General features: G+C 45.6%; 1 protein-coding gene across 1 annotated transcript; it reads right to left on the bottom strand.

The window, feature by feature from the left end:
- Nucleotides 1–27,078: 27,078 nt before the first annotated feature.
- Nucleotides 27,079–73,303, bottom strand: LOC143768211 (uncharacterized). The gene is made up of 2 exons (XM_077256905.1): nt 73,204–73,303; nt 27,079–31,948 (listed from the first exon to the last, which is right to left on the bottom strand). The coding sequence occupies exons 1-2, from the start codon at nt 73,301–73,303 to the stop codon at nt 30,276–30,278; spliced, it is 1,773 nt and encodes a 590-aa protein (XP_077113020.1). The 3' UTR covers nt 27,079–30,275.
- Between the last annotated feature and the right edge of the window lie 42,430 nt (nt 73,304–115,733).

Below are 115,733 nucleotides of genomic sequence, written 5' to 3'. Positions count from 1 at the left end.
TCCTGGTCAGCAGACACAAAGCATCTCAAATAGGTTTCCAAGGTCTGATTAGTTCGCTCAGTTTGGCCATTTGTCTGAGGATGGAACGCCGAAGAAAAAGACAAATCAATGCCCATCCTAGCACAAAAGGCCCACCAAAACCTAGAAACAAACTGGGAACCTCTGTCAGACACAATATTCTCCGGAATGCCATGCAAACGAACCACATGCTGAAAAAACAATGGAACCAAATCAGAGGAGGAAGGCAATTTAGGCAAAGGTACCAAATGGACCATTTTAGAGAACCGGTCACAAACCACCCAGATAACAGACATCTTCTGGGAAACAGGAAGATCCGAAATAAAATCCATGGAAATATGCGTCCAAGGCCTCTCAGGGACCGGCAAAGGCAAAAGCAACCCACTAGCGCGGGAACAGCAAGGCTTGGCCCGGGCACAAGTCCCACAGGACTGCACAAAAGAACGCACATCCCGCGACAAGGAAGGCCACCAAAAGGACCTAGCAACCAAATCTCTGGTACCAAAAATCCCAGGATGACCAGCCAACACCGAACAATGAAGCTCAGAAATTACCCTACTTGTCCATCTATTAGGAACAAACAGCTTCCCCACTGGACAGCGCTCAGGTTTATCAGCCTGAAATTCCTGAAGCACCCGCCGTAAATCAGGGGAGATGGCAGAAAGAATCACCCCTTCCTTAAGAATGCCAACCGGCTCAAGGACTCCAGGAGAATCAGGCAAAAAACTCCTAGAGAGGGCATCAGCCTTAACATTCTTAGATCCCGGAAGATACGAGACCACAAAATCAAAACGGGAGAAAAACAGGGACCATCGAGCCTGTCTAGGGTTCAGCCGCTTGGCCGACTCGAGGTAAATCAGATTCTTATGATCGGTCAAGACCACAACGCGGTGCTTGGCTCCCTCAAGCCAATGTCGCCACTCCTCAAATGCCCACTTCATAGCCAACAACTCCCGAATGCCGACATCATAATTACGCTCCGCAGGCGAAAACTTTCTGGAAAAAAAAGCACACGGTTTCATCAAAGAACCATCAGAACTCCTCTGAGACAAAACGACCCCTGCCCCAATCTCAGAAGCGTCAACCTCAACCTGAAAAGGAAGAGAGACATCCGGCTGACGCAACACAGGGGCAGAAGTAAATCGGCGTTTAAGCTCCTGAAAGGCCTCTACAGCCGCAGAGGACCAATTCGTCACATCAGCGCCCTTCTTCGTCAAATCGGTCAGGGGCTTAACCACACTGGAAAAGTTGGCAATGAAACGGCGATAAAAATTAGCAAAGCCCAAAAATTTCTGTAGGCTCTTCACAGATGTGGGTTGAATCCAATCATGAATGGCTTGGACCTTAAAGGGAACCTGTCACCACGTTTTTGGAAGATGGGATAAAAATAGCGTTAAATAGGGGCAGAGGTGGGCGTTACATTAGTGTGTTTGTTATGCGTTTATTACCCACCTAAGTTGCCGAAATAACTTTGCAAAGTCTCCGTTTTCGCCTGTCAATCAGGCTGGTCAGGTCACATGGGCGTGGTGTCTTCCCCCAGATTTGGCGTAGTTTTCCGTTGGTGGCGTAGTGGTGTGCGCATGCCCAAAGTCCGGAATCCTCTTCCAGGGGATTTAAAATAGCGCGGTGTTCGTTATTGCATTGGTGATCGGTGGGCGCGGCCATCTTCCTTTGGCCGCGCGTGCGCAGAAGCGGCGCTCTGCTGGCCGCGGCTTCAGGAAAATGGCCGCGGGATGCCGCGCGTGCGCAGATGGATATCGCGGCGGCCATTTTCCTGAAGCCGCGGCCAGCAGAGCGCCGCTTTTGCGCACGCGCGGCCAAAGGAAGATGGCCGCGCCCACCGATCACCAATGCAATAACGAACACCGCGCTATTTTAAATCCCCTGGAAGAGGATTCCGGACTTTGGGCATGCGCACACCACTACGCCACCAACGGAAAACTACGCCAAATCTGGGGGAAGACAACGCCCATGCGACCTGACCAGCCTGATTGACAGGCGAAAACGGAGACTTTGCAAAGTTATTTCGGCAACTTAGGTGGGTAATAAACGCATAACACACACACTAATGTAACGCCCACCTCTGCCCCTATTTAACGCTATTTTTATCCCATCTTCCAAAAACGTGGTGACAGGTTCCCTTTAACAGGATCCATTTCTATAGACGAGGGAGAAAAAATAAAACCCAAAAAAGAGACCTTCTGAACTCTAAATAGGCACTTAGACCCCTTCACAAATAAAGCATTATCACGAAGGATCTGGAATACCATCCTGACCTGCTTCACATGAGACTCCCAATCATCGGAAAAAATCAAAATATCATCCAAATACACAATCATGAATTTATCAAGATAATTGCGGAAAATATCATGTATGAAGGACTGAAATACAGAAGGAGCATTAGAGAGCCCGAAAGGCATCACCAGGTATTCAAAATGGCCTTCGGGCGTATTAAATGCAGTTTTCCATTCATCACCCTGTTTAATATGAACAAGATTATATGCCCCTCGAAGGTCAATCTTAGTAAACCAACTAGCCCCCTTAATCCGAGCAAACAATTCAGAAAGCACAGGTAAAGGGTATTGGAATTTGACCGTGATCTTATTAAGAAGGCGATAATCAATACAGGGTCTCAAGGAGCCATCCTTCTTGGCAACAAAAAAGAATCCCGCTCCCAATGGTGACGAAGACGGCCGAATATGCCCCTTCTCCAAAGACTCCTTAACATAACTCCGCATGGCGGCATGCTCTGGCACAGACAGATTGAAAAGTCGGCCCTTAGGGAACTTACAGCCAGGAATCAAGTTAATAGCACAATCACAGTCCCTATGTGGAGGGAGGGAACTGGACTTGGGCTCATCAAATACATCCTGGAAATCCGACAAAAACTCAGGAACTTCAGAAGAGGGGGAAGAGGAAATTGACATCAAAGGAACGTCGCTATGTATCCCTTGACAACCCCAACTAGTCACAGACATAGATTTCCAATCCAGCACCGGATTATGTACCTGTAACCATGGAAAACCCAGTACAATAACATCATGCAAATTATGCAACACCAGAAAACGGCAATCTTCCTGATGTGCTGGAGCCATGCACATGGTCAGCTGAGTCCAATACTGAGGCTTATTCTTGGCCAACGGCGTAGCATCAATGCCCCTCAAAGGAATAGGGCTCTGCAAAGGCTGCAAGGAAAAAACACAGCGCCTGGCGAATTCCAAGTCCATTAAGTTCAGGGCAGCGCCTGAATCCACAAATGCCATGACAGAAAAGGACGATAATGAGCAAATCAGGGTCACAGATAAGAGAAATTTAGGCTGTACAGTACTGATGGTAACAGACCTAGCGACACTCTTAGTACGCTTAGGGCAATCAGAAATAACATGAGCAGAATCACCACAGTAAAAACACAGCCTATTCTGACGCCTGAATCCCTGCCGTTCTGCTCTAGTCAAAATCCTATCACATTGCATAGGCTCAGGACTCTGCTCAGAGGACACTGCCATATGGTGCACGACTTTGCACTCGCGCAGGCGCCGATCAATCTGAATGGCTAGAGACATAGATTCGCTCAAACCAGTAGGCGTGGGGAACCCCACCATAACATCTTTAAGGGCTTCAGAAAGACCCTTTCTGAAAATTGCTGCCAGAGCCTCCTCATTCCATTTAGTGAGCACAGACCATTTTCTAAATTTCTGGCAGTATAATTCTGCCGCTTTCTGACCCTGACACGGGGCCAACAAGATTTTTTCTGCATGATCCACAGAGTTAGGTTCGTCATACAATAATCCGAGCGCTTGAAAAAATGCGTCTACATTAAGCAATTCTGGATCCCCTGATTCAAGGGAGAATGCCCAGTCCTGAGGGTCACCACGCAGCAGAGAGATGACGATTTTAACCTGCTGAATGGGATCACCAGAGGAACGGGGTTTCAAAGCAAAAAACAATTTGCAGTTATTTTTAAAGTTCAAAAACTTGGATCTGTCCCCAAAAAACAAATCAGGAGTAGGAATTCTAGGCTCTAAAGCCGGAGTCTGGACAACATAATCTTGGATACTCTGTACTCTTGCAGCAAGTTGATCCACACGAGAAAATAAACCCTGAACATTCATGCCAGCGCCAAAATCCTGAACCACCCAGAGATTAAGAGGAAAAAAAAGACAAAACAGACTATAGAAAAAAAAATGGCTCAGAACTTTTTTTTTCCTTCTTTGGAGATGCATTTAATTCATTTTTGGCCAGTTGTACTGTTATGAACTGGTGGTTTAGGAGCAACATGGGACGAGCTCTGGAGGAGGTGGTACCTGTACTAACCGCAGTTCCTGAGCTTAACACAACACTAGAAGTAGCCGTGGGATAGCCGTTTCGGCCTTCTTCCTTCCGGAAGAAGGCACCGCGCCATAACGCGCGTTGGGGCTCGTGGCAGTGTGGTTTATCTCAAGGTAATATGATTCGTTGATTTCTACCTAGTCTCTCCTCCTAGGGATGACTGTCCTCCTACGATATGTATTTATAGCACTTTGCACTTTTGCTTTTGGATTACGTATATATCTGTGTATTGTTGGGGGCCTCTTTATCCCGTGTACTGCAATATACTAAGCGTTTGCACTTTTGGCAATGTACAAAGAGGTGTTTATGTACTGTTTACCCTTTTGCATGCTGTTCTCCACATTGCCTTTGTTTGGTGATCATTGTCATCTGGTTTTCCCTTTGATACATGTATGGCTTGTTTTTATTGGTTATTCAATAAAGTTTATTATATTTCTATATTGGTTCTAGTAGTGCGTTCTTTGTAGGTTCTCTTGTTTTTTATTATGTATACCGCTCCTCACATGTAAAGAGCTATGGAATAAATGATGATATAATAATAAATAATAATAATAATAAAGAAAAAGGAGACAGATTATAAATACACAGTAACATAGACGCAAACAGGAACCAAATAAAAGCAAAAAAGCGACATTTAACCCCTTCCCGACATGCTCCATACAGCTCCCGCAGAGCAGTATATGCATTCCTGCAAAGAGAAGAATATGTATGGCGCAGCTATCGCACAGGCTCACGCAGAGCGCTGCCACGATCAGGTACAGGTGTCTTCTCTAAATGAGTGCTGACACACTGCAGTGAACGTTTATCCCCTCTGATGCTGCTGTCAAGAGTGACAGCGACATAGAGGGGTGCAGTTTTTAGAATGGTGTATTTTCTTCCATATAGACCCCTCAAAGTGACTTCAAATGTGAGGTGGTCCCTAAAAAAATGGTTTTGCAAATTTTATTGTAAAAACTAGAAATCACTGGTTAACTTTTAACCCTTATAACTTCCTAACGAAAAAAAAATTGGTTCCAAAATTATGCTGATGTAAAGTACACATGTGGGAAATGTTATTTCATAAGTATTTTGTGTGACATATTTCTCTGTTTTAAGGGCATAAAAATTAAGTTTGAAAATTGCAAAATTTTCACCAAATTTCCTTTTTTACACAAATAAATGCAAGTTATATTGAAGAGATTTTACCACTAACGTGAAGTTTAGTATGTCATGAGAAAACAGTCTTAGATTCGCCAAGATCAATTGAAGCGTTCCAGAGTTATAACCTCATAAAGGGACAGTGGTCAGAATAGTAAAAATTGGCCCTGTCATTAACATGCAAACCACCCTCGGGGGTAAAGGGGTTAATAGATCTTAATTAAACCATACTTACTGCATTGCCTATTCAACCAAAGCCCTCATTCTCCTGGAAGATAAGTAAAATAAAAAAGCAACAATATCCTTTCCTGTCCGCCGAGAAGATGTACATAGTGACCCATGATGGGTCCAGCACTGCTACAGTACAGACCAAAAGTTTGGACACACCTCATTTAAAGATTTTTCTGTATTTTCATGACTATGAAAATTGTACATTCACACTGAAGGCATCAAACCTATGACTTAACACATGTGGAATTATATACTTAACAAAAAAGTGTGAAACAACTGAAATTATGTCTTATATTCTAGGTTCTTCAAAGTAGCCACCTTTTGCTTTGATGACTGCTTTGCACACTCTTGGCATTCTCTTGATGAGCTTCAAGAGGTAGTCACCGGGAATGGTCTTCCAACAATCTTGAAGGAGTTCCCAGAGATGCTTAGCACTTGTTGGCCCTTTTGCCTTCACTCTGCGGTCCAGCTCACCCCAAACCATCTCGATTGGGTTCAGGTCTCGTGACTGTGGAGGCCAGGTCATCTGGCGTAGCACCCCATCACTCTCCTTCTTGGTCAAATAGCCCTTACACAGCCTGGAGGTGTATTTGGGGTCATTGTCCTGTTGAAAAATGATGGTCCAACTAAACGCAAACCGGATGGAACAGCATGCTCCTGTAGGATGCTATGGTAGCCATTCTGGTTCACTATGCATTCAATTTTGAATAAACCCCAGTGGGAACCAGGCATGTAGAGTCCATCCGTTCACCTTTTCTGCGTCGCACAAAGACACGGTGGTTGGAACCAAAGAATCTCAAATTTGGACTCATCAGACCAAAGCACAGATTTCCACTGGTCTAATGTCCATTACTTGTGTTCTTTAGCCCAAACAAGTCTCTTCTGCTTGTTGCCTGTCCTTAGCAGTGGTTTCCTAGCAGCTATTTTACCATGAAGGCCTGCTGCACAAAGTCTCCTCTTAACAGTTGTAGAGATGTGTCTGCTGCTTGAACTATGTGTGGCATTGACCTGGTCTCTAATCTGAGCTGCTGTTAACCTGCGATTTCTGAGGCTGGTGACTCAGATAAACTTATCTTCAGAAGCAGAGGTGACTCTTCGTCTTCCTTTCCTGAGGCGGCCCTCATGTGAGCCAGTTTCTTTGTAGCGCTTGATGGTTTTTGCCACTGCACTTGGGGACACTTTCAAAGATTGCCCAATTTTTCAGACTGACTGACCTTTGTTTCTTAAAGTAATGATGGCCACTCGTTTTTCTTTACTTAGCTGCTTTTTTCTTGCCATAATACAAATTCTAACATTCTATTCAGTAGGACTATCAGCTGTGTATCCACCAGACTTCTGCACAACACAACTGATGGTCCCAACCCCATTTATAAGGCAAGAAATCCCACTTATTAAACCTGACAGGGCACACCGGTGAATTGAAAACCATTCCCGGTGACTACCTCTTGAAGCTCATCAAGAGAATGCCAAGAGTTTGCAAAGCAGTCATCAAAGCAAAAGGTGGCTACTTTGAAGAACCTGGAATATAAGACATAATTTCAGTTGTTTCACACTTTGTTGTTAAGTATATAATTCCACGTGTTAATTCATAGTTTTGATGCCTTCAGTGTGAATGTACAATTTTCATAGTCATGAAAATACAGAAAAATCTTTAACCCCTTAATGACCCAGCCTATTTTGACCTTAATGACCTCGCCATTTTTTGCAATTCTGACCAGTGTCCCTTTATGAGGTAATAACTCAGGAACGTTTCAACGGATCCTAGCGGTTCTGAGATTGTTTTTTCGTGACATATTGGGCTTCATGTTAGTGGTAAATTTAGGTCGATAATTTCTGCGTTTATTTGTGAAAAAAAACGGAAATTTGGTGAAAATTTTGAAAATTTTGCAATTTTCACATTTTGAATTTTTATTCTGTTAAACCAGAGAAGTTATGTGACACAAAATAGTTAATAAATAACATTTCCCACGTCTACTTTACATCAGCACAATTTTGGAAACAAAATTTTTTTTTTCTAGGAAATTGTAAGGGTTAAAATTTGACCAGTGATTTCTCATTTTTACAACAAAATGTACAAAACCATTTTTTTAGGGACCACCTCACATTTGAAGTCAGTTTGAGGGTTCTATATGGCTGAAAATACCCAAAAGTGACACCATTCTAAAAACTGCACTGCTCAAGGTGCTCAAAATCACATTCAAGAAGTTTATTAACCCTTCAGGTGTTTCACAGCAGCAGAAGCAACATGGAAGGAAAAAATTAACATTTAACTTTTTTGTCACAAAAATGATCTTTTAGCAACAATTTTCTTATTTTCCCAAGGGTAAAAGGAGAAACTGGACCACGAAAGTTGTTGTCCAATTTGTTCTGAGTACACTGATACCTCATATGTGGGGGTAAACCACTGTTTGGGCGCACGGCCGAACTCGGAAGGGAAGGAGCGCCATTTGACTTTTTGAATGAAAAATTGGCTCCAATCTTTAGCGGACACCATGTCGCGTTTGGAGAGCCCCCGTGTGCCTAAACATTGGAGTTGCCCCACAAGTGACCCCATTTTGGAAACTAGACGCCCCAAGGAACTTATCTGGATGCATAGTGAGCACTCTAAACCCCCAGGTGCTTCACAAATTGATCCGTAAAAATGAAAAAGTACTTTTTTTTCAGAAAAAAATTCTTTTAGCCTAAATTTTTTAATTTTCACATGGGCAACAGGATAAAATGGATCCTAAAATTTGTTGGGCAATTTCTCCTGAGTACACTGATACCTCACATGTGGGGGTAAACCACTGTTTGGGCACATGGTAAGGCTCGGAAGGGAAGGAGCGCCATTTGACTTTTTTAATGAAAAATTGGCTCCAATCTTTAGCGGACACCATGTCGCGTTTGGAGAGCCCCTGTGTGCCTAAACATTGGAGCTTCCCCACAAGTGACCCCATTTTGGAAACGAGACCCCCCAAGGAACTTATCTAGATGCATAGTGAGCACTTTAAACCCTCAGGTGCTTCACAAATTGATCCGTAAAAATGAAGAAGTACTTTTTTTTCACAAAAAATTTCTTTTAGCCTCAATTTTTTCATTTTCACATGGGCAACAGGATAAAGTGGATCCTAAAATTTGTTGGCCAATTTCTCCTGAGTACACGGATACCTCATATGTGGGGGTAAACCACTGTTTAGGCGCACGGCAAGGCTCGGAAGGGAAGGCGCGCCATTTGACTTTTTGAATGGAAAATTAGCTCCAATCGTTAGCGGACACCATGTCGCCTTTGGAGAGCCCCTGTGTGCCTAAACATTGGAGCTCCCCCACAAGTGACCCCATTTTGGAAAATAGACTTCCCAAGGAACTAATCTAGATGCATAGTGAGCACTTTAAACTAACAAGTGCTTCACAGAAGTTTATAACGCAGAGCCGTGAAAATAAAAAATAATTTTTCTTTCCTTAAAAATGATTTTTAGCCCGGAATTTTTTTATTTTCCCAAGGGTAACAGGAGAAATTGGACCCCAAATGTTGTTGTCCAGTTTGTCCTGAGTACGCTGATACCCTATATGTGGGGGTAAACCACTGTTTGGGCGCACGGCAGGGCTCGGAAGGGAAGGCACGCCATTTGGCTTTTTGAATGGAAAATTAGCTCCAATCGTTAGCGGACACCATGTCGCGTTTGGAGAGCCCCTGTGTGCCTAAACATTGGAGCTCCCCCATAAGTGACCCCATTTTGGAAACTAGACCTTCCAAGGAACTAATCTAGATGTGTGGTGAGCACTTTGAACCCCCAAATGCTTCACAGAAGTTTATAACGCAGAGCCATGAAAATAAAAAATAATTTTTCTTTTCTCAAAAATGATTTTTTAGCCCGCAATTTTTTATTTTCCCAAGGGTAACAGGAGAAATTTGACCCCAAAATGTGTTGTCCAGTTTCTCCTGAGTACGCTGATACCCCATATGTGGGGGTAAACCACCGTTTGGGCACACGTCGGGGTTCGGAAGGGAAGTAGTGATGTTTTGAAATGCAGACTTTGATGGAATACTCTGCGGGCATCACGTTGCGTTTGCAGAGCCCCTGATGTGCCTAAACAGTAGAAACTCCCCACAAGTGACCCCACTTTGGAAACTAGACCCCCAAAGGAACTTATCTAGATGTGTGGTGAGCACTTTGAACCCCTAAATGCTTCACAGAAATTTATAACGCAGAGCCGTGAAAATAATAAATAAGTTTTCTTTCCTCAAAAATAATTTTTTAGCCCCGAATTTTTTATTTTCCCAAGGGTAACAGGAGAAATTTGACCACAAAAGTTGTTGTCCAGTTTCTCCTAAGTACGCTGATACCCCATATGTGGGGGTAAACCACTGTTTGGGCACATGCCGGGGCTCGGAAGTGAAGTAGTGACGTTTTGAAATGCAGACTTTGATGGAATGCTCTGCGGGCGTCTCGTTGCGTTTGCAGAGCCCCTGATGTGCCTAAACAGTAGAAACCCCCCACAAGTGACCCCATTTCGGAAACTATACCCCCAAAGGAACTTATCTAGATGTGTGGTGAGCACTTTGAACCCCTAAGTGATTCACAGAAGTTTATAACGCAGAGCCGTGAAAATAAAAAATCATTTTTCTTTCCTCAAAAATAATTTTTTAGCCCGCAATTTTTTATTTTCCCAAGGGTTACAGGGGAAATTGGACCCCAAAAGTTGTTGTCCAGTTTTTCCTGAGTACGCTGGTACCCCATATGTGGGGGTAAACCACTGTTTGGGCACATGCCGGGGCTCGGAAGGGAGAGAGCACCATTTGACTTTTTCAACGCAAGATTGGCTGGAATCAATGGTGGCGCCATGTCGCGTTTGGAGACCCCCTTATGTGCCTAAACAGTGGAAACCTCTCAATTCTAACTCCACCACTAACCCCAACACACCCCAAACCCTAATCCCAACCCTAACCACAATCCTAACCCCAACACACCCCTAACCCTAGTCTTAACCCTAATTCCAACCCTTAAAGAAGTTGTCCACTACTATAACCTTTTTTTTTTTTTTCATAAATCTTGCTATTATGTGCCACTGAAAACATCTACTGTGTTTATTTTAGCAATATTACCTTTTATCATGCTGTAGCAGCACATCTTTAGTGCTGGATTCAGCTCTCATGGGGTTAATCGACAACTTCCTTTCTCCTGAGTTATTGTGCTCTAATACTACAAGTTCCATGATGCATTGCACTGCTACTAAGCACGAACCTACCACACCCACTCCAAAACACACCCAACCCCTCCCTCCTCTCCCTCCTCTAGCTTCAAAAAGATTTGTGATGTCATTTCTGTCCAACCCATACTCCATTACACACAGATAGAGGGATAGATAGATAGACAGACAGACAGACAGACAGACAGACAGACAGACAGATAGATAGATAGATAGATAGATAGATAGATAGATAGATAGATAGATAGATAGATAGATAGAGATATATATATGTCTATTTCCATAGATATGTCCATATCCATGTTTCTAAATCCCTTCACCCCTGGAGCTTTTTTGTTTTCGTTTATCGCTCCCCTTCTTTGCAGAGCCATAATTTTTCCATCAATATGGCCATGTGGGGGCTTATCTTTTGCGGGACAAGTTCTACTTTTGAACGACACCATTGGTTTTACCATGTCGTGTAACAGAAAATGTGAAAAAAAGTCAAAGTGCAATGAAATGGCAAAAAAAGTGCAATCCCACTATGGGAGCCGTAGAATTGTTGTGCACATGCTGCGGAAAAAGCCGCACCAAAACGCAGCTTTTTTTTCTCGCAGCATGTCACTTCTTTTGTGCGGAACTGCAGCGTTTCTGCACCCTTAAACTTGCATTGAGTCGGGCACATCCGCAGCAAAACCGCAGATGTAAAAAAGATCTGCAGTTTAGGTGCGGATGTGGGTCCGAGAAACGCTGCAGTTCGGGAGGAGGGAAGTGTGTGGGCGGTGACGGTGTGCGTGTATGTGTGCGCGGGCGGGGTCTGCGGGCTGTTCGGATGTGTGCGGCGCTGTGCGGGACTGTTCAGATGTGTGCGGGGTCTGTGGGCTGTTCGTGTGTGTGCGGGGCTGTGCGGGGGGTCTTTTGGGGTGTGTGTGCAGGCATCATCCGATGGGACTACAAGTACGCAGCATCCAATCTGCAGCTCATTCGGATGTAATCCGGACAGTGGACACACACCCTATGCTATCCATTCATCTATCAATAGATATATCTATCCAGACACATCTACAGATAGATATATGAATAGATAGATGTATGCATCTATAGATCTATCTATATGTAGATCTGTCTATCCATTTCATCTTCTATCATCTATCTGTTTATCTGTGTGTTTAATGGAGTGTGGGTTGGACAAATGTAAAAGAGGAGGTTGGACAATAAAGACATCACAAATCTTTTTTTTTGTTGTTCAATAAAACATCTTTATTTACCTTTCAAAAACGCACCAAAACGCCTAAAAACCGCGCAAAAACCACAACAAAAGCGAATTAAAAAATGCATCAAAACCGTGCAAAAAACTGCATAAAAAACGCATCAAAACTGAAAAAAAAACGCATCAAAACCGCACCATAATTGCATCAACACTGCACCAAAAACTGCATCAAAACTGCGCAAAAACCACACCAAAAACTGCATCAAAACCGCACCAAAAACTCCATCAAAACCGCACCAAAACCACACCAAGAACTGCATCAAAACCGCACGAAAAATTGCATCAAAACCGCACCAAAACTGCACCAGGTTTTGATACAGTTTTTGGTGCAGTTTTGATGCAGTTTTTGGTGCAGTTTTGATGCTATTTTGGTGCGGTTTATGCGCGGTTTTAATGCCGTTTTTGGAAATAAGTAAATAAACGGAAAATGTGCATGATTTGAATGGAAACATGCAAGAAAAAACGGATCATTTCACAGCTCAGTTTCATACTTTTTTTTGCCGGATCCGTCGCTGTGCGTTTTTTTGCCGGACAGAAAAAACGTTCCTCTGTATGTGTTTTCCATCCGGCGGAAACAGCTTTTTTGATGGATCCGGTAAAAAACGGATGAAACGTGTGGCCATCAGGCGCAATCCGGCGCTAATACAACTCTATGAGAAAAAAACGGATCCGGCGGAAAAAAATTGATCCGTTTTTTTCAAAACTCGCCGGATTGTGCCTCACGGCAAAAACCTGATGTGTGAAAGCAGCCAAATATATGGATAGATACATCTATGTTTCTATAGATATATCTATCTATAAATATATCTATAGATAGATATATCCTTAGATATATAATAGAAAGGCCGATGTTTCTAAGGCCTCTTTCACACTAGCGTCGTGCACTGCACATCGCAATGCGTCGTTGTGGAGAAAAAACACGTCCTGCAAAGTTGTCTGCAGGATGCGTTTTTTCTCCATAGACTTATTAGCGACGCAGCGCGACGGCCCCTTACCGATGCTAGTGTGAAAGCATTTTTTGGGAAAAAAACGGATCCTGCAAATGTGCTCGCAGGATGCATTTTTTACCCATAGACTTGTATTAGTGAGGGATCGCGACAGATGGCCACACGTCGCGTCCGTCGTGCAATGGATGCGTCGTGTTTTGGCGGACCGTTGGCACGTCCCTCGCGTCTGCCATTTTCTACCGCGCATGCGCGGCCAAAACTCCGCCCACCCCCTCCCCGGACTTCAGAATGGGCAGCGGATGCGTTGAAAAACTGCATCCGCTGCCCACGACGTGCACAAATTTCACAACGTGCGTCAGTATGTAGGCCCGACGCATAGCGATGGACCCGTACCGACGCAAGTGTGAAACAGGCCTTAATGAGCGTTTAATTTAATAAAAAAACGGAAAAAAACGGCGTGGGCTCCCGCGCAATTTTCTGCGCCAGAGGGGGAAAGCCGACGGCCGGGGGCCAATATTTGTAGCCTGCTATGAATATCAGCCCGCAGCTGTCTGCCTAGCCTTTACTGGCTATTAAAATAGGGGGACCCCCCAAAAAAATAACGTGGGGTCCCCCTGTATGTTATAGCCAGAAAGGCTACGCAGACAGCTGCGGGCTGATATTCATAACCTAGAGAGGGGCCATGGATATTGGTCCCCCCCGGCTACAAATACCAGTCCGCAGCCGCCCCAGAAATGGCGCATCTGTAAGATGCGCCAATTCCGGCACTTAGCCCCTCTCTTCCCACTCCCGTGTAGCGGTGGGATATGGGGTAATAAGGGGTTAATGTCACCTTGCTATTGTAAGGTGACATTAAGCCGGGTTAATAACGGAGAGGCGTCAATAAGACGCCTATCCGTTATTAATTCAATACTAATAAAGGGTTAATAAAACATGCAAACATTAGGAAAAAGTATTTTAATATTCTTAATTTCACCATACTTACCATACTTCAGCGCCTGCAAAAAACGTAAAATAATAAACCGTATACTACCTGTCCGCCGTAGTCCAATTAATAACGAGTGTCCCACGACGATCTCCCCTATAGAACAGTGACATCGGGTGATGTTACTGCTCTATAGGACCCTCAGTGACACACTGACAGGAGACAATGGCTCCTGCAGTGCATCACTGAGGTTACTATAGTTCACTGGTCTCACTTTATGGCAAAAAGCTGCGTGGGAACTTTCTCATACAGCATGCCATAAAGTGAGACTAGGGACTATTTTCTCACAGGGGCGTAGGAATACATTGTGGGGAATACATTGTGGAAGGATACCTTCCTCTCCTCATTGTGTTCCTGGAGCCCCTGGAGAGTGGTCGCATGAGCAGATGCTCCTGCTCTCCACGGGAGATCGTCGAGGGACACTCGTTTTAATTGGATTTCTGCGGATCAGGGAGTATATTGTTTGTTTATTATTTTAATATTTTTTATAGATGACAATGGCTTCGGGGATCAAAGTGACAAGTGATGGTGAGTATGTACTCTATGCTATATGTACTGTATGTCTGTATGTATGTTGTATGTATGTATGTACTGTATGTGGCATGTCACATGATGTCACATGTTGCATGTTGTCGCATGCTGCATGTCATCGCATGCTGCATGTCGTCACATGCTGCATGTCGCATGGCGCATGTCGTCACATGCTGTATTTCGTCGCATGGCGCATGTCGTCGCATGGCGCATGTTGTCGCATGCTGCATGTCGTCGCATGTCGTCGCATGCTGCATGTCGTCGCATGCTGCATGTCGTCGCATGGCACATGTTGTTGCATGCTGCATGTTGTCGCATGCTGCATGTCGTCGCCTGGCGCATGTCGTCGCATGGCGCATGTCGTCGCATGCTGCATGTCGTCGCATGGCGCATGTCGTCGCATGCTGCATGTTGTCGCATGGCGCATGTCGTCGCATGGCGCATGTCGTCACATGGCGCATGTCGTCGCATGCTGCATGTCGTCGCATGGTGCATGTCGTCACATGGCGCATGTCGTCGCATGCTGCATGGCGTCGCATGGCGCATGTCGTCGCATGCTACATGGCGTCGCATGGCGCATGTCGTCGTATGGCGCATGTTCTGTATGTGTGTATGTACTGTATATGTTTTTTTTTTTACATTCAACACATTAGCCGAATGATGGGACTACTACTGTCCCATCATTGGCTAATGTGTCACTCACTGTCACTGTAGCAGGCATAGCCCGATGGGACTTGTAGTCCCATCGGACGATGCCTGCACAGAGACACACCCCAAAGACCACCCCCGCAGCAGACCCCAGCACATACCGGCACGCAGAGCCACGCACATCACATCGAGGATTCCCTGCCTAGCCCCGCCCCCAGCACATGCACAGCCCCGCCCGCCCCAGCACAGCGCCGGAGGCAGCGGGGCCGGGGCTCTGCATGCCGGCGCCGGTATGTGCGGGCCGGGGCTCTGCGTGCCGGCGCCGGTATGTGCGGGCTGGCGCCCCCCGCACATACCGCACATCACATGTGGATTCCCTGCCTAGCCCCGCCCCCAGCAAGTCCCGCCCCCAGCACAGCCCCGCAGGCAGCCACCAGCCCCGCCCACAGCCCAGTCACTCTTGATGAGTGACTGCTGGCTGTGAGGCTGGCTCACGCCTGCTGCTGACGTCACGTCAATTTCCAGAGTCTGGAAATTGACATGACGTCGGCGGAAATAAGCGGCGGCTGCAGCCTGGGGGTCACGTGACCTGGACTCAGCCGCCGGAATAGCGCCGCTCACAGGCGAAAACGGCAACGGAAGGTAAAAAAAAAAAACACTACATACTCACCTTCTGATGGTGGCGTGGACGCCGGGGGACCTGACAGACATCAGAAGGGGAGTATGTAGTGTTTTTTTTTTACTTTTACAATGGTAACCAGGGTAAATATCGGGTTACTAAGCGCGGCCCTGCGCTTAGTAACCCGATATTTACCCTGGTTACCATTGTCAAACATCGCTGGCATCGTTGCTTTTGCTGTCAAACACAACGATACACGCCGATCTGACGACCAAATAAAGTTCTGAACTTTCAGCAACGACCAGCGATATCACAGCAGGATCCAGATCGCTGCTGCGTGTCAAACACAATGATATCGCTATCCAGGACGCTGCAACGTCACGGATCGCTATCGTTGCAAAGTCGTTTAGTGTGAAGGTACCTTAACTCAAATTCCAACCCTAACCCTAAGGCTATGTGCTCACGTTGCGGATTTGTGTGTGGATTTTTCTGCACCGTTTTTGAAAAATCTTCAGGTAAAACGCACTGAGCTTTACCTGCGGATTTACTGCGGATTTCCAGTGTTTTTTGTGTGGATTTCACCTGCGGATTCCTATTATGGAGCAGGTGTAAAACGCTGCGGAATCCCACAAAGAATTGACATGCTGCGGAAAATACAACGCACAGTGGATAGGTTTACATGGTACTGTAAACGTGATGGAAAACTGCTACAAATCCGCAGCGACCAATCCGCTGCGGATCCGCAGCCAAATCTGCACCGTGTGCACATAGCCTAATTCTAACCCTAATTCTAACCCTAGCCCTAATTCTAACCCTAATTGTAACCCTAACCCTAATTGCAACCCTAACCCTAATTCTAACCCTAATTCTAAGCCTAACCCTAATTCTAACCCTAGCCCTAAGTGCAACCCTAGCCCTAAGTGGAACCCTAACCCTAAGTGCAACCCTAAGTGCAACCCTAACCCTAAGTGCAACCCTAAGTGCAACCCTAATCCTAAGTGCAACTCTAAGTGCAACCCTAGCCCTAAGTGCAACCCTAACCCTAAGTGCAACCCTAACCCTAAGTGCAACCCTAAGTGCAACACCAAGTGCAACCCTAAGTGCAACCCTAACCCAAAGTGCAACCCTAACCCAAAGTGCAACCCTAACCCTAAGTGCAACCCTAACCCAAAGTGCAACCCTAACCCTAAGTGCAACCCTAACCCTACCCCTAACCCTACCCCTAACCCTAATGGAAAAACAAAAATTATTATATTTTCTGTATTTTTTTATTGTCACTACCTATGGGGGTGATAAAGGGGGGGTTTATTTACTATTTTTTTTATTTTGATCGCTGTGATAGAACCTATCACAGCGACCAAAATGTACAGGGAACAAATCTGCCGGCCGGCAGATTCGGCGGGCGCACTACGCATGCGCCCACCATTTTCCAAGATGGCGGCGCCCATGGAGAAGACGGACAGACACCGGGAGGGACATCGGAGCTCGGTAAGTATGGGGGGGTGGGATCGGAACACAGGGGGGGATCGGAGCACGGGGGGAGTGGACAGGAGGACGGGGGAGCGGACAGGAGGACGGAGGAGCGGACAGGAGGACGGAGGGGAGCAGACAGGAGGATGGGCAGAAAGGACGACTGGGGAGGAGATCGGTGGCAGTGGGGGGGGCAGATCGGGGTCTCCAGCCATGGCAGATGCTATTGCAGCATCGGCCATGGCTGGATTGTAATATTTCACGATTTTTATAGGTGAAATATTACAAATCGCTCTGATTGGCTGTTTCACTTTCAACAGCCAATCAGAGCGATCGTAGCCACGGGGGGGGGGGGGGGGTGAAGCCACCCCCCCTGGGCTGAAGCACCACTCCCCCTGTCCCTGCAGATCGGGTGAAATTTGAGTTAACCCTTTCACCCGATCTGCAGGGACGCGATCATTCCATGACGCCACATAGGCGTCACAGGTCGGATTGGCACCGACTTTCATGACGCCTACGTGGAGTCATGGGTCGGGAAAGGGTTAAATGAGGTGTGTCCAAACTTTTGGTCTGTACTGTATATCAAGGCATAAGGATAAATCCAGAAACTCTCAAAGCGGTAATGGAGAAATTGAGGGCAGCAGAGGGAGCGTTAAGCAATCAAAGTTCAAGAGAAACACAAAATCGCATGAAGGCTGCTTAAGAAGAAGTAAATAAACTGCACATGTGTAGGGTGGAAAGGTCGAGGGCATTCTAAAAGGAAGCTTTTTATGTGGAGTGTGAAAAAGTGGGACTTTTGCTCTCAGTGGTGGCATCTGTGCAACGAGACTCTGCACACATATATGCATTAAAATCAGAGAATGGTAATGTGGTTATGCTGGGGGGGACAACTTTTAGAAGTCTTTAGTTGTTTTTACAGAAGGTTATGCTCCTCGAAGGTACAGTAGGTAGAAGGGGAGGTGAACAGGTTTCTGGGGGAGGTTGAATTACCTAAACTAATACTGAAGAGAGACTAGCTTGATGAACCGCTTTCTGAGGAGGAGCTGAGGGAGGCCTTTGCGTCCATGGCAGCGGACGGGGCTTCGGGGACAGAAGGCATCCCAGCTGAGGTACACAAAGTCACATAGTAACATAGTTAGTAAGGCTGAAAAAAGACATTTGTCCATCCAGTTCAGCCTATATTCCATCATAATAAATCCCCAGATCTACGTCCTTCTACAGAACCTAATAATTGTATGATACAATATTATTCTGCTCCAGGAAGGCATCCAGGCCTCTCTTGAACCCCTCGACTGAGTTCGCCATCACCACCTCCTCAGGCAAGCAATTCCAGATTCTCACTGCCCTAACAGTAAAGAATCCTCTTCTATGTTGGTGGAAAAACCTTCTCTCCTCCAGACGCAAAGAATGCCCCCATTGTGCCCGTCACCTTCCTTGGTATAAACAGATACTCAGCGAGATATTTGTATTGTCCCCGTATATACTTATACATGGTTATTAGATCGCCCCTCAGTCGTCTTTTTTCTAGACTAAATAATCCTAATTTCGCTAATCTATCTGGGTATTGTAGTTCTCCCATCCCCTTTATTAATTTTGTTGCCCTCCTTTGTACTCTCTCTAGTTCCATTATATCCTTCCTGAGCACCGGTGCCCAAAACTGGACACAGTACTCCATGTGCGGTCTAACTAGGAATTTGTACAGAGGCAGTATAATGCGCTCATCATGTGTATCCAGACCTCTTTTAATGCACCCCATGATCCTGTTTGCCTTGGCAGCTGCTGGCTGGCACTGGCTGCCCCACGTAAGTTTATCATTAACTAGGATCCCCAAGTCCTTCTCTGTTATGACCTGGTGGTTAAGGAGCAACATGGGACGTGCTCTGGAGGAGGTGGTACCTGTACTGACCGCAGTTCCTGAGCTTAACACAACACTAGAAGTAGCCGTGGGATGTTCCTGTCACTCCCTAGACACCTCGTCACAGCCGAAGGACTAACTACCCCTAAAGATAAAAACAGGAAAGCTATCTTGCCTCACAGAAAATCCCCAAAGGATAGGACAGCCCCCCACAAATATTGACTGAGTGGAGAGGGAAATGACATACGCAGAATGAAACCAGGATGTAGCAAAGGAGACCAGTCTAGATAGATAGATAGAACAGGAAAGAATACTGTGCGGTCAGTATTAAAAACTAGAAAAATCCACCACAGAGTTTACAAAAATCTCCACACCTGACTAAAGGTGTGGAGGGTAAATCTGCTTCCCAGAGCTTCCAGCTTAACTGAATAAATCCATACTGACAAGCTGCACTAGAAAAAACATAGAAAGTGCAGAAAGATTAAGTCCACAACAAGTGGACTGCAAAAGAACAAAGCAAGGACTTATCTTTGCTGAACTGGTCAGAATATCAGGGAAATCCAAGCAGAGATGTGAATCCAACCAGGAACCATTGACAACTGGCACAGGCTGAAGGAAAGAACCAGGCTAAATAGCCGAGCCAGAAAGACAATCAGTGGAAGCAGCTGCTGACTACTAAATCCAAGAAGCAGCAGTACCACTTAAAACCACCGGAGGGAGCCCAAGAGCAGAACTCACAAAAGTGCCACTTACAACCACCGGAGGGAGCCCAAGAGCGGAATTCACAACAGTACCCCCCCTTGAGGAGGGGTCACCGAACCCTCACCAGAGCCCCCAGGCCGATCAGGACGAGCCAAGTGAAAAGCACGAACCAAATCGGTGGCATGGACATCGGAGGCAACAACCCAAGAATTATCCTCCTGGCCATAACCCTTCCACTTGACAAGATACTGAAGCCTCTGCCTCGAAAAACGAGAATCCAAAATTTTCTCCACCACATATTCCAACTCCCCATCAACCAACACCGGGGCAGGAGGATCAACAGAGGGAACAACGGACACCACATATCTCCGCAACAAAGATCTATGGAAAACATTATGGATGGCAAAAATGGCATGACAGAAATGGATGGCAGAAATCTTATAAGGACCAATAAACCGCGGCTTGAACTTAGGGGAAGAAACCTTCATAGGAACATGACAAGAAGATAACCAGACTAAATCCCCCACCAGAAGCCTTGGACCAACACACTGACGGCGGTTAGCAAAACGTTGAGCCTTTTCCTGAGACAACGTCAAATTGTCTACCACATGAGTCCAAATCTGCTGTAACCTGTCCATTACAGAATCCACACCAGGACAATCAGAAGGCTCAACCTGTCCCGAAGAAAAACGAGGATGAAAACCAAAATTACAAAAGAAAGGCGAAACCAAAGTAGCCGAACTAGCCCGATTATTAAGGGCAAACTCGGCCAACGGCAAGAAAGCCTCCCAATCATCCTGGTCAGCAGACACAAAGCATCTCAAATAGGTTTCCAAGGTCTGATTAGTTCGCTCAGTTTGGCCATTAGTCTGAGGATGAAACGCCGAAGAAAAAGACAAATCAATGCCCATCCTAGCACAAAAGGCCCGCCAAAACCTAGAAACAAACTGGGAACCTCTGTCAGACACAATATTCTCCGGCATGCCATGCAAACGAACCACATGCTGAAAAAACAATGGAACCAAATCAGAGGAGGAAGGCAATTTAGGCAAAGGTACCAAATGGACCATTTTAGAGAACCGGTAAATCCAAGAAGCAGCAGTACCACTTAAAACCACCGGAGGGAGCCCAAGAGCAGAACTCACAAAAGTGCCACTTACAACCACCGGAGGGAGCCCAAGAGCGGAATTCACAACACTTCTCCCTGTCAGATTTACCCAGTGGTTTCCCGTTGAGTGTGTAATGGTGATATTGATTCCTTCTTCCCATGTGTATAACCTTACATTTATCATTGTTAAACCTCATCTGCCACCTTTCAGCCCAAGTTTCCAACTTATCCAGATCCATCTGTAGCAAAATACTATCTTCTCTTGTATTAACTGATTTACATAGTTTTGTATCATCTGCAAATATCAATATTTTACTGTGTAAACCTTCTACCAGATCATTAATGAATATGTTGAAGAGAACAGGTCCCAATACCGACCCCTGCGGTACCCCACTGGTCACAGCGACCCAGTTAGAGACTATACCATTTATAACCACCCCCTGCTTTCTATCACTAAGCCAGTTACTAACCCATTTACACACATTTTCCCCCAGACCAAGCATTCTTATTTTGTTTACCAACCTCTTGTGCGGCATGGTATCAAACGCTTTGGAAAAATCGAGATATACCACGTCCAATGACTCACCGTGGTCCAGCCTATAGCTTACCTCTTCATAAAAACTGATTAGATTGGTTTGACAGGAGCGATTTCTCATAAACCCATGCTGATATGGAGTTAAACAGTTATTCTCATTGAGATAATCTAGAATAACATCCTTCAGAAACCCTTCAAATATTTTACCAACAGTAGAGGTTAGACTTACTGGCCTATAATTTCCAGGTTCACTTTTAGAGCCCTTTTTGAATATTGGCACCACATTTGCTATGCGCCAGTCCTGCGGAACAGACCCCGTCGCTATAGAGTCCCTAAAAATAAGAAATAATGAACATTATTAGTTCTCTTAGTACTCGTGAGTGTATGCCATCCGGAGCCAGACATTTATCTATTTTAATCTTATTTAGCCGGTTTCGCACCTCTTCTTGGGTTAGATTGGTGACCCTTAATATAGGGTTTTCATTGTTTCTTGGGATTTCACCTAGCATTTCATTTTCCACCGTGAATACCGTGGAGAAGAAGGTGTTTAATATATTAGCTTTTTCCTCGTCATCTACAACCATTCTTTCCTCACTATTTTTTAAGGGGCCTACATTTTTAGTTTTTATTCTTTTACTATTGATATAGTTGAAGAACAGTTTGGGATTAGTTTTACTCTCCTTAGCAATGTGCTTCTCTGTTTCCTTTTTTGGCAGCTTTAAGTAGTTTTTTAGATAAAGTATTTTTCTCCCTATAGTTTTTTAGAGCTTCAATGGTGCCATCCTGCTTTAGTAGTGCAAATGCTTTCTTTTTACTGTTGATTGCCTGTCTTACTTCTTTGTTTAGCCACATTGGTTTTTCCTATTTCTAGTCCTTTTATCTCCACAAGGTATAAACTGCTTACAGTGCATATTTAATGAAGAACTAACAACTAAATATCTAGGGGTATTTAATGAGTCGTTGGAGGACCTGCAGCTACTAGAGTCATATAGACCAAGATGATTGTGATGCCGCAGTTATTATATGTTACATAATTCACCTATTTGGTTTTCACAGTGTAGGTTTCGCAGGATAAAATCATTATTTGGTGAACGAGTGTGGGGTGGGAAGAGTCCGAGATGCAAAAAGGAAATACTGCAGAGACCGAAGGAGGAGGGGGGGTCTTGCACTCCCTAATTCCTGGATATATTTCCTATCGGCACAATGTCAGAACCTCAAAGATTGGGGGGAGATGTCAGGGCAGGGGCGGATACCTATTAGTTTGAGGTTTCTGATTAAGCCGTTGCCGTTGTGTATGGGTCTAGAGACGGGACTTTTAAAAAAAATGGGATCACAGTACCATACTATTAGTCTTATCGATAAGGTGTGGCAGAAGATTAAACAGATTGGGGGGGGGGGGGGTAACGGGTTTCACCAGGTTTTCACCTATCTGGGATAACTGTCATTTCCAGGCGTTTAGCCATATGAAGGGTTTTGAGTGGAAGGAGGTGGGAATTAGGTTGATAGGTCAATTGATTCATAGGGGAAAGCCTAAATCATACGAAATGTTGCAAGAAGAATTTCAGTTCCCACGGTTAAATCTTTATCAGCATAGAAGGGTTCAACACGCGTTTCAGTCTCAATGTAGAAGAGGGCCCATATAGATACAAACAGATCTCACGTTAGATTTTGTGCTAAAAAATAGTGGAACGAGGGGAGCAAATATCGGAAGTATATAGTGACCTGTTACACGCTTTCTTGGGAAATCACCCTATTAAAGCTAAAAGGAAGTGGGAGATAGATTTGGGGTCGATAAATGATGATAGTTGGGAATCTATATGTTATTCAAGGCTGGGCTAAAGTTTAACTCTGACTGCCTAAGGTGTTCACAATCTCAGGCAGGCATATTACATATGCTTTGGCATTGTCCCAGACTGTCAGCCTTCTGGATTGTAGTGCTGAACCGTATTGGAGTGGTTTATGGGTGTGTAGTCCCTAGGGATACACTGGTATGTATACTGGGGTATGAAGAGAAAATAACTGACAATACGACCAAAACTGCAATCGTAAGAATATTGTTTATTGCAAGGAAATTGATTGCACAATATTGGGTTAGAGAGGAGCCTCCGTCCAAATGTGAATTTATTGCTGAAACAGACCATATAATTCAGCTGGAAAAAAGTATTTACACCAAGAGAAACAAGCTGGATCTGTTGGACAAGACTTAATAATATTGCTCCAGTATACAGGAATGAAGAGTTAAATTTACGACAAACTGAACCAATGTTTCTTATTGTTAACTATGGTCGAGATGTTGTCTGCTCCTGGAATGGTCTCCAAGGGGGTGGGGAGGGGTAATTTACTAACAATAATGAAAAATGAGTATTGATATGTAGTATCTATTTCTAATGTTCTTATGGTCAATAAAAAAAAAATATGTGATTGAAAAAATAATAGTGAAAGCAGGATCGGCTGATGGGAGTATTCAACAGCCGACTCCTGAGCTGTAAATAATAATAAAAAAAAAACAAAAAAAAAAACAGCGTGGGTTCCCCTGTATTTGTGCTAATCAGCCAGGCAAAACTCACAGCTGGGGACTGCAATCCTCAGCTGTCAGCTTCAGCAAGGATAGTTATCAAGAAAAGAGGGGTCCCCACCATTTTTGACAACCAGCCTTGCTAAAGCAGACAGCCAGGGGCTGGTATTCTTTGGGTATGTGCACACAACAACGCAGCGTTTCTGCACATTTTTTTTCCACAGCATGTGCACTGCAGATTTTGTTTTCCATAGGTTTACATGGTACTGTAAACTCATGGAAAACTGCTGCGAATCCGCAGCAGTTTTCCATGAGTCCGCAGTGCACATGCTGTGGAAAAAACACATGAAGGAAAGCTGCGTTGTTTACTCCGCAGCATGTCAATTCTTTGTGCGGATCCCGCAGAGGTTTATACCTGCTACTCAATAGGAATCAGCAGGTGTAAAACCGCAGGTGGAATCCGCACAAAAACTGCGGTAATTCTGCAGTAAATCCGCAGTGTGGATTTCCTGCGGATTTAACAAAATCAGTGTGGAAAAATCCACACAACATTCCACAACGTGTGCACATACCCTTTGGCTGGTAAGCAGCCTACAAATAGAAGCCCGCAGCCGCCCAGAAAAAAACGCATCTATTAGATGCGCCAATTCTGGTGCTTTGCCCAGCTCTTCCCACTTGCCCTGTAGCAGTGGTAAGTGAGGTTTATATTTGTGGGGTTGATGTCACCTTTGTATTGTCCAGTGACATCAATTCACGGATTACTAATGGAGAGGCGTCTGTAAAACATCTATCCATTACTAAACGTATAGTTATATGTTAAATAAACACACCGCCAGAATTAAGTCCTTTATTAGAAATAAAACAAAACACTTTTTTATTTAAAAATAACAGTTATACTCATCTTATGTCTAATTCCACTGAATCCCTTGTCTCCCACAAGACAAAAATAAAAAAACAACAATATCCCTAACCTGTCGGTCATTCTGTCCCACGGCGTAATACACGTCTTCAACCTGGACAGTGCCAAGATGTGACTGTCCAGGCTGAAAACCATTGATGAATGAGCTGCTACAAGCACAGCCTCAGTGCCTAGTGTTGATGTCATCGATCTTACCTCTGGTCACTGAAGCTGCGTTCCCAGCCGGGCCGAACTGCGGTGACCTCGGTGAGATCCTCACTAGCACCACGAGAAAGTCTCACGGTGCAGAGGCGAGTTCACTGAAGTTCACCGGGAGAATTTCACTGCGGTGAACTCGCCTCTGCACTATGAAACGTTCTCACGGTGCTAGTGGGGATCTCACCGAGGTCACCGCAGTTCAGCCCAGCTGGGAATGCATCCTCAGTGACCGGAGGTAACCTTGATGACGTCACTGCTAGTCACTGAGGTTGGACTCGCAGCAGATAATTCATCTGTGTTTTTCAGCCTGGACGGTCGCATATTTGGCACCGTCCATGTTGAAAACTGTTTATCCCCAGACGTGGATTATTTCGTGGGACAGAACAATGGACAGGTGAGGGATATTGCTTTTTGCTTTCTTACAGGAGATGAGGGATTCAGTGGACTTAGGCGTTAGGTGAGTATATATGTGTTTGTCATTTTTAAATAAAAAAGTAAAAGTGTGTTTTATTTCTAACTAGCTGAAGAGCCCGGTGTTGCCTGGGCATAGTAAATATCTGTGGTTAGTTATAGCACGTCACTTCTCTTATTTTCCTATCACGCCTCTCATTTTCCCCATCACATCTCTCATTTTCTCCCTCCCACCTCTCATTTTCCCCCTCACTCCTCTTATTTTCCCCCTCACTCCTCTCATTCCCCCCTAACACTTGTCATTTCGACCTCACATCTGTCATTTTGCGATCACTCCACTATTTTCCCTCACTCCTCTCATGTTGCACTCACACCTTTTCATTTTCACCTCACACCTCATTTTCCCCTCAGTATATACATGTTTGTCATCTCCCTTATATATAGTATACACCTGTATGTCATCTCCTGTATATAGTATATACCTGTATGTCATCTCCCCTGTATATAGTATATACCTGCTGTGTGTCATGTCCCCTGTATATAGTATATACCTGTGTGTCATCTCCTCCTATATATAGTATATACCTGTATGTAATCTCCTCCTGTATATAGTATATACCTGTGTGTCATCTCACCTATATATAGTATATATCTGTGTGTCATCTCCTCCTGTATATAGTATATACCTGTATATCATCTCCTCCTATACATAGCATATACCTGTATGTCATCTCCTCCTGTATATACTATATACCTGTAGGTAATTTGCTCCTATATATAGTATATACCTGTGTGTCATCTCCTCCTGTATATAGTATATACCTGTATGTCATCTCCTCCTGTATGTAGTATGTACCTGTATGTCATCTCCTCCTCTATATAGTATATACCTGTGTGTCATCTCTCCTGTATATAGTATATATCTGTGTGTCATCTCCTCCTGTATATAGTATATACCTGTGTGTCATCTCCCCTGTAAATAGTATATACCTGTGTGTCATCTCTCCTGTATATAGTATATATCTGTATGTCATCTCCTCCTGTATTAGACCTCGTTCACACGTTATTTGGTCAGTATTTTTACCTCAGTATTTGTAAGCTAAATTGGCAGCCTGATAAATCCCCAGCCAACAGTAAGCCCACCCCCTGGCAGTATATATTAGCTCACACATACACATAATAGACTGGTCATGTGACTGACAGCTGCCGGATTCCTATATGGTACATTTGTTGCTCTTGTAGTTTGTCTGCTTATTAATCAGATTTTTATTTTTGAAGGATAATACCAGACTTGTGTGTGTTTTAGGGCGAGTTTCGTGTGTCAAGTTGTGTGTGTTGAGTTGCGTGTGGCGACATGCATGTAGCGACTTTTGTGAGATGAGTTTTGTGTGGCGACATGCGTGTAGCAACTTTTTGTGTGTCGAGTTGCATGTGACAGGTTAGTGTAGCAAGTTGTGTGCAGCAAGTTTTGCGCATGGCGAGTTTTGCGCGTGGCGAGTTTTATGTGTGGTGCCTTTTGAGTATGTGCAAGTTTTGTGTGAGGCAACTTTTGCATGTGTTGCAACTTTTGTGCATGTGGCAATTTTTCCTCGTGTGCAAGTTTTGTGTGTGGCGAGTTTTCCATGAGGTGAGTTTTGCACGTGTGGCGAATTTTGCATGTGGAGAGTTTTGCGCGTGGCGAGTTTTGAGCGGCGACTTTTGTGTTTCGACTTTTATGTGGCGAGGTTGGTGTATGTGTGGTGAAATGTGCGCTGAGGGTGGTATATGTGTTCGAGCACGTGGTAGTGTGTGGCGCATTTTGTGTGTGTGTTCATATCCCCGTGGCGGTGTGGTGATTATCCCATGTCGGGGCCCCACCTTAGCAACTGTACAGTATATACTCTTTGGCGCCATCGCTCTCATTCTTTAAGTCCCCCTTGTTCACATCTGGCAGCTGTTAATTTGCCTCCAACACTTTTCCTTTCATTTTTTCCCCATTATGTAGATAGGGGCAAAATTGTTTGGTGAATTGGAAAGCGCGGGGTTAAAAATTCACCTCACAACATAGCTTTGACGCTCTCGGGGTCCAGACGTGTGACTGTGCAAAATTTTGTGCCTGTAGCTGCGAGGCCTCCAACACTTTTCCTTTCACTTTTTCCCCATTATGTAGATAGGGGCAAAATTGTTTGGTGAATTGGAAAGCGCGGGGTTAAAATTTCACCTCACAACATAGCCTATGACGCTCTCGGGGGTCCAGATGTGTGACTGTGCAAAATTTTGTGGCCGTAGTTGCGACGGTTCAGATGCCAATCCCGGACATACACACATACATACATACACACATTCAGCTTTATATATTAGATAAAGGACTTTATTCTGGCTGGGTGTTTATCTACCATACAACTATAGAATTAGGAATGGAGAAATATCTTTATAGATGCCTCTCCTTTACTAATCCGTAGGCTTAATGTCACAGGAAAATACAAAGGTGACATCAACATAAAAAATATGAAACCCATGTGCCACCGCTACAGGGCAAGTGGGAAGAGCCAGGCAGAGCACCACAATTGGTGATCTAATATTTTTAGGCTAGGGGGCCAATATACATGGCCCCTTACCAACCTGAGAATACCAGCCCCTTGCTGTCTGCTTTAGCAAGGCTGGTTGTCAAAAATGGGGGGGACCTTACACTGTTTTAATTATTTAAATAAATATTTTAAAAAACAAACGGTATAGGGACCCCTCTATTCTTGATAGCCAGCCTTGTTGAAGCTGACAGCTGAGGATTGCAGCCCCTAGATGTTCCTGGCTGGTTATCAAAAATACGGATGAACCCACGCCGTTTTTTTATTTCAATTGTTTATTTACAGCGCAGGAGTCGGCTGATGAATACTCCCATTAGACACTCCTACTCTCACTGTTATTAGTGGCAGCAGGTATCAGCTGATGGGAGCAGTAGTCCCATCAGCTGACACCAGTGACCTGAGGTGAAGTTTATACCTCCGATTACAGCTGCTGCGTGGCAAACACTGGATGTTCTGTTCTGATACCTGAACCCTTACTTTTTGTAACTGTCCAGCTGAAACTGCCGGACCCGAGCATGTGTTCTCCCATCTCAAATTACAATGTGATTTACAGTTTTTTTTTAGGTTTAGATTCTATGTCTCACAGTTGAAGTGTACCTACAATAAATTACAAGCCTCTCCATTCTTGTAGGAGGGAAAATCTTCCAAAATTCGGCGTGCATAGAATACTTATCATCCCCACTATATAAAGATTACCCCATTTTGTGGTCCCTTCCATATCATGTGATTGATTACATGATCTGAATATTCCTTGAGCTAGTCGAGTGGAAAGTTCTTCAGCTGCTCACTCATGACATGCAGCATCTGTGGAGGTCTGGGTACCTTCATCTCCTGCTCTGCACCAATCAGTTAGTCTACGTTCACATTAGCGTTCGGCACCGCAGCGTCGCCGCATGCGTCATGCACCCCTATATTTAACATGGGGGCGCATGGACATGCGTTGTGCTGCGTTTTACGACGCATGGCCGCAAGCGTTGGGCGCAGAGAGCGCAACAAGTTGCATTTTTTTTGCGTCCAACTTTCGGCCAAAAAGGACGCATGCGTCGCAAAACGCAGCGTTTTAGCGTGCGTTTTGTTGCGTTTTTGTTTGCGTTGTGCGTTGTGTCGCCGACGCAGCGGCGCACAACGCAAATGTGAACGTAGCCTTAGATAAGTGTGGGGCTGGAGGATTTAGCAGTTCTCTCAGTGATAAGAAAGGACACTGTTTCAGTGCTCTCCGCTGTCACAGGAGCTGCTTCCAGTCTATAAGACGCATTCACTTATTAGCAAGATTCTTTTTTGCTAAAAGTGTGTCTCATAGACCAAAAATAATGGTAAGTTCTAAAATAATTTCCCTTTTTCATTTAGTTATAGAACTGTGTGTTATATCTGTTTGTACAAATTGTCAATAACATATATAGTTTCTTCCTGTCCAAGTTATTTTTGATGGTCAACAAAATAAAATTTTCCAGTAATTCATTTTTTTCACAATCTAGGTATGATAATGACTTCTCTCTGTGTGGGATTTTTGATATTTAAAGGGGTCGTCCACAACTTGCTCAAACCCTTCTTATTTCTCAGGTTTGGTCCAGTTAAAATAAAAACATTTATACTCACCTCCCAAGCATGCACCATTACAGCGGTGTCAGCATTTGCATACCCGGAGCTCATTTGAGGTTGTAAAATCATGCGAGCCCTGTGCTGGTATCACTGTCCCCTCCTTTGGACAAATCAAACAATAAGAGGAAGTCTGAGAGCAGCCACAGCAGCCCTGGCTTCCAGTTGATGTTCAATACATTAGAAGGTGGGGATATTGAAGCTGGAAGTGACTGAGCTCAGGGCTCGTTTAATGCAAGAACCTCATGTGAGCCCCTGGAACGTGCATCCCGACACTGTTGTAGAGGCATCAGAATGGGAGCTTAGTATGAGTGTTTTTAGTTTAATGAGAGCCAACAAGAGGAATGACAAGTGGTTGTCCAAGTAATGGAAAACCCCTTTAAGAAAATACAATTTTCAGTTAAAACATTTCCAACATTCTGAACATGAAAAAGATTTCTCCCATGTGTGACTGCTTTGGTGACTACGAGGAGATGATTTTTTAGCAAAACATTTTTCACATTCTGAACAGGAAAAGGCTTCTATACAGTGTGTATTCTCTGGTGGCTTTTAAGATGCGATTTCTCGTTAAAACATTTTCCACATTCTAAACATGAAAAAGGCTTCTCCCCTGTGTGAATTCTCTGGTGCTTACCCAAATCTGATTTCTGGTTAAAACATTTTCCACAATCTGCACATGAAAAAAGCTTCTTCCCTGTGTGAGTTCGATGGTGACTAAGAAGCTGTGATTTATTCAAAAAACATTTCCCACATTCTGAACATGAAAAAGGCTTTTCCCTTGTGTGGGTTTTTTTGTGGCTATCAAGATTTGATTTCTGGTTAAAACATTTGCCACATTCTGAACAGGAAAAAGGCTTATTCCCTGTGTGAGTTCTTTGGTGTATAACAAGATGTGATTTCCGGTTAAAACATTTCCCACATTCTGAACAAGAAAAAGGTTTCTTTCCTGTGTGAGTTCTTTTGTGTATAGCAAGATTCCATTGCTGATAAAAACATTTCCCACATTCTGAACAAGAAAAAGGCTTCTCCCCTGTGTGTTTTTTTTTGTGGCTATCAAGATGCGCCTTCAGGTTAAAACATTTCCCACATTCTGAACATGAAAAAGGCTTCTCCCCTGTGTGGGTTCTCTGGTGCTTACCCAAATCTGATTTCTGGTTAAAACATTTCCCACATTCTGAACAGGAAAAAGGCTTCTCCCCTGTGTGAATTCTCTGGTGCGTAACATAATTTGATTTCTGTGTAAAATATTTCCCACATTCTGAACAGGAAAAAGGCTTTTCCCCTGTGTGGGCTCTGTGGTGGTTAACCAAATCTGATTTCTGGTTAAAACATTTCCCACATTCTGAACAGGAAAAAGGCTTCTCCCCTGTGTGAATTCTCTGGTGCGTAACATAATTTGATTTCTGTGTAAAACATTTCCCACATTCTGAACAGGAAAAAGGCTTATTCCCTGTGTGAGTTCTTTGGTGTATAACAAGATGTGATTTCCGGTTAAAACATTTCCCACATTCTGAACAAGAAAAAGGTTTCTTTCCTGTGTGACGTCTCTGGTGCCTAACCAAATCTGATTTATGGTAAAAACATTTCTCACATTCTGCACAGGAAAAAGGCTTCTCCCCTGTGTGATTTCTCAGGTGCTTAACCAAGTTTGATCTGTGTGTAAAATATTTCCCACATTCTGAACAAGAAAAAGGCTTCTCCCCTGTGTGAGTTCTTTGGTGTATAACAAGAGGTGATTTCCGGTTAAAACATTTCCCACATTCTGAACATGTAAATGACTTCTCCCCTTTGTGATTTATCTGGTGTCTAACAAGATCTGATTTCTGGTTAAAACATTTCTCACACTTGGAACAAGAAAATCTATTCTCCACTGTGCGATTTTTTTTTTTATGTTTAACAAAAAACTTTTCAAGGGGAAAACGATTTCCATGTTCTGAACGTGAAAGTGGCTTCCTCGCTTTAGGAGCATTTTGCTTTTTAATGCTTATTTTGCGACTTTGATTTTCCTTAGTAGTTGGTAAGGAATCAAAAGACGGGACCTGTTTCAAAGAATCAGATGACAAATCTTTGCTGTGAAGGGATGATAAATCTGGAGTAATGGAATTCCCTTCAGTAATATCCTGTGGAATTTCAAGATCATCTGATTTAAAAATTGAGGATGTAAGCTGTCGCTTTGATGTCCTGGTACAGTCATCTGGAAAGAATAAAATAAATTATGATTATTTAATAAAAAGTCTTTGAATTTTATGATTTTTAATATTTATAGTTAAACAATTAGTAAAAATGGCAAGTTATGTAAATATATTGAATTATTCCCATAGACAACCTAAACATGCAATAAAAAAACATACATTGTTATGTAGGCAAAAATAATACCAATAAAAACTTCTACTCATCCCACAAAAAATAATTCCCCACTCTGATGTGTCAATGGAAAAATAGGTTTCCACATTATTAGAGGCTGAAAGGCTCTTGAAAAGTAATATGGCTTCCATAAACCAATCCAGCAACATCTGCTCTCCCGAAGTCAAATCTCCCTTTCGTGCCCAAACCATATCTAGCATCCATGTATTTGGCATTACTATCGTGAGATGAACCCACTTAATTTATGGCGTGAGTGTCTCCTGGAGCACAATCTAGGAACTGTGTGTTGGGCAATAAAATGGCAAATGTGCAATTTTCACTCTTCAACATCCACTGCGTGCTAATTTCCAGAAAATGTCTTTGGAGTCAAAAATCGTAGTTACTTACCGATAACGGTATTTCTCTGATCCCATGACAGCACCACAGAGAGAGGGGTCCGCCCTCAGAGACAGGAAACCTACAGGTGAAAAAGGGCGGTACCTCTCTCCCACATCAGTTGGTTTACAGAGCATTATACAGAACTTCAGCTGCAACTCAAACGTTTATACAAATAAAAATTTAACCAACTTAAACTTAACAGAGGCACCGTGACTAAATACTAACGACTAACTCATTATAGTGTGCACACCTGTGTGTGAAAAGGGAGGGAATATACGGGTGCCATCATGGGATCAGAGAAATACCGTTATCGGTAAGTAAATACGATTTTCTCTTTCCCCCATGACGGCACCACGGAGAGAATTGCATAGATTTCAATTTTAGGGGGGACCGCTGCCTCTAGAACCCTTTGCCCAAAGGTGAGATCTGAGGAGGTCAAGTCTAAGTGGTAGTGTTTGAAAAATGTAGAGGGGGAAGACCAGGTGGCAGCTCTACATATCTGTTGTAATGAAGTGCCGGATCTCCCCGCCCAGGATGATGCCACTGCCCTAGTTGAATGGGCTCTTATGTTCTCCGGGATGGTCATCCCACAGGATGAGTAGGATAGGGTGATGGCGTCCCTTATCCATCTCGCCAACATGGCTTTCGATGTTTTTTGTCTCTTCCGTGGACCCTGGAAGCAGACAAACAGAGCCCTATCCTTCCTGCACTCTCTTGTGGCTGCTAGATATTGGACAAGGCACCTTTTTACGTCTAGAGTATGCAATACTTTTTCCCCTTTATTCTTGGGGCTCGGACAAAAGGAGGGCAAGGAGATCTCTTGAGTCTTATGAAACTGTGACGAGACTTTAGGGAGGTAAGCTGGGTCAGTCCTAAGAATTACTCTAGCTTCGAGAATCTGAGTGAAGGGTGGGTATGCCGACAGAGCTTGTATATCACTAACGCCGCGGGCAGAGGTTAGGACTACAAGAAGAGTAGTTTTAAGTGATAAGATTTTTAAAGGAGCATCAGACAGGGGCTCAAAGGGAGGCTTGGTTAGAGCATTTAGAACAAGATTTAGGTCCCAGGGAGGAGTAGTATGGAGAGGGATAGGCCTGGACCTACTTGAGGCTCTAATGAATCTCATAATCCAGCGATTTCTGGCTAAATCATGGTTGTACAAAGCTCCCAAGGCTGCTACCTGGACTTTCAAGGTGCTGGTGGCTAATCCCTTTTCTAACCCTTTCTGTAGGAACTCAAGGATTTTTCCTATTGGGATTTCCCCGGCTGGGTCTGCACCTGAAACCGAAATAAATTTTTTCCACACCTTCCCATATGATTTTGTGGTCACTAGTTTCCTACTCTGTATTAGAGTGGATACTAAGTTTGGTCAGAAACCCCTATTGCTTAGTAGCTCCCTCTCAAAAGCCAAGCTGTCATGTGTAGATTTTTTACGTTGGGGTGGAATACTGGCCCCTGGGATAAGAGATCCGGAGTGCCTGGTAGAACCCAAGGGTTTGATATAGACATCTTTCTTAGCCATGAGAACCATATTCTCTGAGGCCAGAATGGAACTATCACGATCACCATCGCCTTGTCCTCCCGTATCTTCCTCAGTACTAAGGGGGATGAGGGATATCGGAGGAAACACATAAGCGAGATGATATATTCCAGGGTATTGTGAAGGCGTCTAGAGCTATTGCCCCCTCCACCCCCCGGGGATCGATTTAGCAGGTTTCTATTTTCTGATTTTGACTGTTCGCAAACAGGTCTATTTCTGGACGACCCCAAAGTTTTACGATCTGGTTGAACACTGACTGGTTTAACTCCCACTCCCCTTGTTTTAGGTGTGTTCGGCTTAGGAAATACGCAGTTTGGTTCTCTGAGCCTTTTATGTGGAGAGCTGTCAGAAACCTTAGATTGTGCTCTGCTATGTGAAATATGGATTGGGTTACCTCAATCAATGCTCGAGACCTGGTGCCCCCTCGTGGTTTAGGTATGCTACCACTACCTGGTTGTCCGACAAAACCCTTACGTGATGGGAGTGAAGAAGATCTAGAAAGTGAATTAGAGCTAGTTTTACTGCTAACAGCTCCTTCATGTTTGAGGAGGCTAGTTTTTGTTTTTGAGCCCAAGGCCCTTGTGCCACCTGATTGTCTAGGTGTGCCCCCCACCCCCAGGGGCTTGCGTCCGTGGTTAAGGTTTTTTCTGTCGGTAGTGCCCAAGGAACCACCTTGGTTAAATTTACTGGGTCTGTCCACCATGCTAAGGAGTGTACTGTGTTTGACGAGATGTTTAATCGCTCGTCTAAATTCCCGTGTAGAGAGATGCCTGAATCTAATATTTCCCATTGCAGGTCCCGGGTATGGCTTTGTGCCCACTGTACTGCCGGGATGCAGGCTGTCATGGATCCCAACAGGGACATTGCTTTTCTCAGGGTAGTGTGTTGTGAATTCTGCTTTTGGGCTCCCTCCGGTGGTTGTAGGTGGTAATGCAGTTGTCTCTGAGTTGCAGCCCTGGTCAGGTGTATCGGATAATTGCAGTTCTTGCCAGTTGTCCATTGTTTTTGGAGGTTTTCTACTTGCCTGGTTCCTTATGCCTTGCTGCCAAATCTGCAAAGATAAGTGTCGTTTTTTGTGGCACACATGCTGTGTGTTTATGATTTAGTGCTATTCAGTGTTTTTTTGTCCAGCTTAGATTGTATCAGTATTTTCTCAGTCTTGTTGGATTCTCAGGAGTTGCAGATATACATTCCATATCTTTAGTTAGATAGTGGAACTTTTTGTATTTTCTGCTGTGGATATTTTTAGAGTTTTAATACTGACCACTTAGTATTCTGTCCTATCTTTCCCTGTTTAGCTAGAGTGGCCTCTTTTGCTGAAATCTGTTTTCTGCCTGTGTGTGTCTTTCCTCTCCTATTCACAGTCAATATTTGTGGGGGGCTGCCTATCCTTTGGGGTTCTGCTCTGAGGCAAGTGAGTATTCCTATTTCCATCTATAGGGGTATTTAGTCCTCCGGCTGTGTCGAGGTGTCTAGGGTTTTGTTAGACACACCCCACGGCTACTTCTAGTTGCGGTGTTAGTTCAGGGTTTGCGGTCAGTACAGATTCCACTTCTCCTGAGACAGTTTCATGCAGCTCCAAAGCCACCGGATCATAACAGTAGTGACCGGGGATACTGTCATCTGTAGCACTGTCTGTGTCATTTTTTGGATCTTCCCCTGTGGAAGATAGCATTTCTGACTGATTGAGTCTAGGATTAACCCCAAGTTCTTCTGTACCTGACTCAGTACAATTCTGGATTTGGGTATATTTAGTAGCCATTCTAGACTCGTTAGGGAGCTCGTGACCATATCCAACTGTTTGCAGTGGTGGAGACACCCGCCACCAAGAGATCGTCCAGATAGGGGACTATTAGGACGTTTTGTTCCCTTATGTGGGCCATTACCTCTGACATTATCTTTGTAAATACCTTTGGTGCAATGGCTAACCCGAAGGGGAGAGCCCTGAATTGGTAGTGTTTTACTTCCCCCTGGATAGTCACTGCCAATTTGAGGTATTTTTGGTGATCTTTGTGAATGGGAACATGGTAGTATGCATCTCTTAAGTCTAGAACAGTCATGAAACATGAGGGAAAGAGCATCTTTACACAAGATTTTATTGTTTCCATCTTGAAATGTTGAATCTCAAGGAACTTGTTTAATCTTTTCAGATTTATGATCGCCCTGTACGTTCCATCCGGTTTTCTGCGAAGGAAGAGGGGAGAGTAGAAGCCTTCGCCTTTCTCCTAGTAGGGGACTTCTTGTAACACCCCTTTCTGAATTAAATTCAAGATTTCTTCTTGAAGGGCCGACTGTTCGTGTGATGGCTTTTGAGGCATTATCATGAAAGAATTATTTGGAGGGATACGGAATTTTAGTTTGAGACCTTCTCTTATTATGCTTAATATCCAAGAACTGTTTGAAACTTTTTCCCAGGCTGGAAGAAAGTAGGTCAATCTCCATCCGACCCAGGGAACACCTTTATTGGGGCTTTTTGTTGTCATAAAGCCTTTGATCCTATTTCTTTTATCCTCCCATCCATCTTTGTTCCCTTTTGGGGGCCTCCTCCGCATGAACTTTCTGTTCCGAAAAGGGCGACTGTATGATTGATTGGGCAACCCGGGAAAGGATTTTTTCTTATCTCCAGCTTTGTTCAAGATGTCGTCTAAGGTTGAACAGAATAAGAACTCGCCTTCACATGGAATTGAGCATAGTTTAGTCTTAGCTTGTAAGTCTCCCGGCCAGCATTTTAGCCACAGGGCCACAGGGCACGCCTTGCGGCGTTTGAGAAGGAGGCTGACCTGGCCGCCAATCTAGCCGAATCTACTGATGCGTCCGCCAGAAAAGCTGCCGCACCTTTCATCACAGACACGGATTTTTAAATTGTCTCCCTTGAGACCTTTTCTTTTGGGAATTGGGAATCTAAGTGTTCCAGCCACACCATTAAGGCGCGGGCAGTACACGTGGCTGCAATGGCCGGTTTTAATCCTCCCCCTTCCGCTTCCCAGGAGCTTTTTAGGAAAGTCTCAGCTTTTTAATCCATCGGGTCCTTTAAGGTACCCATGTCTTCGAAGGGCAGGGCAAATGTTTTAGAGGCCTTTGCTATGGCCACGTCTAACTTTGGCACCTTACTCCAAGAGGAGCAGGCTGGGTCGTCAAAGGGGTATTTTCTCTTAGGTGTTAAGAGAACTTTTTTGTCTGGCTTCTTCCATTCTCTTTTAATTAGAGAGTGGATTTTCTCATTTATTGGGAACGATCTCCTTTTCTTTTGTTCCAGACCACTGAACATTAGATCCTGCGCTATTTTTTTAGGGCGTTCCTTTACCAGTCCCATGGTTGTTCTAACGGCTTTTACGAGGGCGTCTGTCTCGATAGGAAAGAAGCTACGCCCTCCTTCTGAGGATGACGAAGAGCACTCAGAGGTTGATGAATTACTAGAGTCGGACGTTTCGCTCTCTGACTCATCCATACTGGATTCTGGAGATCTACGTTTTTTCTTTAAGGTCTTAACGCCCTTAAGGGCATTCTCAACCTGGCTTCTTGTTAGGGTTTAAGGTTTAAGGCAAAAGCCGGGGATTCTTCCTGGATTGTTTTCTCTATGCAAACGCTGCATAGTTTTTTCTCCCATGAAGAAGGTAGCTCTTCCGAGCATATAGCACATACCCTGTGCTTTGATTTGCCTACGCATTTCTTTCCCTAGAAAATAACTCCGTATTAAAAACGGTCTTTCACGTAGATCACTCCTGTGGAACGAGAGATACCGTCTCGGGCCTAGGGACTATTTCCACCACTAGATACGTCACAGGCCGCGCTGTTTTAGTGGAGGTTCGGCTGCGCTGCGACCCCGAGGGCCCACTGCTGCTGCGCTGTTGGGAAGAGGTGTGTCCTTTGCGCTGGCGCTGTGAATGCTGGTGCTGGTGCTTCTGTCGCTGCATCTGTGTTTGCTCAGGAGATTGCTGTATGATCTCCTGTGCAACCCGCTGCTCATGGTGACTACCGCACTGTAATCCGTCCGAGGAGGTTTGAATAATCCCTCCTTTCCCGCCTGGAAGCGCTCCCTTAATGCATTGCGCCGGCGGCGGAAGTGATGATCCACGCATGCGCACTGTACCCCCGACCTGCTTGTTCATTTAGGGGAACTGTGTGTGCACGCACATGGGTTTCGGAGTTCTACCTGGAGGCTTCAGCCTGCATTCACGCCGGGCTGCTCACTGGGTGCGATGGCACAAGACACCATCAGTAGGCAGCGTACTCGCATTCAGCGCACCGGCCATACAGTCCTGACCGTGGTGCCCGCAAAACGCCGGCACCTTGCTGTGCCTGAGTCTGCGTGAGACGGTGGCCGCCGCCACCTCCGTGTTACGCCGCACGCCGGCATGGAGACTCTTTTCGGTGACCGCCGCCACCTTACCTCCTTTGTTGTGAATTCCGTTCTTGGGCTCCATCCTGTGGTTGCGAGTGGTATTTTTGGGAGTTCTGCTCTTGGGCTCCCTCTGGTGGTTTCAAGTGGAACTTAGCAGCTGCGTTCACTAATCGGTTTCCTGGGCTTGGTATTTAACTGGGCTTTTGGCTGTATGTGATGTCAGCTGTCAATGTATTTCCTGTGGATTCTGTCCTTTCTTGGAAGTTCTCTGTTGGCCAGTCCATTTCCAGCTTAAAGATAAGTCTGCTAGTTTTTGGGTGTTTCCCTGCTTATGACCTTTGGTTCAGCTCAATTTATGTCTCTTTTGTCCAGCTCGTCATTATGAAATATTCCGGCTAGTTGGAAGCTCTGGGGTCGCAGATTTGCCCCTCCACACCGTGAGTCGGTGTGGCGGTTATTTTTGCGAACTCTGCGTGGACTTTTAGTTTTTGTACTGACCGCACAGTAACCTTTCCTATCTCTGTCTATTTAGATAGTATTGGCCTGCTTTGCTAAAAAATCTAGTTTCATTTCTGAGTTTGTCATTTTCCTCTCCACTCACCGTTAATATTTGTGGGGGGCTATCTTCCTTTGGGGGTTTCTCTGAGGCGAGATAGCTTTCCGTTTCCATCTTCAGGGGTAGTTAGTTCTTAGGCTGTGCAGAGGCGTCTAGGCAGAGTTAGGTACGCTCCACGGCTATTTCTAGTGTTGGTGTTAGGAGTAGGGATTGCGGTCAGTAGAGTTACCACCTCCTCAGAGCTAGTATTACTTTTGTTTTGCCCACCAGGTCATTTCAGTGCTGCTCCATATTCACTAGGTCATATCAGTGATTGCGATTGCTGTCTGTGGAGCTGCTATCTCCTCTAAGCGAGTCCATGATTGGTCTTACCCACCAGGTTATCTCAGTACCGCTCCGTACTCACCAGGTCATAACACTCCTTGTATATATTTATACACATATGTACGCCCTTTTTTTTTTTTCTTTTTTTCTTTTCTCCGGGAGAGGCAGACTTGATCCTCCTTCACTGCCTCCCCCACTCACCCTCAAGGTACGCCGACCCTGGCAGTGGTGCTTCAGGGAAAGGGAATACTACTCAACCCAGTCGTGGCAGGGCGCCCCGCTGCCAGTAATCATACTGGATCGGCCCCCGGTATCCCACAAAGAATCCTCAAGGTACGTGCTGTAGGTTCCCCGTCAGGGACAGGAAACCAACTGATGTGGGAGAGAGGTACCCCAATTTTTCACCTGTAGGTTTCCTGTCCCTGAGGGCGGGCCCCTCTCTCCATGGTGCCGTCATGGGGGAAAGAGAAATAGTCACTACTCCTATAGATTAATTCAAAAAAGTTATAATTTCCAAAATGGAGTCACTTTATGGGAATTTCTACTGCTCTTGTTTTCTGCCATATAGTTGTGTTATGGTTTCTCCAAATGCTGTGTCCCATCTCGTCTGGGATCTGCTCCCATGACATCTGGTTTTGGTACCAAGAGCGGCCTTATTTATTCTGCTGGCAGCACTGGTGATGAAGGAGACGTCAGAACCAGAAGCTCTGGGCTCTGCAGGCTCTGTCCAGCCACTGAGATTGGGTTGCCTGAGACCAGTAATATCATTCAATCTGGCAGTATAAGTTTGTGTGCTGTCCAGCTGAAATTATCTGCTCCCTACTTAAGCCAATTGGAAAGCACCACACTATACTAAAGCTCAAAGCATATTGACGGAAGCTGCCAGACACAGTCTTGTTCTGATCTAGTTCAGTCCTCTATGCTTAGCTCCCGGCTTGTTTGTTTCCTGTTGTAATTCCGAACTGTTTGCTGATTAATCTTCCATCTTCGGATTTTGTATTTTCTCTGCCCTCCTGGTTCTGACCAGGTTACCTGACTAGTCTTCTTATGTAGTTATTTTCCAGGTGGTGAGCACATCAGTAGGTAGGATACAATTATATATTCCAAACCCAGATTTTATTAATACAGCATACAAAAGTTTCAACTCTTATGAATTTTCTTCAGGTATTACATATAAACTATTACGGCTTTGTGCATTTTATATATAAAGGAAGTCAGTGCATATCATTTTTGGGCGGGTGCCATTCCAGAGTTTAACCCTTTTTAGACACACCCATATCACTCCAACTTTATCCAGAGCTTTACATGCATAAAAGCATAAATATGAAAAAGCTAATCCAAATAAAATTTAAAAAAAAATTCTAAAATATTTTTCTAATGGCATATACGAAATTCATAAAGAAAATATTTCATATCAATAAAAAAATTTCTTTTTTAAATTTTTTTTTATAAGATTTATATAAAAAAAAGCCCTATACAAAAAACTTTATCACCTTTTTATTATTTGTCTCTTTCTTGGGAGGTAGAAGAAACAAGACTGATGTGGTACAATGGGATTTCAATTTTTTCTCTTAATTCCTTCCCTCCTTTCATCTCAAAAATTGAAGAAATTTTTTTTTAAAACTATTCCTTCCCCACCCCTTTCTCCCTTCCTCTTTCTTTTTCTCCCCCTCCTTCCTTCTTCTCCTCCTCCTCTTTATATAACCCCCTTCTACCACATCATTCAGCCCATCAGGATATAATGTTCTTAATCGAAAGATCCAAAAGGAGTCTTTCCGATTAAGCGTTCATTATTCTGTTTAAAGAATTTCAAGTTATTTGTTCAACTGGGGTGACAATAACATTGAATTGTTTATTATGTTTTAAACATAGACGGTGTTCTAGTATTCCATTTTTTGCATTGTGCCTGTGGCCATTCATGCGGGCCCGCAAGGATTGTGTTGTGCGGCCCACATATTGTAGGCCACAGGCACAAGTAATCACATATATGACAGTCTTTGTCACATGTTAAATTTTGTGTGATTTCCTATGTCGCACCGGTGCTGTAAGATGTGATAGATCTGCTATTATGTCCAATGATGTTACAACTACAGCATTTCCTAGAATCACATTTATACACCCCTGGTTTTATATCTATATGTTTTTTAGAGAATTTTTTCTCTTTGTTTATTGGTTTTGTCCCTCACTCGACGTTTTTCTGAGGTTACTTGGTGCTATAATGCTCTTAACCGTACGGCCCCTACCAAAGGTAATCCCGAGCTTTTCTGGTATACAATTTTTAAAATGGATCTTTCTTTAGCAAATACCAATATTTGTTTAAAATATTTCTTACTTGAATGTTGTCACTATTGAAGGCAGTAATAAAATTACAACGCCACTTTATACTATTTTCCTCCCCTTTATCATCTATTATTTGATGTTCTTTAACTCCTTTCCTGCTGAGGCATTCATCCTAATTTTTTTTCAAAATGGATTTGCATGCCCCCATAAGATTTGTAGGGAATTTTTTCTTCATAATCTATTGTACAATAGTTTAGATTGTCCTATATAGTCTTTGTCACTAGTATTGTTCCTTCGGATATGGCAAAACTGACTAAAACAAATATTTTGTTTCCATTTTGGATAATGGGAACTGCGATAGTCCAGAAAGCCATTAGTATCAGTTTTTTTAAACAAGGTTTTAGTATTAATTTTTTTGTTTTGATGGCTGATTTCCAAGTCCAAAAAAAAAATTATTTTTTCTTTGTTTTTCTCTGCGGAAAAGGAGATCCCCAGGTGTTCATGTTCATTGCTCTAATGAACTCGTGCCTCCTTCTCTTCACCCTTCCAAAAAAAGATCAAATCATCTATATATCGACGATAATATATTATGTTATGGCAATATGGTGGCTGGCAAATTGGCGATGAGGATTCGAAGCGCCCCATAAAGAGATTTGCAAAACTTGGGGCCACCTAAGTCTCCATCGCGGTGCCAAGCTGCTGTAACTACTGATGTTCTTGAAAAGTGAACAAGTTATGCTCTAAAATAAACTTTAGACTATCCACCAAAATCCACTTTTGTTTTGCTGGCATACCGGTTATTTTTGTTAAATATGCAACCGATTGTATATCCAAATCATGCTCTATAGTAGAGTGTATTAACATCCATGGTTATAAATATGCAGTCTTCCTCCCATATGACATTCCTACATTGTGTAATGAGCTGACTAGAACCTAGCAAGAAAGATGGTAATTTCTTGACCTGTTCTTGTAAGAACAGATCTATGTAGTGTGACAGGAAGCAAGTCAATAATCCTATGCCTGATATAGTCGGGCACCCTGGTGGATTCAATCTTTATGAACCTTTGGTAGGTGCTAAAATAGGGCCTTATTTGGGTATTTGTCAAAAATAATTGTTCTTTTTTGATTAAGATGTTTTGTTTAAAGGCAAAATTAATCAAGCTGTCAATCCTCTTTAAAGTTTTTTGAGGGATCTGTATTAGCGATAGGCGAGCACTAAAATGCTGGGGTTCTCTTTACTCAGGTCAAGCAAATTGGAATGCTTGGGTGCTCGACCCGAGCAACGAGCCCAATGTAAGTCTATAGGAAACTCGAGCATTTTTCCTGTGGCCCCACCGGCAGTCTGCAGAGGGACTAGAAATTGCGGAAGTCGATGGGAACAGTGCTCAAATGACATGGCAACAGCATGGGGAAGACCCCTGGAAGCATTTCTGACTCCCAGGTTACGGCTGTGACCAATGTTGTCAGGGTCTTACGACACTTATACAGACAATAAAACCTACAGAAACAAAACCAAAATGGATTTTCCTGGGAAATATGTTAAGGAGCATCCTTTCCAGGGTAATGACTTGTATATAAGGCAAAATATATAAACAAAAACAAAAATGCTCCTCCACACCTTGGGCTTATCTGGCCATATGGTGTGTGATAGACACATACAATAAAAAATAGTCAAAAAGGAAAAATCAAAACTGTCCCTACAAATGTGTATAACTGTTTCAATTGGGTTAAAGACATTAATCTTTTTGGTCGGAACCTCAAGTGGAAACTGTTGTTCCAGAAAAATGATTGGGAGAAGTGTAGAGATTTGGGTCTTAGTGAGGAAGATCTTGAAGGGTACAATGCCCTGTTGGGTCTCCTACACGAGAATGAGAGAGGGAGGGGTGAAGGACCTTTTACATCTTTGAGGAGTAGGAGTAAGAAAATGCCACCTATCAGTGATGTCACTAGTGTCGACATTTTTGTCAAACTAGTTGAGGCAGACCTATGTAAGATTTCTAATAATCACCTATATAGTGATCACAATTTATCAATGAATGAGTCTATGGCTTTAAAGAGGTTGGAAAAAAACACCAACCTGATTTTTAAATCATCTGATAAAGGTGGGAATCTTGTTATCCTAGACCATCCTAGATATCTTCAGATGTGTGGCTTGCTCCTAAATGACCATCAAACTTATGAGATCCTACCGGGAGATCCCACAAAAAACTATTCTGATGAGCTTATGGGTATATTGGATACAGCTGTAGATAGGAGGCTTATATCTAAAAATGAGTATTCCTTCCTTGCTCCCACCTCTCCTACCGTGCCAACTTTTTATGCCTTACCAAAGGTGCACAAGGGCTTGGACCCGTTAAAAGGCCGCTCGAATGTGGCAGGGATTGATTCAATATCTCAGAACATTGGCATATATATAGATAAGATCCTGAGGCCTTTTGTTCTATCACTCCCCTCATATGTGAGGGATACATTGCATCTTTTGGGTATGCTGGAGGATGTTGCTGTGGAACCCCATGTGATACTAGCCTCCATTGACGTGGAGGCGCTGTACAGCAGCATCCCCCATGACATTGGTATGAAGGCAGTTGACCACTTTTTGAAGACACGAGCAATTGAATGTGTGGAACATAATAATTTCGTCAAACAGCTTCTCTTCTTTACCCTCACACGGAATTTCTTTATCTTTAATGGTACTTCCACCAGCTCAGGGGCACAGCGATGGGGAGCCCTTGTGCCCCCACGTATGCTAATCTGTTCCTGGGCTGGTGGGAGGAAACCTATATTTTTCCGGAGGAGGAGAAATGGTGGCAGCCCCATATCGGCCTCTGGGCCAGATACATTGATGACATTTTTGTCCTTTGGTCTGGCCCAGGGGCCGATTTTGAGAGGTTTGTGAAGGAGATAAATATCAATAACATCGGAATGATCTTTACGTCCGAATATCAGGAACATACCATTGCTTTCCTGGACCTCACAATCTCAAAAAACACTAATGGGGGCATTAGCACAAGCACTTATCGTAAGCCGACTGCAACGAACAGCTTGTTGCAGTGGCACAGCCATCACCCCACCCCCCTTAAGCGTGGTATACCTAAGGGGCAGTTTCTGCGTATTCGTAGGAACTGCTCCGAGGTGGACACGTTTAAATATCAAGCTGGTGAGTTGCACCATAGATTCAGGGAGAGAGGTTATCCCTCTGAAGTCCTTACTAAATCTTATAGGGAAGCACTTGAGAGTGACAGGTCAACTTTATTGAGGAATCGGGAAAGATCTAGGGATGCACCGGACTTGGTCAGACTTATAGGGACCTTTGATAATCAGTCTGATAGAATATATCAGATTATTAGAAGGCATTGGGGTGTGCTCCAAGCTGATCCGAATCTCAAAGATTTTATCACCCCTGCACCCAGCATCACCTACAGAAGGGGGAGATCAATTGGGGACCGCTTGGTACATAGTCTGTATCAAAAACCACAGGGACCAGGCACTTGGCTTGAGAGGAGACCGCTTGGCTTTTTCAGATGTGGCAACTGCTGTAAGTGCCAATATGTCAGACAGACCAAACAATTCATAAGTGCGGCGAATGGTAGATGCTTTGATATCAGAGATTTTGGCAATTGCAAATCAACAGGAGTAGTGTATATGATTACCTGCCCTTGTCCCCTTGACTACATTGGTAAAACCAAAAGGGAGTTGAGAACAAGATTTGGGGAACATCTCGGGGACATTAGGCATAACAGGGATACCCCGGTTGCCCGACATTTTAACCAGGTACATGGGGGTACCTTGGCAGGTATTACTTTCTGTATGATTGATTTGCTGAAACCTAAGATACAAGGAGGTAATTTTGATCAAGCCCTCCTAAAACGAGAAGCAGAATGGATTTTTCGCATGCAATCTATGTCGCCAAAAGGATTGAATGAATCTCTCACCTATACGTGCTTTCTGTAACATAGCATACTTATTTACCTGATATACACCATGAGACTGTTTTTGCGCCTGTCCCAGGGTGCATTGATGAATGGGGTACCTGAGTTTGGGACCGCTATACTAAACTCTACAGCTTATATGTAGGTGTCGATTGTGACCATTATCAATTTTATTTGTCCCCTTATAATTATTACTGCACGCACACTCTCGGTACCGTCTCTGTGGTATGTGTATGTTTATCATTTTTTTACACCGTTTCTATCTTTATAGGCCATTGAAGTTAGTGTCGCTGGGTAGTGAGCCTTTGTATATTATTTATTCACGGCCTAGTTCTAGTGCATTAGCGCTGATCATTTTGTCTTCATACTGGTTGTCTCTCATGTGTCTGATGCGCTTGCGCTGTCCTCACGATTCTGTTGGGACCGGGCGCATGCGTGGTGTAGTTAATCACACCAAATATGGCGGCGCCCAGTGCGTACTATGCGTACTCTGGCGTTTTTGGCTCTTCTGCTAGGAAGCACACACGCGCCGCCTTCCTGGCTCTGTACAGGGGTTCGGGCGCATGCGTAACCTGGCGGTTAATGTCTATCATGGCGGCGCCCAGCACATACCATGTGGTGTGGTACGGTCTCGGGGGATTAGTGCCTGGTGCGGTATGCTATTTATCTTTTCTTTGATTAATAATCGGTGTGTCTGTTCTGGGGGGTGGGAGCCCCTGATTGATATGGACATATGTCTATCTATTGGCACATATCAATGGACCATGTTTGTGTATTGCTACACCCGGTGCTGTCCGGAAATTTGGGGAGAGGAGGGGCCTTTGGCATCCTGCTGATTGTCCAGCAGGTGTCACATCTCATTATATAAGTCCCCTCTCCTGGGATCTAATCAGGTCTGCCCTGGCATTAGGGCACCTGCATCATTGACCTCCGGTTCATCATATCCGTTTTCTGCCCCCTGAGGAACCGTATGACGGGGAAACGCGTCGGGGCGTTCTACTGACAGCTAAGTGCCTTCGTTTGGGGGACAATACCCCCTTCACTGGCTGCCTTTAAAATCATCTATTTTGGTCCACCGTACTGTGCATGAACATAGACACTTACCACTGGCTATCATTTTGTCTATGGGGAGTAGCAATTGTGTTGAGATGTACAACATTGTCTATACACTTTTTTATGCATTTATCCTAACTGCTGCTGAATGCCGCCAGGGGAGTGCTGTCATGCACAGGCTTTAATTCGGACTGAACCAGGTCATTTATTATTGATGTTTTTTCCTCCCATTAATGTCCTACTGTCTATGCACATAGCTGTATTTTCTTTAAGCTGTGCAATAGAACTGCCACATAAAACCTTTATGAGTGTAATGCCATATATGCTCTAAATATATGTCTGTGGTAGTGTTACCGTCCTATTTTGGGCTTTAATAAGGGAGGTTGACATCATTTTATGTGTGTGCACCTTAGTTTTTGTCTACCCTACGCTTTCTTCATTTCTGTCAATTGCTCAATGTTTTCCCTCCTATAGCTGGTTAGGTCCTTAACAGGGCCAGCAGGCGTTAGCCGTCGCGGAGTGGGGGCGCCAAACAATCTATCAGGGTGCCAACCTCCACTGATAGGAAGGGACAGTAGGTGAGCGTAGGGTTATTGTTCTAGGGCAGGTGCACCTAATAGATATGTTTATCTAAAAAAAAAATTTTTCTGATTTCACTGGGAAGTGGTATTTTTAAATATATCTTATTAAAAATCTAATTCCATATGGTGTGTGACACTTCAGACACATCCTGTTTCATTTATGAAGGAGGGACTCTGAAAGACACAAAGCCTATTTTTATTGGGCCACCAGGCGTCCTCACTATTCTTAGAGAGCCATCAGCTGGCTACGCTTTGTTGTTCCCATTATTTAACAGTGGAGCTCCTATATTGTTACTGCATATGCAGTGAGTGGCAGGGCTGCCCAAAATTTGGACACACCCCAATACCCCTTTGAAGAGACAGGAGGGCCTCATAAAAAAAAATGTTCCCATTATTAGGAAGTGGGTCTCCCATAGTGTTTGCCTATGCAGTGAATGCAAGGGCAGCCAAAAATTTGGAGCCACTCCAATGCCCCTTTGAAAAGACGTCGGAGGGCCTCATTTAAAAAATGTTCCTATTAGAAAGTAGCGGGTCTCCTATACTTGTAGTGCCCATGCACTAAGTGCATAAGCTGAGAAACATTTACTCCTGGGGGGAATACATGAACATTCTGTATAACCATTATTTATTTTTTCATTTTAGGGGCATCATAAACACCCTTTAAAAAGAATTATGTTGGTGTTGCATCACAGAGCACGATCACCCTGGTGATATGGTGGTGGAAGATGAGGATGAGGAGGAGAAGGAGGATGACAACAGCAAATAGCCAAAATCAGGAAGCGTATACCCATGTCTGGGTGTGAAGAGGTGCATAGGAATACACCTCCCCAAAAAAATACACTGGATTTGAGTTTATGTTGCGCTGCCATCATTTGGTGGTTTTAAGAAGTCTGGCCCAATCCAGCCCTTGTTCATTTTTATAAGAGCTTGTCAGCATTTTCAGTTGACAGACGGATGCGCTTATCAATTAAAATTCCACCAGCGGCACTAAAAACCGGATCTGACAGGGAAGGGAAGGCCAGGACCTCCAAGGCGTAGAGAGCCAGTTCATGCCACGTGTCCAGCTTGGATACCCAATAATTATAAGGCATAGAGGAAGCACTCCTTGTAAGAGTACCTCGCACCTCAGGGCCTGTGCGATGGGAGGTCTGATAAAACTCTCCCAAAACGTTGCCAGTGTTCCCCCTGCCTCTGCTGGATTGGAGTTGTGTCTCTCTCGCCTGTACGCCTTGGTTGACCAACGAACTGTGACCGCTGCCACCAGAGTTTTCAGATGGGCATTTTTAAAATATTTCCGCAACAAGGGCCTTCTGGTACTGACCCATTTTAGTAGACCTGTCCGCTTCGGGAATAAGATATAGAAAGTTCTCCTTGTAGCATGGATCTAGAAGTATCACCAACCAGTAATGACTATCACCCAAAATTTTGAGAACGCGAGGGTCACGAGAAAGGCAGTGTAACAAACTCAGCCATTCGTGCAAGACTGCTAACAGGCAAGACTTCAATGTCCTCACCAAGAGGACGACTGACCATACTGCTCTCCTCCCTGTCCTCAGGTCATCCACGCTGAACAGATGGTATGACAGTTGTGCAGGTAGTACTGTGTATAACGCATGAAACTAGCTCCTGTTCTTCCTTCTCCTCCTTTTCCTCACTGTCACCCAATCCACGTTGGCATGAGATGAGGCTAGGCTGTGTGTAATCACCCTGTGTGGTTCCTTGCTTCATCTCATCTTGCTCTGCCTGCAGTGAATCCTCTTTGATTGTGAGCTAATTATTGCGTCATCACCGCTCACAATCTTGGTGGAGTCCCCAAGTTTTGTAGAATGGTACTTACGTCTGACATCCATGTCCACTCTTGAGCTGTTATGTGTGGAGTCTGAAATGAATACCGACAGCCTTGTTGATGCTGGTAGTAAACAACTGCCCTCTTCTGCTCACAAATCCTTTCCAACATCTGCAGTGTAGACTTCCAACATGTGGGGACATCACACACCAGTCGATGAGCCGGATGCTGCCAACGCTGCTGAAGCACGGCGCACGGCAAGGGCGGTGGAAGCTGTAGTTGACTTTCTAAAATGGGCACACAGGCGGCGTACTTTGACAAGCAGATTCGGAAGCTCCGGGTAGGTTTTGAGAAACCGCTGAACCATGAGGTTAAGCACATGGGCCAGGTATGGTACGTGTGCAAGCTCACCTCGCGTCAGAGCCGCCACCAGCTTCCGGCCATTGTTACACACGACCATGCCTGGCTGTAGGTTCAGCGGTGTCGGCCACAAACCTGATTGCTCTTTCAGAACGGTCCACAACTCTTCAGCATTGTGCGGTTTCTCACCTAAGCATATTAGCTTCAGCACAGCCTGTTGCCGATTGGCTGAGGCAGTGCTTCCAGCTTGTGACTGATGTTCTCATTTCAGAGATGGAGGTGGAGGAGACTGTGGGGCAACCCTGACCGACCTAGGGCCCGCAATCCTCGGCGTCAGGAGGACGTGTTCCATCCCAAGGTCTGATTGGGTGCCGACATCCACTATGTTAACCCAGTGTGCCGTCAGCGAGATGTACCGCCCCTACCCACAAGCACTTTTCCACGTGTCCGTGGTTAGGTGGACTTTCCCAGTAACTGCATTGTTGAGGGCATGGCTAATGTTGTGGGACACGTGCTTGTGTAATGCGGGGACGGCACACCGGGAGAAATAGTGGTAGCTGGGGACCGAGTACTGAGGGATGGCCGCCGCCATCAGGTTGTGCAAAGTTTCCATCTCCACGAGCCTAAAAGGAAACATTTCGAGCGCAAGCAGTTGCAAAATGTGTGAATTTAGTAGTGTGGCCTGTAGGGCGCTGGCTGCGAATTTGCGCTTCCGTTCCAAGGACTGGGGTATGGATAACTGGACGCGGACGAGCTTGCTGATGGGGCTAGTTGAGTGTGTGCAACTACAGGTGCAGGTAAGGAGGTATCTTCGCATGCACCATGGACAGGGGATTGGCTTACCACTCCTTCCGCTGACAATGTTCCTGGACCCTGGGGTATGACCCACAAAGTCAGGTGCTTTGCTGCCATGTGCCTGATCATGCTAGTGGTGGTCAGGCTGGTAGTTTAGCTACCCCTGCTGATGCTGGCCTGGCAGGTGGTCCAAATAGCCTTTTTTGGGTTATCGGCAGAGTCTTTAAAAACAACCAGACTTGGGAAGACCTAACAGTTGTACTGGCAACTTCCGTCGTGTTGGCGTTACGGGAAATGGTTGCCCGCCTTCTGTCTGCGGCCACCACACTGCTTCTTCCTGCCTGTTGGGGTGCTATGCGTCCCTCCCCCTGTGTGCTGCGGTCCTCGCTCTGCATGTCCTCCTGCCAGCTTGGGTCAGTTACTACATCATCCACACCTCGTCTTCCACATCCGCACCCTGGTCCTCCTCCTGATAATCTGGCAATTGTGTCTCATCATCGTCCACCTCTTGTGACACTTTCTCACAGTCACCTTCTTGTGACCGTGGCTGCTGAAACATTTGGGCATCGCTACATGCGATCTTCTCTTACCCCGCTTCAAGTAGACCGGGCGAGAGAATCTATAACTGGAAAAGTCAACAGCTCTTCATAGTGTCCAAGTGTGGGATCAGTTGTCTCTGGGTACTCGGCATGGTGGGAGGAAGGATCAGGTTGAGGAATATGTGGTCCAGACTCACAGCTACTGAGACTTGACCATGTGTAAGACAGTGATGGTCATGGTGGCAAAGCGACTGGAAGCATCATCTATCCAACCAACAACCTTTTGACACGGCTTTTGGTTCAATAGTGGAGTGCCGAGGTACCATAGTAATTCGTACAGGAAGGTCGGGCGAGAAGATGTGGGTGTTTGTTGTGGCGCAATTTCAGCTTGCCCACGGCCACAACCTCTGCAGGCACCATCACGTACAGTTACCCGTCCCTTGTTACGCGCCTTGCCCATTCTAAATGGAGGACAATATTTTCTACGTTCGCTATAAATGGATTAATTTGGAGCGAACTTATATGTGATCCGTGTGACGGACAAACCACAGTTTGAAATAGCTGGTCTGTAGGTAACTATTTTTACCAGTAAACTGGTGTCAATAACTTTCGCTAACACACTGCAACAAAAATTAAATGGAGGCCAGAAATGGCAGAATTTTGAGCGCACTTTTTATCTCTGATCCGTGCGACGGACAAACCAAAGATGTAAGTAGCTGGCCTGTAAAAAAAAATTATTTCTGGCCCCTGATACCTGGGGCTATGGCTAGAAATATATTTAATAGCAGCCGCAGACAGAAATGGAATGGACCCTCTTGCTATATGCACTGCAGTCTGCCACATACACTGCCTGCCTGACAATGATTTCTATGCAGCTTTATTAGTCCTCAGAAGGACTGTTATTTGAGATATGGGATATGTGTGTGTATTATTTATGGTATACCCACACTAAGTAAGAACAAAGCAAATCTATCCATAACCCAGCAGCTACACTCAGTGATTCCAGAGCAGACTATGAGGAGCATGGTGGCGTCAGGTCTGGTATAGGCCTGATGCCGCTGTGCGGCTAGCCAATCACTGTAATAATAATAATAATCTTTATTTTAACATATTCCGCAGCACTTTACAGTTTGCACACATTATCATCGCTGTCCCCGATGGGGCTCAAAATCTTAATTCCCTATCAGTATGTCTTTGGAATGTGGAAAAACCGGAGTATCAGGAGGAAACCCACGCAAACACGGGGAGAACATACAAACTCCTTGCAGATGTTGTCCTTGGTAGGATTTGAACCCAGGACTCCAGCGCTGCAAGGCTGCAGTGCTAACTACTGAGCCACCGTGCTGTCAACATGGCTGTGGCATTACAGTAAGTGGCAGACAATCCCTGCATGTTCATTGGCTTTCTATAGAGCGCCAAACATGCAGGACGGGGACCCGAGCTGCCGCCAAGCAACCCCGGAAATACTCGGCGAGCACCGAGCCTCTCGAGCAGTGAGATGTTCGGGCGAGCACCAAGTAGTGGCCAGCACGCTCGCTCCTCACTAATCTGTATCCAATTTCCTATAATACCTCTCATCCGAGAGTATATTGTATGCCTCCCTTATGTATTCGTTCCGATTTTATATCCTACACAGAAAAATGCAGTACAAGTCCAAACAAAATATTATTTTAAAATAAGCCAATAATTTTATTAACATATATAACTGAACATACAAAACTAAGTAAACAAAAACAGACAAGGCACATAAGTTTTTTCTATGTGTGGAAGGACACAACTACTGTAGTAACAGAACAGGATGGCTAGTAAGCCACAGAGACACAATCCGTAACAACTGTTATAGTAGGAAGAATATTAATAAAGTGCATAGTGTAAGAAAACTATTGCACATAATCCAGACAGTTCTAATCCATTTGTGCACCAAGCATGAGATGTTCTCAACTCTCATTCTAACCTCCAACCTCACTACAAAGTGTAAGACAGTGTCCTTTTAAGGGTTACTACACCTCACCCATGAAAGTATCTGTCCGTGTGTGTCCAGTGGCAGCCCAGACGCACTGACAGCCCACCGAGGAAGGCCACACGAAACACGTGTCGGGGCTGCTATTGGACACACACTGTGTAAGGATTCTAGTCTTTCCTGGTTCTGTTCGCCCTGATCCAAGATGGAGTCTTGGATCTCACCCTGTCATAGAACTTCATGTCTGTCCTGATTTTTTAAGTCCGGATCATGTGTTCTCTTGTGCCTGAGTATTTTGTGCTTTTGGCTCCTGAGCTTCTGCCGGTTTGCTGGTGAACTCCCCGCTTCTGCTCACTACTCGGTGGTCTGCCTTTCTCCATTCAGCAACCTCTCGCCTCTGGAACTTCTGCGACGGGCTGCACACCTGTGGAAGTATCTTCTTTGTTTGCAAAACTTTTCCCAGTGTTGTGCCTCTTTGCACAACCACACCAGGTGAGCAAGATTCAAGTTGTGCTTGTCTCATCAACAAGGATTTACTCATCTGCTACGCTTAGATAGCGCTCTCCCTCTTTTTCCCTCGTCCTCTCTTTCCCGGGACTGCATTCACACAACGCATCATCTGTGAATTATTGGACTCCTACTAACAAGTACTGTGCACATGTGTGATCAAGTTTTGCTGGACTTCCTCATTTAAGTACTGTGTGCATATGCACTAATAACCTTATTGGACTGCCTTGTTTAAATATCTGTTCGCCTCTCAATCTGCTGTGATTTACTTTATTGTGCTGAGGACCTTGTTACTACTGCAGAAATATCAGTATTATGCTCTGTTTGCTATTTACTATATAGAGCTGAAGACCTCGTTGCGATTGCAGAAATATCCGTGTCAATTCTGTTTACATTTCAGTTTCGAGTAAAAACATTCTTTGCTGCAACTTTGTTCTCGGACTGGCTTTATCCCATGCTATTAGATTCCGTAGTACCGATATAATTATTACACACTGACAGATACTTTCACCTTTTGAGCTGTCAAGTGACCAACAACAGTGTGCCCCTAAGGTCTATTTGTTTCCTGTTTCTCCTTTGTGAATAAGTCCAATGTTATCACCACATAAAAAGACAAGTCTGATTTGAAAAATGGGACCTGGTTAGGAACATAAAACTCGCTGCTGAAAGTGGTTAAATCAGAGTAATTTGGGAACTAACTACTATAATCTAAGTATAGACAATAACAAATCTACTGAAATGATCAAACTCAACAGTCTTCATCAGTAAAAAGAAAAAATAATAAAAAAAATGAGTAACCAAATGGTGAAATCTCTCTGTGGTAATAAAAGTATGGGGCTCGGTGGCTCTTGGCAATCTAAACTATCGTACGGGCCAATATTTTCTGTCAATAGAATTTCAAGAAGCCATGCACAGCTTAGAGATCTTATATGACACAGGTGTAATTTTTTATGTAGTTTATCACAATCCTCTATGAAGTTAGTTTTAAAAGAAATTGAAAAGTCAGGATAAAGGCAAACTCTGTTATTGTACAGAAATTCACACTTGGCCCTCACTGCCCATTTAATGTTATTGATCATAAAACCAAAATTTGGCCAGAAAGACTGGACCTGGTCTTGTAGGGACCATATGAGCACATTCAGCAGCACAAAAAAAGAGAAGGTAAATTCATCCAGTAAGATATCAGAGTTCTAGGGAAACTGTCACACACCTGGATCATGGACTCACTGTGCCAAGAACCCAGCTTTCCCAGGAAGGGCGTGGCCTAGCGGCTACCTGGCTTTCACTAGAGACCCTGATGGTGGAGTTCAGCTTGCGTTGCAGATAGCTGCCAGGCACCATTCCTGGGCAGTGTCAGGTACTACAGCAGCTGACTCCAAGGGAAAGGATCGAAGTTACGAGCTATGAGTGAATGGCAGGACAGGGTTCAGATACTGGTAGACCAGATAACAGAGCCGGTGCAGACACTATGGATTCTAGATCACGAGTCAGGACAGACACTGATCCTTGTTCAGACAGTGCAGATTCTGGAACACTATCCAGGATGGACACTGGTGATAGTCCAGACAACAAGGCTTTTAGGAAAGTGTTCAGATTCAGACAATACGAGTTTCAGAAACAGGTTCAGTTTCAGAAACAGGTTCAGTTTCAGACAACATGGGTTTCACAAAGTTTCTGGTTCAGACAATACAGGCTTCAGGAACAGGTTCAGGATCAGACAATACGGGACTCAAGGACAGGGACCTGTGTCATGATCTCAATGGCAAGAGAACATAGCATCAGCATATATAGGAACTAGCTCTTGGAAGATGGGAACTGAGCTGACCATGAACTAAACCTAACGCACAACTAGCAGTGGCCGGGTAGCATGCCTACGTTGATTCTAGATGCCCAGCACCAGCCGGAGGACTAAATAATGCTAGCAGAGGAAAATATTAGTCCTAGCTCACCTCTAGAGAAATACCCCGAAAGGAGACAGAGGCCCCCCACATGTATTGGCGGTGAATTAAGATGAAATAACAAACGTAGTATGAAAATAGGTTTAGCAAATTTGAGGTCCACTTACTACATAGCAGAAAACAGAAAGGACAGCTTTCATGGTCAGCTGAAAACCCTATCAAAACACCATCCAGAAATTACTTTAAAACTCTGGCATTAACTCATAACACCAGAGTGGCAATTCCTGTTCACAAGAGCTTTCCAGACACAGTAACGAAACTACAGCTGTGAACTGGAACAAAAATGCAAAAACAAACATGGACAAGAGTCCAACTTATCTAGTAGTTGTCTAGGAGCAGGAACAAGCACAGAGAGGCTTCTGATAACATTGTTGACCGGCAAGCAACTAACAGAGCAGCAAGGTTATATAGCGACTCCCACATCTTGATGGGAACAGGTGAACAGAGAAGATGAAGACACCAGTTCAATTCCACCAGTAGCCACCGGGGGAGCCCAGAATCCAAATTCACAACAGTACCCCCCCCTCAAGGAGGGGGCACCGAACCCTCACCAGAACTACCAGGGCGATCAGGATGGGCCCTATGAAAGGCACGAACCAGATCAGAGGCATGAACATCAGATGCATTCACCCAAGAATTATCCTCCTGGCCGTATCCCTTCCACTTGACCAGATACTGGAGTCTCCGTCTGGAAACACGAGAGTCTAAGATTTTCTCCACAACGTACTCCAACTCACCCTCAACCAACACCGGAGCAGGAGGCTCAACGGAAGGCACAACCGGTACCTCATACCTGCGCAATAATGACCGATGAAAAACGTTATGAATAGAAAAGGATGCAGGGAGGTCCAAACGGAAGGAAACAGGGTTAAGAATCTCCAATATCTTATACGGGCCGATGAACCGAGGCTTAAACTTAGGAGAAGAGACCCTCATAGGGACAAAACGAGAAGACAACCACACCAAATCCCCAACACAAAGCCGAGGACCAACACGACGGTGGCGGTTGGCAAAAAGCTGAGTCTTCTCCTGGGACAACCTCAAATTGTCCACCACCTGCCCCCAGATCTGATGCAATCTCTACACCACAGCATCCACTCCAGGACAATCCGAAGATTCCACCTGACCAGAGGAAAATCGAGGATGAAACCCCGAATTACAGAAAAACGGGGACACCAAAGTGGCAGAGCTGGCCCGATTATTGAGAGCGAACTCCGCCAATGGCAAAAAAGCAACCCAATCATCCTGGTCAGCAGACACAAAACACCTCAGATATGTCTCCAGGGTCTGATTAATCCGCTCGGTCTGGCCATTCGTCTGAGGATGGAAAGCGGACGAAAAAGATAAATCTATGCCCATCCTAGCACAGAATGCCCGCCAAAATCTAGACACGAATTGGGTCCCTCTGTCAGAAACGATATTCTCAGGAATACCATGCAAACGAACAACATTTTGAAAAAACAGAGGAACCAACTCGGAAGAAGAAGGTAACTTGGGCAGAGGAACCAAATGGACCATCTTAGAAAAACGGTCACACACCACCCAGATGACAGACATCTTCTGAGAAACAGGCAGATCTGAAATAAAATCCATCGAGATGTGCGTCCAAGGCCTCTTAGGAATAGGCAAGGGCAACAATAATCCACTAGCCCGAGAACAACAAGGCTTGGCCCGAGCACAAACGTCACAAGACTGCACAAAGCCTCGCACATCTCGTGACAGGGAAGGCCACCAGAAGGACCTTGCCACCAAATCCCTGGTACCAAAAATGCCAGGATGACCTGCCAACGCAGAAGAATGAACCTCAGAGATGACTCTACTGGTCCAATCATCAGGAACAAACAGTTTATCAGGTGGGCAACGATCAGGTCTATCCGCCTGAAACTCCTGCAAGGCCCGCCGCAGGTCTGGAGAAACGGCTGACAATACCACTCCATCCTTAAGGATACCTGTGGGCTCAGAGTTACCAGGCGAGTCAGGCTCAAAACTCCTAGAAAGGGCATCCGCCTTAACATTCTTAGAACCCGGTAGGTATGACACCACAAAATTAAACCGAGAGAAAAATAATGACCAGCGCGCCTGTCTAGGATTCAGGCGCCTGGCGGTCTCAAGATAAATCAAATTTTTGTGGTCAGTCAATACCACCACCTGATGTCTGGCCCCCTCAAGCCAATGGCGCCACTCCTCAAAAGCCCACTTCATGGCCAAAAGCTCCCGATTCCCAACATCATAATTCCGCTCAGCGGGCGAAAATTTACGGGAAAAGAAGGCACAAGGCCTCATCACGGAGCAGTCAGAACTTTTCTGCGACAACACTGCCCCAGCTCCGATCTCAGAAGCGTCGACCTCAACCTGAAAAGGTAGAGCAACATCAGGCTGACGCAACACAGGGGCAGAGGAAAAACGGCGCTTAAGCTCCCGAAAGGCCTCCACAGCATCAGGGGACCAATCAGCAACATCAGCACCCTTCTTAGTCAAATCGGTCAATGGCTTAGCAATATCCGAAAAACCAGCAATAAATCGACGATAAAAGTTAGCAAAGCCCAAAAATTTCTGAAGACTCTTAAGAGAAGAGGGCTGCGTCCAATCACAAATAGCTTGAACCTTGACAGGATCCATGTCAATGGAAGAGGGGGAAAAAATATATCCCAAAAAGGAAATCCTCTGTACCCCAAAAACACACTTAGAACCCTTCACACACAAAGAATTAGACCGCAAAACCTGAAAAACCCTCCTGACTTGCTCTACATGAGAGTCCCAGTCATCCGAAAAAATCAGAATATCATCCAGATACACAATCATAAATTTATCCAAATAATCGCGAAAAATATCATGCATAAAGGACTGGAAAACTGACGGAGCATTAGAAAGACCAAAAGGCATCACTAAATACTCAAAGTGGCCCTCGGGCGTATTAAATGCGGTTTTCCACTCATCCCCCTGCCTGATTCGCACCAAATTATACGCCCCACGAAGGTCAATCTTAGAGAACCACTTGGCCCCCTTTATGCGAGCAAACAAATCAGTCAGCAACGGCAATGGGTATTGATATTTAACAGTGATTTTATTCAAAAGCCGATAATCAATACATGGTCTCAAAGAGCCGTCTTTTTTTGACACAAAGAAAAAACCGGCTCCTAAGGGAGATGACGATGGACGAATATGTCCCTTTTCCAAGGACTCCTTTATATATTCTCGCATAGCAGCATGTTCAGGCACAGACAGATTAAATAAACGACCCTTTGGGTATTTACTACCCGGGATTAAATCTATGGCACAATCGCACTCTCGGTGCGGAGGTAACGAACCAAGCTTGGATTCTTCAAAGACGTCACGATAGTCAGACAGGAACTCAGGAATTTCAGAGGGAATAGATGATGAAATGGAAACCACAGGTACATCCCCATGAGCCCCCTTACATCCCCAGCTCAACACAGACATAGCTCTCCAGTCGAGGACTGGGTTGTGAGATTGCAGCAAAGGCAATCCTAGCACCAAATCATCATGTAGATTATACAGCACCAGAAAGCGAATAATCTCCTGGTGATCCGGATTAATACGCATAGTTACTTGTGTCCAGTATTGTGGTTTATTATTAGCCAATGGGGTGGAGTCAATCCCCTTCAGAGAAATAGGAGTCTCCAAAGGCTCTAAATCATACCCACAGCGTTTGGCAAAGGACCAATCCATAAGACTCAAAGCGGCGCCAGAGTCGACATAGGCGTCCGTGGTAATAGATGACAAAGAGCAAATCAGGGTCACAGATAGAATAAACTTAGACGGTAAGGTGCAAATGGAAACAGATTTACCAAGCTTTTTAGTGCGCTTAGAGCATGCTGATATAACATGAGTAGAATCACCACAATAGAAACACAACCCATTTTTCCGTCTAAAATTCTGCCGCTCGCTTCGGGACAGAATTCTATCACACTGCATACTCTCTGGCGACTTCTCAGTGGACACCGCCAGATGGTGCACTGGTTTGCGCTCCCGCAAACGCCTATCGATCTGAATAGCCATTGTCATGGACTCATTCAGACCCGCAGGCACAGGGAACCCCACCATAACATCCTTAATGGCATCAGAGAGACCCTCTCTGAAAGTCGCCGCCAGGGCGCACTCATTCCACTGAGTAAGCACAGACCATTTACGGAATCTTTGGCAGTAAATTTCCGCTTCATCTTGCCCCTGAGATAGGGACATCAAAGTTTTTTCTGCCTGAAGCTCCAAATGAGGTTCGTCATAAAGCAACCCCAAGGCCAGAAAAAACGCATCCACATTGAGCAACGCAGGATCCCCTGGTGTCAATGAAAAAGCCCAGTCTTGAGGGTCGCCCCGGAGCAAGGAAATCACAATCCTGACCTGCTGTGCAGGGTCTCCGGCAGAGCGAGATTTCAGGGACAAAAATAATTTGCAATTATTTCGAAAATTCTGAAACCCAGATCTATTCCCCGAGAAAAATTCCGGCAAAGGAATTCTCGGCTCAGATACAGGTGCATGACAAACAAAATCTTGCAAATTTTGTACCTTCGTGGCGAGATTATTCAAACCTGCAGTTACACTCTGAAGATCCATTACAAACAGGTGGACACAGAGCCATTCAAAGATTAGAAGGAGAGAAAAAAAAAAAAAAAAAAAAAATTTCAGCAGACTACTTATTTCTCTCCTTTCTCAGCCAAGGATTTTAACCCTTTAGTAGGCCGGTCAAACTGTCATGATCTCAATGGCAAGAGAACATAGCATCAGCATATATAGGAACTAGCTCTTGGAAGATGGGAACTGAGCTGACCATGAACTAAACCTAACGCACAACTAGCAGTGGCCGGGTAGCATGCCTACGTTGATTCTAGATGCCCAGCACCAGCCGGAGGACTAAATAATGCTAGCAGAGGAAAATATTAGTCCTAGCTCACCTCTAGAGAAATACCCCGAAAGGAGACAGAGGCCCCCCACATGTATTGGCGGTGAATTAAGATGAAATAACAAACGTAGTATGAAAATAGGTTTAGCAAATTTGAGGTCCACTTACTACATAGCAGAAAACAGAAAGGACAGCTTTCATGGTCAGCTGAAAACCCTATCAAAACACCATCCAGAAATTACTTTAAAACTTTGGCATTAACTCATAACACCAGAGTGGCAATTCCTGTTCACAAGAGCTTTCCAGACACAGTAACGAAACTACAGCTGTGAACTGGAACAAAAATGCAAAAACAAACATGGACAAGAGTCCAACTTATCTAGTAGTTGTCTAGGAGCAGGAACAAGCACAGAGAGGCTTCTGATAACATTGTTGACCGGCAAGCAACTAACAGAGCAGCAAGGTTATATAGCGACTCCCACATCTTGATGGGAACAGGTGAACAGAGAAGATGAAGACACCAGTTCAATTCCACCAGTAGCCACCGGGGGAGCCCAGAATCCAAATTCACAACAGACCTGACAACATACTACTTACACACACTAAGCAGAGAAAATACAGGAGTTGCTCAGCTTCCTTCCTACTGTGGAGGGAGCTTTAAATACCTGATGCCTCCCGGCATTTCCAAAGTGCGAGCGCTGCCCTTTTAAGAAATCGGGCAATGAATATGTCGGCTGCCCTACCTGGAGGAGGGAGAAGGACCATGCAGTGACGCTAGCATTGGCATTACATTAACCACGCTCTTCTCCGCAGAAGAAGTGGGGGATGAATATTCTCCTTGAACTCCCATGAACTCTCTTCAGGGCCACGTGCTCTTCAGTCCACAAGGAAAAAGGTTTCACCTTCTTCAAGGCCAGGATGCTTCTTACCATCAGAGCAGACTGATGCAGGCGTAGTAACAGTATCCTTGAATTGCCAAGTCTCTCCCTGCCTGGTATGTCCAAGTTTCAAAAAAAGCAGTAAAGCCGCACCCTATAATTATATAGTCTCTATGGACACCAGGGGGTCCATCCCAGATAGAACATCCAAATCCAAACTGAAGAAAAGGACAGCGCCGCACCGGATAGTGAAAAGCAGCTCACATATTTATTCTGCCTCCTGCGGCAACGTTTCGGTCCAAAGACCCTTGACAAAGGTCTTTGGACCGAAACGTTGCCGCAGGCAGAATAAATATGTGAGCTGCTTTTCACTATCCGGTGTGGCGCCGTCCTTTTCTTCAGTTTGGATTTGCCTGGTATGTCCAGCCACCATCTTGGAAGAATCAAAGACAAGTTGGGGTTCTTACCCATGGTTGCTGGATAGAAAAGACCTGAAGAGCATATCAGCCTTGATGTTCTTGTCAGATGGCCAAATGGGAATTGAAGATACCCTCTCTGAATAATGTCATGGTTTGTCTGTTTAAGTTCCTTTAGGGTTAACTCCTGTAGCCTCACACTGATCCTGGGTGGACTTTTTATAGCCTCCATCTGGGAGTTTCCTTTGTCAGTGATACTTCCGCCCTTGGCTAAGTGTATTGATCCCTGAGTGTGTTTTGTGCTGTGTGCTGGTTTGCTTGATCTCTTGGCTCTTTGACTCGGTCTGTTCTCTGGATACTGTTTATTGGATTCCCTCTCTGTACTTTCTCTGTCCGTTCGGTATTGACCTCTGCTTGGCCCCTACTATCCTTTTTGTCTTGTCCCTTGGTACCGTTACGCTATCCCGTGCTCTGACCCCGGCCTGATCTGTTTATGTCTCTGTCTGTGCCCCTTGGTAGCTCTGTTCTGTAGTTACCTTTCTAGGAGTTTTCCTTCAGCTTCTAGCTCCCTGGAGCTTAGGCCACGCCCACCACCAGTCAGGTGATTCAGGTCCTGACAGGCCTGAAGCAGTCTCTCTCCAGTCTTGTTCCTGCATTTCTGGGAGTCTGTGGCTATCTCCAGGTCCTATTTTCCCAGGAGATAGCATCGGTGAGTGTCACTCATATCTCCCTGCCTGATAAATAAATCTCCAAACCAGTTTCCACGAAGATAAGTCCTCGAGGCAGTGAGGATTCTGGGAGTAGGTCTATGGAACAATCACCAGGTCTGTGTGGAGGTAAATGTTTCTGCTTCCTTCCCATCGGAGACGTCAGCGTACAAACAGTCCACAGATGGCAGTACTGGCGTAGAAGATGGCTTCATCTGCGCTGAATTGAACCACAGGGACCAGACACTTCTCGTGATAAGACTGTCCTCAATGAAGCACTTCACCGGAGTTCCAGTATAGAATAGGTTCATGAGTTCGTAGCCACGGAACACCCAAGATACATGGATGAAATAGACCAAACAGCACATAGCACATAAACTTCTCCGTATGCAACATTTCTACCTGGAACTCTACTTGCTACTTGAACAGCTTTGGATAGGGCCTGTGTCTCGACTGACGAAACCAAAGGACCAAAGGCGACAGACGGGAATCTGATACCGATCTGTCACGGCTTGCTGCAAGAAATTTCAAGCCAAAGTCAAAAGTAGAATCGTAGAAAAAGTCAAGACCCGTGGAAGTGCGGCAGCGCGAAAAGGCGGTCCTCTTGTGACATCACGTTTCTCCCTGCTGTTCCGGCAATTGACATGTGGTCATTATAAGACTGAATATTAGCAGATGGTGAGTGCCCACTCTCTTTTTGTACGATTTTGCAATTCATGGACTTTTTTTCTATGGTGGCACCCGATTTCTGCAATTGGCATATACGCTGGTTATCTGACACACATGTGTGTAGGTGTATCCACTAGCAGTCGGTGCGGCAATCTGTTTTTCTCCTCTTGGGCCAAAGTCAAAAGTAGGCCGTCTCCACAAACTGGAAGCCTCCACATGATACAGATACAATCAGAGTCAACGGAGGAAAAGTATTACTCTCGCCTAGGGTAGCCTCTCTTACAGATCCTAGGCTTTAGAGTTTTCCAGACTTCTCAGTACTAAAATGAATGAAATGTTCAGCATTAGAGTAGCAGTAGCATAATCCCTTGGCATGACTGTGTTCCAGCTGCTGCTAAACAAGCCTAACACGATCGACCTGCATATGTTCAGAGAAGATAAATGTTTCAGAAGGCTGTAGAAAAAGTGGTCTCTGGAAGGAAGGAGCCAGATGTGACAGTTTCCTCTCACACGACACCTATCGGATTCATTCCTGGAATCTGGAACCTGAGGTCGATCCTTATCACCAGGGAAATAAGGTTGTCTAGAGTAGCAACGATATCTCAACTAGCCAATTTATCCTTATTCCTTCTAGACAAACCCTCCCAGAAAGCAGCTACCAAAGCTTCATCGCTCCCACCAATTTTGGAAGACCGTGTGAAGAACCAGAGGGCATAGTGACTTAAAGACAGAATGTCACGAGTGTGTCAGGTGTGACAGTCAGTCACTCGGGATCCAGATGAATAAAGTCATTGCGCTTAGCTCTGCAAGCACATTCCGGATCTTGTATCTCTGTTGCGGAGGGATATCCTTCTCCTTCTAGGACCTAGCAGTGGTCTCCACAATATGCTGCTTATTAACACACCTTTGCTGGATGTTTAACACCTTCACCCTGAAGCCTGTTTTCACCTAAGTGACAAGGCCAATTTTTACAATTCTGACCACTGTCACTTTATGAGGTCATAACTCTGAAACGCTTCAACGGATCCTGGTGATTATGACATTGTTTTCTCGTGACATATTGTACTTTAGGATAGTGGTAAAACTTCTTCGATATGACTTGCATTTATTTGTGAAAAAAACAGAAATTTGTCGAAAATTAAGCAATTTTCAAATTTTTCGTTTTTATGCCCTTAAATTAGAGAGCTATATCACATAATATAGTTAATAAACAACATTTCCCACATGTCTGCTTTACATCAGCACAATTTTGGAAACATAATTTTTTTTTTGTTAGGGAGTTATAAGGGTTAAAAGTTGACCAGCGATTTCTCATTTTTGCAACAAAATTTGCAAAACCATTTTTTTTAGGGACCACCTCACACTTGAAGTGACTTTGAGGGGTCTATATGACAGAAAATGAACAAAAGTGACACCATTCTAAAAACTGCACCCCTCAAGGTACTCAAACCCACATTCAAAAAGTTTATTAACCCCTCAAGTGCTTCACAGGAATTTTTGGAATGTTTAAAAAAAATTGAACATTTAACTTTTTTTTTTACAAAATTTTTACTTCAGATCCAATTTGTTTTATCTTACCAAGGGTAACAGGAGAAATTGGACCACAAAAGTCATTGTACAATTTGTCGTGAGTACGCCGATACCCCACATGTTGGGGTAAACCAATGTTTGGGCACATGGCAGAGCTCGGAAGGGAAGGAGCGCTATTTGACTTTTCAATGCAAAATTGGCTGGAATTGAGATCGGAACCATGTCCTGTTTGGAGAGCCCCTGACGTGCCTAAACAGTAGAAACCCCCCACAAGTGACCCCATTTTGGAAAGAAGACCCCCTAAGGAACTTATCTAGATGTGTGGTGAGCACTTTTAACCCCCAATTGTTTCACTAAAGTTTAGAATGTAGCGCCGTGAAAATTAAAAAATCATTTTTTCTTTCCACAAAATGATGTTTTAGCCCGCAATTTTTTTTCCCAAGGGTAAAAGGAGAAATTGGACCACAAAAGTTATTGTCCAATTTGTCCTGAGTACGCTGATACCCCATACATGGGGGGAAACCACTGTTTGGGCGCACGGCAGAGCTCAGAAGGGAAGGAGCACCGTTTGAAATGCAGATTTAGATGGATTGGTCTGCAGGCGTCATGTTGCATTTGCAGAGTCCCTGATGTACCTAAACAGTAGAACCTCCCCACAAGTGACCCCATATTGGAAACTAGAACCCCCAAGGAACTTATCTAGATGTGTTGTGAGAACTTTGAACCAACAAGTGTTTCACTACAGTTTATAACGCGGAGCCGTGAAAATAAAAAATATTTTTTTTTCCACGAAAATGATATTTTAGCCCCCACTATTTTATTTTCCCAAGGGTAACAGGACAAATTGGACCCCAAAAGTTGTTGTCCAACTTGTCCTGAGAACGCTGATACCCCATATGTTGGGGGGGACCACTGTTTGGGCGCACAGGAGAACTCGGGAGGGAAGGAGCACTGTTTTAGTTTTTCAAAGCAGAATTGGCTGGAATTGAGATCGGACGCCATGTCGCGTTTGGAGAGCCCCTGATGTGCCTAAACAGTGGAAACCCCCAATTCTAACTGAAATCCTAACCCCAACCTTAACCCCAACCCTAACCCTAGCCCTAACCGTAGCCCTAACCCTAACCCTAATGGGAAAATGGAAATACATACATTTTTTAAAATTTTATTATTTTTCCGTAACTAAGGAGGTGATGAAGGGGGGTTTGATTTACTTTTATAGCGTTTTTTTGGCGGATTTTTATGGTTGGCAGCCATCACACACTAAAAGACGCTTTTTATTACAAAAAATAGTTTTTGCATCACCACATTTTGAGAGCTATAATTTATCCATATTTTGGCCCACAGAGTCATGTGAGATCTTGTCTTTTGCGGGACGAGTTGACGTTTTTATTGGTACCATTTTCGGGCACATGACGTTTTTTGATCGCTTTTTATTCCGATTTTTGGGAGGCGGAATGAACAAAAACCAGCAATTCCTGAAATTCTTTTAGGGGGGGGGGGGGGGGCGTTTATACCATTCCACGTGTGGTAAAATTGATAAAGCAGCTTTATTCTTCAGGTCAGTATGATTACAGCGATACCTCATTTATGTAATTTTTTTATGTTTTGTCGCTTTTACACAATAAAAACTATTTTATATCAAAAAATAATTGTTTTTGCATCGCTTTATTCTGAGAGCTATAACTTTTTTATTTTTCTGTTGATGATGCTGTATGGCGGCCTTTTTTTGCGGGACAAGATGACGTTTTCAACGGTACCATGGTTATTTATATCAGTCTTTTTGATCGCGTTATTCCACTTTTTGTTCGCCTGTATGATAATAAAGCGTTGTTTTTTGTCTTTTTTTTTTTTTTTCTGCGGTGTTCACTGAAGGGGTTAACTAGTGGCATAGTTTTATAGAGCGGGTCGTTACGGACGCGGCGATACCAAATATGTGTACTTTTATTGTTTTGTTTTTTTTTATTTACAAAAATAAATGGAATTACTGGGAAATGTTTTTTTTTTCTTTATTTGGGGATTTTTTTATTTTATTTTTTATACATTGTATTTTTTTTTTTTTTTACTTTTTACCATTGTCCCAGGGTGAGACATCACTGTTTTAGATCAGATCGTTGATCTGACAGTGTGCATAGCACTCTGTCAGATCAACAATCTGACAGGCACGTCACAGAGGCTTGCCGGCGCCTGCTATTAGGAACTCTCAGCAGGCGCCGGCAAGCCAGGTCAGTAAATGACCCGGAAGGAGTCCCGCGGCCATCTTGGATCCGGGGACTCCTTCCAGGTCACCGGAGCTGCGCGATCTCATCGCGTTGCTCCGGTGGGAGAGCGCAGGGAGCCCCCGTCCCTGCGCGATCCCCCTCTATGCCGCTGTCACTATTGACAGCAGCATGAGAGGGGTTAAATGCCCGCGATCAGCGATAGCGCCGATCGTGGGCATTGCTGCGGGGTGTCAGCTGTCATATACAGCTGACACCCGCACCCGATCACCGCGGCGCTCAGCGTGAGACCGCGGTGATCGGGGCGCTGTACTAGTACTGCTGCTGGCACAAATGCAGTGCTGGCAGCGCAGTACTAGTACGGCGCGTGGCGCGAAGGGGTTAAGCACCTTTATTCGCTTCTTTAAGGCGCGGGTGATAGTTCTATTTCCCTTTGTCTGGTTGAAAGTACTAGTAGTCCACTATTTCCTTCTTGGCGTTCTCTTGGAAGCAGTAGCGTAGCTACCAGGGGGGCAGAGGGTGCGGCCGCTTCGGGCCCACCGCTCACAAGGGCCCACCCGGAGCTATACTACACTTAATTAGCTCTGTGGTAGAGCAGGGAGATACGATCTCCCTGCTCTACCTCGGGCAGGGGCTGGAGAAAGGCAGTGAAGCTATGCCCCCTCCCCCCAGTGCTGACACTGTACCTGTATCCAGCAGACACGCCCAGACACGACATTGCACGCTCAGTGAACGTGTCTGCGCCTCTGCGGCAGAGAAGTCAGGACCATGGCGCTGGGTCTTCCCTCCAGAGAGGAGCAGGACAGGGGACACAGTGCTGTAAGTAACAGCTCACACTTCGGCCTGTACAGCCAGAGGTGTCTGCACTGTGCAGGGAGGAGGTGGCAGGACACTGCTCCTCTCCAGATAAGACCCAGCCACATGCTGTATCTGCAGTCTCTGAGACATTGCAGATTTATGGCAGCATCCTGAACTTTTATTCAGATCGGGTCACTTTGAGTGCAAATCGCCCAAGCATCACCCGATCTGCAAAAAAACTTCAGAGCAGCTGATATAAATCTAATGGTTCCTCAGATAGACAAGACTGGTCAGTAATGTGCACTGATAGACGTGGCCCCGGCTGCAGGACCCCACAGATGAGGATATAGGTCTCTTTCCTATATATGTCTCCTTTTTATATATAGGAAAGAAACCTATATCCTCATCTGTGGGGTCCTGCAGCCGGGGCCACGTCTGTCAGTGCACATTACTGACCAGTCATGTCAGTATATATACCTTGGATTTACCGATATGAGACCATACAGACATTGGACTGGTAGGATCCTGACCCCTGCTATAGGAGATGTATGTATGTATGTATGTATGTATGTATGTATGTATGTATGTATGTATGTATGTATGTATGTATGTATGTATGTATGTATGTATGTATGTATGTATGTATGTATATATATATATATATATATATATATATATATATATATATATATATATATATATATATATATATATATATATATATAGTAATGCAGTCCTATAGCCGGGGTCAGGATCTATCAGTCCAGTGTCTGTATGATCTCATATCAGTAAAGGTACCTTCACATTAAGCGACGCTGCAGCGATAGCGACAACGATGCCGATCGCTGCAGCGTTGCTGTTTGATCGCTGGAGAGCTGTCACACAGACCGCTCTCCAGCGACCAACGATGCCGAGGTCCCCGGGTAACCAGGGTAAACATCGGGTTACTAAGCGCAGGGCCGCGCTTAGTAACCCGATGTTTACCCTGGTTACCAGCGTAAAATGTAAAAAAAACAAACACTACATACTTACATTCGCTTCCCCCGGCGTCCGCTTCCTGCACTGACTGAGCGCCGGCCCTAACAGCAGAGCGGTGACGTCACCGCTGTGCTGTACTTTCACTTTCACTTTACCGCGCTCAGTCAGTGTGGGAAGCGGACGCCGGGGGACGCGAAGGTGAGTATGTACTGTTTGTTTTTTTACATTTTACACTGGTAACCAGGGTAAACATCGGGTTACTAAGCGCGGCCCTGCGCTTAGTAACCCGATGTTTACCCTGGTCACCAGTGTAAAACATCGCTGGTATCGTTGCTTTTGGTGTCAAACACGACGATACACGCCGATCTGACGACCAAATAAAGTTCTGAACTTTGTTCAACGACCAGCGATATCACAGCAGGATCCTGATCGCTGCTGCCTGTCACACTAAACGATATCGCTAGCCAGGACGCTGCAACGTCACGGATCGCTAGCGATATCGTTTAGTGTGAAGGTACCTTAAGTCCAAGGTTGTAAACACAAAACCCTCATTATAAAACCTTTTATTAAAAAAAAAAGTTATGGGTGAGTTTTGTTGTGAACTCCGTTTTCAGGCTCCCTCTTGTGGTCACAGATGGTATTGTGTGACTTTGGTTTTTTGGCTCCCCCTGGTGGTTTGGTTTATTATCCTGCGGGTCTGTGGCTGGATCAGCTGCCTCGTTATTCACCAGGGAGGCTCCTATTTAGCCCTGCTTCACTTCCACTTGTTGCCGGCTGTCAATGTATTCAGTGATATTCTGATTACTCCTGATTATCTCGTTTTCTGCCTCTTCAGGATAAGCTAAGTTCTGTTTGAATATTTTTTGCTCATCTGCCTGCAATATGATTTCTGTGTATGATGAGTCTAGTCCAGCTTGCTAACATGTGATTTCTTTTTGCTGGTAAGCTCTGGGGTACGGAGTTGCTTCCCCCGCACCGTTAGTTGGTGCGGGGGCTCGAGCTATCTCTGCGTGGATATTTTGAATAGGGTTTTTTATTGACCGCACAGTTCCCTTCCTATTTTCTGCTATCTAGTATTAGCGGGCCTCATTTGCTAAATCTGATTTCATCTCTGCGTTTGTGCTTTCCCCTTAACTCACCGTTAATATTTGTGGGGGGCTATTCTATATCTTTGGGGTCATTCCACTGAGGCAAGTGAGGAGTTACTTTCCCTCCAGGAATAGTCAGTTTCTCAAGCCGTGACGAGACGTCTAGGATTTTTAGGTAACGTTCCACGGCTGCCTATAGTTGTTTGTGGATAGGATCAGGTTGCGGTCAATCTAGTTACCACTTCCCCAGAGCTAGTAGTCTGTTCAGTTACTTAGCTAGTCCGACCTGCGATCCTTGCCACTAGGATCATAACAGAGTTTATACAGTATGATAAATAGCCAGACAGAAGAAAAAAGCATCACAAGTAAGTGTGTATAGAAAATCACATATGGTTGCCAGCCCCTGAACATATACTCAGTCTAGACAACAAGACCCCAAAGGGTGAGAAGGGAAAAAGAGAGGAGCAGATGAGCCAGGGGGTGTACTTTCTTCTTTAGATTGGTAATATTCTATCTCCTCCTCTTTCTTCTGGTTGCCTCCTTTCCTTTCCCTCTTTGGGGTCTTGTCCAGACAAGAGTATTTTTTTAGGGTTACCTGGATAAATTCAGGGAGCTATGCCCATACACTGGCCTCTATACGCACCCACTGGCTGTTTTTATTTTCTTCTATTTAGCTCTTTGTTAAGTATATCAGGGCTGTACAAGTAGCAGCCCAGAGTGACTAGATTCTAAAGAGTGAGAGCTATTGCAAGTTCCATTATACAGCATGGGAGCCACTGCGGGGGTCATTATACAGTGTGAGAGATAATGCAAGGGCCATTATACAGTTTGGAGGCTGCTGTCAGGCCATCATACAGTGTAGGGGCCTATATACAGTGTGGGAGCTACTGAGGGGGTCATTATACAGTGTTGGGACCACTGTGGGGGCTGTAAAGAGTTTGGGGCTACTGTGAAGGCACATAGACATTTTACTATGCAAGGGCACAATGGTGGCATTACTATGTGATGCAGTATGAGGAGCAATGCTTTTGGACCACACAGCAGGTGCAGTAATATGGACACATACGGCAGCAGCGGCTCAGTATTGGGGTATCAGGTGGAGTAATAGGGACACATACGGCAGCAGCGGCTCAGTATTGGGGTATTAGGCTTGTACTGCAGATAGCCGCCAGGTACAACTCCTGGGCAGTCCCCGATACTGCTGAGCTGACCCAATGGGTCAGGATGGCAGTCAAGGACATGGATTCGGAGTCACTGGCAGTACAGGATTTGGACACAGGTAGACCAGATATAGGAGAAGATACAGATGGTATGGATTCTGGATCACCCAGATGACAGACACTGATCCTTGTTCAAACAGTGCAGAATTTGGGACACAAGCCAGGAAGGACACTGGTGCTAGTTCAATCAACACAGATTTCAGGAACATATTTAGACAACACGAGAATCAGGAACAGGTTATGGACCAGGGATCTGGCAACATACTGCTTACATACACACACACACACACACACACACACACACACACTCACACACACACACAAAGAGAAAATACAAGAGTTGTTCAGGCACTTCCATACTAAGGAGAGTGCTTTACATACAGGTGCTTCTCAAAAAATCAGAATATCATCAAAAAGTAAATATATTTCAGTTCTTCAATACAAAAAGTGAAACTCATATTACATAGAGTCATTACAGACAGAGTGATCTATTTCAAGTGTTTATGTAAATGTTGATGATTATGGCTTACAGCCAATGAAAACCCAAAAGTCATTATCTCAGTAAATTAGAATACTTTATAACACCAGCTTGAAAAATGATTTTAAAATCGGAAATGTTGGGCTCCCGAAATGTATGTTCTGTAAATGCACTCAATACTTAGTTGGGGCTCCTTTTGCATCAATTACTGCATCAATGCGATGTGACATGGAGGCGATCAGCCTGTGGCACTGCTGAGGTGTTATGGAAGCCCAGGTTGCTTTGATAGCAGTCTTCATCTCGTCTGCATTGTTGGGTCGTGTCTCTCATCTTCCTCTTGACAATAACCCATGAATGCTCTATTGGGATAAGGTCAGGTGAGTTTGCTGGCTTTTCAAGCACAGTAATACGGCTGTTTTAAAACCAAGTATTGGTACTTTTGGCAGTGTGGACAGGTGCCAAGTCCTGCTGGAGAATGAGATTTCCTTCTCCAAAAAGCTTGTTGGCAGAGGGAAGCATGAAGTGCTCTAAAATTTCCTGGTAGACGGCTGTACTGACTTTGGTCTTGATAAAACACAGTGGACCTACACCAGCAGATGACATGGCTCGCCAAGCCACCAATGATTGTGGAAACTTCACACTAGACCTCAAGGAGCTTGGATTGTGGCCTCTCCACTCTTCCTCCAGACTCTGGGACCTTGATTTCCAAATAAAATGTAAAAGTAACTTTCATCTGAAAACACCACCTTAGACCACTGAGCAACAGTCCAGTCCTTGGCCCAGGTAAGACGCTTATGGCGTCGTCTATTGTTCATGAGTAGCTACACACAAGGATGTGACAATTGAAGCCCATGTCCTGGATAAGGGTACCGTCACATTAAGCGACGCTGCAGCGATAGCGACAACTATGTCGATCGCTGCAGCGTCGCTGTTTGATCGCTGGAGAGCTGTCACACAGACCGCTCTCCAGCGACCAACGATGCCGAGGTCCCCGGGTAACCAGGGTAAACATCGGGTTGCTAAGCGCAGGGCCGCGCTTAGTAACCCGATGTTTACCCTGGTTACCAGCGTAAAAGTAAAAAAAACAAACAGTACATACTCACCTGCGCGTCTCCCAGCGTCTGCTTCCTGACACTGACTGAGCTCCGGCCCTAACAGCACAGCGGTGACGTCACCGCTGTGCTTTCACTTTCACTTTAGGGCCGGATCTCAGTCAGAGCAGGAAGCAGACGCTGGGGGACGCGCAGGTGAGCATGTACTGTTTGTTTTTTTTACTTTTACACTGGTAACCAGGGTAATAATCGGGTTACTAAGCGCGGCCCTGCGCTTAGTAACCCGATGTTTACCCTGGTTACCAGTGTAAAACATCGCTGGTATCGTTGCTTTTGGTGTCAAACACAACGATACACGGCGATCGGACGACCAAATAAAGTTCTGGACTTTATTCAGCGACCAGCGACATCACAGCAGGATCCTGATCGCTGCTGCGTGTCAAACTAAACGATATCGCTAGCGAGGACGCTGCAACGTCACGGATCGCTAGCGATATCGTTTAGTGTGACGGTACCTCAAGTCTGTGTGCGGTGGCTCTTGAAGCAATGACTCCAGCATCAGTCCACTCCTTGTGAATCTCCCCAAAATTTTTAAAATAATCCTTTCATGGCTGCGGTTATCCCGGTTGCTTGTGCATCTTTTTCTACCACACATTTTCCTTTCACTCAACGTTCCATTATTATGCTTGGATACAGCACTCTGAACAGCCAGCTCCTTTAGCAATGACGTTTTGTGGCTTCCCCTCCTTGTGGAGTGTGTCAATGACTGCCTTCTGGACATTTGTCAAGTCAGCAGTCCTCCCCATGATTGTGGAGCTACTGAAACAGACTAAGGGGCCTTTTGTAAAGCTTAGGAAGCCTTTGCAGGTGTTTTTTGTTAATTATTATAATTTACTGAAATAATGACTTTGGGGTTTTCATTGGCTGTAAGCTATAATGATCAACATTAACATAAATAACACTTGAAATAGATCACTCTGTTTGTAATTGTGATTTCTCTTACAGGCCCATTATAACGTTTTTGTTCAAGTGATTTTCTAACTTTTCAGAACATTCTACTTAAGCTGTCATTTGGTTTTGTAGTTTACAGACCTGGACAGGAAATGGTCAGTGTCTCCTAATTTCAGGGGGTAGGTGGATTTCCCAGATTGTAAGCTCTATAGAAAAGAGCTTTCAATACACAAAGTAATTTGGACAGTTTTGGGTGGGAGAAAATATTGTGGTCTAGAGACAAAATTGTGATCACACGAGTGAGATATGACTGAACTACTTCTTTACTTCTCTGCATTTAGTGGTTACTACTCACCTGGGTAGTCATATGTAGGAGTCGCCTTTTTACACCGTTCGTCACCCCTCACATATGTCTCTGTAGTATTAATATGATCTTGATCTTTACCCTGAAACATATATTGTATCAATCACCGACAGAGGGAGAAGTCACATCTATGATCAGCTCTAATCCTGCCATCTCCACCGTTCTCATTACACAAGTAAAAAACATATAATACTGGTGGATAAAACAAGACTGAGCACAAGATCTTCACAGCCGTCTACACATCATAGAAGAGATCTCATGACACCTTCTCTCCATCTACCTGATGATCCTGAGGAATACTGGGATCTTCTTGTTTACAGTCCTGTGGAAGAAGAGAACGGGGACATCTCTCTGGTGTTATCTTCTTACTGGATAGATCTGGAGGAAACATATACAGGGACTGAATTCATTCTTTACATACAGATAATTATAGGCCGTGTGTATTTAGTCCTGTCTATTACCTGGTGATGTGAGGGGCTGGGGAACCTCCACCATGACGTCCTTGTACAAATGTTTGTGTCGTTCTAAATACTCCCACTCCTCCATGGAAAAATAGACAGCGACATCCAGACACCTTATAGGAACCTGACACATACAATGATACCGTCATCCCCCGATCCCTTCATAGTGTTACTGTATAATGTCCCAGCATTCCCAGCAGTGTCACCTCTCCAGTCAGCAGCTCAATCATCTTGTAGGTCAGTTCTAGGATCTTCTGGTCATTGATGTCCTCATGTATCAGGGGGTGAGGTGGAGGCCCCGTGATTGGGGTCAGGGGTCTTCCCCATCCCTCAGACACAGGGTCCTGATAGCGTCCACTAGAGGTCTTCTTCACTACTGTGTAATCCTGGTTATGGAGAGACACATTAATAAGTCTCACTAAAGACATTTCCAGAGTCCTCACCTCTCCAGTTCTGTCCATCTGTTATTCCCATAGATAAGAATGATGTAATGTGACGTCATCAGAATCTCTCACCTCTCCAGTAAGCCGGAAGAGGATCTCTAGGGTGAGGTGTAATATCCTCTCCGCCATCTTGTCTCTGTCCATATCCATCCTTGATGGGTAATTCAAGAAAATTCTCTTATATAGAAGATCTTCACTGAGAGGATCCGATATTGTAGAGACCTGAATGAGAAGAAGATGAGCCGATGTAACATAAAAATAATACAAAAGTAATAATACAATTACTGAAGATAAGGGAAACATATGAGGAGATTTATTATTTTACAGTATTTACTTTTCTTCTTTACATCTACTAATAAAACCTATATATTTAGGCCACAGACAACAAGCAGTTTCTTCCTCGGAGTCGGCAGCTGAATACGTTTCTCATAGACTCATCTTCCATAATGCTAATTGTCGTCTCATTTACCGACACTGGAATCGTCATTAGCAATACTGCAGGAGATATTCATTACACGTGACAGGAGAAATAACTACCGTATTTTCTGGTGTATAAGACGACCCCCAACTTTTCCATATAAAATTTAGGATATACCCATTGTATAAGACGGGGGTCATCTTATACGCCCAGTCATCTTATACGGCGTGTGGTTCCCAGGGTCTGGAGGAGAGGAGACTCTCCTTCAGGCCCTGGAATCCATATTCATTTAAAAAATAAAGAATAAAAAAAAAAATATATATGGATATACTCACCCCTCCGACGGACCCTGGACCTCAGCGGTGCAAGCGTCTGCCTCCGTTCCTAAGAATGCAGTGAGTGAAGGACCTGTGATGACGTCGCGGTTACGCGACCGCTCATGTGACCGCAACGTCATCGAAGGTCCTTCACTCACTGCATTCTTAGGAACGGAGGCAGACGCTTGCACCGCTGAGGTCCAGGGTCCGTTTGAGGGGTGAGTATATCCATTTTTTTTTTTTTTTTTTATTCTTTATTTTTTACATGAATATGGATCCCAGGGCCTGAAGGAGAGTCTCTCCTTTTGGGACAATTTTTAGGGGTTAAAAAGTCGTCTCTACTTTCACACTAGCGACGTGCCGACGCAACGACGCTAGTGTTGTTTGCGCCGCACAACGGGTGCAGTGGATGCTGTTTTTCAACGCATCCGCTGCCCCATTGTGAGGTGCGGGGAGGAGGGGGCGGAGTTCCGGCCACGCATGCGTGGTCGGAAAAGACGTTCTCTAGGCACCAAAAAACGTTGCAACGCAGCACGACGGTTGCAACATGGGGCAAAGCGTCGCACTGCGTCGCTAATACTAGTCTATGGAGAAAAAAACGCATCCTGCAAGCACTTTTGCAGGATACGTTTTTTCTGCAAAACGACGGATAGCGACGTGCAGTGCACGACGCTAGTGTGAAAGTAGCCAAATACGCCGGAAAATACGGTACTTCATGATGAGGATGACATCTTCATCTTCTACTACGGCTCTAGAAACAGATTTGCCCAGAGTCCATCACTGAGTCCATCCCCACCGGCCGTCTATATGAAGGTTTCCCGTCTTCCCCGCACTGTAATCTTCTATCACGTTAGATCTCAGGTCTGATTCACACACAGAAGTTTGAGGCTTTTATAAAAGATTTTTTTGCAAGAACCAAGACACGAGATATTTGATGATAATATCTCTATGTACAGCTTTTTTTAGCATTTTCCTGTAGGCTTCCGTATACTACATGAAAAACACCCCGAAAAGAAAAAAAAACAATACTGGGGGAACATTATACTTTGTGGAGGTCCCGTACTATGAGAGTAATACATGTTTCCTAGGTTCCCGTCTTTCATAGTTGGGTTGTTTGTATCTATCATTGGAAAAGGAACAAAACCATTGTGATTCTTATAACGAGCCAACAAAAAAACCCCCTAAATATAACATTTTATAACAACCCCACAATCTGTGACTCTTCAGGGTAAATCGCTCTCTCACCATTGGATTAGAGCTGATACTATGGAGCTAAAGTGACTAAACAGACTTTCTGTCTCCTCCATAAAGGGGCACTTTTCCGTGTTTGTCAGAACTGTCTGAGGATTATTAGAGGGGATAGTTTCCCCCCAATTAGAAGGGACACCTGTGGGTATTGGGGTCTTTACCTGCTACAGTTCTGGTGGGATTTACTCAGTAAAGTGCTGGAATCGCTTTCTCCCAAAGGGTTAAATGTCCTCTGTAGCTTCAGTGTCTTTCTATGAAGCTTCTTCTCTGAACTTTCTTCCTGTTTTCTGCCGTATTTCTATTACTCTCCGGAATCAGGAATGTATTAAGTCCTATAGAAACTGCGGAGAAAGAATAATTTCTAATTCTGTGTTTCTAGGATTCTTCTTGTGGGAATTGGCTGCGATATCCCCTGTGCAATATATTTCTAGTATTAATGCGCCAGTTATGAGGAATCTCCACATACCTCCACCTGCAGAGCCGCCCTCCACATATATGGCTGCTCTGTGCACAGGACCTGTGATGAGGTCACAGGAGAGGAGGAGTCAGGGGTCACATGATCAGGGGCCTCAGTCTATACAGGACTCTGCTGTGCTGGTTGTCATGGTGCTGGATGAGGGGAAGTGTGGGGTCAGGAGGGGTTTACAGTGTGGATGTAGCAGAGCCGCGTGTGTACGAGGTGTACGGAGCGGAGCCTGGTCTGTATGAGGTGTACGGAGCGAAGCCATGTGTTCGGGGTGTAGGGAGCGGAGACTGGTGTGTACGAGGTGTGCGGAGCGGAACCGCATGTATACAAGGTGTATGGAACGGAGCTGCATGTGTACGAGGTGTGCGGAGTGGAGCTGCATGTGTACGAGGTGTACAACGTGTGGGATGATGGCGGTACTGTGGAAACATTATAAGTATGTAGGGATATGGTGGTATTATGAGGTGATCGATGTATGTTACCACGTATGTTATGGGGGCTTACTACACTATACACTATGTGTGGGGGGTTGGGAGATGTTACACTGTACTGTTCTGTCAAACAGGGTGACACAAAACTAATATGTAAATCTAAAGTGTATAATCTGGAAGGGCAGGGCTTCCATCAGGGCATTTCTAAGTCCAATCTATAGTGTTTTGTGAAGGTATGCAGTGAAGACCATGTTGCAGCTCTGCAGATCTGCTCGGTTGAAGCGCCTTCTCTTTCTGCCCAGGAGACTGATGAGGACCTTGTAGAGTGGTCCTTGACCCTGGTCGGGGGGATCGTGCCCTGAGCCAGATACGCTTTGGATATGGCTTTTTTGATCCAACTTGAGATGGTGCTTCTTCCCCTTATTTCGACCTGATGGATGTATAAATAAGTTGTGGTCAATTCTCCAAGGACTGGTTTGTTCTAGGTAGAATAAGATGGTACGCCGAACACCGAGGGTATGGTATTCCTCCTCTTTTGGATTGCCTGGATATTGGCAGAAGGAGGGAAGTACGATCTCTTGGGACTGGTGAAAATTGGACACAACCTTAGGAAGGAAGGATGGATCAAGATGAAGGACTATAGAGTTATCCCTTATTATTAAATAAGACGCTCTTGCTGAAAGCACCTGTAATTCTTCTACACGGCTTGCTGAGGTGATGGCAACAAGAAATGCGGCTTTGTATGCCAGAAATTGATGAGTGCAGAAAAACAGAGGTTCAAAGGGAAGCTGTGTGAGCCCTTTGAGGACTATATTTAAGTCCCAAGGAGGGACAACAGTCTGACTTCTGGGATGTGATCTGAGAGCTGAAGATATGAGTCTCTTAATCCAACGGTAGTAGGCCAAATCCTGATCGAACATAGAGCTTAGGGTGGAAACCTGAACTTTCAGAGTACTAGGTTTAAGGCCAAGATCTAGCCTTTTCTGTAAGAAGTCCAACACTTGTGGGATATTTGGACCGAATGGATCAGTATACCTTATTGTATATAGCATTCGTAACTGGCTTCCTAGATCTCTGTAGGGTAGAAATTACCGAGTTTGAAAGCCCTGGGATTCAGTAACCAGGCGGCTAGATTCAATATCTGAGGTTCTAGATGAAGAAGGGGTCCTTGAACGAGAATGTCGCCTTTCACTGGTAGGTAAACAGGGCCGTCTACATGCAACTCAACATTGAGGTTGAACCAACTTCTTTTCAGCCACACTGGGGCCACCAGGATAGTTGGGACCCGATCCTCCCGGATCTTCCGAAGAGTCTTTGCCAACATTGTGATTGGCGTAAAGGCGTAGGCCAACCGAAAGCTCCATTTTTGGGCAAAGGCATCCACTGCCCTGGCATTGTTCCTGGGATGCAGGGAGAAAAAGGCCTCGACCTGTGTGTTTTGACCTGAAGCAAGTAAGTTGATTTCATTTAGACCCCATCTGTTTACCAACAACCTGAAGACCCTTTTGTTCAGGCTCCATTCCCCTGGTTGCAAGGCTTGTCGGCTCAGGAAATCCACCTGACAATTGGAAGATCCCTTTAGCTGAACTGCTGTCAGGGACAGAAGGTGTTTTTCGGCTCAGCAAAATATTCGACCTGAAATGCCCCTTAAGTTGTTAAACATTGAGCTCCCTTGATGCTTGAGGTGCGCTACTGTAATAATGTTGTCCTAATAAATTGTGACATGACATCCGGACACTAGATCGCTTGTGGCCAGGAGGGCCTCATCCACTGCTTTCAGTTCCCTGAAGTTGGAGGATTTGCTGCTTGTACTCTGATCCCAGAGACCCTGAAAAGGAGTGCAAAACACTATAGCATCCCAGCCTCGTTTGCTGGCATCGGATGTCACCGTAACTAGGGGGATTTAGACCAATTTACACCCCTGCAAAGGTTTCTGGGGCTCAACCACCATGCTAGAGAGGCTCTTACATGTCCTGGAGTGTGTACTCTCTTGTTCAGAGAACTGGGCTCCCATTCCACGACTTGAGGATGTGGGCTTGGAGAACTCTGGAGTGGGCCTGTGCCCAGGACACGGACTGAATGCAGGCTGTCATGGAGCCTAGCACTGACATGGCTTCCCGAAGAGTAGGGGATCTTTGTTTTCTGAAACTTGTGACTTTTGTCATTATAACCAGGTGATCGTCTTCTGGAAGAAACGACATCTGCTTTTCAGGATCTAACAGAGCCCCCAGAAAATGTTTTGGGAGGGCTGGAAGCTGGGACTTTATCAGATTGGGCAGCCACCCCAGCCATTGCAGGATATCGAGAGTTTTGGTTCCTGAGAATCTGAGCAGAGGAATCTACAATTAGCAAATTGTCCAGATAAGGAACTATGCAGACTCCTTGTTTCCACATATATATGCCATTATTTTGGAAAAAACGCTCGGCGACGAAGAAATGCCAAAGGGGAGCACGTTGAACTGGAAGTGCTCCACCTGCTGATTTTACTATACCGCACACCTCAGGTACTTCCTGTGTCATGGATGGACTGGAACATGGAAGTAGGCATCTTTGAGATCTATGGTCGCCACAAAGAAATGTGGGCCTATCAGGGGAATGGCCGACTTCACCGATTCCATCTTGAATCTGCGATATAAGATGTGCTAATTTAGATTTTTTAGCTTTATAATTATGCGTGCCTCCCCTGAAGGTTTCTTCACTAAGAAAAGATGAGAATAGTGGCCTGTTCCCCTTTGTCCAGGAGGTACTGGGGAGATAACATTTGATCTTAGAAGATCCTGAAGGCCTCACATCAGCATTATTTGGGCTCCTGGAGATGGAAGGGAGGTGACCCTCAGAGCCCGAGGAGGAGAGGACTCAAACTCTATCAGCAGGCCCTCCTTGATGATATTGAGGACCCACTGAGAGTTGGAAATGGTCCACCAAAGGGGAAAAAAAATTGCGAGCCTCCCCCCACCAGGTCGGAGTCATTGATTGTCCCGCTGGGGCTGCTGCTAGGGAACAAGGATATTTTTACCCTTGCCCTTCGCATAACTCCATCTTCCAGTTTTACCCTTTCCCTTTGACTGGAAGGTTGGGACTGGGAAAAAAAAGTTTCTTGGGAGGTTTTTGCTCAGGAAGGGCTTTTTTCTTGTCAGTGGCCTTCTCTAAAATTTCATCAAGAGCAGGGCCAAAAACGTATTCGCCTTTAAAGGGGATTGAGCACAATTTAACTTTTGGGGCGACATCCCCACTCCACATTTTGAGCCAGAGAGCTCTTCTGGCTGAGTTAGATTGAACTAGGAACCTGAGGCAATTCTGATTGATTCCAGAGATGCATCAGCAAGGAAGCCTGTAGCTTTTTTAAAAATAGGAAGGGAATCCAGTAGCTCACCCCTTGAGGGGGTGAGGGATATACTGATGTTCCAATTCGTCAAGCCATCGGCAGAGAGCTCTGGCTACACAGGTGGAGGCTATATTAGATTTTAACGCAGAGGTGGACGTTTCCCAGGATTTCTTCAGCAGACTCTCTATTTTCCTATCCATTGGTTCTTTTAATTGTGAAGAATCCTCAAAGGGGAGTGCGTTTTTTTTTAGCCACTCTAGCCACCTGAATGTCCACTTTAGGAATCTCCCAAGCAGGGGAATTATCATCCAGGGGAAACCTATGTTTCAGCTCTGAGGTGGTGGAAAGGCGTATTTCCTGAAGCTCCCATTCCTGAGCTATCAGATCCAGAATGTTTTTATGAACTGGAAAGCCGATACATTTCCCTGTTTTCAAGCCCCCAAACATTTTGTCCTGAACGGACTGCGGGACTAACTCCTCCTTCATCCCCATAGTAGAACGCACAGCGCTCACCATTTATGCTCTGTTGAGAAAAGGTATTTCCTAGCATCTGAAACTCTGGGCGATGAAGATTCTTCCCATTTTTCAGAGGATGAGGGATAAGAGTGTTCGGACTCGGAGTCAGAGTCCACTGTTTCAATCTTCCGTTTTTTTAGAGGCAGATGGCCCTGGAAGAAAAGGTGGTGGCGGAGGAGGGATAAAGGTGGCTAAGGAGAACCTCCTGCTTGACCAGTGTATGGATCTCCTCGATGAGAGAGGGCTGTTCTGCCCTCACCACTTTGTCTGTGCATGCTTGACAGATTCTTTTCCCATAGCGAGGGAAGCTTCTTACTGCTGATAGCACATTTTGGAGTAGTGGAAGTAGAGGGACACCTAAACTACCAAGCCCTTAGCCTGGGAAACACCCCATATCTGACTTACAGGAGCAGGGGCAATGCTGGGCTCTGCAGACGCAGGGCAGGAAGCACCATCCATACTGGGAATCAGTCTTACCTGAAAGGTGTCTTCGGGCAGGTCAAAATAGTTATAAACCCTGCCCCCAGCACGTTTGGCATTTCCCCTACTCCCCTCTGGGTCCAGAAGCAGGCTTTGGCGAACCTTCACGTGCTCAGCGCACCGTTCAGCAGTCCTGACCCGGAAGTGCATGCGTTCCACCGCTGGAACGCAAGGCACGGAAGTGACGCGCCTCTCATAACTATGTCACTTCTGGGACACCGAACAGCGTGCAAGGGAAGTAAGATCGGAGAGCACCGGGAGACCTCCGGTTGGGGATCACTGGCCTGCTTTACCCCCATGTGTGGACGCAGGTGGGCCGGGAAGGTCCCGAGGCCAGGCTGGCGACGGGAGCAGAACGGAGGAGGAGAGACGAACCCACAACCACCACTGCCCAGCTTGTAAAATTAGAAGGTATGCTGCAGACACTGGCCTTAGAGCATACAACGTAACCTCTCCATGCCCCATGGGGGACAGGAAAGACACTGGCGAATAGGAGGTGGGAGGGGCTTTTAAGCTCTTGTGCTTCCTGTCCCTCATTAGGGTGTGGACACAACCTCCTATGCTGTTGTGGAAGGTGACTAGAGAAAAATAAGTTTTATTATACTCACCGAGGGGGTGGTCCGGTCCGATGGATATTGCAGGTCTGGGTCCGGCGCCTCCCAACTTCTTATGGTCTCCGCCCTCCAGCTTGCTTCATGGCTCCCCGGCATCGCATTCCTGCACAGGCATACTTATCTGCCCTGCTGAGGGCAAAGGAAAGTATTGCAGTGGGCAGGCACCGGGAAAGGTCAGAGAGGCCCTGCGCACTGCAGTACTTTTCTCAGTCCTCAACAGGGCAGATAAGTACTCCTGCTCAGGACCACAATGCTGTGGAGCCATGATGCAAGAAGGACGGCAGCGATCATGAGAAGATGGGAGGCGCCGGACCCGGACTTGCGACACCCATCGGACCCGGACTTGCGACACCCATCGGACCAGACTGCCCCCTGGGTGAGTATAATAAAACTTATTTTTCTTATCTTTCAGGTCGGACCAGGGGCGTATCTACAGCATTATAGAGTGCTGTGTATAAGCCCTGAAAGGAGGTGGCCGTATCTTATATCGGCCAAATCTGGTGACAGGTTCACTTTAACTCCAGTGAGATCATGTAATCCTGTGGTAAGGAGAACAGAAGAGCTGATTAACTTGCATAAAAAGTGTAACACAACACGCTGCAAACAATCGGTAGCATAGGATGGAGAACAAAAAATTGTATTCGCCATGAATGGATTAATCATTCCAAGTGGCATCCAACTTGGGAACTGCTACATATACTGAAAAGATAGAAGAACAACTATGTCAGCTGTGAAGGTAGATAGTTATGAGTGGTGAAAGTGCCCAGTATCGAGGTCATGGTAATGACCGCACTGTGTACCAGCAGGGTCTGATAGCCGAAGACAAGCAGGTCAAGAGGCGTGGTCCAAAGAAGCGTTCTCTGTTATCCCAAGCCTGGATATATAATGTACTGTCAGTAAATAGAATGGCAAGGGAATGTATAATGGGTGCTGGGCCTAATATGTATGGAGATAAACATGAAAAAGGACGCATTATACATATAGAGGGGGAGTGGTGAAGAAAGTGTTTCCTCCATGAGCAACCTACTAATGTGTGTGAATATTAGCGGCGAGCTGTAAAGTGTTAAAGTGCGGATAAACACTTAAGAAAAATGAAAGTAAGGAACTAGTGCATGCAATATTACTGTAAAAATTGAAATAAAAGTGCAGATGTGCTGCTAAGTACTAAACTGAAAATTATCGCAATTGTAAAAGATATTTTTTGCTGTTATTGTGAACAGTTAAGCAAGATAAAGATTAAATGATGTCTAAAAGGCCTAAAGTTAAAGATGACAGATTTCCTTTGTATTTTAGGCAAATATATATATATATATATATATATATATATATATATATATATATATATATATATATATATATATATATATATATATATATATATATATATAGGCAGTTTTTACATTTTAAAAAGTATAAAAAGGAAAGGGGGCAATGAAAAAGTTTGGGCATGCTTGGAGATTTGTGCGCTCAGATAACTTTGACCCAGGTTTCACAGCTTGATTAGCTTGTTAGGGTATGTTTCCACGTTCAGGATTGCATCAGTCTTTGGTCAGGATTTTATGCAAGTAAAATCCTGACCAAAACTGCACCTGAGGTCACTGGCAGGTCACCTGTGGTGTACCTGCGTGTTTTGCTCATAGTAGCAACATGCAGCGTTTTGGAAAAACGCACAACGCATGCGTTTTCGCGGCAAAAACGCATGCGTTTTTAAACGCATAGTGGAGTCTGGATTTCATAAAATCCCATCCACTATGCTGTAACATCTGGACGCTGCGTTTTTGACGCAGCAGAAAAACGCAGCGTCAAAAACGCAGCGTTTCCTGAACGTGGAAACATACCCTTAGGGTTGTGGCTTGTTCACTATCATCGTTAGGAAAGGCCAGGTGATGCAAACTTCGCGGCTGTATAAAAACCCAGCCTCCTCTAAGGCTACGTTCACATTTGCGTTGTGCGCCGCAGCGTCGGCGCCGCAGCGCACAACGCAAACAAAAACGCGGCAAAACGCACGCTAAAACGCTGCGTTTTGCGCCGCATGCGTCCTTTTTGGCCGAAAGTTGGACGCAAAAAAAATGCAACTTGATGCGTTTCTTGCGTCCAATGCTTGCGGCCATGCGGCGCAAAACGCAGCACAACGCATGTCCATGCGCCCCCATGTTAAATATAGGGGCGCATGACGCATGCGGCGCCGCTGCGGTGCCCGACGCTGCGGCGCTGACCGCAAATGTGAACGTAGCCTAACCTTGTGCCAAAAAACAGTAGTGATGGGTTCTAAGCAGCTTCCTAGCACTATGAAAATGAAAAAGGTGGAGGCTCACAAAGCAGGAGAAGGTTATGATAGCAAAGCTTTTTCTTCAAGTTACATAGTTACATAGTTACATAGTTATTAAGGTTGAAGGAAGACTTTAAGTCCATCTAGTTCAACCCATAGCCTAACCTAACATGCCCTAACATGTTGATCCAGGGGAAGGCAAAAAAACCCCATGTGGTAAGAGTAAGCTCCACCATGGGGAAAAAAATTCCTTCCCAACTCCACATACGGCAATCAGACTAGTTCCCTGGATCAACGCCCTATCAAGGAATCTAATATACTGTATATACCCTGTAACATTATACTTTTCCAGAAAGGTATCCAGTCCCCTCTTAAATTTAAGTAATGAATCACTCATTACAACATTATACGGCAGAGAGTTCCATAGTCTCACTGCTCTTACAGTAAAGAATCCGCATCTATTATTATGCTTAAACCTTTTTTCCTCCAGACGTAGAGGATGCCCCCTTGTCCCTGTCACCGGTCTATGATTAAAAAGATCATCAGAAAGGTCTTTGTACTGTCCCCTCATATATTTATACATTAACATAAGATCACCCCTTAGCCTTCGTTTTTCCAAACTAAATAGCCCCAAGTGTAATAACCTATCTTGGTATTGCAGACCCCCCAGTCCTCTAATAACCTTGGTCGCTCTTCTCTGCACCCGCTCTAGTTCAGCTATGTCTTTCTTATACACCGGAGACCAGAACTGTACACAGTATTCTAAGTGTGGTCGAACTAGTGACTTGTATAGAGGTAAAATTATGTTCTCCTCATGAGCATCTATGCCTCTTTTAATGCATCCCATTATTTTATTTGCCTTTGTAGCAGTTGCCCTTTCCTCGGTTCGAAATGCAGTTAACAGGAACAGTGGAGGTCAAGATAAGGTCTGGAAGGCCAAGCAATATACAGTATTTCTAATATTAATGCACCAGTAATGGGAAATATCCACATACCTTCACTTGCAGAGCTGCATACCACATATATGGCAGTTCTGTGCGCACAGAACCTGTGATGAGGTCACAGGAGGGGAGGAGTCAGGGGTCACATGCAGGACTCTGCTGTGCTGGTTGTAATGATGCAGGATGAGCTGAAGTTAATGTGTGGGGTCAGGAGGGATTTACAGTGTGTAGCCGAGCCCTGTGTGTACAAGGTGTACGGAGCAGAGCCGTGTGTACGAGGTGTACAGAGCGGAGCCGTTTGTGTACAAGGTGCACGGAGCGGAGTCATGTGTGTATGAGGTGTACGGAGCCATGTGTGTACGAGGTGTACGGAGCCATGTGTGTACGAGGTGTACGGAGCGGAGCCGTGTGTGTACGAGGTGTACAGAGCGGAGCCGTTTGTGTACAAGGTGCACGGAGCGGAGTCATGTGTGTATGAGGTGTACGGAGCGGAGCCATGTGTGTACGAGGTGTACGGAGCGGAGCTGCATGTATGCAGGATATACAGTGCCTTGCGAAAGTATTTGGCCCCCATGAACTTTTTTGAACCTTTTCCCACATATCATGCTTCAAACATAAAGATATCAAATGTACATTTTTGGTGAAAAATCAACAACAAGTGGAACACAATTGTGAAGTTGAACGAAATTTATTGCTTATTTTAAATTTTTGTGGAAATTCAAAAACTGAAAAGTGGGGCGTGCAATATTATTCGGCCCCTTTACTTTCAGTGCAGCAAACTCACTCCAGAAGTTCATTGTGGATCTCTGAATGATCCAATGTTGTCCTAAATGCCTAATGATGATAAATATAATCCTCCTGTGTGTAATCAAGTCTCCGTATAAATGCACCTGCTCTGTGATAGTCTCAGGGTTCTGTTTGAAGCACAGAGAGCATCATGAAGACCAAGGAACACAACAAGCAGGTCCGTGATACTGTTTTGGAGAAGTTTTAAGCCGGATTTGGACACAAAATGATTTCCAAAACTTTAAACATCCCAAGGAGCACTGTGCAAGCGATCATATTGAAATGGAAGGAGTATCATACCACTGCAAATCTACCAAGACCCGGCTGTCCCTGTAAACCTTCATCTCAAACAAGGAGAAGACTGCTCAGAGATGCAGCCAAGAGGCCGGTTGTGATGGAGTGATATGTTATGTGGGTATCATTTTGTGCATATTTATATTTTACTGATTTTCATAGTGTTCTCTTGTTGCCTTGTATCATTCCGTGTATTCCCCATATTGTCTACAGTCTCAATTACCTTCCAAAAGGCTGATAATTGAATTAGCTCACTTACTGTCTGCAGCCTGACGGTATTTATGCCTCTTGATAACCCTCTGTAGTGCCTTAATCCCCGAGGCACCTTTGTCAGGTCTGGGAGGCCAGAAAACCACCCCAACCTGTCTGACTACCCCTGGACATAAGGAGGGGGTCTGGGGAGGACATGTTATGATCCTTAGTGGCTGAGGATCACAGATTAGCCTAGCTAAGTTACTGAACATAGAACAAGCTCTAGGGAGGTGGTAACTGGACTGACCGCAAAACCTGATCCTAACCAAACACACTAAAGGTAGCCGGTGAACGTGCCTAAATTCCTGGACGTCTCGACGCAGCCTGAGAAACTTGCTACCCCTATAGAGAAAGTAAGACCTCACTTGCCTCAGAGAAATGACCCCAAAGATATAGGAAGCCCCCAACAAATAATAACGGTGAGGTAAGGGGAAAATACAAACGCAGAAATGAAAACAGATTCAGCAAATGAGGCCCACTAATACTAGATAGCAGAAGACAGACAGGGAACTGTGCGGTCAGTAAAAAACCCTATACAAAATATCCACGCTGAGAATTCAAGAACCCCCACACCAACTAACGGTGTGAGGGGAGAAACTCAGCACCCTAGAGCTACCAGCAAGCAAGGAAATCACATATTAGCAAGCTGGACAAGGACAAATAAATAACCAAGAAACATATTGAACACTGATGAGCAAAAAATAACCAAACAGAAACTTAGCTTCTCTTGGCGAGACTGATAGCGAGGGAATTCAGGAGAGATCAAAAATAGCACTGAATACATCGACAGCAGGCAACAACTGATAGTCCAGGTGAGCTAAATAGGAAACCAGCTAACAGATAACGAGACAGCTGATCAGCCTCAGACCTGCAGAATGACACAAAGAGCCACCAGAGGGAGCCCAAAGACAACACTCACACAGTACCACTTGTGACCACAAGAGGGAGCCCAAAAACAGAGTTCACAACAGTACCCCCCCCCCTTGAGGAGGGGTCACTGAACCCTCATCAAAACCCCCAGGGCGATCAGGATGAGCCACATGGAAGGCATGAACCAAATCGGCCACATGAACATCAGAGGCGACAACCCAGGAATTATTCTCCTGACCATAGCCCTTCCACTTAACCAAATACTGAAGCCTCCGTCTAGAAATACGAGAATCCAAGATCTTCTCCACCACGTACTCCAATTCGCCCTCAACCAGCACCGGGGCAGGGGGCTCCACCGAAGGAACCACAGGCACCACATACCTCCGCAACAAAGACCTATGGAACACGTTATGAATGGCAAACGACGCTGGGAGGTCCAAATGAAATGACACCGGGTTAAGGATTTCCAAAATCTTATAAGGACCGATGAAGCGAGGCTTGAATTTAGGAGAGGAGACCTTTATAGGAACATACCGAGAAGACAGCCATACTAAATCCGCAACACGAAGTCGGGGACCCACACCGCGACGGCGGTTTGCAAAGCGCTGAGCCTTCTCCTGTGACAACTTCAAATTGTCCACCACATGGTTCCAAATCTGCTGCAACCTATCCACCACAGAATCCACCCCAGGACAGTCAGAATGCTCAACCTGACCCGAGGAAAAACGAGGATGAAAACCAGAATTGCAGAAAAAAGGCGAAACCAAAGTAGCAGAACTAGCCCGATTATTAAGGGCAAACTCGGCCAATGGCAAAAAAGTCACCCAATCATCCTGATCAGCAGAAACAAAACATCTCAAATAAGTTTCCAAGGTCTGATTAGTTCGCTCGGTTTGGCCATTCGTCTGAGGATGGAAGGCCGACGAAAAAGACAAATCAATGCCCATCTTAGCACAAAAGATCCGCCAAAATCTGTACACAAACTGGGATCCTCTGTCAGACACAATATTTTCAGGGATGCCGTGCAAGCGAACCACATTCTGAAAAACTAGAGGAACCAAATCGGAGGAGGAAGGCAACTTAGGCAAGGGCCCCAATGGACCATCTTGGAAAAACGATCACACACCACCCAGATGACAGACATTCTCTGAGAGACTGGAAGATCTGAAATAAAATCCATGGAAATGTGCGTCCAAGGCCTCTTCGGGACAGGCAAAGGCAAAAGCAAACCGCTGGCACGAGAACAGCAAGGCTTAGCCCGAGCACAAATCCCACAGGACTGCACAAAGGAACGCACATCCCGCGACAAGGAAGGCCACCAGAAGGACCTAGCCACCAAATCTCTGGTACCAAAAATCCCAGGATGGCCTGCCAACACCGAAGAATGAACCTCGGAAATAACTCTGCTGGTCCATCTATCTGGGACAAACAGTCTCTCTGGTGGGCAACGGTCAGGTCTATCCGCCTGAAATCTCTGCAGCACTCGTCGCAAATCTGGGGAAATGGCAGACAAAATCACTCCCTCTCTGAGGATACCAGCCGGCTCTGAAACTCCCTGAGAGTCAGGCACAAAACTCCTAGAAAGAGCATCAGCCTTCACGTTCTTCGAACCAGGCAGGTACGAGACCACGAAATCGAAACGGGAGAAAAACAACGACCAACGAGCCTGTCTAGGATTCAGCCGCTTGGCAGACTCGAGATAAATCAGATTTTTGTGATCAGTCAAGACCACCACACGATGCTTAGCTCCCTCGAGCCAATGTCGCCACTCCTCAAATGCCCACTTCATAGCCAACAACTCCCGATTACCAACATCATAATTCCGCTCGGCAGGCGAAAACTTTCTTGAAAAGAAAGCACAAGGCTTCATCACAGAGCAATCAGAGCTTCTCTGCGACAAAACAGCCCCTGCTCCAATCTCAGAAGCATCAACCTCGACCTGAAAAGGAAGAGAGATATCAGGCTGACATAAAACTGGAGCCGAAGAAAACCGGCGCTTCAGCTCCCGAAAGGCTTCCACGGCCGCAGGAGACCAATTAGTCACATCAGAACCCTTCTTGGTCAAATCCGTCAAGGGTTTAACCACGCCAGAAAAATTAGCAATGAAGCGACGGTAAAAATTAGCAAAACCCAAGAACTTCTGAAGACTCTTAACAGATGTAGGCTGAGTCCAGTCATGAATAGCCTGGACCTTGACTGGCTCCATCTCAATAGTAGAAGGAGAAAAAATAAAACCCAAAAAGGAAACCTTCTGTACTCCGAAGAGACATTTTGAGCCCTTCACAAATAAGGCATTAGCACGCAGGACCTGAAATACCATCCTGACCTGCTTCACATGGGACTCCCAGTCCTCAGAAAAGACCAAAATGTCATCCAGATACACAATCATAAATTTATCCAGATATTCTCGGAAGATGTCATGCATGAAGGACTGGAACACAGAAGGAGCATTAGAGAGTCCAAAAGGCATCACCAAGTACTCAAAATGGCCTTCGGGCGTATTAAATGCTGTTTTCCATTCATCCCCCTGCTTAATACGCACAAGGTTATACGCACCACGAAGATCTATCTTGGTGAACCAACTGGACCCCTTAATCTGAGCAAACAGATCAGATAATAATGGCAAAGGATACTGAAAGTTGACCGTGATTTTATTTAGAAGACGATAATCTATACAAGGTCTCAGAGAACCATCCTTCTTGGCCACAAAAAAGAATCCTGCACCAAGAGGGGAGGAGGACGGGCGAATATGTCCCTTCTCTAAAGACTCCTTTATATAACTCTGCATCGCGGCATGTTCTGGTACAGACAAATTAAAAAGTCGTCCCTTAGGGAACTTACTACCAGGAATCAAATTTATAGCACAATCACAATCCCTGTGAGGAGGCAGGGCACCGGATCTGGGCTCATCAAATACATCCTGGTAGTCCGACAAAAACTCAGGGACCTCAGAAGGAGTGGAAGAAGCAATTGACACCAAAGGAGTATTGCCATGAATCCCCTGGCAACCCCAACTTGAAATAGACATAGCTTTCCAATCCAGAACTGGATTATGGGCCTGCAGCCATGGCAGACCCAAAACGACAACATCATGCAAATTATGCAGCACAAGAAAGCGAATCACCTCCTGATGTACAGGAGTCATGCACATGGTCACTTGAGTCCAATACTGAGGCTTATTCTCAGCCAATGGTGTAGCATCAATTCCCCTTAGTGGAATAGGGAATTCCAAAGGCTCCAGGACCAAACCACAGCGCCTGGCAAACGACAAATCCATCAGGTTCAGGGCAGCACCTGAATCCACAAAAGCCATAACCGAGTAGGATGACAAAGAACAAATTAAAGTAACAGACAAAATGAATTTAGGCTGTATAGTACCAACGGTGACAGAATTAGCGATTTTTTTTAACGCGCTTAGAGCATGCTGAGATAACATGAGTTGAATCACCACAGTAAAAGCACAACCCATTTTGACGTCTATGATTTTGCCGCTCAATTCTGGTCAGAATTCGGTCACATTGCATAGACTCAGGTCTCTGTTCAGAAAACACCGCCAGATGGTGCGCAGATTTGCGCTCCCGCAAACGCCGATCAATCTGAATGGCCATAGCCATTGAGTCATTCAGACTTGCAGGCGTGGGGAACCCCACCAAACATTCTTAATGGCTTCAGACAGACCTTCTCTGAAATTTGCAGCCAGGGCACACTCATTCCATTGAGTAAGCACCGACCATTTCTGAAATTTTTGACAATATACCTCAGCTTCATCCTGGCCCTGAGAGAGAGCTAGCAAGGCCTTTTCTGCCTGGTTCTCAAGATTAGGTTCCTCATAAAGCAATCCAAGCGCCAGAAAAAACGTATCCACATTTAGCAATGCAGGATCTCCTGGCGCCAGGGAGAAAGCCCAATCTTGAGGGTCGCCACGTAACAGGGAGATAACAATTCTAACTTGCTGAGCAGAATCACCAGAGGAACGAGGTCTCAAAGAAAGAAATAATTTACAATTATTCTTAAAATTCAGAAACCTGGATCTATCTCCAGAAAACAACTCAGGAATAGGTACTTTTGGCTCAGATATAGGACTGTGAACAACAAAATCCTGAATGCTTTGCACCCTTGCAGCAAGACGATCCACACTAGAAGTCAGACTCTGAATATCCATGTCTGCAGCTGAACTCAAAGCCACCCAGAGATTAAGGGGATGAGAGAAGCTGGACAGACTGCAGCAAAGGGAGAGGAAAAAAAAAATTGTACTCAGGACTTCTCTTATCCCACTTCTGCGATGCATTAAACACTTTTTGGCCTACTGTACTGTTATGATCCTTAGTGGCTGAGGATCACAGATTAGCCTAGCTAAGTTACTGAACATAGAACAAGCTCTAGGGAGGTGGTAACTGGACTGACCGCAAAACCTGATCCTAACCAAACACACTAAAGGTAGCTGGTGAACGTGCCTAAATTCCTGGATGTCTCGACGCAGCCTGAGAAACTTGCTACCCCTATAGAGAAAGTAAGACCTCACTTGCCTCAGAGAAATGACCCCAAAGATATAGGAAGCAGGAAGCCCCCAACAAATAATAACGGTGAGGTAAGGGGAAAATACAAACGCAGAAATGAAAACAGATTCAGCAAATGAGGCCCACTAATACTAGATAGCAGAAGACAGACAGGGAACTGTGCGGTCAGTAAAAAACCCTATACAAAATATCCACGCTGAGAATTCAAGAACCCCCACACCAACTAACGGTGTGAGGGGAGAAACTCAGCACCCTAGAGCTACCAGCAAGCAAGGAAATCCCATATTAGCAAGCTGGACAAGGACAAATAAATAACCAAGAAACATATTGAACACTGATGAGCAAAAAATAACCAAACAGAATCTTAGCTTCTCTTGGCGAGACTAATAGCGAGGGAATTCAGGAGAGATCAAAAATAGCACTGAATACATCGACAGCAGGCAACAACTGATAGTACAGGTGAGCTAAATAGGAAACCAGCTAACAGATAATGAGACAGCTGATCAGCCTCAGACCTGCAGAATGACACAAAGAGCCACCAGAGGGAGCCCAAAGACAACACTCACACAGTACCACTTGTGACCACAAGAGGGAGCCCAAAAACAGAGTTCACAACAGGACAGGAGCTGGGAAGTCAGTTCCTGTGTGGTGAGGATGGTGTGAACACAGCACGTCAGAGAGAAAGGGAAGCCTATGGATTTTTTATCCCGTCTGCTGGATTTTTGGACTCTCATCTCCTTGGACATTTTATCCTGCTACAGAACTGCATTCATGTCCTGGACTATTGTATCCTCAGTGTGGTAGATTGTTTATGGACCTTTTAGTTTTGCCTATAATAAAGGTCTTGGGATTGTTCACACTTCCCTTGCTCTGTTGATTGTGTAGTATCGGAGAAGGACCCCGTGACAACTGGTGTCAGAAATGGGATCAACAGTGTAACCCAATGGAGAACCACCCACAGAGTGAGTACAGAAATTGGACTGTATCCAGTTTACAGGAGAGAGCCAGAGACCTGGGCCTGAACTGCCAGGGACTGACTAAAGAAGCCTTAATTGACCTACTGGTGGGTGCTAGCCCGGCCAGGTCCTCCCAAATGTCTGAAGGACAAGCACTGGAGACAGGGATCCCCATCCCAAAAAGCTAGTGGTTGGTGTGGTACGAAGAAGAGATGGCGGTTCTGGGCCCAGGCATCTCTCAGGAGTATGATGAGGAGGCTGCCCGCCGGGCACAGTGGAGACAAGAAGCAATGGAGCTTGAAAGAGGGAGTAATGCAATGTGGAGGGTACAGCCAACGATCCGGGAGCCTGTACGGATCACCCGGACAGAGTTTAAGCCATTTGATGAGGCTTCCGGAGATGTGGAAGGGTTCTTCAAGGACTTTGAGCAGCCAGCAGTGTGCTGTGATGGAGGTACCCCACTCTGGCTGGATGCGTTTATTAGTGGGACTCCTGAACGCAGGGCCGTATTTAGAGTTTCTGCTGCCCTAGGCACTTTTCCTGCTGCCTCCCCCACTGGTGAGTATGACTCAGGCTACGTTCACATTAGCGTTGTGCGGCGCAGCCACGGCGACGCATGCGTCATGCGCCCCTATATTTAACATGGGGGGCGCATGGACATGCGTTGTCTTGCGTTTTGTGACGTATGCGTCATTTTGGCGCAACTGTCAGGGCGCAGAGGACGCTGCATGATGCAGTTTTTTCTGCGCCAAAAATCATGCAAAAAATGAACGCATGCGTCACAAAACGCTGCGTTGTGCATGCGTTGTGCATGCGTTTTGCATGCGTTGTGCGTTGCGTCGCCGACGCTGCGCCGCACAACGCAAATGTGAACGTAGCCTAATGCAGACACTGTCGGCATTGACTTGGGCTACTTTCACATCAGCGATTTTTACCATTTGTGGCAGATCCGCCAGTTTTTCTGCATCTGCCACGTAACGCATCACTTACTACAACACTGTGTTCGGTCTCATTCATTCCCTGTGGGACTTGCGGACATGTGCTGCACTTGCAGTTTTGCAGCGATCCGGTAAATGCGGTACTTGCAGCAACAGAAAAAAAACGCTGCTAGCAGTGTTTTTTTGTCTCATCGTAAGTGTAAAACCGCAAGTGCTGCACATGTTCGCAAGTCCCATAGGGAATCAGTAAGGGGTCCAAATCTATGTATATGCCCATGTAGCTCTTTCAAAGACAATTCCAGCAATATTTTTACATGCTCAGTCCACTCATCTGAAATCGGTTTGCAGACATATGCAAATGAGGAAGTAGATCTGTTACTCCAGCTCTATACCCCCTCAGTGCTGTATTATATAGTATATAACACAGCCACGTAGTATATAGGAGCCATGTAGTATATAGCAGCCACGTAGTATATAGCACAGCCCACGCAGTATATAACACAGCCCACGTAATATATAGCACAGCCCACGCAGTATATAGCACAGCCCATGCAGTATATAGCACAGCCCACGCAGTATATAGCACAGCCCACGCAGTATATATCACTGCCCACGTAGTATATAGCACAGCCCACGCAGTATATAACACAGCCCACGTAATATATAGCACAGCCCACGCAGTATATAGCACAGCCCAAGCAGTATATATCACAGCCCACGCAGTATATAGCACAGCCCACGCAGTATATATCACTGCCCACGTAGTATATATCACTGCCCACGCAGTATATAACACAGCCCACGCAGTATATAACACAGCGCACATAGTATATAACACAGCCAGGCAGTATATAACACAGCCCATGCAGTATTTAACAGCCCACGTAGAATATAACACAGCCCACGTAATATATAGCAGTATGGGCACCATATACCTGTTAAAAAAAAAAGAATTAAAATAAAAAATAGTTACATACTCACCCTCCGGCATCCACCGAAGCTGTCCCGATGCGCGCGATGCTGCCGCCAGCTTCCATGAATCACTGGGAACGGAAGCTCGCGGCAGCATCGCGCGTATCAGTGGACGGCGGAAGGTGAGAATAGCACAATTTTTAATTTTTTAAATTATTTTTAACATTATATCTTTTTACTATTGATGCTGCATAGTCCTCTGGCCCACCCCAGCCGGTCGGGGAAAAAATATATCCTGACAGTGGTGGACTATGCCACTCGCTATCCTGAAGCTGTGGCCCTGTCTAGTATTACAGCAGTAAAGGTAGCCGAGGCACTTGTTACCATGTTTACCTGGGTAGGATTTCCTAGTGAAATATTATCGGATCAAGGCACTCAGTTCATGTCAGATCTGGTCCAGTCCCTATGGCATACCTGTGGTGTTCGAGCCATTTACACCACCCCATACCACCCGCAGACCAATGCATAGCTCCCAACCGTCCCTCATTGTGCGGGATTGTCCTGTTTTTAAGGCTTTTCCCCGCTGTCCCGCACGGGACACTACTTCCCCGCAGACAACAGAAGCAGCCGTCACACGCCCCCTTGTATTCGGCCACGCCCCTTCCCCATGTTCCTGACTGAGCAGTCTTCCAGTGCCCCCCGGCCGGTCACTTAGCAGCGATTCGGGCTGCTGGTGGCCGGCGCTGTTCTCTATGTCCGGCCAGCTGCATTATCACAGTGGAGCAGACCCGCCCCCTGCTCCCTGTGTGCGGCCTCCTGAAGAGGGAACATGGCTGCATCTACCTGCAGGAGAGGAGCTGGTAGATGGCTCACACATCAGTGGGTATTCAGCTCTCTGTGCGGTGAGGAGATGGACGCTGCTGCTCACCTCCCGGTGATAAGTCCAGGGCCGGTCCCTCTATAGTATTAGCGGCCGCTCTGCTGATGCTCACAGATTTATTGCAGGAGTCTGAACTTTCAGGGTCACCCTGTCAGTGCCAGGTCATCGGCTCCAGGGTCACCAGACTGCAGGAAAGTTCAGTCTCCTGCAATAAATCTCCCTATACTGATAGTGACCAGAGACTGTCTGCAGAATCCAGCACTGGACGATCAAGCCTGAACCTGGTGACTGGACATCACATGCTATATACATGGCCCCGTATATATACAGTGCATGTATGGCCAGGGCCAGGTGCAGGATTGATCATCCAGTGTATATAATATTGTGTATCTGTGCCCATAGTATACAACTATCAAGGGCCTGGAGCCTGGGGCCTGGAGCACTCTGAGCTACAAAATGGGTCGCCTGCCCCTCAAATCCTCTGCACAGGCCTTCGTGCGCACTCTCTCTGTGCCCGCGCTGACCAAGGCCATGGCGGCCCACATGAGCCGGCCCTCGTTCGTGCTTGTGCGTGTAGCTGCGGCCTTTGTCAGTGAGGGAAAACAGGAAAGTGCACGCACCTGAGCCTGTGCAGAAGTTTGAAAAGGCCGCCATTGCGTGCACAGACGCCCAAGCCTCTCTGTGTCTGACGCTGGCCAGGACCAGTGTAAGAGAACAGCGCTCTCCTCACCAATCCCCGGCCGGCATCCGCTCCGTGTCCATTATATAGGTAATACTGCAACTGATGTGTATATACGTTATATAGGTGATACTGCTGTATATATATATATATATATATATATATATATATATATATATATATATACTGGAACTATACACTGCAATCACAGTATCACATATATATTGTATATGCAGCATTTGCAGTTTGACCTGTCTAATGTATATTGACTGTTGTATATACAGTATATAAGTGATACTGCGATTATATACCGCAGTAGCAGTATCACCCATATAATGCATGTACAGCAGTCTATATACATTATATAGGTGAAACTGCGACTACGGTATGTACGTTATATCGGTTATACCACTGTGTGTAATATACTGCGTCCGCTGTGTATAGCCCATATAGGCCAGCCGCAGTGTATATGTGTGTGTGTGTATGTATATATATATACACACACACACACACACACACACTCTCTGTGGCTGGCCTATATGGGCTATACACAGCGGACGCAGTATATTACACACAGTGGTATAATGTACATACCGCAGTCTCACCTATATAATGTATGTGTGAGTGTATGAGTATGTGTGTCTATGTGTAAGTATGTGTGTGTATATTATACACATACACACACACACACCTCTCTGATTAATCGTGAAAAAAGTGCGGACTCTTTATTGGCCCAAATGGCAATGTTTTGGATCAATAACAGAGCATTTCCCTGATATGGAACTGAAATGTTGCCACATGGGCTAATAAAGAGTCCACTGCTTTAAGGGATTGTCTCCCACTAGGACAACCTCATCTTAAACTAAAGCCTATACTCACCTCCTGTGCCAGCGCCATTCCTACAGCGGCTGTGATGTGTTGTGACACAAGGTGTATGGAGCGGAGCTGTGTGTGTGTATGAGGTGTATGGAGCGGAGCTGAATGTGTACAAGGTGTATGGAGCGGAGCTGAATGTGTACGAGGTGTACAGAGTGGAGCCGTGTGTGTATGAGGTGTATGGAGCGGAGCTAAATGTGTACGAGGTGTATGGAGCGGAGCTGAATGTGTACGAGGTGTACAGAGCGGAGCTGAATGAGTACAAGGTGTACGGAGCAGAGCCGTGTGTGTATGTGGTGTATGGAGCGGAGCCGTGTGTGTATGAGGTGCATGGAGCAGAGCCGTGTGTGTATGAGGTGTATGGAGCGGAGCCATGTGTGTACGAGGTGTATGGAGCGGGGCTAAATGTACGAGGTGTATTGAGCGGAGCTAAATGTGTACGAGGTGTACGGAGCGGAGCCGTGTGTGTACAAGGTGTATGGAGTGGAGCTAAATGTGTACGAGGTGTATGGAGCGGAGCTAAATGTGTACGAGGTGTACAGAGCGGAGCCGCGTGTGTACGAGGTGTACGGAGTGGAGCCGTGGGTGTATGAGGTGTATGGAGCGGAGCCATGTGTACGGAGCGGAGCCGTTTGTGCAAAGTGTACGGAGCGCAGCTGCGTGTGTAGGAGTAGCTATGTGTGGCCATTATACGGTACGAAGTATCATGTGCGGCCAATATACAGTATGGAGCATCATGTGCAGCCAACATACAGTATGGAGCAGCATGTGCGGTCATTATACAGTATGGAGCATCATGTGGGGCTATTATACAGTATGGAGCATCATGTGGGGCCATCATACAGTATGGAGCATCATGTGGGGTCATTATACAGTATGGAGCATCATGTGGGGCTATTATACAGTATGGAGCATCATGTGGGGTCATTATACAGTATGGAGCATCATGTGCAGCCAGTATACAGTATGGAGCATCATGTGCGGTCATTATACAGTATGGAGCATCATGTGGGGCCATTATACAGTATGGAGCATCATGTGGGGCCATCATACAGTATGGAGCATCATGTGTGGCCATTATACAGTATGGAGCACTGTGTGGCCATATTTTTTTGTTTATAATTATTCTTTATGAAACAGTGTGATCAGCAGTGCTAAATGGGTGTGGTTGGGACGTGGATATGGGTGTGACTAGTTATGAATGGGTGTGGTCGGAGGCGTGGCCTAAAATTTGCCGCGCCGCTAACTTTATCCCTCTTTCCCATCTTCAAAAGTTGGGAGGTATGCCAATGGACTCTGTGAAAGCTTTAATGGAACCCTAAAAAATATGCTGAGGGCTTTTGTTGACGTTGAAAAAGACAGAAAAATACCTGCCACATCTCCTCTTTGCCTAACGGGAGGTTCCCCAAGAGTCCACAGGGTTCTCTCCCTTCGAACTACTGTTTAGCCGGAAGGTCGGTGGGCATCTCACTCTTCTGAAAGAACATTTGCAAGAAGATATCTCAAGACACCGGAATGCCCATCATTCCCTATGTTCTAGAGTTCAGAGACCGTCTCGCCCAGCTAGCTACCTTGGCTAATGAACATCAGCGAATGGCCCAGTCCAGACAAAAAACCTGGTATGACTGTAATGCCAGGACCCGGGAATTTATGGAAGGACAACAAGTGCTCATGATTACTGCTTTCCCTGCCAACAAGCTTCAAGCAGTGTGGGAAGGCCGTTATCAGTTTGTCAAGAAAATTAATGACACTAACTACGTTATTGCCCTGGACTCTAGTGGTCGACGACAGAAAACCGTCCTGTTGTGAATTCCGTTCTCGGGCTCCCTCCTGTGGTCGTGAATGGTACTTTGGTGAGTTCTGTCCTTGGACACCCTCTGGTGGCTTTAAGTGGAACTGCTGATCTTTGAGGTTGGCTTTCTCAGCTGCCCTCGTTTATTGCTGCTGCTGGCTTCCCTATTTAACTCTGCCCAGGTCGTTAGTTCATGCCAGCTGTCAATGTCTCAGTACTGGTTCAGTTCTCTCTTGGATTTCTCAGATGACCTGTCTACTCCAGCAGAAGCTAAGTCCTCGCTAGTCCATTTGCTGTTCATTGTTCATGCTGTTCACATGCTATGTTTCTAGTCCAGCTTGCTATTATGATATTTCCTTGCTAGCTGGAAGCTCTGGGGGTGCAGAGCTGCACCTCCACACCGTGAGTCGGTGTGGAGGTCTTTTTGCACACTCTGCGTGGTTTTTGTAGTTTTTTATACTGACCGCATAGTTCCCTTTCCTATCCTCTGTCTATCTAGTGAAGATTCGGCCTCCTTTGCTAAAATCTGTTTCATTCCTGTGTTTGTTACTTCCTCTTAACTCATAGTCAATATTTGTGGGGGGCTACCTTTACTTTGGGGAATTTCTCTGAGGCAAGGTAGGCTGCTATTTCTATCTTTAGGGGTAGTTAGCTCTTAGGCTGTGAAGAGGCATCTAGGGAGAGTTAGGTACGCTCCACGGCTATTTCTAGTGTGTGTGATAGGATTAGGGATTGCGGTCAGTAGAGTTACCACTTCCTCAGAGCTTGTCCCAGGTTTTTCCATTTTAACCATCAGGTCATTTCGGGTGCTCCTAACCACCAGGTCCAGAACACCGTCCACATTAACATGCTGAAAGACTACCACGACCAATCTCTGCCTGTTCTAGCCGTCTACCACCCCCCTAGTGATACCACCGACGACGAATATCTCTCCGATCTTCTCCAGGTCACCCAAGCGGGAGGATCACTGGAACAAGTGCCCCTGGGCTCCCATTTATCGGGTATACAAAAGGACGATATTTTTGCCATACTAAGGCTGAAGGCTGTTGCTTTCTCCTCAAAGCTGGGGAAGACTACTCTCACCAGCCACCATGTGGAAACCCCCGGACAACGCCCCATCCAGCAGGCTGCCTACCGGGTTCCAGAGGCTGTTCAAGGCATGATAAAGAACGAACTGGAAGAGATGAAACAACTGGGAGTTGTTCAACCATCTCACTGTTCTTGGGCCTCTCCTGTCGTCCTGGTCCCCAGGAAGGATGGTACAACACGATTCTGCGTTGATTACAGACGATTAAATGAAGCCACCAAGAGTGATGCTTACCCCATGCCCAGGATTGATGATCTATTTGATCAACTGGCCAGTGCCCAATTTGTGAACACGTTAGACTTGAGCAAGGGGTACTGGCAGATACCCCTAACGGAGGACGCTCGGGAGCTCCATTTGGGCTTCTTGAGTTCCTGTGAATGCCCTTTGGGATGAAAAATGCCCCCGCTACTTTCCAGAGACAGGTAGATCGTCTGTTACAACAATGTCAGGACTTTGCCTGTGCTTACATGGATGACATTGCCATTTTTAGCACCACCTGGGAGGAACATCTTAAACACTTGGGCATAGTGCTAGACTGTATCCTTACTGCACGACTGACCATTCGCCCTGATAAATGCCAAATAGGGATGGCTGAGGTGCAGTACCTCGGGCATAGAGTAGGGGGTGGGACCCTAAGGCCTGAGCCTGCCAAGGTGGAAGCCATTAGCAACTGGTGTAGACCCAGACTAAAAAGCAGGCACTTGCATTTTAGGAACTGCTGGTTACTATCGAAAATTTGTTTCGAACTTCAGCATCTTGGCCAAGCCCCTAACCGACCTGACCCGCAAGAACATGACTAGGAATGTGACGTGGACGACTGCATGCGAAGATGCCTTTTCAGCGTTAAAGACCGCCCTCATCACTGCTCCTGTCTTGGCTGCCCCTGATTATAAGTGCAGGTTCCTCGTGCAGACAGATGCATCCACCTTTGGGATTAGGGCAGTACTTAGCCAAGTGAACGCCGCCAGAAAAGAACATCCTGTTGCTTTTGCCAGTCGGAAACTACTGGATCGGGAAGTTGCCTATGCCACAATAGAAAAGGAGTGCCTTGCCATCATATGGGTGCTAAAAAAATTGCAGCCATACTTGTATGGCAGTGACTTTACAATTGTTACAGACCACAACCCCGGCTTGTCCTTACAACCCTACAGCTTCTCCATCCAATACAAGCGGGAAGCCCACACCAGAACGCTGATGGACTGTCTCGACAAGAAGAACCATAGGCTCCCCAGGCCGACCTACCCCTGCCACTGTTTGACTTCCCCTGGACACAAGAAGGGGGCTGGGGAGGACAGGAGCTGGGAAGTCAGTTTCTGTGAGGTGAGGATGGTGTGAACCCAGCACATCAGAGAGAAAGGGAAGAGTATGGATTTTTTATCCTCTGTCTGCTGGATTATTGGACTCTCATCTCCTTGGGCATTTTATCCTGTTACTGAACTGCATTCGTGTTCTGGATTATTGTATCCTCAGTGTAGTGGATTGTTTATGGAACCTTTTAGTTTTGCCTATAATAAATGTCTTGAGATTGTTCACACTTCCCTCGCTCTGTTGATTGTGTGGTATCAGAGAAGGACCCCGTGACACCCATGATCCCTCTGAATGAACTGCAGAGATCTACAGCTGAGGTAACAGTCTGTCCATAAGACAACAATCAGTCATACACTGCACAAATCTGGCCTATATGGAAGAGTGGCAAGAAGAAAGCCATTTCCCAAAGATATCCAGAAAAAGTGTTGTTTAAAGTTTGCAACAAGCCACCTGGAAGACACACCAAACATGTGGAAGAAGGTGCTCTGATCAGATGAAACCAAAGTCGAACTTTTTGGCAATAATGCCAAATGATATGTTTGGCGTAAAGGCAACACAGCTCATCACCCTGAATACACCATCCCCACTGTCAAACATGGTGGTGGCAGCATCATGGTTTGGGCCTGCTTTTCTTCAGCAGGGACAGGGAAGATGGTTAAAATTGATGGGAAGATGGATGGAGCCAAATACAAGACCATTCTTGAAGAAAACCTGTTGGAGTCTGCAAAAGACCTGAGACTGGGACGGAGATTTGTCTTCCAACAAGACAATGATCCCAAACATAAAGCAAAATCAACAATGGAATGGTTCACAAATAAACGTATCCAGGTGCTAGAATGGCCAAGTCAAAGTCCAGACCTCAATCCATTCGAGAATCTGGGGAAAGAGCTGAAAACTGCTGTTCACAAAAGATTTCCATCAAACCTCACTGAGCTCAAGCTGTTTGCCAAAGGAGAATGGGCAAGAATTTCAGTCTCTCAATGTACAAAACTGATAGCGACATACCCCAAGTGACTTGCAGCTGTAATCGCAGCAAAAGGTGGCACAACAAAGTATTAAGTTAAAGGGGCCGAATAATATTGCACGCCCCACTTTTCAGTTTTTGAATTTCCACAAAAATTTAAAATAACCAATAAATTTCGTTCAACTTCACAATTGTATTCCACTTGTTGATTTTTCACCAAAAATTTACATTTGGTATCTTTATCTTTGAAGCATGATATGTGGGAAAAGGTTGAAAAGTTAAAGGAGGCCGAATACTTTCGCAAGGCACTGTATGGAGTGAAGCAGCCTGTGTGCAGGATGTATACAGTGGAGCTGCGTGTGTACGGGGTGCACGGAGCAGCGCCGTGTGTCTACGACATGTTCTGAGCAGAGCCGTGTGTGTATGGAGCGGAGCTTTGTTCCACCATGTTTTCATTCATTTAATAAGTAGATTTTTCTTATAAAACAATGATTGGATCCATCTGAATATTACATGTATTGTTTTCCAATATTTCCTCTCTATTATTCTCATCTGTGTATTATCGTCTTATGTCTTTTTCTTCTTCCTAATATTATTCTGCGTTCTGCAGCTGCATGAGAGAATGGCGAAAGTAATGCCTATCATGAAGGAGAATTTTCTCCAGGCACTGGAGGCACAGGCAAGGGTCTATAACCAATCAGTGAGGCTGAGGCTGAGGCAGTTCCAGCCCGCGAACCCCATGCTAGTGCTTATCCGTACGGTGGAGAGCAAGTTCCTAGCTAAGTGGCAAGGCCCATACGAGGTGGTAGAAAAACTGGGTCAAGTTAATTACAAGGTACACAGCCGGGTCGAAGGAAGCCACACCAAGTCTATCATGTGAATTTGCTAAAACTTTGGTGAGACCGAGAATCGCTGGACGCCCCTTGCCTGGGAGCCAGTCCCAAAGCCACAGTGGACGATGTCACTGTTGCAAAGACTCTAACACTCGCCCAGAGGCAACAGTGTCGGGAGCTGTTGCATCAGAACCATGACCTGTTCTTGGAGCTGTCAGGGCATAATCAGGTGGTGGAGCATGACGTGTTGACTGAACAGCATGTCAGGGTGAACCTCAAGCCCTATAGAATTCCGGAAGCACGTCGGGAGGTGATTTCAAATGAGGTGAAGTGGATGCTAGATCTCGGGGTGATAGAGTAGTCGAAAAGTGGATGGTCCAGTCCAATCGTCCTCGTGCAAAAGCCTGACAGTGAATGGATGTTCTGTAACGATTACCGCAAGCTGAATGAAGTCTAAAGATTTGATGCCTACCCAATGCCTTATGTGGACAAGCTCATTGAGAGACTTGGTCCTGCAAGGTACATTACAACCCTAGACCTGACGGAGGGCTATTGGCAAATCCCCATGTCCAATAGTGTCAAGGAGAGTATGGCCTTCTCGACACCTGATGGGTGTTTTCAATACACCAGAATGCCCTTCAGTCTGCAGGGGGCCACGGTAACCTTCCAGAGGGCAATGGATCGTATCCTGACTCCACATAAGGAGTATGCCGCTGCGTACCTCGATGACATTGTGGTCTTTAGCCCTGACTGGGCTAGTCATCTGTCAAAGGTACAGACGGTTCTGGATGCTTTAAGCAATGTGGGGTTTACCATAATTCCAAAAAAATATGCCAAGTTTCTAGGCTATGTTGTCTGGAGGGGCGAAATTAAGCTACAAATAAACAAGATCGAGGCAATTTAAGAGTGACCGCAACCGCTTTCCAAGAAGCAAGTGAGGGAGCTTCTTGGAATTGTGGGGTGCTATCAGTGATTTATTCCAAGTTTCGCTATAATAGCCACGCCATTGATAGATCTTCTTAAAGGCACCAAATCAACGATACAGTAGATACGTAAATGGACTAATGACAACGAGATGGTGTTCCAGGAGCTGAAGAGTACGCTGTGTAAACATCCTGTTCTGGTCTCACCAAACTTCAGCAGAAGAGTTCATGGTCCGGACAGATGCGTCAGAAGTTGGCTTGGGAGCCGTGCTGTCTCAAGTGATAAATGGAGAAGAACACCCCATCCTGTATTTGAGCTGAAAGCTCTCGTCAAACGAGAAAAACTATGCCATCATCAAGAAGTAAGGTCTAGCCATAAAATGGGTTGTGGATAAAATGAGGTATTATCTACTAGGCCGAAGGTTCAAACTTATATAAAGCAAAACCTACTTTTTTTATTATTCAAAGTGGAAGTGCAGTAACAGCAAAACGTTTCGGTCATGAACATATGACCTTCATCAGTTACTGTAAGTTACAAAATTATCGAAGAAATATTATAAAAAATTAGGTGTTAGGGGTCGAGTTCCCACCTCTGCACAGGGGGAATCTCGGGCCGTCTCCGCTGCGGTCTCCCATTCTTCTCCTGCCGCAGTGGAGCCTGCTGAGCAAAGACGTCAGTCCCAGCGTCTCGCTCAGTCTGACTCTGTACAATGGGTTCCTGCTTTTCTCGTTCTGAGCATGCCCAGAGTAAGATCTCTCAGTGGAGATAAAGGGTCACATGTTCAGATACTGCAGCTAAATCCATTGGTCCTCCAGGAAGGTCCTGAAGGTGCTCAGGCTCTGTAGCAGCCTCTCATTGGTCCTTCTAGGAAGGTCCTGTACTTGCTGCAGCTATTTAAGGCTCTCATGACCGCACCGCCATGCGCTAGTTTAGAATCAGTTATGTGCATGCGCCAGTGTGGTCACATTTATGTGTGTTCAGGGACTTAGCTGAAATAAGCCCCTAGAATGCCGGCACCTCCGGCGAGGAGATTGTGTGCGTGGATTTAGGGCCCCAGCTGAAATAAGCTCCTAGGATACCGGCTCCTCCGGTGAGGAGATAGTATGTTTGTGTTGCCACACACTGCCATCAGCTCAGCAGTTGCTGGATACTCCTGTGAAGTCAACAGGGCTCCGCGTTTCTTATCTGCCAAGCTCTCAGCTGCTGACTCGGGGCGTCCTCAGGCGCGGGCTCAAAAGCCACCGAGGGTCAGAGTGAGACCTGGCACAGCGTCTCTGTGAAGTAACAGAGTTCGCTTCTACCGCCATTAAGGGCCGCCACTTGCCAGCAGCAGGTCCTCTCCTGCACTGTGGACCCCAGGCTGCGAACGCACCAAATAACATCTCTCAATTAACTCGGTGCGTTCTGCCAGCCCTAACAGAATACTAGCGCCAGGGTCTGGCTAGTAAGTGGCGGACATAGAGCAGTTCTTGCGGTACATCCAGCAGCTGGAGGGTAGGTTGGCGGCTCTCGAGAGCACAACCTCAGCTGTGGATGTTGCCGCAGTTGCTGTACAGGCTGCTAGCGTGGCTGCAGCAACCTTGTCCACTGCCACCCCTGTTCCGACAGTATCTCGCCTCCCGCTGCCAGAAAATTTTTCTGGAGATAGTAAATCTTGTAGGGGCTTCGTGAGTCAGTGCTCTATATAAATAGAGCTCCTGGCTGCACGTTTTCCCACAGAGCGGGCAAAGGTGGGATTTATTGTGTCTCTCTTGTCAGACAGGGCACTGGAATGGGCTACGCCGCTGTGGGAGCGTGGCGATCATGTGGTGCAGAGTGCTCCGCTGTTCCTGAGTACTCTGAAACAGGTCTTTTTAGGACCTCGAGTCACCCATGACACGGCGCTCCACCTGCTGGCATTGACTCAGGGTTCGTCCTTGGTCAGCCATTTTGCCGTCCACTTCCGTACCGTAGAATCTGAGCTGGAGTGGTCGGATAAAGCCCTTATCCCCATATTTTGGAGGGGGCTGGCTGACCACGTGAAGGACGCTCTGGCCACTAGGGAGATTCCCGCTACACTGGAGGAGTTAATAGCTGTCTCCACTCGTATTGACCTCCGTTTTAACGAGCGGAGGTTAGAGCGAGCCCAGTGTAGGCAGAGGTTTCGGCTGGCTCCCACCTTCGCCAAACTTCTGGAATCTCCGGTCCTGGTCCCTGAGTCACATGAGGCCAAGGAAGTGTCACAAACGGGATCTAAGTCCCGGTCTGTCATGTTTGCCAGCAGTCAGGACATCTTGCCACCAGATGTTCCCAGCGGTCGAGGAAACGTCAGCGTCTAGTGGTAGTAGGTGGAGGTACACTAGACATGGCAACGTTTGCCTCCAATTTGTCCTTTAAGGGAACAATTACTATAGGCTCATCCACACACTCGGTAGAGCTCTGCGTGGATTCTGGGGCAATTTTATGTCTTCTGCCTTCGCCCAACATCACGCAATACCCCTGGTAATGCTAACTCAACCAGTAACAGTACGAGTGGTGAATGGGTCGACACTGCCCTCACAGATAACACACCAGACCATCCCTTTCACTCTGTCCATGTCGCCATCCCATCAGGAGACTATATCTCTGCTCGACATTCCTGAGGGAATTGATGAGGTCCTGTTGGGGATACCTTGGCTACGGCACCACTCTCCTCATATCGAGTGGTCCTCAAGCAGAATTCTGGGATGGGGTGAATCTTGTGGGGGTAGGTGTCAGAGGGAATGCGTTCAGGTTGCTACTACTGAGGTACCCGCAGATCTATCCTCTCTCCCCAAGCAATATTGGCCCTATGCGGACGTGTTCTCCTAAAACGCGGCGGAGACCCTTCCACCCCACCGCCCCTATGACTGTCCTATTGATCTCTTGCCTGGTGCTGAGCCTCCCCGGGGTCGAGTCTATCCGTTATCTCTCAAAGAGACGGAGGCAATGTCTCAGTACATTCAAGAGAATCTGGCAAGAGGGTTCATCAGGAAGTCAGTGTCACCTGCAGGGGCTGGGTTCTTCTTCGTACAGAAGAAGAACGGGGATCTACGTCCATGCATAGATTACAGGGGTCTTAACGCCATCATCGTTAAGAATAAGTATCCTCTGCCCCTGATATCGGAGCTCTTTGATAGGCTTCGGGGAGCAAGGGTATTCACAAAATTAGATCTGCGGGGTGCTTACAACCTGATTTGCACCCGTGAGGGGGACGAATGGAAGACGGCTTTTAACACTAGGGATGGGCACTATGAATATCTGGTGATGCCCTTCGGGCTCTGTAATGCCCCAGCCGTTTTCCAAGACTTTGTTAACGATATCTTTTGGGATATGCTCTCAACCTCGGTCGTAGTCTATCTGGATGATATTCTCATCTACTCTCCAGATATTGACTCCCACCGGAGACATGTTGGCAGAGTCTAGGACCTCTTACGGGCAAATTCCCTCTATGCAAAGTTGGAGAAGTGTATGTTTGAGCAGGAGTCTTTACCTTTCCTGGGCTATATCAAATCCACCCAGGGATTGGCTATGGATCCTGCCAAACTACAGGCTGTGATGGACTGGCAAGAACCCCATTCTCAAAAAACGGTGCAGCGCTTTATGGGGTTCATTAATTACTATCGCCAGTTCATTCCCCACTTCTCCACTTTGGTAGCTCCCTTGGTAGCCCTCACCAAGAAGGAAGCAAATCCCAAATTGTGGTCTGAAGAGGTCTCCAAGGCCTTCTCTTCTACTAAGTCACATTTTGCTAGCGCTCCCATCCTACATCGCCCCGATGTAGATAAGCCATTTATCATGGAGGTGGATGCCTCATCCGTTGGTGCTGGAGCAGTCCTTTTCCAAAAGGATGCCCAAGTCGGAAGCTGTTGTGAATTCTGCTCTTGGGCTCCCTCCGGTGGTTGTAAGTGGTAGCGCTGCTGTCTCTGAATCACAGCATTTATCAGGTGTGTTCACTTTTTGCAATTTGGACAGGGCTATTTAGTCTTGCTTCACCCTTTAGTCAGTGCCAGTTGTCCATTGTTCCTGGAGGATTCACATCCCTGCCTGGTCTCTTCTGCTTTGCAGTTCTTTTCAACAAAGATAAGTTCTGGCCGTGATTTTGCTGTCCACATGCTGTGGTCTTACTGTTCAGTTCTTTTCTATGTTTTGTCTTGTCCAGCTTGGTCTGTATAAGGATTTTTTTAGCCAAGCTGGTATATCTGGAGATGCAGATATACCCTCCATATCTTTAGTTAGCTGTGGAGTTTTTGTATTTTCTGTAGTGGATATTTTCTAGTGTTTTAATACTGACCGCATAGTACTCTGTCCTATCCTTTCTATTTAGCTAGAAGTGGCCTCCTTTGCTAAATTCTCATTTCAGTCTGTGTATGTTTTTTCCCTCTCCTCTCACAGTCAATATTTGTGGGGGGCTGCCTATCCTTTGGGGATTTTCTCTGAGGCAAGATAGTTTTCCCTTTTCTATCTCTAGGGGTAATTAGTCCTCCGGCTGTGTCGAGATGTCTAGGGAGCGCTAGGTACATTCCACGGCTACTTCTAGTTGCGGTGTTAGGTTCAGGGTCTGCGGTCAGTACAGGTACCACCTTCTCCAGAGTACGTCTCATGCTGCTCTTAGGCCACCAGATCATAACAGGAAGCATCCTTGCTTCTTCTTCTCCAAGACCTTCTCACTGGCGGAGAGGAATTATTCCATCGGGGACAGGGAGTTGCTAGCCATGAAGTTGGCTTTCTCTGAGTGGAGACATCTCTTGGAGGGGGCACGCTTTCCCTTTCAAGTATTCACAGACCACAAGAAATTGATTTATTTTCAGTCCGCCCAGCGGCTAAATTCTCGCCAGGCCAGATGGTCCTTGTTCTTCTCTCGGTTTCATTTCACCCTCCATTTTCTTTCCAGGGAGAGGAACATTCGTGCCGACACTCTCTCTCGCTCCGTGGTATCATCTGAGGAGGAGGAAGAGGAGCCTCGGCTTATTGTCCCTTCCGAGAGCCTGAGAACTGTGGCCCTGGTTTCGCTAGAGTCTGTTGTCATGATTCTCAATGGCGAGAGAACATAGCCCAGCATATATGAGAACTAGCTCTTGGAAGATGGAAACTATACTGACCATGAACTAAACCTGCCGCACAACTAGAAGTGGCCGGGTAGCATGCCTACGTTTTTTTATCCCTAGATGCCCAGCGCCAGCCGGAGAACTACCTAATCCTAGCAGAGGAAAAGACAGTCCTGGCTCACCTCTAGAGAAATTTTCCCAAAAGGCAGACAGAGGCCCCCACATATATTGGCGGTGATTTTAGATGAAATGACAAACGTAGTATGAAAATAGGTTTAGCAAAATCGAGGTCCGCTTACTAGATAGCATGAAGACAGAAAGGGCACTTTCATGGTCAGCAGAAAACCCTATCAAAACACCATCCAGAAATTACTTTAAGACTCTAGCATTAACTCATAACACCAGAGTGGCAATTTCCGCTCACAAGAGCTTTCCAGACACAGTAACGAAACAGCAGCTGTGAACAGGAACAAAATGCAAAAACACACAAGGACAAAAGTCCAACTTAGCTGGGAGTTGTCTAGTAGCAGGAACATGCACAGAAAGGCTACTGATTACATTGTTGACCGGCATGAAACTGACAGAGGAGCAAGGTTATATAGCGACTCCCACATCCTGATAGGAGCAGGTGAACAGAGGGGATGATGCACACAAGTTAAATTCCACAAGTGGCCACCGGGGGAGCCCAGAATCCAATTTCACAACAGTACCCCCCCCTCAAGGAGGGGGCACCGAACCCTCACCAGAACCACCAGGGCGATCAGGATGAGCCCTATGAAAGGCACGGACAAGATCGGAGGCATGAACATCAGAGGCAGTGACCCAAGAATTATCCTCCTGACCGTATCCCTTCCATTTGACCAGATACTGGAGTTTCCGTCTGGAAACACGAGAGTCCAAGATCTTTTCCACAACGTACTCCAACTCACCCTCAACCAACACCGGAGCAGGAGGCTCAACGGAAGGCACAGCTGGTACCTCATACCTGCGCAACAATGACCGATGAAAAACATTATGAATCGAAAAGGATGCAGGGAGGTCCAAACGGAAGGACACAGGGTTAAGAATCTCCAATATCTTGTACGGGCCGATGAACCGAGGCTTAAACTTAGGAGAAGAAACCCTCATAGGGACAAAACGAGAAGACAACCACACCAAGTCCCCAACACAAAGCCGAGGACCAACACGACGACGGCGGTTGGCAAAAAGCTGAGTCTTCTCCTGGGACAACTTCAAATTGTCCACCACCTGCCCCCAAATCTGATGCAACCTCTCCACCACAGCATCCACTCCAGGACAATCCGAAGATTCCACTTGACCGGAGGAAAATCGAGGATGAAACCCCGAATTACAGAAAAACGGGGACACCAAGGTGGCAGAGCTGGCCCGATTATTGAGGGCGAACTCCACCAAAGGCAAAAAAGCAACCCAATCATCCTGATCCGCAGACACAAAACACCTCAAATATGTCTCCAAGGTCTGATTAGTCCGCTCGGTCTGGCCATTAGTCTGAGGATGGAAAGCAGACGAAAAAGACAAATCTATGCCCATCCTAGCACAGAATGCCCGCCAAAATCTAGACACGAATTGGGTCCCTCTGTCAGAAACGATATTCTCCGGAATACCATGCAAACGAACAACATTTTGAAAAAACAGAGGAACCAACTCGGAAGAAGAAGGCAACTTAGGCAAGGGAACCAGATGGACCATCTTAGAGAAACGGTCACACACCACCCAGATGACAGACATCTTCTGAGAAACAGGCAGATCCGAAATAAAATCCATCGAGATGTGCGTCCAAGGCCTCTTCGGGATAGGCAAGGGTAACAACAATCCACTAGCCCGAGAACAACAAGGCTTGGCCCGAGCACAAACGTCACAAGACTGCACAAAGCCTCGCACATCTCGTGACAGGGAAGGCCACCAGAAGGACCTTGCCACCAAATCCCTGGTACCAAAGATTCCAGGATGACCTGCCAACGCAGAAGAATGAACCTCAGAGATGACTCTACTGGTCCAATCATCAGGAACAAACAGTCTACCAGGTGGGCAACGATCAGGTCTATCCGCCTGAAACTCCTGCAAGGCCCGCCGCAGGTCTGGAGAAACGGCAGACAATATCACTCCATCTTTAAGGATACCTGTGGGCTCAGAATTACCAGGGGAGTCAGGCTCAAAACTCCTAGAAAGGGCATCCGCCTTAACATTCTTAGAACCCGGTAGGTAAGACACCACAAAATTAAACCGAGAGAAAAACAACGACCAGCGCGCTTGTCTAGGATTCAGGCGCCTGGCAGACTCAAGGTAAATTAAATTTTTGTGGTCAGTCAATACCACCACCTGATGTCTGGCCCCCTCAAGCCAGTGACGCCACTCCTCAAAAGCCCACTTCATGGCCAAAAGCTCCCGATTCCCAATATCATAATTCCGCTCGGCGGGCGAAAATTTACGGGAAAAAAAAGCACAAGGTCTCATCACGGAGCAGTCAGAACTTCTCTGCGACAACACCGCCCCAGCTCCGATTTCAGAAGCGTCGACCTCAACCTGAAAAGGAAGAGCAACATCAGGCTGACGCAACACTGGGGCGGAAGAAAAGCGGCGCTTGAGCTCCCGAAAGGCCTCCACAGCATCAGGGGACCAATCAGCAACATCAGCACCCTTCTTAGTCAAATCAGTCAATGGTTTTACAACATCAGAAAAACCAGCAATAAATCGACGATAAAAGTTAGCAAAGCCCAAAAATTTCTGAAGACTCTTAAGAGAAGAGGGTTGCGTCCAATCACCAATAGCCTGAACCTTGACAGGATCCATCTCGATGGAAGAGGGGGAAAAAATGTATCCCAAGAAGGAAATCTTCTGAACCCCAAAAACACACTTAGAACCCTTCACACACAAGGAATTAGACCGCAAAACCTGAAAAACCCTCCTGACCTGCTGGACATGAGAGTCCCAGTCATCCGAAAAAATCAGAATATCATCCAGATACACAATCATACATTTATCCAAATAATCGCGGAAAATGTCATGCATAAAGGACTGGAAGACTGAAGGGGCATTTGAAAGACCAAAAGGCATCACCAAATACTCAAAATGGCCCTCGGGCGTATTAAATGCGGTTTTCCACTCATCCCCCTGCTTGATTCGCACCAAATTATACGCCCCACGGAGATCAATCTTAGAGAACCACTTGGCCCCCTTTATACGAGCAAACAAATCAGTAAGCAGTGGTAACGGATATTGATATTTAACCGTGATTTTATTCAAAAGTCGATAATCAATACACGGCCTCAAAGAGCCGTCTTTCTTAGACACAAAGAAAAAACCGGCTCCTAAGGGAGATGACGAAGGACGAATATGTCCCTTTTCCAAGGACTCCTTTATATATTCTCGCATAGCAGCGTGTTCAGGCACAGACAGATTAAATAAACGACCCTTAGGGTATTTACTACCCGGGATCAAGTCTATGGCACAATCGCACTCCCGGTGCGGAGGTAGTGAACCAACCTTGGGTTCTTCAAAAACGTCACGAAAGTCAGACAAGAATTCAGGAATCTCAGAGGGAATAGATGATGAAATGGAAACCAAAGGTACGTCCCCATGAGTTCCTTTACATCCCCAGCTTAACACAGACATAGCTCTCCAGTCGAGGACTGGGTTATGAGATTGCAGCCATGGCAATCCCAGCACCAAAACATCATGTAGATTATACAGCACCAGAAAGCGAATAACCTCCTGGTGATCCGGATTAACACGCATAGTCACTTGTGTCCAGTATTGTGGTTTATTACTAGCCAATGGGGTGGAGTCAATCCCTTTCAGAGGTATCGGAGCCTCCAATGGCTCCAAATCATACCCACAGCGTTTGGCAAAGGACCAATCCATAAGACTCAAAGCAGCGCCAGAGTCGACATAGGCGTCCGCGGTAATAGATGACAAAGAACAAATCAGGGTCACAGATAGAATAAACTTAGACTGTAAAGTGCTAATTGAAACAGACTTGTCAGGCTTCTTAGTACGCTTAAAGCATGCTGATATAACATGAGTTGAATCACCACAATAGAAGCACAACCCATTTTTTCGTCTAAAATTCTGCCGCTCGCTTCTGGACAGAATTCTATCACATTGCATATTTTCTGGCGTTTTCTCAGTAGACACCGCCAGATGGTGCACAGGTTTGCGCTCCCGCAGACGCCTATCGATCTGAATAGCCATCGTCATGGACTCATTCAGACTCGCAGGCACAGGGAACCCCACCATAACATCCTTAATGGCATCAGAGAGACCTTCTCTGAAAATCGCCGCCAGGGCGCACTCATTCCACTGAGTAAGCACAGACCATTTGCGGAATTTTTGGCAGTATATTTCAGCTTCATCTTGCCCCTGAGACAAGGACATCAAGGCCTTTTCCGCCTGAAGCTCTAAATGAGGTTCCTCATAAAGCAACCCCAAGGCCAGAAAAAACGCATCCACATTGAGCAACGCAGGATCCCCTGGTGCCAATGCAAAAGCCCAGTCTTGAGGGTCGCCCCGGAGCAAGGAAATTACAATCCTGACCTGCTGTGCAGGGTCTCCGGCAGAGCGAGACTTCAGGGACAAAAACAATTTGCAATTATTTTTAAAATTTTGAAAGTGAGATCTATTCCCCGAGAAGAATTCAGGCAAAGGAATTCTAGGCTCAGACATAGGTGCATGAACAACAAAATCTTGCAAATTTTGTACCTTTGTGGCGAGATTATTCAAACCTGTAGCTACACTCTGAAGATCCATTTGAAACAGGTGAACACAGAGCCATTCAAGGATTAGAAGGAGAGGAAGAGAGGAAGGCTGCAGTATAGGCAGACTAGCAAGTGATTCAATTAAGAGCACACTCAGAACTAGAGGGAAAAAAAAAAAAAAAAAAAATTGTAGCAGACTTCTTTTTTCTCTCCTTTCTCAGCCAGTAATGTAACCCTTTTTTGGGCCGGTCAAACTGTCATGATTCTCAATGGCGAGAGAACATAGCCCAGCATATATGAGAACTAGCTCTTGGAAGATGGAAACTATACTGACCATGAACTAAACCTGCCGCACAACTAGAAGTGGCCGGGTAGCATGCCTACGTTTTTTTATCCCTAGATGCCCAGCGCCAGCCGGAGAACTACCTAATCCTAGCAGAGGAAAAGACAGTCCTGGCTCACCTCTAGAGAAATTTTCCCAAAAGGCAGACAGAGGCCCCCACATATATTGGCGGTGATTTTAGATGAAATGACAAACGTAGTATGAAAATAGGTTTAGCAAAATCGAGGTCCGCTTACTAGATAGCATGAAGACAGAAAGGGCACTTTCATGGTCAGCAGAAAACCCTATCAAAACACCATCCAGAAATTACTTTAAGACTCTAGCATTAACTCATAACACCAGAGTGGCAATTTCCGCTCACAAGAGCTTTCCAGACACAGTAACGAAACAGCAGCTGTGAACAGGAACAAAATGCAAAAACACACAAGGACAAAAGTCCAACTTAGCTGGGAGTTGTCTAGTAGCAGGAACATGCACAGAAAGGCTACTGATTACATTGTTGACCGGCATGAAACTGACAGAGGAGCAAGGTTATATAGCGACTCCCACATCCTGATAGGAGCAGGTGAACAGAGGGGATGATGCACACAAGTTAAATTCCACAAGTGGCCACCGGGGGAGCCCAGAATCCAATTTCACAACAGTCTGTGCCTCCGGGCAAGACTTTTGTACCATCCAGTTTTCTTCCGGAGGTTCTTTCTTGGGTTCACTCGTCTAGGGTGGGTGGACATTTCGGGACCAAAAGGACATCTGAGTTACTGGCGAGGACATATTGGTGGCCTCATATGGTCCGTGACGTCGCAGACTATGTTCGGGCATGTGTCTCCTGCGCCAAGAACAAGTCTCCTCGTCAACGGCCAGCTGGGTTGCTTCATCCTCTGTCGTTGGCAGATAGGCCCTGGGAGATGGTCGGGATGGATTTTGTAGTGGGCTTACCCAAGTCTCGTAGTTGCACCATTATTTGGGTGATCACCGACCATTTTTCAAAAATGGTGCACTTGGTGCCTCTTCCACGGCTACCTTCTGCACGGGCTCTGGCGGCGTTGTTTATCAAACACATATTTCGCCTACACTTTATGCCGGACAAAATTGTCAGTGACCGGGGTCCCCAGTTTGCATCTCGATTCTGGAGAGAGCTTTGTCGTCTACTCAGCATTGAGTTGAACCTCTCCTCAGCATATCATCCCGAGACGAATGGGTTGGTAGAGAGGGCCAACCAGACCCTGGTCACATATCTGCGACATTTTGACTCTGCCAGGCAGGATGACTGGGCATCCTTGCTACCGTGGGTGGAGTTTGCGCTTAACAACTCAGTAGCCGACTCCACCGGTCAAACTCCTTTCCTCCTTAATTACGGCCAGCATCCGTGGGTTCCTGTGCCTATGCCCGTGTCTTCTTTTGACTCTAGGGTGGCAGACTGGGCAGTGGAGGCACGGGACATTTGGGACCGCACTCAGGATGCCATCCGGGACTCCAAGGAGAGAATGAGGTCCTCCGCCGATGCACATCGGCGCCCTGCTCCGACCTTTGCTCCTGGCGACTTAGTGTGGCTCTCCGCCCGTAACGTCAGGATGCGTGTTGAGTCCACTAAGTTTGCACCTCGCTACTTGGGTCCCTTCAA

This window comes from Ranitomeya variabilis, chromosome 4 (genome assembly GCF_051348905.1).
Source record: "Ranitomeya variabilis isolate aRanVar5 chromosome 4, aRanVar5.hap1, whole genome shotgun sequence".
In the NCBI taxonomy this organism is placed as follows: Eukaryota; Metazoa; Chordata; class Amphibia; order Anura; family Dendrobatidae; genus Ranitomeya; species Ranitomeya variabilis.
This window is presented reverse-complemented; position numbering and strand designations above follow the sequence as displayed.

Coding starts and splice junctions, on each gene's coding strand:
- LOC143768211 (XM_077256905.1), bottom strand. CDS start 73,303: ATGTTTCAGGGTAAAGATCAAGATCATATTAATACTACAGAGACATAT. Junction 31,949..73,203: donor TCCTACATATGACTACCCAG/GTGAGTAGTAAC, acceptor TATTCTTTCCAG/ATGACTGTACCAGGACATCA.